The sequence below is a fragment of the Phacochoerus africanus genome, chromosome 10, assembly GCF_016906955.1.
Source record: "Phacochoerus africanus isolate WHEZ1 chromosome 10, ROS_Pafr_v1, whole genome shotgun sequence".
Classification (NCBI taxonomy): domain Eukaryota; kingdom Metazoa; phylum Chordata; class Mammalia; order Artiodactyla; family Suidae; genus Phacochoerus; species Phacochoerus africanus.
Window position 1 is genome coordinate 19,970,535 of NC_062553.1, and position 121,896 is coordinate 20,092,430.

The 121,896-nt window shown below is 38.6% G+C and overlaps 1 protein-coding gene across 3 annotated transcripts; it reads left to right on the forward strand.

Annotated features, from left to right (window-relative positions):
• The first annotated feature begins 19,170 nt into the window (after positions 1 to 19,170).
• RBPJ (recombination signal binding protein for immunoglobulin kappa J region) lies at positions 19,171 to 121,556 on the forward strand. Of its 3 annotated transcripts, XM_047751681.1 has the most exons (12): positions 19,461 to 19,553; positions 56,804 to 56,986; positions 80,402 to 80,440; positions 94,766 to 94,861; positions 102,259 to 102,424; positions 105,888 to 106,062; positions 109,047 to 109,184; positions 109,347 to 109,459; positions 115,083 to 115,223; positions 116,416 to 116,571; positions 116,946 to 117,049; positions 117,207 to 121,556. In XM_047751681.1, the coding sequence occupies exons 2-12, from the start codon at positions 56,970 to 56,972 to the stop codon at positions 117,520 to 117,522; spliced, it is 1,461 nt and encodes a 486-aa protein (XP_047607637.1). In that variant the 5' UTR covers positions 19,461 to 19,553; positions 56,804 to 56,969; the 3' UTR covers positions 117,523 to 121,556. The 3 variants fall into 3 exon arrangements, with proteins under 3 accessions (XP_047607635.1, XP_047607636.1, XP_047607637.1); XM_047751679.1 differs by lacking the exons at positions 19,461 to 19,553; positions 56,804 to 56,986 and adding an exon at positions 19,171 to 19,320; XM_047751680.1 differs by lacking the exon at positions 56,804 to 56,986 and having other exon boundaries at positions 19,305 to 19,553.
• Positions 121,557 to 121,896: the final 340 nt, after the last annotated feature.

Below are 121,896 nucleotides of genomic sequence, written 5' to 3' on the forward strand. Positions count from 1 at the left end.
GCATTTAGTATCACCAGCTAAAATACAGGATGCCCACTTATTTGAATTTCAGATAAATAACAAATAATTTTTGGTATAAGTATGTTCCCAATACTGCATGGGACAAACTTATACTAAAAAGTTTTTGTTGTTTATCCAAAATTCAACTGTAACTGTGTGTCTTTTATTCTTATTTGCTAGATCTGGCAATTTAAAATTTGGCAAATTTTATTTGCTAGATCTGGTGAATTTAAAATTTTGTTCCATGTGTACATTGTATAACATTCTAAAAATAATAAAATTTTAAAAATCAAGCTTTTTTATTTTGCTTTTTGACCCATATTTAAAAACCATTTCAGGGAGTTCCTCTGGGTGGCTCAGCAGAACAAATCCAACTGGTAGTCATGAGGTTGAGGGTTCAATCTCTGGCCTCGCTCAGTGGGTTAAGGCCGGCGTTGCCATGGACTGTGGTGTAGGTCAAAGACGCGGTTGGGATCCTGGGGATCCTGGCTCGGATCCTGCGTTGCTGCGGCTGTGGCATAGGTCGGCAGCTGTAGTTCCCCTAGCCTGGAAACCTCCATATGTTGTGGGTGCAGCCCTAAAAAGACAAAACAAATGAAAAAATAAAATATAAAATAAAAACAATTTTAGGACTGAAAATAGACATCGTACAGATTGAAATTAAACATGAAGCTTAAGGATGATTTTTAAAAATCAGTATAGGAAGTTCCCTTGTGGAGCAGCAGGTTAAAGATCCTGCATTGCCACAGCTGCGGTACAGGCTGCATCTGCGGCGTGGGTTCAGTTCCTGGCCCCAGAACTTCCACATGTCATGGGTGCAGAAAAAAATAAATAAATAAAATAAGAGTATAAAAGGACTGAATTTGCAAAGATGATTTTGATGGCGTGCATTTTGCCAACATAGGACAGCTAAGGGGGGAAGGGTCTTAAAGCGCACTTCCTAATGAAATTATAGGTAGACATTAGAGGCCTAAAGGAAACACGTCTTCAGTTACCCATCTTAGGGTAAGACTGAGTCGGGAGAGGAAGCAATAGTTATCTGAATTCCAATTAGCATTAGCTCCACTAAGGGGCCGATTGAGCTTTAGAGCTGGAAAGAACCTTTGGTGTTTCAGTTTCTTCATCACTTCCTCCACATTTGAAAATAAGGAAGTTCCATTTCCAACTCCATTTCTCCCCTCCACACCCCACGCCCTACCTTCTCCCTATCACTAGCTCTTAGGAAGAATCTAGAGGTGAGGTCCCAAGTCTTAGGTCCTCAAGGAAATATTTGCATACCTTTCAGGTAATTATCCTACAGGTCCCATGCCTTTGGGTCCTTAATTCCTCACAGGTAGGGAGGGAAAAAGTGACGCAGTGGGCGCAGTATAGTGTAGATGACAGGAAAGATCAGAAAGCCCACAACCTTCATAGTCGACATCTGTAACCAGGACTGCAAGCCAAGCCACAGCAGTGACAATGACAGATCCTTAACCCGCTGAGACACCAGGGAACTCCTGGAACTGTGACTGTGGGCTAAGGAAAGTTAATTTCTCTGGGCCATAGCCTCCTTAGCTATTAATAGAGAAAAAGGAGTCTTAGGGGTGTGGGAGGATCAGATGAGATCCTGCACGTGACGTCCCTTGGATTAAGTGGTTACCCAACGATTTCAGCTATGGACTTTATCTTAAAATATGATCAGTTTTACTAGAGTTCCCTGGTGGCCTATGGGTTAAGGATCCAGTGTTGTCACTGCTGTGGTATGGATTCAATCCCTGGCCTGGGAGCTTCCACATGCTGCATGTCCAAAGAATAATAATAATAATAATAATAAGATCAGTTCACTTCTGAAATGTTAGGGAATCTCATCCCTGTCAGAAATATAGTCACAAACTTACTGTGAAGCTGGAGAGCGAATCAGCCAACAGAGCGATGACTATTCTTTAATTTTCCACAGAGCTTATTATTATTTGCCCCCATTTGAACATTTATATCAGCATATGACGTGAAGATTACGATCATATTACGACTTTTAAAGCATCCAATTGAGTAAAGTTAAATTTTAATTTTTGTGTTTTTTGCTTTTTGTTGTTAACAGCTTTATCGGGATACACTTCACACACCGTGTAATTCATCCTTTAAAGTGCACATTTCGTGGTTTGTTGGTATATTCATGAAGTTGTGTAATCATTACCACAGTCAAGTTTAGAACATCTCATCGCTCTCAGAGAAGTCTTTAGCACTTACAACACACTCCTCTCCACACTCCCTAGCCTGCAGCAACCAGTAATTTACTTTCTGTCTTCATAGTTTTGTCCATTTTAGACATTTCACATACACAAAATCATACAATATGGGGCCTTTCGCTACTTTCAAATAGCATGTTTTCAAGGTTTATTCATATTATAGCATGTATCACTACTTCATTTCTTTTTTTTTCTTGTTTTATTATTTTAATTTTTTTCTGCTGTACAGCATGGGGACCAAGTTCCTCTTACATGTATACATTTTTCCCCCACCCTTTGTTCTGTTGCAATATAAGTATCAAGACATAGTTCTCGAAGCTACTCAGCAGGATCTCCTTGTAAATCCATTCCAAGTTTTATCCAATAACCCCAAGCTCCCAATCCCTCCCACTCCCTCCCTGGGGCAGCCACAAGTCTATTCTCCAAGTCCATGATTTTCTTTTCTGTGGAAAGGTTCATTTGTGCTGGATATTAGATTCCAGTTATAAGTGATATCATGTGGTATTTGTCTTTGTCTTTCTGACTCATTTCACTCAGTATGAGAGTCTCTAGTTCCATCCATGTTGTTGCAAATGGCATCATGTCATTCTTTTTTATGGCTGAGTACTATTCCATTCTGTGTATATACCACATCCTCCTAATCCAATCATCTGTCGATGGACATTTGGGTTGTTTCCATGTCCTGGCTATTGCGAATAGTGCTGCGATGAACATGCGGGTGCATGTGTCTCTCTTTTTTTTTTTTTTTGCTATTTCTTGGGCCGCTCCCGCGGCATATGGAGGTTCCCAGGCTAGGGGTTGAATCGGAGCTGTAACCACCGGCCTACGCCAGAGCCACAGCAACACGGGATCTGAGCCACGTCTGCAACCTACACCACAGCTCACGGCAACGCCGGATCCTTAACCAACTGAGCAAGGGCAGGGACCGAACCCGCAACCTCATGGTTCCTAGTCGGATTCGTTAACCACTGCGCCACGACGGAAACTCCATGTGTCTCTTTTAAGTAGAGTTTTGTCCGGATATATGCCCAAGAGTGGGATTGCGGGGTCATATGGAAGTTCTATATATAGATTTCTAAGGTATCTCCATACTGTTCTCCATAGTGGCTCATTTCTTTTTATGGCCTAATATTTTTTTTTTTTTTTTTTTTTTTGCTTTTTAGGGCTGCACCTTGCGGCATATGGAAGTTCCCAGGCTAGGGGTTGAATCTGAGCAGCAGCTGCCAGCCTGCGCCACAGCCACAGCAAATCAGGATCCAAGCTGCATCTGTGACCTACACCACAGCTCACACAATGTCAGATCCCTGAACCACTGAGTGGAGCCAGGGATCGAACCCACATCCTCATGGAGCAGGTTGCCTTCATAACCTGCTGAGCCACAGCGGGAACTCCTAATATTCCATTTTACAGATATGCTACACTTTATTTATCCATTCATCAGTTGATGGACATTCGGTTTCTTTCTAGTTTTTAGCTGTTATGAATGATGCCATGAATATTCATGTACAAGTTTTCGTTTGGATGCATATTTTCAGTTCTCTAGGTCTGTACCTAGGAGTAGAATTGCTAGAGTCATATGTTAACTCTATCTTTAACCTTTTGAGGAACTGTCAGACTGTTTTTCAAAATGGCTTCATTGGAGTTCCCACTGTGGTGCAGTGATAAAGAAGCCAATTAGTATCCTTGAGGATGCGCATCAGATCCCTGATCCTACTCAGTGGTTAAGGATCTAGTGTTGCTGTGAGCTGTGGTATAGGTTGCAGACATGACTCGGATCCTGTGTTGCTGTGGCTGTGGTGTAGGCCGGTGGCTATAGCTCCTATTCAACCCCTAGCCTGAGAACTTCCAAATGCTGTGGGTGCAGCCCTAAAAAGACAAAAAAAAAAAAAAAAAAAGGAATGGCTTCATCATTTTACATTCCCATCAGCAAATATGAGTGTTTCAATTTTCTCCATCCTCGACAACACTTGTCATTATCTTTTTGATTGTTGCCATCCTTGTGGGTATGAAATGGTATCTCATTGTGGTTTTGATTTGCATTTTCCTGATGGCTAATGATGCTGAATATTTTTCCATGTGCTTACTGGTGATTTGCAAATCTTGTTTGGAGAAATGTCTACTTAGCTGCTTTGCCCATTTTTAAAAAATTATTATTGGGGTATAGTTGATTTACAATGTTGTATACTTTGCCCATTTTTAAATCGAGTTGCCTTTTTATTATTCAATTTTAAGAATTCTTTATATGTTCTAGATATTAGATCCTTATCAGATATATATTTGCAAATATTTTCTCCCATTCTGCAGGGAATCTTTATTTTATTTCTTTTATTTATTTATTTATTTACTTTAATTTTTGGCCATGCCCACAGCATGCAGAAGTTCCTGGGCCAGGGATTGAATCCAAGTCACATTTATGACCTACACCACAGCTGCAGCAACGCCTCCGAAGTGACCCAAGCCTCTGCAGTCAGACTGTTAACCCACTGCACCAGGCTGGGGATTGAACTGGCAATGCCACAGAGATAAGCCAGATCATTAACCTACTGTGCAACAGCAGGAAGTCCTTAAGGGCGTGCTTTGGGAGTTTCTTCTGTGGTACAGTGGGTTAACAGTCTGACTGCAGAGGCTTGGGTCACTTCGGAGGCGCGAGTTTAACCCCTGGCCTGGTGGATTAAAGCCTGGCCTGCTGTGTTGCTGCAGCTTCAGCCTAGTTCACAGCTGTGGTTCAGATTCCATTCCTGGCCTGGGAACTTTCATATGCCTTGGATACAGCCATAAAATTAAAAGAAAAAAAGAGACAGACAGACAGAAAGAAAGAGAGGGAGGAAGGGAGAAAGAGTGTGTTTTGAAGCACAAAAGCTTAGTTCGTTAAAATTAATTGATTTTCCCATTATTTTATTGAAGTATAGTTGTTTTATAATGTGTTAATTTCGGCTGTGCAGCAAAGTGTGTGTGTGTGTGTGTGTCTTTTTCAGATTCTTTTCCCATATAGGTTATCACAGAATACTGATTAGGGTTCCCTGTGCTCTGCAGCAGGTCCCCATTGACCATCCATTCCATATACAACAGTGTGCTTATGCCGATCCCAAGTTTTTACATTTAAGGTAATTTTAATACATGCTGTAAAGTTTGGTGCCCCATTTCATTATTTTGCATGTGGATATCCAGTTGTCCCAGCACCATTTGTTGAAGACTACATTTCTCCCCACTGGATTGTTTTTGCACTCTTGAAAATCAATGGACCATAAATATGAGGGTTATTTCTGGATTTTCACTTCTATTCTATGGAACTATGTGTCTACCTTAGGCATGTACCGCATGGCCTTGATTACTGCAGCCTGGTATTGAGTTTTGAAAAGGCTAAGTGCAAATGCTCCAGCTTTGTTTTTATCAGGATTGTTTTGGCTATCTGGGGTTCCTTAAATTTTCATATGACTCTTAGGAATAGTTTGTCTATTTCTTCAAAGTGGAGAACTGAAATTTTGATAGTGATTGCATTGATTCTGTAGATCAATTTGAGGAGTATTGCCATATTAATAGTATTTTTCAACCCACAGACATGAATGTTTTTCCATCTATTTTTATTTTTAAACATTTCTTTCAATAATATTTTGTAGTTTCAGAGTAAAAGGACTGCATTCCTTTTGTTAAATTCATTCCTATGTATTTCATTCTTTTTGATGCAAACAGGATTGTTTTCTTAATTTTACTTTTGGATTATCCATTGCAAATATATAGAAATACAATTGATTTTTGAAATTGATCTTGTGTCCTGCAAACCTGTTAAACTTGTGTATTACTTCTAATACATTTTTAGTAGTGTCCTTAGAATTTTGTATATATAAAGTGCTATCATCTGCAAATAGATAGTTTTGGTTCTTCTTTTCCAGTCTGGATGACTTTAATTCTCTTGCTAAATTGCTTGAGTAGAACCTCTAGTACGGTGTTGAATAGAAGCGGCCCAAATGGACTTTGTCTTCTTTCTGATGTTAGTGGGAAAGCATCAGTCTTTTACCTTTAAAAATGATTCTGGATTTTTCATTGATGCTTTTATCAGGTTGAGAGATTTCCCTTCTATTTGTAGGTTTTTCCAGTGTCTGCTAGCAATTTGTTGAGAATCTTTGTGTTATATTTATTGGTCTATAGGTTTTCTTCTTATAATGTCTTTGGTGAATTTTTGTTTTTTATTTTTTTAAAGTATAGTTGATTTATAATTTCTGTTGTACAGCAAAATGACCCAGCTATACATTAATTTTTTTTAATAATAAACACGGCAAAATATATATATATATATATCCACAAGGGTACCAGGTCTTCTTCCTGCCTTGGCTACCTGTCTTTAGCCACTCACTATTACTAGTTCATATGATTGATTTATGTGTGTGTGTGTGTGTGTGTGTGTGTGTGTATAAAACATTACTAGCTATTTAAAAATAAATCATTTTGCATTCCTTAGCATTTGTATTTTTATAAAGCATTTTGAAAGTTCAGCAACATGAATAGAACTAGAGACTCTCATACTAAGTGAAGTAAGTCAGAAGGAGAAAGACAAATACCATATGATATCACTTATATCTGGAATCTAATATATGGCACAAATGAACCTTTCCACAGAAAGGAAACTCATGGACTTGGAGAAGACTTGTGATTGCCAAGGGGGAAGGGGAGGGAGTGGGACAGACTGGGAATCTAGGGTTAACAGATGCAAACTATTGCATTTGGAGTGTTAACAATGAGATCTTGCTGTATAGCACAGGGAAATATATCTAGTCACTTGTGATGGAGCAATGATGGAGGATAATATGAGAAAAAGAATGTGTATATATATGTGTGTGTGTGACTGTGTCTCTTTGCTGTACAGCAGAAAATTGACAGAACGCTGTAAACCAACTATTATGGAAAAAATAAAAATCTTTTAAAAATAAAATAAAAAATTGTAACTGATACTCTGAGTATATGACACAAGATATCCCTTATCAGGTTGTAATAATAAAATAATTTAACATTCTATAGCCAAAAAAGCACAAACAAACCTCACAAAAATAAATTCCACTTCTAGAAGTCTAACGTGTGCAAGTCACGCTCTCTGAGCTTCAGCTACAGCAGAAATAAGAGATATTTATGAGAAGGACTGGGAGGGTGCAGACTCAATCGTATTTATTGTCATATTTTCACAAACTGCATATCACTCTTTAAATAGAAAGTGGTTCTGCTGCATGTTAGACTGACATAACTTTTAAAAAACACTTTCATAAAACTGAATACTTCTGCATGTGCTGTTTTTTAGAAGTTATCTTTCGGTTCTTAAGACCTTTTTTTTTTTGGCCTAGATTCTGTGATTTGTTGACTAGTTTGAAAACTTGGAAAGTACCATGCACTACAGATATAGCTTTGCTAGTTAAAAATAAGATACTTAGTATTTGCTGGTGAAGGAAAATCTGATGCTAGGTAGGTAAAGCTTCATGATGAAAATCAGATTCACGTTTCATAAGAACATTTCTGGAGAACTTTAGGCTTGAAAAGTAGGAGCCAAATATTTCTCCCAGATGATAGTTTATAACTTTCACTAAAGTCAGAAGTAATTCTGAGGGTAGGATTTAAGCCAAGTGTTTTGAAAGCTGGGAGGAAGGGGGGGAAAAAATGAAGGAGAAGCTTGTATAAATTTCTAAATCTTACCCAAAGTACTTATATGGGTGGTGACTTGCAGTTAAGATCTTTAGAAATGTTTTTTCCACTAGTGGGATATTAATAACACCTTAATACAATTTATTCTACTTTCCACAGAATGTTGATCATGATAGTATTTTGTTAAATAACCATTTAAGAGGAAAAAACCCACATAGGACAATGCTGGTTATAATACCTAACACAGAGTCTTTAAAGATTTCTGTAGTTTCTTTAATGCATTTTACATACTAAATAATATTGCTTTGAGACTGCGATGAAATTGTTCCGTTTTTCCTATTGCGTAAAACTAAATCTGCTCTCAATATTTATTGATAGCTTAGTTAGAAATTATCTTAGATACCTTTTTTCCTGCAGTAATTTCATAAGATTTCTTTTTTTAATCTCCACCAATTGACATGAAAATTAAAATTCTAAAAATTAACTAACATGAAAACTATTGACATAATGGCAATTTTAATAGTGACAATGTCCAACTTTGATTATGACATTCAAGGGGATTCTGCATTAGTCAGCTGTCTTTGACAGAGTTACATATTTCGTAATATGGGAATTGTTTGATATCTTTCATTATTTGTCAGTGGTTGAATCGACTCGTTCCAAAGTCAATCTTCTTAGCTCTTAATCTATTTTAGACAAGGGTGCTAGCCACAAAGGTCATCTCTGCAAGGTGATACTTATCATTACACTATCTTTGACGCTAAACAACACAGATGCAAATTGTGAAACCTTTCTGGTAGGTTTTCTTTGAAAAACTGATGAAGGTCATCTGCCTCAGGTTAATGATAACATGGGCCAGAGGAGAAAAATATAGAGATCTTTTTCTGTTCTATTGATTTTCTATATAACCATACATTTAGTTTTGCAAATAAATGTGCCCACTAATAATAAATACAGGAGTTCTCATCAAGTCGCAGTGGTTACCAACCCCACTAGTATCCATGAGGACGTGGGTCGATCCCTGACCTCACTCAGTGGGTTAAGGATCTGGCATTGCCATGAGCTGTGGTGCAAGAAGAAGACACGGCTGGGATCAGCATTGCTGTGGCTGTGGTGTAGGCTGGCAGCTACAGCTCTGATTGACCCCCAAGCCTGGGAACTTCCATGTGCTGTAGGTGTGGCCCTAAAAAGATCAAAAAAAAAAAAAACAAGAACAAAAAAAACAATAAACTTACAGATAATTTGTGCCATTTAATTATCTATGTAATTATCCAATTTGATAACAAATCTCTAAGGCAGGTATTCATAGTCCATCTAATAGAAAACTGTTCATGGGCATAAGTGGTAGAATTTCCTAAAGAAGCAGCATTTACTGAGTATCTACCATGTACCCAGGTATTTCATGGCAGCTAATTTCCAAAATGACCATAAGCCATAGGTTTTATATTCCTCATTTGCAGATAAGGAAATATTAGTTTGCCCCAAATTAGCCAGCTGGCTAGTGGTGGAGGTAGGACTCAACCAAAGAGTCAGTCCAGGGCTTTTTCCTTCACGCCCCAGTTGTTTTTTTAATTATGAGTGTTCAGCATTGACTCAACACAGAACCAAAAACCACTACAATATGTGATACATGACCAGGGGGAACATTTAGGAAGTCAAAATTCAAATATATTCTTCTATAAACAGATAACTGGAATTTTATGATTCAAATGGTGTTGTCATTGTGTGTTAGATAGTGTTAACTGGCTTTATCTTGCTTATGTCATGAAAAGAACAAGATATATCAATCACACGTGGAAACATTTTCTTCCAATTATTATTAGCTACAAAAACTTTTGACAAATTATTCGACTTGTTCACATTCTTCTCACCAAATGTACATTTGATTCCACTTACCTTTCACATTACCAGGGTGAATGGCCCCCTTTTTTTTCTTGTTGCACCTTTTTGAACTGCTGCACATGTTAAGCTTTGCTTAACTTGGACCTAAAAAGCAAAAAAAAAGAAAGAAAGAAATCATATTCTCAGGGCCAAAGAATCCTGTTTAAATTCAAGTGCAATTGGAAAGCAAAGGGTGAATGTTTATTTTTGTTTCTCAAGTTCTCCTGAAACCAATTCTGTGACTTCGTTTCAGTGTTCTCTCTCTGTCTTTTAATCCTAGAATTAGAGCTTATTTTCCTTATAGAACTGCATAGTCTTTATGGAATCTATCTTTCTTCCTTCCTCTTTTCCTCTTTCTTTCTTTCCTTTTTTCTTCCTTTCTTTCTCCCTCCCTCCCTCTCTCTTTCTTTCTTTCTCTCTCTCTTTCTTTTTCTCTCCCTCCCTCTCTCCCTCCCTTTTTCCTTCCTTTCTTTTGGCTGTGCCCAAGCAAGGCATGTGTAAGTTCCCAGGCCAGGGGTGGGACCTGTGGCACAGCAGTGACCTGAGCCACCACAAAAACACCCAATTCTTAACTTTCTGCACCACAAAAGAACTCCTGTGGAATCTCTCTTGACCTTTTTTTCAATCTCCTGTACATTTAATTAAACTTAATTAAAATATAGTAGAAAATGACAGGGATACTCTTACTTGTGGAGTTCACTTGTGGTGCAGCAGGTTAAGGATCCAGTGTTGTCACTGCTGTGGCTCCAGTTTGATCCCTGGCCCAGGAACTTCCACATGTGCAGGACTACCTGCGTGCCACCCCCTCCCCCCGCCAAAAAAAGGAGGCATTGAGATGAATAAAAACCCTAAGTTAAGAGACTTCTGTGAAGTAAAATGTTCCTAATTTCCAATGTGACTTATGAGTAAGACTTGCTTAGGCACACAGCCGCCTCACAATCTGATCACATCAAACCCTGCTTTACACCCTTAGGGGCTTTTGTTGGCCATCTACAGCAGGTTTCCAAACCCTTCTGGACATGTGAATCTCTTAGAAATTAAATAATAATAAGGATGTTGCCATTTCTGAATGGGTATGATAATTAAATGAATTTGAAATGAACTAACATCAATCTGGTCAAAATCATCACTATGTTTGGCTGTTTTAACATTGACTGTTGAAGCATTCAAGACATGCTTTGCAAGAATTTTCATGAGATGAAGGCAACGTATGAACTTACTAAATAAAAATAATATAATGATGAAAATGAACACTGGGAGTGCCCATTGTGGCTCGGCAGAAACAAATCCAGTTAATATCCATGAGGATGCGCGTTCCATCCCTGGCTCCCTCAGTGGGTTAAGGATCCAGCGTTGCTGTGAGCAGTGGAGTAGGTTGCAGATACAGCTCAGATCTGTTGCTGTGGCTGTGGTGTAGGCGGGCAGCTGCAGCTCTGATTCAACCCCTAGCCTGGAACTTCCATATGCCACATCTGTGGCCCTAAAAAAAAAAAAAAAAACCCACAAAAAACACAACAACAAAAAAACCCCCAAACACTCGAGTTCCTCCTATGGCACGGTGGGTGAAGAATCCAACTGCACTGTCTTGGGTCACTAAAGAAGGCAAGGGTTCGATCCCCGGCCTGGTGCAGTGGGTTAAGGATCTGGCAGTGCTGCAGTTGTGGTGTAAGTTGCAGTCATGGCTCAGATTCAACCCCTGGCCTGGGAACTTTCATATGCCTTGGGTGCAGCCATAAACAAACAAAAACCCCAACAAAAATGAACACTACTGTAGCAATTATATTACAGGTATCATTCTATGCGCTTTAGACATAATAAACACTTTGAATGCTCATGGGCTCGGTGCTGCTGTCTCCATTTCACAGGTGAGGAAACTGAGGTACTGACAGGAAAAATAACTTGTCTAAGTTCTTAGAGCTAGAACTCATGCAGTTTGGTGTTAGGGCCTGTGTTCTCTATCATGGGGCTGCCTAGTAAAATTTTCAATGTTTTAGTGGGTCTCATTTATAAGAGATGGTGTAACTTCATCTTAGAATTAAAGCCAATGTTGAAATAGGTCACTCTGTTTAAATCAGCACAGCAAAACACGATCCCTTCACAAATGTGTTCATCTCACTGCCACTGTCTATTCCACGTGTCTACTGGACATACACTTAGGGGCTCCCAACTTACTCCTCTTAATATTTATTTATTGTGCAGACATGTTCTTATTTCTCTTGTGTAATAACAGAGGAATTATTATATCCTATGGGACGTGCATGTTTAATTTAAAAAAAACTGCCAAACTGTCTTCCAAATTGGCTGAACCACTTTGCATTCCCAACAACAATGAATGGCCGATGCCATTAGCCAATATCTTTACCAACACTTGGGGTCGTCAGTTTAAAAAAAACTTTTTAAGCCATTTATTATGGTTTGAATTTGCATTTCCCTATTTGTTAATGATGTGGAGCATCTTTTTCATGTGTTTATTTACCATTAGTATTCACAGCTCTTCTTTGGTAAAGTGTCTGTTCATATATATATATATTTTTAAATAATTTTAATTTTTCCATTCATAGGTGGTTTACAGTGTTCTGTCAACTTTCCACTGTACAGCAAGGTGACCCAGTCACACATACATGTATCCATTCTTTTTCTCACGTTATTGTGCCCCATCATAAGTGACTAGATATAGTTCCCAGTGCTATACAGCAGGATCTCATTGCTTATCCATTCCAAAGGCAATAGTTTGCATTTCTCTTAATATTAAATATTTCACTTGTTGGTAACAAAGAAATGATATGCCATCTGTCCCTTTAATGTGAAATTCCCAAAGAAAAGAAGACACCCATCTCCGACAACAAAGATTCTCAAAGCTTGGTTCATGGACAATTTACATCAGAAACCCTGACCAGGAGTTCCCGTCGTGGCGCAGTGGTTAACGAATCCGACTAGGAACCATGAGGTTTCGGGTTCGGTCCCTGCCCTTGCTCAGTGGGTTAAGGATCGGGTGTTGCCGTGAGCTGTGGTGTAGGTTGCAGACGTGGCTCGGATCCCGTGTTGCTGTGGCTCTGGCATAGGCCGGTGGTTACAGCTCCGATTCAACCCCTAGCCTGGGAACCTCCATATGCCGCGGGAGCGGCCCAAGAAATAGCAACAACAACAACAACAAAAAAGACAAAAGACAAAAAAAAAAAGAAAGAAAGAAACCCTGACCAGCCTGCTAGAAATGCCTGTTTCTGGGCTTCAGCCCAGATTTGATCACTTAGATTCTTAGGGAGTGGGACCCAGGTGATTCTGATGCCCACCGACTTTTGAGGACCACCTGTCTGCCAGGTTCTCCTTGTGACCCTGCGTAGGCTGCCTGTCCCCGAGTCTTCATGCACCACCTGGACTTCCCCTGAGTATGAGACTCTGACACCTCAGAGCTTGAAGATGCTGTTTCCTGTGCTTCTTAGGCTTCCTCCTCTTTTTGTCTTCTGAACTCCCACTCCATGAAGATTCAGTTCAAAAGTCATCTCTGCCTGGTTTCCCTGGGCCCATCAGGCAAAGGTTAGGTGCCTCTTCCACTTGTACCCCACTGCCATTAAACTCATATTTCTATCTTAGGATTACCCTGCAGCTGGTCTGTGTATTCTGTTAGCTTAGGGGTGCCCTGAGGTCTCAGCACTGTCTATCTTTGTAAATCACCAAATATCATGCTTGATGTGGAGGGGCAGGGGCTCTCAACTTGCTGTTTAAATGGACTGTGGGTCCAGTGTTCACAAGTGATCGGAGTGAAGTACTGACAGCTCTGCCATTCTTTTTTTTTTCTTTTGTTTTTTTAGGGCTGCACTCATGGCATTTGGAGGTTCCCAGGCTAGAGGGTGAATTAGAGCTGTAGCCACTGGCCTACACCACAGCCACAGCAATGCCAGATCTGAGTTGCATCTATGACCTATACCGCAGCTCACGGCAACACCGGATCTTTAACCCATTGAGCAAGGCCGAGATTGAACCTGCATCTTCAGGGATACTAGTCAGATTCATTTCCACTGAGCCGCAATGGGAATTCCTGCAGTTCTTAATTCTACTGAGATGGTAAATCATGTACATGATTTCTACTGGAAAATAATTTTCTAGCAAGTAGGAGGAAGAAAACGCTTTTATTTGGTCATTTTTTCTTCTTGCACATTTATCCCTTTTCTTTCATTTTTTAAAATTAAAAAAAAATTATTTTATTTTTTGCTTATTAGGGCTGCACTTGTGGCAAATAGAAGTTCCCAGGCTAGGAGCTGAATTGGAGCTGCAGCTGCTGGCCTACATCACAGCCACATCAACACCCAGATCTGAAGTGCATCTGGAAACTACACCACAGCTCACAGCAATGCCAGATCCTTAAGCCACTGATCAAGGCCAAGGATTGAACCCATATCCTCATGGATTCTAGTTGTGTTCATAACCCACTGAGCCACGACAGGAACTCGTCTTTCTCTCCTTTTAAAATGTTTCATGGAGTTCCTGGCTCAGTGGTTAACGAACCCGGATAGTATCCATGAGCACACAGATTTGATCCCTGGCCTCGCTCAGTGGGTTAAGGATCTGGCATTGCCATGAGCCATGGGGTTCATCGAAGATGTAGCTCAGATCCTGTGTTGCTGTGGCTGTGGTATAGGCCAGCAGCTGCAGCTTTGATTTGACCCCTAGCCTAGGAACCTCTGTATGCCATGGGTGTGGCCTTAAAAAAAGACAAAAAAAAAGATGAAAAAAAAAAGTTCTATTTATGTATTTGGCCTTGTCCATGGCATGTAGAAATTCCCAGGCCAGGGATGGAACCTGTGCTATAGCGGTGACAATGCCAGACCCTTAAGCCACTGAGTTACTAGGGAAGTTCTACAATGTTTTAGATTTTGAATAAGCAATACATGTGCTTGGTACAAAGTTCAAAGAATCCAAGACAGATGACTGAGAAAAGCCTCCTCCTCACCTACATCCTCAACAGCTGAGTCCCTAACAGTGAAGCAGTCACTGTTAGAGTTTCTGGTGTGTCCTTCCAGAACCCTGTAGAAGATATAGGCAAATAAGTATATATTTATCTATCATTATTTTGCACCTTGTTTTTTTAAACTTTGTGATCCTTCCCCATAAGAACATAAAAATTAGCCCCTACTTTTTAACAGATGCATATATTCAATTCTATGAATGGTGGTTTTTTGTTTAGTAAGACATCTTTTGATGGATATTTAGGTTACTACTAGAATTCTCTACCATCAATAATGCTGCAATACACATAGAGGTAATTTCATACGTGTGAGTGTATTTGTAGGAAAAATTTCTAGAAATGGAATTGCAGGATTAACAGGTAGTAACGGTTTTATCAAAATGGTTTTCATAAAGATTATACCCATTTTCACTCCCACTAGCAACACATGCGAATACCTGTTTCCTTATGTCCTGCCAATAGGGTTTTCTTTCCTGAGGTTCTTCAGTGGAGTAAAGGAAATGCTAGGCTCACCTACTGGTCTAACCTAGGAGTAAGAATTTTTTTTTTTTTTTTTGCAAAAAGTTTATACAGGTGTTTGCTCTGTAGGCTCTTTTTTCCTCCCAGGCAAGCTGTCACTGGAGTACTCATTACTGGTCTAGCCTCCATATTGTTTTGAACCCTTAAAGGCTAAGTCTTCAGAATCTTTTCTACTCTGCTCTAGAAGTGGATGACATCTCACTCATTCCACAAATACTGGGCATCTGTCATGCTCTGGTGGCATTGTTCTGGTGACTAAGGTGTGAACAATGGATAAAAGAGACAAAACTCCCTACTCTCATTAAGATTACGTTATAATTGGAGTTGGCACAGTGGGTTAAGGATCTTGCATTGCCACAGTTGTGGCTAGGATTCGATGCCTGGCCTGGGAACTTCCATTTGCCATGGGTGCAGCTAAAAATAAAAAATAAAATAAAATAAAAAAAGATTACATTATAATGGGGGGGAGGCAGAGGATAATTACAATACACAGATATGATATATGGTCTGTTAGTTTATGGTAAGTGCTGTGGGAGAAACACAGAATGAAAGAAAAGGAAGTATGAGGAGTTAACTTTCTTGAACATGGGCAGAGAAGGCCTCACCGAGAAGGTGACACTTTAGCGAAGACTTGAAAATAGTGAAGGAAGGAGCATGAGGAGGGGAGGGGAAGAGCAAAGATAGGAGTTGAGGAAGTCCTAGGAACAGCAAAGAAGGTTAGGGCTCAAGGAGCAAGGGTAAGAGGCGAGGTCAAGGAGGTCAGGGGGTTTGGGTGGTAGGCCCAACTGTGCAGGTCCTCATAGGAAAATGGAAAAACCACTGGGAGTTCTAGAGGGTTACTCTGAATCCCCTGCTGAGAACAGACTGAGGGAAGGCAAGAATGGATGAAGGGAGAACCAGTTAGGAGACTTTCTGGAAACCAGGTGAGAGATGAGATGGTTTAGACTGGGCTGGTTGCCATGGAGGTGTGGAAGTGTTTGGCCTTGTTTGATGGTGGAGCCAGCAGGATTTTGTAATTTGGATGCTGGATGGGAGAGGGAAAGGAGGCAAGAATGACTCCGAGGTTCTTGGCTTAAGTAGGTGGTAGGATGGAATCGTCATTTGCATGGATGGGGAAAGTATGCAGGTAGAGCATATATTAGGGTGAAAATGAGTTGTGATTTGACTTGTGGTTTACCATGGCTTTCAGTGGCTGGGACTCTCAGATGGCCATTAACGGTCTGGACTAGAGCATGAGTGAAAAGCCTTCTTAGGATGGAGGGTCAAAGGATTGTGTGTTCATGAGCATTGTCCTCTTGAGCCAGCCTGTTCCAAATCAGTGCTGCAGTGATACTGCATTTAGTGCTCTTACATCTTCTTTTATTCTGCATGAAACACTTAATCAAAGGGATAGGCAAATGTGTAGTGCGCACACACATACACACACTCACAAACTAACGGCCTTGAAGAACAACTCAAGAACTTAATTTCACTACATTACCAGCAGAACACAAGCCCTTATTAAAAGATTCCCTGTCCTTCAAAATTCAGACTATTCAACTCTACATTTGCGAGTCTATGATGTCATCAAGACACAAGGCTAGGCTAGTATAGAAAGCACACCAAGGCAATCTTTTTTTTTTTTTTTGCCTTTTCTAGGGCCACTCCTGAAGCACATGGAGGTTCCCAGGCTAGGGGTCTAATTGGAGCTATAGCCACCCGCCTACACCACAGCCACAGCAACGCGGGATCCGAGCCCCGTCTGCGACCTACACCACAGCTCATGGCAACACCGGATCCTTAACCCACTGAGCAAGGCCAGGGATGGAACCCAAAACCTCATGGTTCCTAGTCGGATTCATTAACCATTGAGCCTCGAGCGGAACTCCAAGGCAATCTTAAATGAGCCTTACTGAAGAATGTAAACAGGAACTGACTGTACAAATAAATAATCCAAAAAGAAGGAATGCACTTAAAGCAGTTGTCACTAAAGCATCTGATGAAACTATAGCCAAAATGTGGAATATTCCACATACAAGGGTGAAGGAAAGCAAAACCAGTATTTTAAATCCTCTTGGTGGAGGAAAGGGGGAAAAAAACCCAGAAACTGATTGATAGGGCTTAATTTAAAAGTCTAGGAAGAAGTCAGGGGAAAGATATTAGACTTAAAAAAAAAAAAAAGTCCTTGAATGGGAGGCGGAATCTACAAATCTACAATCTGAGAACGCAGAAAGTAGCATTTTTTCCCTAAGTCTTGGGACCAGCGGGTACATCAGAAAGAAAACAACCAATTGCTACAAGAGAATGGCTAAGGAAATCCAAACTTGTTTTAAAGCAAGTAAAGTGGTGGCCAGACGGGGTGACTCAGAGGCATGACTCAAAGCCGGCACTGGGGGCCGTCAGCTCCCGGAGGCCGGGGGCACGGCGTTAAACACATTTTAGGAAAGTACCAGGCGCGTGGAGGGCGACAGGAAACCTCCCCGGGGATCGGCCTGGGGCTCCTCCTGCCCTAAAATCTGACCTCTTACCACCCAAACTAGGAGGAGTTTCTAATCTGGCTTCCCCTTCTTCTTTTAGAGGCCGCCCCTACACTACCCCCGTTTTTCTACAAAGCGTCACGCGGCGTGTGTGTGCGAGATGTCGGGCGCCTCCCAGCAGCCCTCCGCCCCGCGCTCCCCGCCACGCGCCCCCTGCCCCGCCTCCGCATCGAGCCGCTCCCTTCCCACCCCGCCCGCGCCCGCCGCCCGCCGCCCGCCGCCCGCCGCCCGCCGCCCGCCGCCCGCCGCCCGGGCACGCGCGGCACGAACGGCGCCCGGAGCAGCGCTAGACAAACACCTGTCCCGCCAGGGCTCCGCGAGATTTGGGGAGAAAGCATAGGCAACAGTGGGCGCGTTCTCGCGAGGTTTAGGAAATTTCCCACGGCCCGTGTTGTGTCTGAATCGAGTAGTAGAAGGCGGTGGGAAGGAGGTGTAGCGTGAGACGGGGCTGCCCGCATTGGGCACATGCGCAGTGCCGGTCGCGCGTGCGGCGCCAATCCTGCTGCGCCTTCAGCAGGTTTCGGGCTGTGAATTCCAGTTCTCCGGGTTTTGGGGCTCCCTGAGGGAGGCACCGTGCTGGATCTGGGAATCTCTAGGAATTGAAAGGACAAGCATGGGGGGGGGGGTTGGGGGAGGAGAAGAAAGGGGAGCTGTAGGTAGGGAGGAGGGGGCAGGGTTCGGGCCCCGCACCTTTCTGTTAAGTGCCCAGACGGGCCAAGTTTGCTCGGGGGCTTCCAGGTTTATGTCGCCTGAGATACCCTTAGGACAGTGAGCAGCGTTCTTGACTGTGTCAGGCCTCCAATAGGACCATGTCAGAGTCTGTACCCATATATACTTGGGTTCACATAGGTCTGGGGACTGCGATGGGGTCCTAGGAAGGCTTACACGAAAGCAGCTCTCTACCCAAGCAGAACCTCTGACTTGAGTGCGGGACGGGGGAGTGGTGGCTTTCGATTACAACGCAGTTTTCACCTCTGGAGAAAACGACACTCTGGCGTGTGTATGCGAGGTGGACACTGGGGCGGGGGGGAGTCTGCCAGAGGCCTTGGCCTGACCTCACTTCACACCCAAGGAGAAGAAAACTAAAGCAATAGAGCTCATCTGCAAAAGTTTTCCATTTAGAGCTCTGGAGGGTCGGGCCACTTTGTACTCTTGTCTCTCTCTCTGCTAGCACGGGGGTCGAATGAACTGAGATAGTTCCTGATTTGTCACTCGCCCAGGCATCTCTGTAGCTCCAGCACCTAACACTGACATTAGCATAAAGGAAGCGTCCAATGAACGTTTGAATGAATGAAACGGGCTGGGAACTAGAGTGAGCGGGAAGCCACTTGGAAAACACCCATTTGAGGAGGTGTTTCATCTAGGCCTGTGAAACGCGGCAGATTTTCCCAGGACCCCTCCTCCCTTTCCCTCGGCTCCGCCTCCTGACCCCTTCATTCCCCGTCCCTGTAGTAATCCCCTCCGGTTTTCCTCAGTCTCCACGTACGTCCCTCAGGGCGCGTCCCAAAACCCGGATAACCGGAGCACTCCCCATGGACCAGACGGAGGGCTCGCCCGCGGAGGAGGTGCCTGCGCATGCTCCATCGCTTGGGTAGGTTTCCAGGGAAGGCAGCGAGCTGGATCCCCTACTCCGCTGGCGGCGCGAGGCGTCTGGCTCTTCGCTGCGGCTGTGAGGGGAAAAGGAGCGCGGGGGCTGGGTGGAATCGAGGAGTGAGGAAAAAGGGAAGGGGCGGGGGAGAGGGACCAGGGAAGGCGTCAGGGGGAATCTCGCGAGGGTTGGAGTTTTGGCGAGAGTTTGTGGAAGATGGCGCCTGTTGTGACAGGGTAAGTCTGGGGGAATCGGAGCGCTGGGAACCGGGAAAGTTGCGGGCGTCTCGCAGTCCGCGGCGGGCGGCGGGTTCGGGGGCCGCGGCGTGCTTGGCGTTCGGCGCCGCAGGAGCGGCATCGCGTGCGCCGAGCGTGGCGGCAGCGGCGGTGTGTGTGGCCGTGCGCTGCCCGGTCTGCGCCGCCGCGGCTCGGGCTCCGGCGCGTGAGGGCGGGCGGCGGCGGCTGCGAGGCCGGCGGGTGCGGGCGTGAGTGCGGCCGGGCGCGCGGGGCCCGCGGGCGCCGTGCCCGTCGCGCGCCTCTCGCGCCGCCGCTCGCGGGCCCTGCCTCCCGGCCCCGCGCAGCTTTGTTCCTCTTGGCCGTCGTCGCCTTCTCGCCGAGCCGATGCCCCCGGCCCCTGGTGCTTTGTCTTTGCCCGCTGCCCCCCGCGACTCTCTACCTCCGGCCCTTTGTTTCGCCGCCTTGGGCGCTTTGTCCGACCGGTCGCGCCCCGCATCCCTTCTCCTTCTCCATCTCCTCCCCTTAGCTGTCCTTCCTCCCGTGCCCCTTTGTTGTGCCCCTCTCTATTCGGTAGCTCAGTGACCTGCCACAGCCCAGGCACCAAATTTCTGTCTTTCTTTTCACTTCTCACCCCCCAAATCATTTTTCTGCCTTGTTTCTCTCTCACCTTTCTGTTTGGTCCTTGAACACCCCCGGAGGCTTTGTCTCCCTTATCCAGGGACTTATTCGTTTGGACCCCCATTCTCCTCCCTTCATCGGTTGATTTATCCGCTACCCACGGTGTTTGTTGGCTGAACTGTCTCAGCCCCAGGGACTCCATCTGCTGCTTCTACGTGCAGACAGACCCTGCGGTTTGTTGTTGTTTTTGTGGGTCTGAGAGATGCGTGGGGATACTTAGTTTCCTCCGCGGCGCTCCTCCTCTCCGCACCCTTTTCTCTTGGGATTGAGTGCACACCTCCCTACCACCCTTTTCTCTCAGGATTACAATGTCTCCAGTTTTCTTCGCGGTCTCTTTGGGCCCCTGGTTGTTTTGCTTGGAAACAGTAGCCCTGGAAAAAGATCTGGTCTCTTGGTTATTGCCCCCCCTCCCCGCCCCTTGGTTTCTGACGGCCTAGGCCAAGGGCAGCTGTCGTAGCTTTGCATCTGGGTTACCTGAGGGTATTGTAGGCTGGTTGGAAGAGGCGCATGGCTTTTTTTTTTTTTTTTTTTCCTGTTGGTGTGCGGGAACAATGTCCGATTTTCACGTTGGATATTCTTTTGGTATGTGTGTAGCAGTTGAGTGAATTTTGGTGTTTCAAAACTGTGAGTGTTGGGGTGGAGAATTCCAGCATTTTCAAGACTCTAGATGGAGAGTTCAGTGATTTTACCAGTCAGTCCTGCTTCTCAAGGAAAAAGGGAGGGCATCCTGCTTGGGAATTTGATATAAATGTTTTATTTGTTCTTAATTTTTAGATAGCTTACGATTATGTGATCTTGCACTGTAGATTTATGACAGCCCTCTGTCCCAGCTTTGAAGGTGAAATGAGGAAAGCGCTTAAGAGTGCAGTTTGGGTTGATGAATACTGCTGCTAAAGTCTTTGTGGAGTGCATTAATCAAATGCAATTAAAAGACGTTTAAGTAATAGTCTTTAAGTAAGGTAAAGGCACTGCAGGTGTTAAAGGAGTTTAAATTTGTTCACAGTGCTTATTGTTATGTTAATGCTAAAAAGTTGGAGTTTTGTGTGGGGGTTGGAGGAGGGCGGTATGGTGTATTTAAATTGCCTGACTATTCTGGTGCTAGGAATAAGAGGTATTAGATTTACCAATATTACTAGATTGAATATATTGTTCAAGAAGACCCCCTCCCTCCGCCCCACTAGTGGATCACTACTTTTGTAAGATAGGTTACCCATAAAATCATTTGGAGTATCATTTCTTTTTAAACCTCCTAAAGTGCTACTAGCAGAGGATATGCAAGTGTAAGGAGTGGTGGAGTGGAAAGCATTTTTTTTTAAGGCTATGATTTAAATTAGTATGAATTAGTGTGAGTTTTAATTAATGGAAAATCACCTTTCATGATTGATAATGAGGCTTCTGAAAATTTGCCATCTGGGTCCATGAGTTGATTCTACCGATAATCATTTGTCTCCCTGACTTGTTCCTAGGGCAGTCAGTCTTTTGAAGGTAAAATCTTGAGCACACACTCTTGTTTCTGACTCTGCAAAGTGTAAATACATTACAATAATAGTATTTTGCTTTGACTTGTGCAAATAAGAATGATCATACAAACGTCATAAAAGCAACTTTTAAAAATCAGGTTCAGGTTTATTGTTTCAAAATTATGTAAGACCTTTATTTTGTGACCAAATAAAATAGTTTTATTGAATTGTATAAGACAGCAACATATTTAGAAACATAGAATGAGTTGTGATTGGGAAACTTTCATTCTGATTATTGCCTATTAAAGCTTTAAATTTATTGTCTATGCATATTGCAGAGAGTATATTTTCAGAAAAGTGTGTAAGAGGAGTATGAAAGTATTTTCACATCTGTGCTAATATATGTTTCTTAAATAGGTTTGTTTGAAAGTTACCTATTCTTTATCAACAGATTTATATCAGTGTCCTAAGTGGCTAAGATAAAAAAAAAGATGGGGTGGGGGTAGCCACCCTTGCCAGCTGTAGTTTATTAAATAATCTTTGGCACTCTGGATGGATAAAGTATTAAGGGAAAAAGTGGTGTGTTCCAAAATTCTTACAAATCTTAATATTCATATTCAGTCTTTTTAAAAACCTAAGGGTTGGCTTTAAAACATTATTTCACATTTTGCTTCCTCCTAATACTAAATTTCATGTTATTTCAACTAGGGGCAGTATTTTCTCATGGATTGACTAAAAGTTGTTATTTTTGGCATCTGGCTTTGTGATTATTTCCAAGTTACTCTACTTCCCCTGGGCCAATTTCCTAACTATGTAGTAAAATGGGAATTGTAGTAACTTGCCACATCTGCACAGGATCGCTGTGCCTTAGGATCTGAAGAGAGCATCCTCGAATGAAAGGTGTGGTTAAAAAATCTAGGAATTTTTACTGAAATAAGCTGATGTGAAGTAGATCATTTTTATAAGAAATCAAGTAGGAAATTATGAACTAAGTTCTTAGCAAATCACAGGGGTGATATGGGGTGAAAAAACCTGAATATGGGAGTTCTCGTGGTGGCTCAGTGGTAAGGAACCCTACTAGTATTCATGAGGATGCGGGTTCGATCCCTGGCCTTTCTCTGTGGGATGAGGATCTGGCATTGCTGTGGCCGTGGTGTAGGCCTGCAGCTACATCTCTGATTCGACTGCTAGCCTAGGAACTTCCGTATGCTGGGGGTTGTGGTCCCAAAAAGACAAATACCAAAAACAACCACCCCCCCAAAAACCGGAATATATGTTACAGTTTGGGTAATAAAATAGGTACTTTTTTTTTTTTTTTAAACAGGGAGAGGGATAAGACCACAAGTTGGGTGGGTGTGTGTGTGTGTGTGTGTGTGTGTGTGTGTGTGTGTATTTGTATGTGTTGTGTAAGAGCTTGACGATCTGTCAAGCTCAAATGTAATAACACATTGTGAGATTGTGGAATGCTTTTCCTCTATTGATTTGTTTTCTGCATGTGGTAATTTTTTTTTTTTAATGGTTGCACAAAATGTTTTCACTAAACTCTAGGCCAAGTCTTAATAGTGATGACTACTTTTCAGTATACCTTGTATTATTAATGCTTTGTCATTTACTCTGAATATTTTCTAACAACCAGAACCCTAATTTCAGACTTGACCCTTGGCCTAGGAAAGTGTTTTGTATTTGGGAGACACTTTATAGATATTTATTGAACAAACAAAACCTGTTGCTTCCCTCTTCCTGATAGGTGATGCCGTGTCCCATAGTTCCCCAAGCCAAGTTTCTGGATTACTCTCTTAACACTAACCCTTTGCATCTAATCACTAAGAACTGATAATTTTCTTTCCTGAAAAATCTCTTGAATCTGTCTCCATCCTCACTGCCACAATCATGCTCTCACCTGGATTACTACAGATGTTGGCAGCTTTGTCTTTCTGCTTCTAGACACACCCCCTTTATCCAGTTTCCACTTAGTCTTTCCAAAGAGCAAATCTGATCACTTCACTCCTTAGTTTAAAAACCTTTCAATGGCTCCCCCTAGCAGCCTTCATTAAGAGAGGCAGCAGAATGGAGAGTTTATGAGCTCACTTTTGGGATTTAATCTGAACTGGGTTCCAGTTCTATCTCTGCCAGTTAAAACCTCTGTAAGACTGACAAACGAGCTAATGTCTCCTTGGCTCCTCCTTCATTTGCAAGGTAATTTTCCTTAGTTCTGTGGGTTATTGTGAGGATTACAAGCAAGAAAACATTTTGGGATGTCTGGCACATAGCAAGTACTCAAAAAATGTTAGCTGGCATGGCATATGGGGTCCTCTATAACTATTTCATTTACATTTACCTCCAGCTGAAGTGTTTGCCTTTCTCTCATCTCATATTCAATTCTTCAGCTCTATTTAAGAACTTGGAAGTTCCTTGCGTGGGCTCAGCAGTTTAAGGTATTCCTGTGCTTGAAGCATGCTGGTGTTAGTAGGTTATTATTTCAAGATATCCGTCTGAGGATATTCTGACCAGATCCACCAGGCTGGATTCATCGCCCCTCCCTTGTGTCCTAAAAGGACACCTCACTTGGAAGTGTCATACTGAGTCGTAACAAAAGGCAATTGGTTACCTTATGGCAGGTAACATTAAAAAAATTATTTATATATTCTTATACTCTAAAGAGTGTCTAGAACATAAGGACTCAGTAAAAGGTTTTTTCAACAAAGGACTCGGAATCCTTTGAAACTTTGATGCAAACATGATTCGTATGAGCCGAATTTGATGTGTACATATGTTGATTATATAAATAGGGAATCTATTGCTGAAGTACACAAAGGAATTGATATTTTCAGCTATAGGCAGTCTCTAGCCCCGAGAACATTGTAGATAAAAGATGTTTTTGGATTATTAGAAAATACTGTATTGTTTGTACAAACCGACAAGCTTAAATATTGCATTTTGGTTTTTGTATAGTTGACTATTCATTGTTTTTCAAAAGTTTCCATTATTTTTAAATGTTTTGAGTACTTATTAAGTGCAAAAGGACGTACGTTAAATCTTACAACACTATAAACTGCTTTTTGGGGGGATCACACCATTGATATATAATCTTCCGGAACACTCAGGTTTTGCGGACAGATTACTTACAGACAATTTTTCCAAGTTTTAGGTTCTTTTTCTGTAAAATAAGAATGCTGCTTTTGTTGTGTTTATCTGACAGGCACACTGTGATTATCAATCAAGTAAGGTAAAATATGCGAAATGATAAAGGTCAAAATAAAATAATGTATGCATAAGCGATTTGTGAGTAATAAAACCCTCTATACAAATACTTTAATTGTAATAATCAGTTTCTCCTGGTAACCTTTCACAGGCAGGGTTCAAGATGGGCTTTTTTATATTGCAACCTGTGGTTTGTGGGTCATGTTTTAGGAAGGCAGCGGTGTATTTAGTGCAGAGGACCACAGCCCTTGAAATATGTGCCTTGGCATTTTGAGCAGACATATTTGGTAAATTACTGCTTGACCACGGATGTTGTCATTGAGTCACCCCCAACTTTTTGGGATCTGCTTCTTATTTCTCTCTTCTCTGCCGGGACAGCCATAGTGATGTAGGAATGTTGAGTGCCCAGCTGCTACCATCTCTCAGACATCCTGCCCAGAGTTCTGGATGCCCCTTAGGCCTGGCACAGCATTGTGATGTTGCTGATGCCTCATTAGGCCTGCTTCTGCTTCAGGGAGTGAAATGATATCCTAATGGTGTGAAAAGGGTAAGGCATTTCCTGAACATAACTTAGTGCTGGGGAAAGCAACCATTGGAGGCACTCTGGCTTGGTTTGTATAATTGGTAGTAATTACTTATCTGTATAAATATTTGTAGGTTTGTTGTGTTGGGACAATGCAGAGTGATAAGCGTGACAGCTTTTCAGTCAGATTGGTAAGATCATGGCAGTTTTGGGAATATTTGAACTACTTTACGTTAACAAAAAGAGGGAAACCACTGCTTCTCAGGTATCCTGAGTTGCAGAAGCCTTCCAGTGAAATGCTGCACTGGTTGGATGTGAGATGAAGTACACTAGAAAACCAAGTTTACCCTTTAAAATCACCCTCCTACTTTCTTTTCTTTTTTTGTTTGTCTGTTTGTTTGTTTTTTGTCTTTTTGCCTTTTGTAGGGCCGCTCCCGCGGCATATGGAGGTTCCCAGGCTAGGGGTCCAATCGGAGCTGTAGCCGCCAGCCTGCACCAGAGCCACAACAACACGGGATCCGAGCCGTGTCTGCGACCCACACCACAGCTCATGGCAACGCCAGATCCTTAACCCACTGAGCAAGGCCGGGGATCGAACCCGAAACCTCCTAGTCAGATTCATTAACCACTGAGCCACAACGGGGACTCTCCACATGCTTTTCTGTATTCAATATTTTTAACTTAGCCTTAGAGCTAATTTTTTTGTGAATTTGTTAATTAGATGATAGAGTGGTAAGTGAATAAGAAGAGTTTCTCATAAAAAGTTTATATAACCAGGAACAATGTTTGTCACTTTATGAAACCCTGTTATTTTTTATTAGTGTGGTAAAGATTGTGTTATATAACTGTAGTATTAGTTGCCTTATAAAATAGAGAACCAGTGTTAATGGATTTTTTCTTTATTATTATAAACACCTTTTTTTTTTTTTTTTTGGCCTGTGAAGTTCCCAGGCCAGCGATCTGATCTGAGCCTCACTTGCTACCTACACTGCAGCTGCAGCAATGCCGGATCCTTAACCTGTCCCAAACAGAGTTATAAATGATATATTGACACATTATCATCTCCTTAAGTCCATAGTTTATGTTAGGGTTCACTCTTGGGGTACATTCTGTGGGTTTAGGCAAATGTATACTGTATCTCCAAATGTATCTACCATTGTAGAATACAGAGTACTTTCATTGCCCTTAAAAAAGCCTCTGGGCTCTGCCTGTCCGTGGCATCCTCCTCCCTTACCCCTGGCAACCACTGAAAGATTTATTTTCTCCGTAGTTTCCAGCATACTTTTTCAAATCATTTAACTTTTGGTTTGAGTATGAGAAAATTTTTTCATGCAAAAAATTATGTAGTTCTCTACAAGGCTCCTGGTTCGTACACCAGCTGGAGAAAGTAGAAACATTGAGGTCCCCAGACGTGAAGGGATGGTTAAAGGAAATGAAGGGTATAACCATGCTTTAGTGATTCTCCTTTCTAATTGTTATAATAATGTTATATTTGTTAAAGAATGTTATTGAGCACTTAGTAGGTATAAGAGTGTTATATACTGGCCTTATAAAGATGGCTAAAAAATGGTTCAGCAAAGCTCATGATTTAGTGGAAAGTACACAGGTAATAAGGGAGATTATAAGTGTATAACAGATTATAATGTTGGTGGGAATGCCAGTGTGAATGATTATCTCTTTAAACAAATTTTTTTTTCTACTTTTTAATTTTTGTTTTTGAATGATTATCTCTTAATTTGAGTTTGTATGTGGGGTAGGAAATAAAACTGGAAAAGTGGTTGGTGCCTCTTGGAGGACCTTGAGTGCTAATGAGCTAAGGTTTTGAATATCAATTAGGAATTGGAGGGGTTGGAGTTCCTGCTGTGGCACGGTGGGTTAAGGATCTGGCATTGTCTCTAAGGCACTGTGAGGCATTGTCTCTGAGGCGCTCTTGAGTGAGTTCGATTCCTGGCCAGGTGCAGTGGGTTAAGGATCCACTGTTGCTACAGCTGTGGGGTAGGTCGAAGCTTTGCCTGGTATTTGATCCCTGGCCCAGGAATTTCCATATGTCAGGGATGTGGCCAGAAAAAGTAAAACAAAACAAAAAAGAACAAAAAAAGGAGGGGGCGTGCTGAACTTTTTTGAAGAGGTGAGGATGGGTGTAAATACAGTTGGCATTTGAAAAATATGAGGGCTCAAGGGCTAGTAAGTTATAGTAGGCCCTCGAGCATCTGAAATTCCCCTGTACCTTTGGTTCTGCATCCTCAAATTCAACTGGCCTGAACCATGTGGTGCTGGAGTATTTACTATTGAAAAAAATCCTAGTATAACCTCAGAATATAACTTGTGCTGTTCAGAGTCAGCTGTAGTGTAAAATAGATTGGAGTTGATGGAGCTGTTCAGAGTCAGCTGTAGTGTAAAATAGATTGGAGTTGATCAAGGTCTGATCTTGGAAGGCCTAGGAGTGGAAAGAACAAAGCAGCTCTTGAGGGGCAGAGTGGAATAGGAAGCTTTGAAATCAATGCAGTATTTAAAATCTGTGGTTATGAGTCACTTAATCTAAGTTTTGCCCTTGTCTAAAAATATGGGAGAAAATAATACTTCATGGTGTTGATAGGATTAAATGAGATGTATATAAAATGCCTTGCTCAATTATGGGAGTAACGGGCGCTTAAAAAATAGATCTTCTTCCGCCTTTCTGGAATAGAAAGGATACCAGATGGGGTTGGGGAGAAGCATAGAAGAAAAGTTGGGAAAAAACTGAACGATTGAAACCTGGGTGATGAAGTAATTACAGATGGGAAAGTCTGAGTGAGGTGAACAAGTGTCGTAGAAACGACAGTTTGTTTCTTTTAGCTTTTAAATAAATACTGAATATTTCTGCATACTGAAGTAATATTTAACATCTTTCTGTAATTATATAAATGTGCATGTATTATCTTTCTTTCTCTGTCTGCATCCGTTTATCTCATCTATAAGTGAGCTTCATAGGGACAGGACCAGTGTTTTGTCTTGCATGTTGTGGAGCAACTGCTATTGGCCAGGTTGTTATTTGCTGGATGAATGTAACTTGAATGAATTTAATAAAATATAATACTTGCCACTAGGTGGCACTTAGTCTAAGTGACAAAGCTGATATTCAGCATAGATTTTCTATTCATGTGTGATTTTTCTATGTGGAGCCCACATGTACACTGACACCCTGGATTATGTTCAGCTTTCTGTTGGTTCTGGAAGTATAGTTGATTTACAAAAATTTACCATTTTTAAGCTTTTTTTTTTAACGGCTGCACCTGCAGCATGTGAAAGTTTCTGGGCTAGGAGTGGAAATGGAGCTGCAGCTGCCGGTCTGTGCCACAACTACTGCAATTGCAACACTGGACGGAGCCGCATCTTCGACCTATGTTACAGTTTGTGGCAATGCTGGATCCTTAACCCACTGAGCGAGGCCAGGGATTAAACCCCCATCTTCATAGACACTATATCAGCTTCTTAACCTGCCAAGTCACAATGGGAACTCCGGACTCTACTTTTTGAAGTGGGCTATGAAAATAGCATATATGGCAAATAGGAGTTCTCTTATGGCACAGCAGGTTAAGGATCTGGCATTGTCAACTGCAGCAGCTTAGGTTTGATTCCTGGTCTAGGAATTTTAAATGGCCGTGGACCTGCCCCCCCCCCCCCCAAAAAAAACCCAAAAAAATGAAACCCCACTTAGAGTGTTGAAAACAGAGAAGTATAATGGATGGCATTAGAGTATTAAAAAGAAGCTAAAGTGAAGCTCAGTGAAATTCCCAAGTGACCAAATTCTCCATCTCTAGTTCCTGGTTTGTTCTGGTGGGAGAGACTTAGGCTGGTCTTTCACTCTTCTGTATTTATACCACTAGGCTGTCCTTTTAATGTTTCATGCACTTTGTTTTGTTTTTTGTTTTCAATTTAATTCATTTTTTACTAGTCGAATGACAAGTTTTTTTTTTTGGCTGCGTGCATGGTATGCAGACGTTCCCAGGCCAGGCATCGAACCCCCACCACAGCAGTGACAATGCCAGGTCCTTAACCCACTAGGCCACCAGGGAACTCCTACAATGTTGTGTCAGTTTCAGATGTACATCAAAGTGATTCAGTTATACATATACACATATCTGTTCTTTTTCAGATTCTTTTCCCATACAGGTTATTACAGAACTTTGAGTAGGGTTCTCTGTGCTATATGGTAGATTCTTCTGATCTGTTTTATATATAGTAGTGTGTATATGTTAATCCCAAACTCTTTTTTTTTTTGTCTTTTGTTTTTTTAGGGCTGCATCCATGGCCACGGCATATAGAGATTCTCAGGCTAGGGGCTGAATTGGAGCTGTAGCTGCTGGCCTACACTATAGCCACAGCAATGCAGGATCCGAGCCGTGTCTGTGATCTACACCGCAGCTCAAGGCAACACTGGATCCTTAACCCACTGAGCAAGAAGGCCAGGGATTGAACCCAAATCCTCATGGATACTAGTCAGGTTCCTTAACTACTGAGCCATGACGGGAACTCCCCAAATTCTTAATCTATCCCTTTCCCATTCCTACACTTCCACTTTGGTAACCATAAATTTGTTTTTATGTCTGTGAACTTTGTTTTTTAAAATAGTTCTTTCTCTCTACTTTTGTGGGCTTAGACCAAGAATATAAATTTCTCAGCTCTAAGCCTGGGAGTGCTGCTGCCAGTGTTACTCATAAACCATCAGTTCTGAGCCTGCCTGTTCTTTCTTTCCTCTTTTGCTGTTTTCCTGTTCTTGATGCTGCCTACATTCTTTATCTTGTACTGTATTTCTATTTTTTTATTTTTATTGTCTTTTTAGGGCCGCACCCACGTCATATGGGAGTTCCCAGGCTAGGGGTCTAATCAGAGCTGTAGCTGTTGGCCTATGCCAGAGCCACAGCAGCTCGGGATTCGAGCTGTGTCTGTGACCTACAACGCAGCTCATGGCAACACTGGATCCTTAACCCACTGAGCGAGGCTAGGGATTGAACCCACGACCTCATGGTTCCTAGTCAGATTCATTAACCACTGAGCCACGATGGGAACTCCTCTTGTACTGTATTTCTGATTGACCAGGGTGGCCACACACTTGTTCTCACTGCACACCTCCTCGCCCACTCTACTTAGTTGCTGCCTACTCAAGAACTGTCTGGGTTCACTTACCCTGCTTCACTCCACTCTCTGCCTCTTGCTTCCCTAGCTTCTTAGTTCTGCCACCTGTACTAAAAGTTGCACCTGGCTATTTCCAAAGCTTCTGGAAGAAAAAATGGACAGAAGAGGAGATGGAGAAAAAAGAAGACTATCAGATAGGGAAGGAGATCATGACTTGAAATTGTAAACTGAAAGATGGGCTTGTTTATGAACCTGGTGATTTTCATACAGTGATTTTTCTAATGTTTTTATGTCAAGAAAATATTACTTTCTTGACAATGGAACTCATTAAATCTGTTGTGTATGTCATCTGTGCTTATCCAAATGTCAAGGAAGTGAATTAAATCCATTTTAGCATTCCAAATATAGTGGTGATAGTTTGGGTTTGGTAATTTACCTACAGCTTATAATAATGAGTTTCATGATTTGATTAAATGGATAGTGTTGAATTAGTGGGAGTTGTTAAAAAAACAAACCTGGGTAGCTGTAGCTTTTAATGATTATTTCCTGGTTATTGGTAAAGAAGTCATTTTTCATCCTGGCTTTCCACTATGATATGGTGTTGATGCGTACATTTTAATACAGAATTTAGTGGCAGTCCTTCACTTAATTTAGTTTCTTACCTGTAACTCTTGGAAGTTGTCAGTGAGTAAATATCTTTTAAATTACATTAGAGTTTAAATTCATGTGGTAGCTTAGGTGTGCAGTTGATTTACTTTTTCATTTCATTTTACCTTGTTTCTACAATTTCAGGGAAGTGAGTCTCTTGGTGTGGAAGTTTTTCTTAAGGGTTAATTAATGCCATCTATAAACACTCATCTTGATAATTTTTCTGGTTGGAAAAATAATGTTTGTTATAAGAAATTCAGAAGTTTTAAAAATATGTCATGTAAAGTGAACTGTGTAGTATTGCACCAGGAAATTAACTACTGTTATCAATTGGGAGCATATTCTTCAATTTTTTAAAAATGGAAATGCTAACTTTTATTTTATATTAAAAATGTCAGTGGTTTAGTAAACATAATATTTAAGGGGATTAGGGAACTGACATTTTGTTGAGTATCTACTGAATCCTCAACCTCACTGTGAAGGGAGATGGTATCTCCAGGTTATAGATAAGTCTGCGGGTTGGGATTTAGTGATTTAACCCACGTTCCCATAGCTTTGCCTCCGCCTTTACCATTGCACTACCCTGTGCTCATAGAGCTTTTGTTTATCTCTCCACCTAAATGTTAATCACCTGAAAGCTTCCAAGCTCTCTACTAGTTGGCAAGACAGTCCAAGATATAAGTAAGCCTGATACCAGGTTTTAAGGAAAAGGAGATTATATTCTTCTCTATTTGATTACTTTAAAAATAAATCTCTATTCTTGACCAGCATTTGAACTCAAAAGGTTCTCTGAAAAAACATCATTTATCTTTAAGTAAAATTTTGTATAATTTAAAAAATAATATTGTCGAGTACTCTGGGATGATGTTCTATCAGTTCATCTTCCTGTCATCTTATTCTTTTTCTACCTAAAGACCAATTTTCAGGTTATTTAATTATTTTGTATCATGTTGTATGGCTTAGGACAAGTTACATAATTAGTGAACTTAAGTTTCCCCATTTGTAAAATGGGGAGCATATCTCAGAATTCTAGTGAGGATCAAATGTATGTATGCAAAGGGGCTGCCAGACCAGGCTGTTCTGTAAGAGTTGCTTACTGTTGATTTCCTTTCTTATGTCTCATCCAAGCCACTGCCAGATCTCTGCTTTACTTATTTTTTCTTCTTTTTTTTAATGGCCTCACTCGTGGCATATGGAAGTTCTTGGGCCAGGGATTGAATCCTGGCTGCAGATGTGACCTGTGCAACACCAGATCCTTTCACCCACTACACTGGGCTGGGGATCAATCCTGCGCCTCTGCAGTTGACCCAAGCTGCTACAGTTGAGTGCTTAAGCCACTGTGCCATAGCAGGAACTCCTTTATATTCCTGTTTTTGTTTCAAGTTAAAAATCTGGTTTTTCATCCCAGGTCATCAATAAATAACCCTTCAGTTGAATCTCAAAACCTCTTTTCATTTTCCTGCATCTTTTGTTTTTGTTGATCATGAGATCTTTAGTCTTGACTAATAAGACACTTTTTCTCCTGTATATTTCATCTTTTCGACCTGTTCTTCCTCCAGTCTTAAATATTGTGGTTTGCAATCTGTCTTTTTCTTCTGGTCTTTTCTATCCTTTGACTTTATCATCACCTCAGATGTTTAGATACGTCTGTCTGTCTGTCTGTCTTCTTTCTTTCTTTCTTTCTTTCTTTCTTTCTTTCTTTCTTTCTTTCTTTCTTTCTTTCTTTCTTTCTTTCTTTCTTTCTTTCTTTTTCTGCATTTTAGGGCCACACCCGCAGCATTTGGAAGTTCCCAGGCTAGGGAATCAAATCGGAGCTGTAGCCTCTGGCCTACACCACAGCCACAGCAACGCGGGTTCTGAGCCGAGTCTGTGACCTACACCACAGCTCATGGCAACACTGGATCCTTAACCCACTGAGCTAGGTCAGGGATTGAACCCGCATCCTCATGGTTCCTAGTTGGATTCATTTCCGCTGCGTCACGACGTGAACTCCTAGATACATATTTCTAAGACAATTACTGGTTGTTCTGTAGTCCCACCAAACTTGTTTTTCCCCCAGACAACTTTTTTCCACCACCTGTTACACCATTCTATAAAATGGGCTTGATATCGTTATTAATGCTATTGTTCATCTAGCAGGTAAAAATGAATTTCCATATTTTCCTTCTCCCTCCTACTCTTATATTTTCTTATTTTATTGATGACCACATTGTCTCCTTTCTGCTTCCAAATTTTTTTGTCTCATATTCTGGGCTGTCTTCTCCTTGCTCACTGCCATTGCTTTATTCTCCAGTCCAACTTCATCTCCTGGTTGGACCACTGTCATAGCCTTGTCAACTGCACACCATCCCTCCTCCAAATTGCTTCCTTGTTTGGTCTATGGCTGTTGGTGGTTTGTTAGTGTACATCTGTTAGTGTTTGGGGGTTTGGGGAGGGGGTTTGTTTGGGTAGCCTAATTTTGTTGTAAATAGTGTCCATAGACTGATTTTCTTGTCTAGAAAATGTGGGAGAGGTTGTAAGACTATGTTCCTGCCACTACCATTCTAAAATCCTGTCTGAGTTTCTAGTTATTTAGACAAATACATGTTGCTTGTAAACCAAGTCAGTTTAAAGTGAGTAAGTGAGTTCCTAAATCCCAACCCCCAGAGATATGCACTGCCTGCAATGGGGGGAGTAAGTATACTTGTAGACTTGAAACCAGTTCTTCTCTTGGCCATGCCCACGCATAGAGAAAGGAAAAGTCATGATTACTATTTTTATGAAAGATTTGGTAAAAATCTGGACTTTTTTTGCTCACATTAAAGATTAGTGTCAACATCTATAGTATTGACCATGAGTAATTAAAATACTACATTATTTTTCTCCTAATAACAAAAGTGACAAAATAGAAAAAGGAAAAAATCATGATCCTAATTAAACATTAGTTTAATGTACATTTACCCTTTCAAGCTATTCTATTGATTGATTGATTGACTGCATCTGTCCGTGGTATGTGGAAGTTCCTGGGCCAGGGACGGAACCCAGATTACAGCACTGACAGTGCCAGAGCCTGAACCCCTGAGCCACTGGGGAACTCAGAGCTTTTCTTTTTAAAAAATGTTTTATCACTCTCCAAAAAATAATATATAAATATATTGCAAAGCAAAAAACAAACAAACAAAAAAACCCACAAAAACCTCATACACTAAATGAAGAGCATAAGGAATTGGTGCCTCCTTGCTTCTGTCCCAGAGATGGTCTTTGTTTGATGTGTAGCGTTCTTCCATACTTCCTAGAATGCATTTACACTCTTATGCAATCTTTTTATTCTTCCTGTTCTCCCGTCTGCCCTTCCCTCACAAATTGGGTCATACCAATTAACCAGCATAGTGTGGGAGTTCCCTGGTGGCTTAGCAGGTTAGGGATCTGGTGTTGTCACTCTTGGGGCTTGGGTCACTGTTGTGGTGCTGACTCAGTCCTTGGCTTGGGAACTTCTGCATGCCAAGGGTATGGCCAAAAAAACCCCCAGCATAATGTTGTTCAGCTTCTTGGGAACACTATTTCTTTTGCATTTTGGTGGACCAGTAGATGTGGCTCCCCATCGTTCTTTTTTTATTTTTTATTTTTATTTTTTGCTGCCTTGCAGCACGTGGAGTTCCCTGCCAGCGATCCCTGGCAAGCGATCCCTGCCAAGCTGCAGCTGCGGCAGTGCTGGATCCTTAACCCACTGGGCTGGGCTGGGCTGGGGATCGAACATGTGTCCCAGTGCTGGAGGTGCTGTCGATCCTGTTGCGACACGGTGGGCACTCCAAAAATACTTCATTTTTTAAAACAGTTTTATGTGGGAACTTTGCCTCTGAATTTTAGTGTATGATTTTGGAAGAAAGCTTGTGGAAAGAACAAAGACTGATGGACATGAAACAGATTCTGTTCACTAATTTGGTAATACTCCTGCTTCCCCTTTTTTTCTGCTTAAATGATATCTTTGATTTAGGCTTTAAGTTAAAAATGATGCTGTGTGAGATACAGAGAGCTTAGAGAATACTCGCACCATGTAAATTAAAGGTATTATGAAAAATGACTCGAAAGTCTCATATTTTTGGTACTCTAGATATATTCATTCTTTCTATTATACTGGAGTACTTTTAATTTTGTTCTACGTAAAATTGTTTTATAAGTGTCATTTTAAAGTTTTTGTTGTCAAATTTTGTTTTTCTAACTAAGACAGCAGCTGTGGATGTGGCTTAAAAACTGACGAACATCTACAATACTGAGCCTTTATGGAGCAATGAAAGGCTGCTTACAAATTGTAGCCACAGTTGCAGTGAATTCTGTTTTTGTTCTTTGTGAATCCCTAAGGGTGAATGTGTTTTAAGGGGGTGAATTAGGATAGTACAGACTGAGAAGAGTATTTCTATTCTGGGAATCTTTAGAGCAGACATTTCTGGCACTGCTCTTTATTTCTTATGACTTTGAGGGAATTTGAAATTTTTGCTTGATATTTTGGTAATTTTTCTTTAAGTATATTACTTGAGTATGTGTACAGTAAAGGTAAATTGTAATTTTAAGTGATTTAATGGACAGGGTTTCTGTCATCAAATACTGTTCCCCTCAGCAGTTCCTACATGTAGTAGTTATTAGGGATGATGCTTTACCTAAGGCTGCTGTCTAAGCCGTAAATGCTGGGTTGTTTGGAACTAAATCTTTTCTATTTGGTATGATAAACACATACATATAGTTTTAGTCACAGTGTGTATTATTCCTATTTTCATTCCAAAAGTATATGGTTTTAATACATTATTGAGCAGATCCACATGGTTAACTCTTTTTTTTTGTCTTTTTTTGCTATTTCTTGGGCCGCTCCCGTAGCATATGGAGGTTCCCAGGCCAGGGGTTGAATCGGAGCTGTAGCCACTGGCCTACGCCAGAGCCACAGCAACGCGGGATCCGAGCCGCGTCTGCAACGTACACCATAGCTCACGGCAACGCCGGATCCTTAACCCACTGAGCAAGGCCAGGGATCGAACCCGCAACCTCATGGTTCCTAGTCGGATTCGTTAACCACTGCGCCACGACGGGAACTCCTGGTTAACTCTATTAGAAGTAACTACTCTGAGATACTAAAGATCACACCTGGAGCTGAGCTACAAGAAATAAGGGCGCCTTGGTAATTTTTATCGAAATATCTATAAGAAAAAAAACAAAACAAACCCAAAACCAAAATATCTAGAAGATCAATTTCTCCAGTGAAGAGAATTCTAGAAAATATTTATTTCAAAAAAAGAAAAAGGAAAAAAAGGGTAGAAGAGCAGTGCTTGAAACAAATGAGGCTCCCTTCTGACCAAAACAAACAAATAAACAAAACCCCACAACTGTTTGTGTGGGATTATGGTCAGTATTTTTTAAGTTCTTAGAGTATATATATACTTGGAAATCTCTGAACTATTTATGTATTTAAATCAAATAATATATTCAGTGCATTTGTAAGGACTGTTTAACATACTTCCTGAGCATAAATTGCTTAGTATTGAAAATATTCAAAAAGTATAGGTTGAATAGGCTGTCAGAATTAACTCTTTTGTTGTTAAATTGTCTCATTCTTCCTAGTAGTTAAGAGAGTTTAAACTTTGACAGTAACATCTGTTCTTTTATTTTGTGGGACAGGATTTTATGCACATTAAAAATAACAGTTTTTGTGAATTGTAGTTATTATCTACAATCACTTTTAGATATAAAAGCATTCCCAGTGAGTTACTTCTGATTCATAACCAGCTCTTAGCAGAGCAGATGTAGACTACCAATGGAATAATTAGCCAAAAATATTAGGGGGTTAGAGAGCCTTTTGTGTAACATTTAACTTTAAATTCTTGGCCAGTTTACATGAATAATTAAAGTTTTGAGGCAGTTAAGGTTTTTTTCTTCTCTTGGGATTTCATGGTTGCCATTGGTAGCTGTAATCACTAGGGAAATAGAAATATTATTTCCATCAAACAGATGGCTTTTCCAGCACTTGTCCCTAACAGTGCTTACTGAGATTCCTGTTTATGCTGGATGATTGCCTAATCACACCAACTTGGTACGCTTGTGAAAGATGACACCTGGTAATAGAATATGATATAGATATTAAAGTGTCTTACTGAACTTGAGAACATCCAAAAGTTGGAAGTATATGTAATTCCCATGTTCCTGGGGAAAGGTCGTCTGTTCCTTTGAGGAATCATCTAGCTGATGCCTCAGCTATTCTCCCAGGGATGCCTTAACTACCCCTCCCACTTGTGGGCTTTTCCTTAGTTCTGACATGAGTGTTGCTATTTTCATTTCTGATTGGTCAGCCCATCCAGTGCTTTGAGGCACTGGTAGGGTTTTTTGTTGTTGTTATTGTTTGTTTGTTTGTTTGTTTTTGGCTGCACCCGTGGCATGCAGAAGTTCCTGGCCCAGGAATAAAACCTGTGCCACAGTTGTAACCACAGCCACAGCAGTGACAATGCCAGATCCTTAACCCACTGAGCCATGAGGAAACTCTGACTGATAGGTCTTTGTTAGTATTAAGAATAGGTTTCTATTACGTACAAGAAATGTTTTTAGGGGATGTAGTGATGCAGTTACTTAAAAAAAAATCCCACCTTTTTTCCATATTAATTTTAAGCTTTTGTGGAGATTTTACTTGGTATTAGTAGGATTCTCTTCCTGCCTTTTAATATGTGTTTTCCTACTTCTGTTGGGCATTTTAAAACATATGTATTGGGGATCCACGATGAAATTGCAAAAACATGAGTCAGTTATTAAGATTCTCAAAACTTTGCATTTGTAGGCTGCATTGACTCTATACCAAGAAGTGTCTGTATTTTGAAGTCATTTTTTTTTTCTTTTTTTTTCTTTTGTCTTTTTAGGGCCACACCCGCAGCATGTGGAGATTCCCAGGCTCGGGGTCAAATTGGAGCTGTTGCTGCCAGCCTACACCACAGCCACAGCAACACCAGTCTGAGCCATGTCTGTGACCTACACCATAGCCCACAGGAACGCTGGATCCTGAACCCACTGATCAAGACCAGGGATCGGGAGTTCCCGTAGTGGCACAGTGGTTAACGAATCTGAGTAGGAACCATGAGGTTGCAGGTTCGATCCCTGGCCTTGCTCAGTGGGTTAAGGATCCGGCGTTGCCGTGAGCTGTGGTATAGGTTGCAGACTCGGCTCGGATCCCGCGTTGCTGTGGCTCTGACGTAGGCTGGCAGCTACCGCTCTGATTAGACCCCTAGCCTGGGAACCTCCATATGCCAAGGGAGCAGCCCTAGAAAAGGCAAAAAGACAAAAAAAAAAAAAAAAGACCAGGGATTGAACCTGCAACCTCATGGTTCCTAGTCAGATTCGTTTCCACTGTGCCATGACTGGAACTCCTCTGAAGTAATTTTTAATGACATTTGAAAGGAAATCTAATGACAAAATATGTTAAGACAGGTTACCTTTTGGAAAGATTGGGTGGGGCTTTATTTCTTTAATATAACTAGTTGGGGCAAGTTGTAAGAGTGAAGAAAGAGTCATGGTGGATATATCTTAACTTTGGAGCTATTAAAAATTTATCAAGAGGAAGTTCCCTTGTGGCTCATTGTATTAAAGACTCTAGCCTTGTCACTGCTGTGGTTCTGGTTATTGCTGTGGTGTGGGTTTGATCCCTGGCCTGGGAACTTCCAAATGCTGCAGGTGTGGCCAACAGATTTGTCAAGGAAAAAAAAAAAATCTGATGCTTTACACATTTTCTTGTGGGTGGAGGATGGTGGTGCCATTTATTGAGATGAGAAGGCATTGAGATAAATGGTGTTGCAGAGGAGTAGAGCTAGTGTTGCTCTGGAAAGGTTTTGGTTTTGAACATCTTGTGTTGGAGGCCATTTTGTGAGAGTTAGAGGAAGATATCCAGTGGCCAGTTATGTATATGAATTATGTCTGTGGTTTCTGGAACTTAGCAGAGAGGTCAAAGTTTGAAATACATACTCGAAGACTCTTAGATGGTAATTAAAGCCTTGAGAGTGGGCAAAATCTCAGGGAGGGTTGGAGTTAAGCAGAGAGAAACCACTGGTGAGCATCAACATTTAAGGAATGAGTGGAGGTGTAAATATTAGGAAAGGAAAACTAAATATGAAAGAGATGGGACAAATAGCTAGACAGTCTCAGTTTAGAAAAATGAAGAGGGCTCTTCTGGGAGGAGGGAAACTTGTCAGTCGTGTCACATGCTACCAAGAGGGCAAATGGAATAAATACAAATGCTCACCAGATTTAGGTCGTCAGCGACTTTGGCAGGAGCAGTTATAAAGAAGTGTTGTACTTTACTAATAATTAAATAGGTACAGAAATTTCAGATGTTAAGAAATTGTGATAAAAAGGAGGTAAACCAAGTTTTAAAGATACTTCTAATAGAATGATAGAATCCCTTTTTATCTTAGTGCTTTTCAGTGAGAGCAGTCTATTTAAGTTTACTTCCTTTTTTTAAGCTGTGGTATATGTAACATACTTTATTATTTAGAAAGAAAAATCTTGGTTAATACTTTGTGAGAGTCATTCACAGGGCTAGTTCTAAGTTTATTTCTATGCACATCAGGTGATTTTCTTTTTTCTCTACTACTGCATTTTTGTCCTAATTGTAGCAGTTTTAACACACATTTATTATTTTCTCTGTAGCTTTGGAGTTTACCTCACATCTTTTAAAAACCGAAACCAAACAAAAAACTATTTTCTAGTAAGTCCACATACCAAAGGTTCACAGGGATTGTTTTGTCTAATGCATATAGGAGTTTCTGCCACGATGCCATTTATATACACTGGGCCCTTGGTATCCACAGAGTCTGCATCTGAAGAGTCAGCCAACTGTGGCTTGAAATAGGGGGAAAATTCCAAAAAGTTCTCAAAAGCAAAACTTGAATTTGCCACTTGCTGGCATTATTTTCATAACATTTATGTTGTGTTACTTTATAAGTAATCTAGAGATGGTCTAAAGTATATGGGAGCATGTGCATAGGTTATATACAAATACACTGTCATTTTAGAAGGGACTTGAGTATCTGTAGATTTTTGGTATCAGAGGGGGTCCGGAACCAGTCACCTGCAAATACTGAGGGATGACCATGTAGCTTGAGAAAACTCAGGTTTGACAAAATTGTGCAGGGAAAGTAATAAGCCTTATGGGGAACGAAGGGTTGGGGTGGACTAATGAAATTCCATGAAACTCTGATTTTGGCTGCTAACTGAAAACAATAGCAGTCCTAATAGAAAAGCAAAAGACAAGCATTTGTACTTTGTATTACCATCTTCGGAGTCTTGAACCTTGGGCTTCTAGTAGTAGGTCCTAGAAGGCCATTGCTTCTAAGAGACTATTTTCATTGAAGTTAAAAATCTAATCCAATATGTGGCCTTTTTTGTTATTCCATTGTTTTAATCAGGGGAAATTTTTTTTTCAGCTTCTTCATCAAATTGGTTAACCCAGCTGGAAAGAGTAAAGTAACAATTGGCGATACCACTAAACTAACTACTACTTATAAGAAAGAAAAGTTCTTTTGTAAATTTTCAGGTTTTTTTTGTTTTTGTTTTTCTTTTTTTCTTTTTTTTTTTTTTTTTTTGTCTTTTTAGGACTGTAGCTGAAGCATATGGAGGTTCCCAGGACAGGGGTCTAATCAGAGCTGTAACCGCCAGCCTATGCTACAGCCACAGCAACTCAGGATCTGAGCTGTGTCTGTGAGCTGTGTGGCTCATGGCAACACCCAGATCCTTAATCCACTGAGGGAGGTCAGGGATCGAACCCTTGTCCTCCTGGATGCTAGTCAGGCTCGTTAACTGCTGAGCCATGATGGGAACTCCTCAGGTTTTTTTCTTAAAATGTTTATCTGTTACTAAGCATTTATCTTTATTTGTGGAAAAGCTTTTCCCCAGTTGCCTCGAAACCCTAATATGCTAGGAAAAAGTGTCTATGAAGCAACATGATTTCCTTTTTAGACCAGCATCTTTCCCCTATTTCTAGTTGCCGAAGAGGTAATTCACAGTGAAGAAACACACATTGTGTCAGAACAGACCTTATACTCATTTGATTTGATTTGTTAAATACATAGAACGAGTGGCAGTTGAGTACAGCTGACCCTTGAACAACTTGGGGGTTAAAGGCACTAGACCCCTGTGCAGTGGAAAATCCCCATATAACTTTATAGTCAGCCCTCTGTACCCACAATTCTGCATCCTTGGATTCACCCAACCATGGATTGCATGGTACAATATAGTACATATTTATTGGGCGTAAAAGAAAAAAAAAATGTGTAAGTGGACCTGCACAGTTCCAACCCATGTTGTTCAAGGACCAACTGTAGGAGTGCCCTAGTGTTAAGGATCCAGCTTTGTCACTGCTTGACTCTGGTTATAGCTGTAGCGCAAATTTGATCCCTTGCCTGGGAACTTCCACATGCCATAGGGCATGGCCAATAAAATAAAATAAAAATAAAGGTATCAGCTGGTAGTTCCCACTGTGGTACAGTGGTTAAGAACCTGACTGAAGCAGCTCAGGTCACTGCAGAGGCACAGGTTTGATCCTGGCCCTGGCACATTGAATTAAAGGATCTGGTGTTGCTGCTGCTTTGGTGTAGGTTGCAGCTTCAGCTCAGATTTAATCCTTGGCCCAGGAACTTATATATGCCATAGGTATGGCCATTAAAAAAAAAAAAAAGTGCAGTTGGGGGCAAGAATCAACTATATTAATTTTGGAATCAGGAAGACCAGGCTTTGAATTCTGACTCTGCCATGTTAAGTCTTTTTCCGCAAGTTACTTGACTTCTTTAGGCCTCAATTTCTGTATCTGTGAAATGGAGCTAATTAACACCTGCCTCTAGAACTTGGTAGTAAATACCCAACAGTCTTTTTTCTCCCTGAATTTACAAATAAGAAGTGTTAACTCTTATTTGCAGTTGTCATTTATAATTCACAATATTCTTCAGAGCATGGCGTAACATATGCCACTATTAAGATTTTCAGCAAGTTTAACATTTTCAAATAATTTTTACATCGTTTTCAATTTTATTGAATATAAAGTATTTTCAAGAAGGCAGGATTGTGTTTTTACCATCAGAAGTAGGTCACAAGGAAAACAGACACAAAATGTGGTAAATGAGATTTGTATTTTCATTTTTTGGCAAAGTTTTACCAGTAGGAAACTGGTAAAATAATCAGAAGATAAAGAAGCTGTAATTGTATTTAGGCTCATATGATGTAAAGGGGATACAAACAGGTTTTTTTTTTTCCCCTAGGTTGCGTTAGAGATGGACTTTTTAAAAATTTAAATGCCATTAAAAGTACTATACTACTTTGCTTATGACATTTAGTGGGTTTTGTTTTTTGCTTTTTTGGGTCTTTTTGGCTGCTCCCAAGGCATGTGGAAGTTCCCAGACCAGAGATTGAACCCATGCCACAGCAGTGACAATGCCAGATCCTTAGCCCACTGAGCCCCCCTCCCTTTTTTTTTTTTTTTCTGGTCTTTTTAGGGCACCCGAGGCATATAAAGTTTCTCGGACTAGGGGTCGAATCAGAGGTGTAGCCATTGGCCTACACTGTAGCCATCGCAACACCAAATCCGAGCCATGTCTGCGACCTACACCACAGCTCACGGCAATTTGAGATTCTTAACCCACTGAGTGAGGCCAGGGATTGAACCTGCAACCTCATGGTTTCTAGTTGGATTCATTTCCATTGCGCCATGATGGGAACTCCAGTTTATATTCTCTCTTGTGACTCATAGCTTTCCTTTAACCTAATAACTTGAAATGGAACTCCATTTAAGTCTTCTTTTTTTTTTCTTTTTTTGCCACACCCATGGCATATGGAAGTTCCTAGGTCAGGGATCAAATCCGAGCCACAGCAGTGACCTGTGCTGCAGCTGTGAAAATGCTAGGTCCTTAACCCATGGCACAGGCTGGGCATCAGAACTGCCTCAGCAGCCATCTGTGCTGCTGCAGAGACAATGCCAGGTCTTTAATCTGCTGTACCACAGCAGAAACTCCCCATTTAAGATGTCTTATTGATCCTTATTTGATTTGATATTTGCTGATTGACACTTTTTTCTGAAATTAAACACATCATATCTGTGAGCTGCCTGCCTAGTATTATGCACTGAACTATTTTCAACAAATTGTATTCAGGAGTAATTTCTTAAAAGCTCATCATAGGTAAGCTCTTTGAACATCTTAAGTTTTATAAAAGATGAGTTCAGACAGTTTGGTCCTTGGTCACTTATACCTTAATGAGGAGTCCATTGTGTGCATGAGGTGCATAACTAACTATAATGTAAAGAAACAATGACTCTTACAATAGAAACATTCTGCAAGGAATAGTAAAGTATAGAAGAAAGGATGATTAATTTGGACTAGGGGGTTCAGCCAAGGCTTCATGAAGGATTTCTTCTTCCTCTTCTTATTTTTAAACTTTTATGCTAGATAGAGGAAGATGAGTTCTGGAAATCTGGAGGCAAGATTTATTCAGAAATTACCTATCCCAATCAGATGGATTAAGTAAAAACCACGAGTGCCCAGTGTTTGCAAACATTCCTTTAAAAGGAAGAAAACAGTAAGTCAATAAAAGGATAAGCCTGAGTAGCGAGCGGCTGAGTGAGACTGTGGCTGTTTTCTCAACCTGCTAGAGCTGGACCTGTATCACTGGCAGCCGTGAGTGCCCTTCGGGAGCTTGGGCCAAGATAAAGCTGTGCAAAATAGTCTGCACTTGCTTCTGCTCTGTGTAGTCACTGCCATTCAGTTGAGTTAGGTATCATTGGATAAATAGAGTAGGAGCTAGATCAGGCCAATTAGATCTGGAGTGAGAGAGATTGTCTGTGTAAATTCTTCCTGTTTGTAACCCATTTGAAATGTTGCACAGTTAATACAGGAATGTATTCTTATATCATTATTAATGATAATTAGAGCCCCCAGTTCTACTTCTTTCCCCAAGGTAACCAATTTTAAAAATTGGGGATATATTCTTTCAGACAATTTTCTATGTGTTTGAATGCACATAAAAGTACATCAGTACAGTTTGAGTTTTCTTCAGGGCAGTTTTCTTCATGTTATTGTATTTATATATTATATATTATGTTTACTTTTAAAACAATTATTCTTGAGTTCTTAACATACATTTAGGATTACTTTAAAAAAAAATCTGTAGTATTCCATATCCTTAATATAGATATTTTGCCAGTTCCCATTTGGCATATAAATATACATATTTCTCTTTTAGGAACAACACTGTAATAGCCACATATGCAGGAGTATTTTTTTAGGACACACACTTAGAAGTGGTTGTGAGGATATGTACATTTGTAGTTTTGATAGATAACTGCCAGCTCCAGAACCTTGTGTTAATTCACACCTTTATATATAGCAATATGTGCAAGTTGATGAATAGATTTCAATAGGAATTGACAAGAAGGGAAATCTGCACAGACAGAGACGTGGGAGTAGAAGCACGGAGGCAGGACAGCCTAGTGAATATGGTGAGGCCAAAGGCAGTAGAGAATCTCGTGTAGAGTATAGGAAGCAAGAGGGCCTTGTGGAAGGAAGCTAAGTTTAGAAAGGTAGATTGGGTCAAATAACAAAGTAGTTTTAATGTGTTGCTCAGAACTTTAAACTTGAATTGGACAGTGAGGGCCCTTGGAAAGGTTTTACGCATGCGCTTTAATTCAAAAACAGTAACTGTGAAGGCTAGGTGTTTGAGATGAGAGATTGGCTGTGAGACTGTACAGTAGTCATATGCTGTAGTGAAGGCCGTAACGTTAGAAATAAAGGAATCAGATTCAAGCAGTGGTATAGAGTTCAGTACAGTTTGTAAGATTGGTGGCTTAGGATGGGAATGGGAAGATTGAATGTTGTCTCTCTCTGTGTGGGTCGGTGACACCATTTACAAAAATAACAAAAATAGGATGAGAAGTAGGTTTGAGGTAAAATAAAGCCAAGTTTATTCAAATAGAAGGAAAAAGATAATTTACTATCTGCTATTGATATATTTCCAAGAGGCGTGTTCAGTTTTTTTTTATTATAGCAAAATATATGTAGCATAAAATTTCTTATTTTAACCACTTGTAACTGACAGTTCAGTGGTAGTAGATGCATTCATATTATTGAACAGCTCTCACCACCATCTATCTGCAGAACTTTTTCCATCTTCCTAACCTGAATCTTGCAACATGCACAAGTTCCCGGGTCAGGGGTTGAACCTGTGCCTCAGCAGTATCCAGACCCACAGCAAACGCTGGATCCTTAACCTGCTACACCATCAGGGAACTACCTCCTAACCTGAAACTCTGAACCCATTAAACAATAACTCAGTTCCCCCTTATCCTGAGCCCTTGGTAACCATCGTTCTACTTTATATCTTTGTGAATTTGACTGTTCTAGGTGCCTCATATGAGTGGAGTTGTACAGTATTGTCTTTTTGTGACTGGACTGGCTTATTTCACTTAGCATAATGTCCTCAGGGTTCACTCACGTTATAGCATATGTCAGGATTTCCTTTTTAAGGTAGAATAGTGTTCCATTGTATGCATGTACCACATTTAAAAATTCATCTCTTGGTGGACACTTAGGGAATTTGTTTTGGTGGGCGGGGGATATTGGTTTTGTTTGTTAGAGGAGAGTGGATGTAATAAAGTTGAGTTTGATAAACCACTCTACTCTTACAGAGATCCACTGTTAGAAAGTAGTGTTTGCTGCCACAAGCATGATTACAGAAGAACTTACTCTATACAACTTAATGGCTGTTGGAAAAAATGACTTAAAATGCTTATCCCACTAGTGCTAGACACCATATTGGTCAAGGGTATAATATAAAGTTAACTGGATTTAGAAGACTTGGGGTTTTTAATATCATTGGATTATTTAATATCATTGGATTAAGTAAGATGTACAAAATTATGTACACTTTGAGGTGCCTAAAACAGAGGCAATGTTGTTATACATGTTCTTGTCTGGTTGACTGAAGAACTGTTGGAAAGAATTTGAACTACTAGAGAGATGAAATAAAACAGCCCTCGCATCTGATGAAGTAACTTAAGAGACAAAGGATATCTTCACATATGGAGGAGTTGCCATCAGCTAAGTGTCACTGTGGAGGTGTCTCCAAAATCTTGGTACTTTGCGGCAGTAGTTTTCTAATTTAAGTCGAAATGAGAGCAGTGAAGTGAGAATAAGTGTTATCAGGGAGAGTCATGTCTCTTTTCATTCCTTACTCCCTAGAAAACATATAGTCACTTTCCAAGTTCTCTGCAGTTCATTTCTGTTTAGCAGAGTTGTGATTCTAGGCTGGTGTCCTGAAACTGTGACTTCTCTTAATACATTTGAACATAATTCCATCTCAGGAACATGTGTTACGTTTTGGAACTCATTAATACATGATTTTCCTTCATGTTCCTTTCCTATTAAAACATACACAAATTGCTGCACATCAAACTTTTATAACATTTCGCATTGGAAAATTGAAAAGCATGAAGAGAATACAAAATAAAGGTAAAGAATGGTAATGGAAGATTAAAGCAAGAGATCCAAAGAAGTCCTTGGAGATTCTTTAAACTAGTTCTTTCTAGGATGACTAAAATTAGAGGATAGCTTTTGAGCTCTGTTAATTTCTTTCAGCTTCATCATAAAAGAGAAGCCAATAGAAGGTAGTTGGTAATTTAAAAAAAAATAATTTTATTATAGTTGATTTATGATGTTCTGTCAATTTCTGCTATGTAGCATAGTGACCCAGTTCCCCCCACACACCACACACGCACACACATATTTTTTCACACATTATTTTCCATCATGTTCCATCACAAGTCATTAGATATAGTTCCCTTTGCTGTACCACAGGATCTCATTGCTTACCCAGGTAGTTGGTAGTTTAAATGAGATATTTAGCACATGGAAAGCACCCCATAAATGTTGTCTGTTAAATTTATTATTTCTCATCTGTGGGATTGAGACTGAGAAGCACTTTGGTGACTGGAGAGCATGAGATAATAGGTTTCTGTTCTTAGCTGAGATTGCCTTTATTATTTTACCTCTACAGTGTTTGAATAAGGACTGTCTCCCTTAAATAGTCTCTGTAATTAAGAGATTTTCTTAAACATTTTTACCACATTATCATTTATTTAGCATTGACATATAGATGGCAGAGGATGCATAATAAAAATACTAAGATTATTAGAACACTTGTTTAATAAATAATACTTTAACTCATTAAAAAAAATCCACCTGTAAGCAAGAACTAAATAGACTAACTTGACTTTTTGCAGGAAGTTCGGATAAACTGTAATAAACTCTGTTAGAATATCTAAACATATCCAATTTATTATGTCACACTGAACTGCTGAAACCCCCCCTCTTTTGCCCTAATGTATTTTTCTTACAGTTTTATTGAGATATAATTGACATACAGCATTGTATAAGTTTCAGGTGTACAACATAATGACGTACATACATCACAGTAAATTTAGTGAGCACCATCATCTCATATAGATACAAAATTAAAGAAATGAAATTTGCCTCCTTAAATCTTCTCCTGAAGTTTCCCATTTCATTAAGTAACTTCACCCTTTGGGTTGTTAGGCTAGCAACCTTGGAGTCACCATTGTCCTCTTCCTCTTTTTTCTTCTAATTCACCATCCATTGTCTCAACAGATGTTCTTAGTTTTGTCTTTAAAATACTCCTGTAGTTTCTTTGCCAATGATACTTCCACTGCCTCCACCCTGTGGGAGGCTTTGTCATCTCTAACCTACACAGTCACCATAGCCTCTTAACTGGACTCCACTGCTTCTTCCCTTATACCTTTCTCTTTCTCTGCTCACTAGCCAGTTTCATGCTGATCTTCCTCTGCTTAGATCTTAATCTTCCTTGACTCAGAATTTAGAGTAAAAAGCTTAAGATCTTCCTGATTGGTGGTGTCCTCAAAGAATGTGTACATGCACATCCCCACCAGTGCTCATACAGCGTCACCTCTTGTCTCCCGATTCCCTCTCCTACAATCTCTGTCCTCTAGCCACACTGGTCTCCTTGCTGAAACACTCCTGCTTTAGGGCTCTTGGACCTGCTGTTGATTTCCTTTCATGGAATCCTTTCACTAACTTTAGATCTTTTGTCAAATATTACTTGAGTGAGGACTCATTTAAAATTGCACCCCATCCCGTCTTCCTTATCCTTTCCTTTTCTGTTTTTCTGCATAGTATTTACCACCCATCTGACATTCTAAGTACATTGTAAACTGTGCTGCCAAGAATTTTGATCTGATTTGTTCACTGAGGTATCCTCAGTGCTTTAGAAAAGGGCTGATACATTGTTGACGTTCCAGTATTTTGTTTGAATCTATCAAGAGAGCGAATGCTTGAAGACGTGAGTTAGAGCCATGGATTGGATCATCATCCACATAATTGAAATAAGCATAAGTGTAAAAAATTTTAAACTTAAAGCATAAGTTATTTCTCGAAGATCAAATTAAAACATTCCTAGGAAAATGTTTTATTTTGGCTTTAGAATTGTGATGTTAGCAGTAATCGATTAGATTGTACCGTCAAAGTCAGTAAATGTTGATGCCTATTCTGGTGGGCAGTGTTCTAGGTACTTTCACATTTGAGCATTGTTACTGCAGCTTTATTCTGCAGAGAAGTTGTTGCTGGCCAAACATCATCAAGTGAGTTTCTTTCTAACCTGTGACTCCTGACTCCCAAGTCCAGAACTTGATCAGTACATTCTTTATACCCATGACCACACAATTTTTCAAGCCACCAAAATTTACATTTTATTTTAAACAAAAAGAGACCTATCTAAGCAACTAAACTGAGGAAGTAAAAAAATGATACAGAGAAACTCAAATCACTTATAACCATTTTTATAAATATATACATAATGTAAAGGTAAATTTGATTCAGGCTCTTTAGCGTTTCTTACTCAGTTTCCTCTCAGATCCTGGAAAGGAAAGAAACTTATGTTGATTTGCTTGTTTTGGATAATTGTAGAGTTACTTCTATGAGCTGATTTGCTGTATTACTACTTTTCCTTCCTTAATATTCTTTACTCAGCACTTTTGAGCAGTGTACTGTTGTTCTTCCACCTCCCTTTCCACTGTTCCCACCCCCCTAGCTTTGGTCTTCCAGACAGGTGACAACTTGCTAACACTAATCCATTTGGAAAAAGATAGTTGTGTGTGTGTGTATTTATATTTAAAATTATGCCTGTCCATACTGTGCCATCTAGAATTCTAGCAAAAATTTCAGTTGATTTCTGGATGTTTGCCACTGTAAGAGCAGCAGCAACACTAGGTACTTTGATAGTTTTTAATCAATGTTACTGAAAATTAGGTTATATATTTTAAGAAAAGAGCTTCCCCAGTGTGACTTCCTCAGAAGTAAAATTATCCATCTTTCAGAATTGCTGAATCTCAGTGGGTCTTACTGATCCTGAGTTTAGCCTGTTAGCTGTAGGTGCTTGACGTTCCCTTGCCTCCAGTGTTTAATTCGAAAGGAGTTACAGTTTTGCCATTAAGATGGGAATCAGAATAGTTTATGATTCTTGGAATGATTCTCTGAAAGTTATTCAAACCAGGTTTAGCTTTACATTTAAAATCCTATTAGCATTGGCAAAAACTATTTTAGAGTTGAAATACCTAGAATATGTGTTTTCATACTTTAGCTAATAGCAATGGTTGTCATTATTTAACAAAACTGTTTCTAAGTGCTTGTTTGACAAAACTCATTTAAAATTGAAGTGTCTGTAGAACACATTCTCTAAATTATAGTATCTAATTTAAAATACTTGGCTCCATCGTTTCAGTGTTTTTCTTCTTAAAAGTTTCTTTTCTTCCCCACTTTTTATGGCCGCACCTGTGGCACATGTAAGTTCCCAGACTAGGGATCGAATTGGAGCTGCAACTGTAGGCCTACACCACAGCCACAACAACATCAGATCCAAGTGACTGGTGACCTATGCTGCAGCTTAGGCCAAGGATCGAACGAACCTGTATCCTCCAGGGCACTATGTCAGGTTCTTAACCCACTGAGCCACAATGGGAACCTATGAGAATTTATGTAAAAACACTAACTTAGCTCACCATGTAACATGTCATCCATTGTAGGCACCGAAAACATTAAAAATTTTTATTTTTCACTCCTAGTCTCACCTATTTCATTTTTTCTCCTCCTTTATTCTTACATTATCCTTTTAAATATTATCATGTGATGTTAAATTCTATTTTGCCCACTGCTCCTGCAGTTTGTGGGTGTGGGAGGATGGGGCAAAGTTCAGAGATCTGAAACACCATGGTGTGCTCCGAGAATTGCACAGAGTTCCGCTATGGCTAGAACATGTGTTTTATTTATATGGGTATGAGGAGACCAGAAGCTGGATCAGGAAGGACCCTGTTGCAGTTGTCCAGTTACACCAAACCCAGCAACCTATATTCTTTCATACCTCTTAAGATTGTGGTCTTCCTTTGTCAAAACTGAATTTCTTCAAGAGTAAGTCTACCTGGATGTATTTTAAAAGCTGGCAAATTTCTCTGTCACCCCTTAGTGATATCTTCAAGTTTTCTAATGAAATTTCTGGTTGTTTAAGAGTAAATAATAAAATTTGGAAGAATATAAAACAAAATATATCTGACAGATTAAAGCCTTTGTCTGAAGTATTTTCTGACTTTAGAGTCTTAATTGTTAACTTTATTGCCTGTTAAGAATAATTAAGTTGAAGGATAAAAATAAAGGAGAAATGTATTTGAGTCTATCATTTTAGAAAGTGAAATCCATTTAATGGGTTACAACCAGCATTTAACTAGACTCATGATAAAAATAGAATAGATTCTGTATACGGTTGTTACATAAAAACCTCCTTTTGGTCAAGGTTAGCAAAGTTTGAAAAGCCCTATTTAATATTCATTTATGCTTAGTATCATTTCTATGTGTATTTTAAAAATAGTCTGTTCATTTACTTGGATATTTGAGAATCCTGTTTCCCTTCCCTAGCACACCCCTACCCCCATTCATTGGGTCACCACCATGTGCCAGGTACTGTTCTAAACTATTTACATATATTAGATCTCCCTGCCCATGAATGTTATTTTATTTATTTACTTTTTGGCTGCATCCTGGACATGAAGAAGTTCCCGAGCCAGTAGTCTGCTGCACCACAGCAGACCCGGAGCTACAGCAGTGACTACACTAGCTCCTTTTTTTGGGGGGTCTTTTTGCTATTTCTTGGGCCGCTCCCGCAGCATATGGAGGTTCCCAGGCTAGGGGTCTAATCGGAGCTGTAGTCTCCGGCCTACGCCAGAGCCACAGCAACGCGAGATCCGAGCCGCGTCTGCAACATACACCACAGCTCACAGCAATGCTGGATCGTTAACCCACTGAGCAAGGGCAGGGACTGAACCCGCAACCTCATGGTTCCTAGTCGGATTCATTAACCACTGCGCCACGAAGGGAACTCCTACACTAGCTCCTTAACCTGCTGAGTCACCAGGGAGCTCCATTAATTTTTTTTCTTTAATTTTATTATAGTAAATTTACAATGTCTCGATAATTTCTGCTGTAGTGAATATTATTTTTAATTGCAATTTTTCAAAAGGAGAAACTAAGTACTTAGTGATTAATTAACTTGCTCAAAATTAGATAGCTGGTAAGGATTCAAACCCATGTAGCCTTCAGAGCTCATTCTTCTAACCACCAGGCTTTATTGCCACCTGTGTAAAGTCACTGTGGTAAATGCTGGGAATACATCTAAAATGGTTCTTGATCTCATTGAACTTAAATGTTTATGTATTTATGTATATATTTATAATTTTCTGTACTTAATAAAATATATACACACAACATGTAATGTGGGGAAACACTATATATAGTTAACCATATATATAAATAGATATTACTGGGTTATAAATTTATTTTTAAATTTTTAAATATTTATTTATTTAAAAAATTTTTTTCCATTATAGCTGGTTTACAGTGTTCTGTCCATTTTCTCCTGACAGCAAGGTGTCCCAGTCACACATAAATGTTCCTTTTTCTCACATTATCATGCTCCATCATAATAAATTTCAACTTTACTAACTTACTTCCATCATATGGATATACCATAATTTATTCTTCTGTTGGAAATTCCCAGTCCTTGCTTAGTAATATTGCAGTGAGCAGTAAATTGCTTTTGTGTATTGTCATTTCAGCTCACAATGTGAGGCTGTTTATAAAAGCATAGAAATTTAAAGTTACTGGCATTGGTTTCTCATTACTTTCCTAAAGCTTATGCTTTAGCAGTAGTGCTGATCTTATACCTTCATAATCATTGTGTATTATAAATTCAGTAGTCAAAAACAAACACAATTCAGTAGTCAAATGTTAAATTATTTTTCAAAGCCTCTGTTGTCCTTGATATTTTTATTGCAGCATGTATAAGCCATTCCTAAATAATTTCTCCAGATCACTCAAATATTTGTGTGCCTGCTATGTTTTAGGGCACATCAGACAATCCCTCCATCATAACCGTGGGTCCCAACTTGGGTGTATAATGTTTTCATGTGCTTAAGTCATTAATGCCTATTGTGTTCCTGGCTTTGGTGGTTAGGTAGTTGCTTTACAGAGATGAAAGACAAATGCTACTCTCTTTGGACACAGCATAGTGAAGGAGGCTGCAACAACTGGCATGAAAATGTATTTGTCTCTTCCAAAAGATGTGAAATGTTTTGTCGATAGTTGCATAGGGTTTTAATACACATTCATTTTTCAATTAAAAGATAATGTAGTTGGGCATCAGGGTTCCTGATGGACAGTTCTATTATAATCCACTATTTTGGATTTTATTGCTAAGGTGAGTTTTACAGAACAGTTATGCTGTTACTGATGAATATTTTTTTAAATGATCATTTAAGTTTTTTCCTGTAACAGTTTTGAACCCTTAACTATAGTAATTCTGCAAAATACTGTTTCAGCAATTTAAAAAATGGTTTTTTTGAGTCATCTAACTTGTTACCAAAAACATTGGCATAGTAGTCCTGTTGATCACTTCTGCTTTTAGTTTTGGAATGCACTGTGAGTACATGGATTCTGTTCAAATTTGAAGTTGCTTAGGAGTTTCCTGTCCTTAATTTGGGGAATTTTTTCAGTATTTTTTGTCACTCTTTTAGTTAAATCATGTTTTGAAGCCTTGTAGAGAGCTGACCACCTGCTTTTTTTTTTTTTTCTTCTTTAAATAATCTGACTAAATGGCCACCTCCCTCAGCTAATTCATGGTTTGCTTCCCAAGAGGCTAAGATTGAGAGCAGTCCATGGGGAAACATGCAGAACACTCTCTTAAGGAAAATAACTTTTGTCAACCAAAATTTATATTGTTGACTGTCATGCTTTATAACTTTAAAAAAGATCTTCAAGTGTATAACTTCATGAAAAAAACTGGATCTTATTTGTGGGAATCAAATGAACTTTCTGATTTGAGTGATTATATATGATTCTGATCTTAGTGACTTTAGTGAATATGCATGTAGCCTTTTGCTGAATTATAGCTAAAAAATTAGTTTATATACATTAATTGTTTTGACCAAGAGGCATTTATAAAATGAGATTATTGCTATATCACCCAGATTGAAAAATAAACTTAAGTATTGGACCCAATTTCTTCTGGGAGGTAGATTGGCATAGCAATATGAGTGTGGGCTTTAGAGTTGGATGTATGAGATACTGTCTCTCTCTCCTTTTTTTTTTTTTTTTTGTCTTTTCAGGGTTGCACCTGCGGCATATGGACATTCCCAGGCTAGGGGTCCAATCAGAGCTGTAGCTGCTGTCCTACACCACAGCAATGCCAGATCTGGGCTGTGTCTATTACCTGCACCACAGCTCAGGACAACGCCAGACCCTTAACCCACTGAGCGAGGCCAAGGATTGAACCCCCAACGTCATGGTTCCTGGTCAGATTCGTTTCTGCTGCAGCCATGATGGGAACTCCGAGATACTGTCTCTGATAAATTACATTGAACAGATTAGTACATTAATCTGAGCCTCAATCTCACCTGTGATAGGAGGCAACTAGTCAGTCTTATGAGATAGATCAGGATGAAATAAAATACTGGTAAGTATCTAGTATGGTTCTTGGCATATTATTAAACAAATGTTAGCCCCAGTACCACCTCTTTCCCTCAACATATTGTATAGAAAAAACACACTCCCGCTGGAGGAGCTAGATTAAGTCCTAGTTCTTTTCTCATATTGTGTGTTTTCATATGTCAGTCACTTCTCTGTAAAATGAGGTTATGAAAATTAAATGAAATAATGACTTAAGTGTTACAGACCTGGGCTTTTATTCTTTATTATCTAATGTGTTTTTATCGTGTCTTATTTCCCAGTGGTTAACATTATTCTTTATGTGCAAGAGAAGAGTTGTACTTCAGGAACGTTAACCTGCTAGTTGCATATAGGATATTTTTTTTTAGAGGAGCAGAGTATAAGAAACAGTATAGTCCTTCTAGAAGGTTGTAGTATATATAGAGGCTTTGAAAGGTTTTAAGCTGGAGGGAGGTTGGGGGGGGGGTCACTGAAGTGGCAAAACGATCCGTTTAAAGAGATGGTTATGGTTGCAGTGATGTCATTGGACCATGGCCCTTGTTTCTGTTCTTCATTAGTTTCCACCTTTCCTGCTGGAATTCTTCCTTATATTCATTTATACCACCATTACCAGCTTTCTGAAGCAAGACCTATGTTTTGTAATCTACATTCCCTACAACCTACAAGAAATCTAAATCCTGGGAATGTGTAATTTTTCTGATAGTGGACCTGAAAAAATTTCATCAGTTGAATCTACCCTTTCAAACAGAAAATAATTTCTCTTTTGCCTTAGCACACACTTTTTAGCTCTAGCAGGGAAACTGTGTCATCTTCTATTTCTTTTCTTTTTTTTTTTTGTCTTTTGTATGGAAGTTCCCAGGCTAGGCGTTCAATCAGAGCTACAGCTGCTGGCCTACACACAGCCACAGCAATGCAGGATCCAAGCTGTAACTGTGACCTACACCACAGCTCGTGGCAACACTGGATCCTTAACCTGCTGAGCAAGGCCAGGGATTGAACCCACATCCTCCTGGATCCTAGCTGGGTTTGTTAACCACTGAGCCATGACGGGAACTCCCCATCTTTTCTTTCTTGTCTATTAACCTTTACACAAACTGTTCCACAAACCTAGAGTATAACATCTCCCAGCTACTCTCTTTGATTGGAAGCCCTTTTTATGGCTTGCTTTTATTAAAAGTTTCCTGATCAGTCATCCTAAAGTAATTAACATTACATTAAAGTAATTTATGTCATTACTTTATGACATAAACACGTATGTGTATTACCAATAACTTATCAATTTTACCTCTTTTGTGTAGCTTGAGTATTCTTTATTGTAACTATAGAGGGCCAAACTTCACATAAAAGTAGAATGAGGGAGTTCCCGTTGTGGTTCAGCAGAAAAGAATCCTACTAGTATCCATGAGGATGCTGGTTTGATCCCTGGCCTCGCTCAGTGGGTTAAGAATCCTGCATTGCCATGAGCTCTGGTGTAGCTTGCGGATGCAACTTGGATCCCACATTACTGTAGCTGTGGCCTAGGTCAGTGGCTACAGCTGCGATTTGACCCCTAGCCTGGGACCCTCCATATGCTGTGGGTATGGCCCTAAAAAGCAAAAAAAAAAAAGGTAGAATGAATTCTTAAATTTAAAATGTGATATGTAGACTTCTTACTGTATCATTTAATGTTTTTAATGTTTTAACTAAGAAAGGTGGAGTAGGGGGAGGAGGAAGGAGGAATCAGGTAACCTGCCAAGGCAGTCACACAGCAGCACTCAAACCTGACAGTTAGCCATCTGTCTCTGTTTGTTTATATGCATGCTCTTCATAGAAGTAAGCTTTAGACTCTGAAGCTCTTTATAGTTTAATGGCTTCCATGGAATTACAGTGATTCAGTAATTTTTTTCTTTTCTTTTTATGGTCATACATGCAGCATATGGAGGTTCCCAGGCTAGGGGTCAAATTGGAGCTGCAGCAGCCAGCCTATACCACAGCCACAGCAACACCAGATCTGAGCCACATCTGTGGCCTATGCCGCAGCTTGTGGCAACTTTGCTTCCTTAACTCACTGAGCAAGGACAGGAATCAAACCACATCTTTACAGACACTGTGTTGGGTTCTTAACCCGCTGAGCTACAGTGGGAACTCCCGATTCAGTGATATAAACACCAGAAGGGGCATTGTTTTTAGGAACCCTTGTTTTGTGTATTAATGTATTCCCATTTATGCAGGTGTGTGGGTGATTTCTAGCTCTTATTCAGCACACAATGGAATAGCGGTATTCTTTATTGAGTAATCAGGTGGACAGTTACCAAGTATTCAAACCTGTCTTAGGTTATTTCTGTTCCTTGAGAAGAAAATTAAAGAATCAGTTGCAGCAAAGAGATATGTGGGTTTTGGATAGATCTCAGTGAAGCAAGGACTGTCAGTCTGACCTCTAAGTATGTATTCCTCCTCATTTACATGAGGATCATATTAAAAATGGCAGCTGCTTTGTTTTTCTTAGTCATGGCAGCAGTTAACACAGTGCACTAGTGGCTTAACATACCAACACTTAAGTCCTTATTTTTTGTTTTTGTTTTTAAGTCATTGAAATTATGAAACTATCATTCAAATGGAAGCATTATAGTTCTTCGGAACCATTATGATCTCAAAAGGAAAGGAGAATGATACAGATACACTGGCTGAGGTGTTGTGAGGTGCATCGAAGTGTTCCAGCCTGTGGCTTACCTTAACATGTTCTTGAAGTACCATGGCGTGGATTAAAAGGTATGCTTTAGAAATCTTCCGGTGCCCCCCCCCAAGGTCATGGATAGAAAGAATGCTCATGATTTTATATTTAAATTATTGCATTATTTTAAGAAAATTTAATATTTGGATTGCAGATGTGGTTATGGATTTATGGCAAACTTTTTTTTGTTTTGTTTTTAGAAAACCATATATCAAGCTTGATGAGTGGTTTTTGTTTTTTTTTTTCCTCTCTTTTTGAGATACAGTTATAGGAGATACTGGGGTAGATTTTTTTCCCTAGGTTTTAATAGTAATGGGCTATAATTTCTTTCACAAAATAGCTGAGGGATTATTCATATGTTAGTCTGTAATTATCTTTCTGGTTTACATCATACACTAGTTTCTCTGCAGTGCTGTCATCTCATGGTAGCCTGAATAGGAAATAATTAGATAAATTCTTCAGTTGGAGTATTAATTTGGCCAAGCAAAATAATTTTTACTTGGATCATTTATTGTTTGTGCTTGTTTTTGTCTTTTACAAAGAATTTTTACTTAGAGGAAAATGAATGATTTTTTTTAGTTGTGGTATATATGTGTTTGTGGTATGTATCCCTCTGTTACTTGTGGTTGCTAGTAGCGGTAATTCTAGGCTTCATATTACCCATTTAACCATCAACAATCTTTAACATTTTATGTCCATAACATTTTATTTGAATGATGTCAAAACCATTTCTGAATTATTTGAAACCTTGGAAACCTCCTAATTTTGTGCTGTGTGCTTGCTACTAAATGTTTTCTTGAGGATGGTAGGAGTGAATCAACCCAGGGGGAATGCTGAGTTTATTAATGTTGTTTTGGGTTCAAAATTCTTTATCTTTTAGGTAATGAAGGAAAATGTATTGGGAAGATAGAGGTTTAAATCATGAATATATAAATTGAATAGAAATGTACTGGTACAGTCTGTAATTTTTATCACTTAGTGTACCTTATGTATCATATCCTTTTGATATGTCAGCAGTTAAATCCTTAATGGAATTTAGTTATTAAACCTAAGAACTGCTTTATATTAAATTCTCGTCTTTAATGACAGTGAATCAAGTTTCAAGGTGAAGGCAGCTACCTATTACCAAGTTCAACCAGGTATTTTATGTCCAATACAACATTGTCTGCTATCCGAAAGGATCTTTTCTGACATAATGGATTGGAGATGGTATTTGATACATTATTTACAAAATATATTTCTCTGTAATATTTGCCACTTCAATTCTAAAAAAAATCTCTTTTTAGGGTAGCATTCGGGCACTGTTTTGTTTTTTAACACACACAGAGGGTTCTTGATGCACAGCTAGAGTTGGGCAACTCCTTTCCCTTTGGAAGTTTATAGCTTAGTGGTTAAGAGCTTAGATTCTGCATCCAGCTAAACTGTATTTCAGATCTGGCACTACTTTGTTGTTTTGACAAGTTGTTAGAATGATCAGGAAAAAAATATAAATTTGTGTATTAAAATATAATACCATAAGTATATAATTTATATACTGCATTTTATATGCATATGTGTCTATATGTATGTGTATTTTTTTATTATTTTTTATTTTGTTGTTGTTGTTGTTGTTGTTGCTATTTCTTGGGCCGCTCCCGCGGCATATGGAGGTTCCCAGGCTAGGGGTCGAATCAGAGCTGTAGCCACCGGCCTACGCCAGAGCCACAGCAACGCGGGATCCGAGCCGCGTCTGTAACCTACATCACAGCTCATGGCAACACCGGATCGTTAACCCACTGAGCAAGGGCAGGGACCGAACCCTCAACCTCATGGTTCCTAGTCGGATTCGTTAACCACTGCGCCACGACGGGAACTCCTGTATGTGTATTTTATGTATACACATATAAATACCTATGTATATATACATACACGTAAATAAATTATATACGCAGGATTGAGTAGGCAAGAAGCCAGTGTTAGATTAACAGTGATGGTGATTGAAGTTCCTGTGGTGGTTCAGTGGCAGCGAACCCAGCCAGTACCCATGAGGACGTGGGTTTGATCCCTGACCTTGCTCAGTGGGTTAAGGATCCAGTGTTGCTGTGAGCTGTGGTGTAGCTCTCAGATGCGGCTCAGATCTGGTGTTGTGGCTATGGCATAGACCAGCAGCTTCAGCACTGATTCAGCCCATAGCCTGGAAACTTCCATATGCAGCAGTGCAGCCCTAAAAAGACCAACAAAACAAAGCAAAACAGTGGTGGTGATTATTGAATGCCAGATCAGGAACTTCTCTTTTGGGGAGTGTGATGCTATTACATTTTGTCTTACCCTGAATCTTATGCTTCCTTTGATGATCTTCCTAGAGTTAAAGAAACAATCACTCTTTGACTAATATTTTCATTCTTTGAGCTTTTTCTCATCAGTGAAAGAAGGTGGCCACTGGAGACTGATGGTTTATTCATGATCCTCTTATCCTGTTAGGTTGCTTTGTGCATCCTCTAAAGTTTTGTTTTTCAACTTGCAGGTTTCATTCCTGCAGGTCAGGAAATCAATTTATGATCAGAATTAAGACGTGTATTGTAATAGAAAATAAATTACCAGTGCAGTGAATGTAAAAAAGTATTTTTTTTTTTAAGTTGTTTCCAAGTTTCCTGGTGGCCTAGATCCTTAACAAAGGATCTGGTGTCGTCACTGTTGTGTCACAGGTTGCTGCTGTGGTGTGGGTTCATTCTCTGGCCTGGGAACTTCCACATGCTGTGGGTGTGGCCAGAAACAAAAACAAACTTGTTTCATTCTTTTTAAAGCTAAAATAAGTATATGCACATTTATGTGTGTGTTGATTGGATCATTTTAGTTCCACTAAGTATATGCCTCTCATAGGACAGATGTCCCTCGGAAGTGGTGTTAGTTTTATGTTGTTTTGCCTTGCTGAGAAGAAGGACCAGGATAGGTTCCAGTCTGTGGCTTCTAATGGTATGCTATACTCTTATGTCACCTTGAAGGATCTCTGTGCTGTACACTTTTCGTTTAAAGTGAAGGTTATTGCCGGACAATATCTAAGGAGTTGGAGGGAAAAGGGGAATACCACAGCAGCAGCTTTTGAACGGCATTAACTAAGGCTGTTTTATCAAGTAGAGTAATCTAGTCTACGGCCACTTGGCATGCATTCTGGTAGATCAGTGCTTTTCAACTGCCAATGGCAGCCCATTCTGGAATCAGTATGTTTCTGCCCGCCTCCTGCGTGGCCTCCCCCTGTTAAATGAAGCAGAATAGAACAGAATGGGAAATGTCAGGAATGTATCACATGATATAGTTGGGTAAAATTTTGTTACAGGGGTGTGTGTGTGTGCTGGATTGCATTATAGACCTTCTAGTAATGATCAACTGGAAATATGCATGAAACTCAGTCTTATGAATCTACATTGCCAAACTGACCTCAGCCAGAAAACGCTTCAGATATCTAAAACAGGATTATTAGCTCAGTAGTTTTATCTCTGATAGAAGGGAACAGTTAATTAGCTATGAAACCTTGTTTTTGTTTTTTGTTGTGTTATTTGGGGGATGTGTGTGTGTGTGTTTGCTGGCCAGCCCTTGTAAATATTTAAAGGGTCATAGTTAAGAAAGTTATTATATTTCCCAGTTGTCGATGAATTCACTCTTTGCATCGGTAAAAGTTACCAATTCAATTAAAAAGTACAAAAAAAATTGATGATATATACTAAAACCCACCCTACTTCATTTTCCCATTCCTTGTATCTTAGGACTTTTTCATATAATAGATACTTCTTTAATTCAGAAGGTAAACGTAAAGTTTAATGTTGCACCAGAAATTAACCATGAATCAGGTATGTCACAAATATTTAAGGCAGTCAAATGATAGAGCTTCTGTTTTTGTGAGAATTTGGATAATATATAACATTTTATTTTTCTTGGATTGGTGCCTCTGCCTATTCCAGTGTCCTTATAACAACAGATATTTGCTTTATAGATTTGCTGAAGATGACCACAGAGTTTTTTAAAAATAAAGCTTCCAAGTAGGACAGACTCAGCATATTTTATTTTATTTTATTTTTGTCTTTTTGTCTTTTCTAGGGCCGCACCCTTGGCATATGGAGGTTCCCAGGCTAGGGGTCTAATCGGAGCTGTAGCTGCCAGCCCTTCTCCAGAGCCACAGCAACACCAGATCCAAGCCTCGTCTGCAACCTACACCACAGCTCATGGCAATGCCAGATGCTTAACCCACTGAGTGAGGCCAGGGATTGAACCTGCAACCTCATGGTTCCTAATTGGATTCATTAACCACTGCACCATGACGGGAACTCCATGCATATTTTAAGGTTGTATTTAAAATACAGTTTTTTCCTCCTAGAAAACAGTAAGAGAATGAAGATTTCTGTTACGTTGTTTCATAGCAGTGGAATTTGTACATTAGTTTTCTACACTTGGGAGTTAAAAAATGGATAAAGTCTTTGCCAAAATAAGAGGCCAAAAGATAATCACAATTCATCTTTCTCTGCAAGTTCTTGGAAAGTGAGTCAAAAATATATACAGTTCCTGCTCTGAATTGCGTATGATATACTAAATTTAGAAATTATCTTTTGAAATTACAGAAGATAGGTAAAGTAATCTCCCCCCTCACCACCCCTCATTGCTAGTGATGCAGGCAGAGAATAAGAGCCTATGGATTCAGAGATCGGGAGAGTTGGAGAGTTGAATCCTTTTCTATAATAATAATAATAATAATAATTATTATTATTATTATTATCCTGTTATTATTATCCTGTTAAGTGCAGAATTTCACATTGTCACCTTGTGGTATTTTTTTTTCCACAACTGTGTCCCTTTTACTTTGGTTATCATCATGCACAAGGGCAACTTGCCATCTTTTTGTTTCAAAGATTTTTCTTCCTAATAGGCAAGCAGCATGGTGCAACAGAAGTGGTGATTCTCAAGTCAAAGATTCTTCCGCCCAAAATGTAGTTTAGAAAGAAACTAAACTACCTTCTAGTTTAGTTGGCCCAGGACTGAGATCACTTGTCAGAGGCAGCATCCCAACCACTCATCTAGGATTAGAAGAAAAAGCATATCGTAAATTACTATGTCTCTCTTTAGATATGGTTCCATTATATTTTGCGTTACTGAAAACATGTCAGAAACACCCTCTAAGGATGAGGATTAGCTGCTTTGAAAGTATTTTAGAAGATGTTTTAGACTCTGAAACTTTAAAAAATCTTGAAATAGTAGCACTGTTAAAATTAAGCACTTTCTCAAGCTAATTGCTATTTCATTACTTTGAAAAGATAATACTGTTTTGCATGTCTCTGGGATCTGGGAGATCTGTTGAAGAGTATTTTATTTATCTAGTTAATTTTTCTTTCTGGCCGCCCTGTGGCCTGTGCGGCATGTGGAAGCTCCTGAGCCAGCGATCAAATCTGCACCACAGCTGTTACCAGAGCCACAGCAGTGACAACGCAGAATCCTTACCCCACTGAGACAGAAAGGAATTCCTAAGAGTACCTGAGAATTCATCTAAAGTATGAAGTAGAATACGAACCTAATTAAAAAGTAGAATATGCCGGTGTCAGTCATTGTCATGAAAATCAGGGACTGTCTCTCTTTTGAAAGATAGAATGAAGTCTGTGGTCTTGTGCTGTTGATCTGTTAGGGGATTGTGAGGGGAGTCTGTAGATGAGCAGGAAGATGTTCAGGCGTTCTTTCTTTGAAATGACAGACTTGTCGCTTCACTGAGGAATACGGCTTGTGTTATGGAGCCCCCATCAGCCTTGCAGCCAGGTTCCCGCCACCTCAGGGTGAGCAAGCTCTCACAGCTGATGAGAGGGAGCTGCTCATGAAATAATGGCAGCTTTACTGACCTTCGGGAGACTTCAGGTATTGCTTTATCTATCAGGTCAATGTAATTTAAAAAAAATAATGACTGGAAATGTGCTTTTTTAGCAGATGGTGTTTAGGAAGGACAGCAGTCTCCTTTCCCCCCTGCCCCTAGTTGTTTGTTAGAAGGAATCTTGGGGATTCCTGGGGTGGGGAGATAGGACAGAAAATGTTTTCAAAGCATTTACTTTGAGTACTTCTGTATTTTATCACAGCAGTGGGTGGATGGTGGTGATTAAAAAATGTACATAGAAATGCGGTGATAGCAGCTAGATTAAGTGTGCATGAAATTTAACTTTATTAGAATTCCTTTATTGTTAAAATTCCTGTGGAAAACTGCTCTGTAAGTAAGAAATTCTAGCCCAGGGGCAGGGACGAGGCAGAGGCAGGTAGCATAAACATAAAACTTCGAGCAGAATCTCCTGAAAGCATTCACTTTTGAAACAAACTGTTCCCAGTCCAATTATACAGATTTTATTTTGTTGACTCCTATATCCTCAGCCTCAGGACAGTGACTGGTCACAGCAGGTACTCCATAAATAGTTGTCGTGTGAATGAACTTTTGGATAATACTAGTTTTTTAAGACATGCATTTCTCGCTTCATGGCAGAACGGGCCATTCTCTTATTTACCAACCTCTTAATTTACAAATGGAGAGAGCGGATATGTAAGGAGGTGATCTGATTTCTAAATGATCTTAATTTGTACAATTTTGTCAAATTAAGATATACAGTTAGCTCTTTTGTGAGTTCGGGTTTTGTAAACCTAAAGGCTGAGGAAATCTGAGTGTCTAATAGCTAACATTTAGCGAGTATTGTACTTCCAAAGCGCCCTTCTCTGCAAATGTTTTTAGGGTCTTAACTCAGTCTTCACACAGTTATTCAGGTTATTACAGTTAACATTCCTGTTTCACAGATGTGGAAACTGAAGCTCTAGAATGACTATGAAATAGCTAGGGTGGCTTTTTTGTTAGATGAACCTAAACTTTGGGAGAGCAAGACTTGGTGATAGTTTATATAACTCAACAGATTTTTCTCAATGGTAGATATCCAAGTGAGCAATTTTTTATAGGGAAAGAATGTTTGTGATCTATGCTCATATCCCACAGAAGAAAACCTCTGAATTTGAACTAAAACATTTCTGTATTTGGGATTGACCGGATTTGGTTTGTTAGAAGGTGGAGAGTTCCCTTTTATGGCGTAGACTCTCTGTTGCTCTCTTCCTGTTGGTACCTCTGACACTTCCTCAAGCAATCTTTTTCTCTTACTTTTTTTTTTTTTTACTGCTCTCTTGCACTTTAGAGGTCTCTCTTCTTTCTTCCCTTCCTACCCCTCAGCCCTCTTTCTCCCTCATTTATGTGCAACCTGAACAAACCTAAGTATTCTATATTCTTACTGTTTAGAATAATATGTGACCAATGCTAGAACCCAGTAATCCAAGTGAGAAATGAAGATGCTATGAAAATAACATTAGACTGTAGGTCTTAGGAAGTTGTCCAAGAGTAAAGAGGGCTGACCCAGGACAAAGTAGTATTCCTCTTTTGGAATAAACAGTTTGTTGAGTATAATCGCCAGACTAGTAGAATTAATCTGTTGAGGAATACTAGAGCCAAACCAAGGCATTGATGGATAACTAGGAAAAAAAACAGAATTACTCCCCTTTGACTTTGACTTTTATTTCAGAGTTTAAATTTATACTTTGAATTAAGGATTTCATTTGTCTTAAACTATTTTTTGTACCTTGGAGATACTACCATTTAAAAGACCCAGGAAGTTAATTTGTTTAATGACACCATGACTATTATTGTTACACATAATGGGTCTTTATATTAGCATTTGATTATTGTTATTGTAGTAAAAAATTACCTGGGTGAAATTGCTGAAGACTTGCAAGTGGTGCATGCAGGTCTTCCTAATAATTAATTTTAGGCTCAACAAAACTACATGAAAGAACATAAACTTAGTTCTAAGAACCTCTTTTCAGCTGTATTGTTTGTAGCCCCCATTTAGGTCTTGACACAACTTCTTAATAGACTCTGTCAACGTGGATTACCACTTTTTTGAAGTGTCAGCATGCCTCATTAAAGTGCATTGCTATTGTGGAGCCGGCAACAGCAATTACCTATAGCATAATGTCTTTATAGGACATTCTCCATGGGAAAAGCAGATAGTTCCACGAAGATGAAGAAATTTATCATCGTTTTAGTAGCTCTTTGGACTTGGTAAAATAGTTAATTCCTTTTTTCCCTCATTCTAACATTTGCGAAGTTAATACCAGTTCATTTGGTGGGCCATTTATAAAATTTTTTCTCCACTTAGAAAATAAATTATTAGACATTTCAGGTTAGTTTGTCCGTAATCATTGATTATTTCAAAATAGTAGGTCTAAATAATATTACAGTTTAAGAGCTACAATTTCCTGACAATTCTTCGTGTGTGTTGTCTTTTTTAAAAATAGATGACTTGCTGTTATTATGGATCATTCCTTTAGTTAGCACATACTCAAAACTTTACTGCACATACTGTGTGCAGTCGAGTCAACTTTAATATGTGTGATACAAGCTTAAGCTTTGGCCATATTTCTCTAATGTATACTTCTGCTATTTAAAAAAAAAAAATGTGTAAAGAGTTTCCTTTGTGGCTCAGTAGGCGAAGGACCCGACATAGTGTCCGTGAGGATGCAGATTCGATCCCTGGCCTTGTTCAGTGGGTTAAGGATCCAACATTGCCACAGGCTATGGTGTAGGTCACAGATGCAGATTCCACTTTGCTATGGCTGTGGTGTAGGTCGGCAACTGCAGCTTCGTTTGAGCCCTTAGCCTGGGAACTTCCATATGGTGTGGTTGTGGCTGTAAAAAGGAAAAACAAGTGTCTAGATTAAAAGTTATGGTCTGAAAAATCTGTGCATCTCCAGTTTATTATGAAAACAGGTGGGCATATTCTTCATTCCTGGGATGCTTATAATTCTTTAAAGGCTCTAAATTTGACTAATCCTTAGAGCTGTTAACACAGTCAGATTTTCCTGGTTTATTTAACTTTATGGCATTGTTTCATCGTCTCTAGTTGGATTACTGCAACATTTCATCCTTGACAATTAATAATTTTTGTTTGCTGAGAAATACAGGTTAAAAATTGACTTCTCTGAAACATTTAAATTTTTCAAACAATAATTGATTTATTTAATGGAAAAAAGCAAATAGTTATTATTTTATCAGAGAATTGGGGAAATAATTATTTTGGGAAGGCAAAGAAGATAAGTGGCTTAAAGACTAGAGTATGGCTTCCTTTTGTATTTATGTAGTGTGATCAGTGTGTAATCAGAAGTAGGGGAGAGTCCTACCTTGTGACTTTTTGAGCTTCAGTTTTTCCCTTCTAAATTTGAAATAATGCCTACCTCTCAGATTATTAATGAGAGTTAAATGAGAGCATATATATAAGCAGATATATTGTTTTCATTGCTATGTGCTTATCTGTTTTGCTACATGAGGCCAGTTTAGGAAGCTATGGATGTAAAAGTTGTAATAAGAGCTTAGAATCAGGGAATAGTGATAAAGATAATTTGGGCATGCAGTTGACGTCGCGTGTCAACGAATTGCTCGTGGTGGAAGCAAAAATGAGGGAAAGAGGTCAGTAGTACTAGTACTGTAGAGAAGAGAGACCGCATGTCTTTAGGGAACATGTATGTGTAGAAGTTGGTGAGAAAGGAGTGTTAAGCTGCTGCAGTGGAGCTGCCCATCTTTAAAGAAAAGCTGTACCCTCCTCTCTTCTGGTCAAACAATCTGATGTAGGACAATTGACTAGCCAGTAAACTAGTAAGTTAACTTTGTAACACAGTAATTTTGCAGTTCGCATAATTTAAAGTTGTGGTACCACAAAATACCAGGTAAATATATAGCATTCATGGCCCAAACTGTGACAGTTAAGTCTGTAGCTGCTAGAGGCCTTACCTTTGTTTTCTTCATTGCTACCAACAAATTCCCAAGGTTTTTTGCCTCCTGTTCTAGTTCTAGTGCTTTACTACTGTAAGTTATGGATGATCTATACTTTTAATCATTTCATGTTGATTCGCAGTTCAGAATCTTTCTTTGGCCTATGCCAAGCCAAGACCCCTCAGATGGTTGTTGAAATATTAGGCTACTTGTGGTACCACCCAAGACAAAGCAGTGTGCTATCAGATTTTGCACCTTCAGCTCCTGTGCTCCTGTGTTGTGTATTCCCCTTTCAGAGCCCCATGGCCGCCTTGTGAGGCTTCCATAAGCAAATGCTAGTTGCTCGGCCTACTTTTTTTGGTCCTACCAGTGTATGAAAGCAGCACAACAGGTTAATGGCTCAGATATACTTTGGCAGAAAGCCATTTTTTAAGCTTTGAATTGTGGTTAAGACCACTTCTTCAGAGTGGTTTTTGGCTTTACCACAAATGTATGTTTGATTATTATAATAGGACATGTGATAACAGAAAGTTAAGTTACAATTCGAAAGAAATGTATTATGTTGAGTATAAACACTCAGAAAAGCATGCAGTGGTGTTATAAAAAAACATGCTGGGAATTTTCTTCCCCATTCTGAACACACAAATTTGGATCATTTTTGTTATTTTTGTTTATTGAATCTTCTCCCTTTGCTGTCCTGTTCTGCATGTTTTAAAATGATAATTACCGTCTTTTATTTTTTTCCCCTTAGGGACAGGCTTCTTTGAAGCAGTGTAACTCCTCTCCTTATAAATTGGAATCATAGCCTTTCCTTTATGAATTAGACCTTATTTTGGCTACATATCCATAAATGTTATGGCTTGTGTTATTTAAAAGGAAATAAAAGGCAGATGCACTCCTGAATTAAAATACTTTAGAATACCAAACTGTATGTTAAAGGTTTGGCTGTTTAAGAAACTGGCCAAAAATGGCTTGGAGGTGGTTGAGCTGGTAGTTTGTCTTTATAATTTTTAAAAATTTTTTAAATTTTTTTATTTTTTGAGAGAGTTGCAGCAGTGACAATGCTGGATCCCCAACTCACTGTGCCATAAGACAACTCCCTTTTATAATTTTTACCAACAGAAAACTGAAGATGTCTGTGTGTTCTTGGTCCTTTTCAACTCAGAAAAAAAATGTACTTTGCAGACTTAAGATTGATAGTGTAAACACTAGTCATGAGCAGTGTAACATGTCATCTTTGTATAGGGAATATGCAAGAGTAATTGTCAAATTGTTGACACATAGGCACACCCATGCATGTCTATATATGTATGTGGATGCAGTAGCTAAGGTATGGCTCCCACAGCAGATGTCTTTAGAGTTCCTGAATTTTATATATTTATAGCTTTAGAAAACATTTTTTCACTTTCTAGTAATCAAAGAAAAAATTATCCTTTACCTTTATAAATTTTAGTTAGGGAAAGTATTGGGAGGGAAATGAAAGAAGGTTTCCTTCCAGGTTCTTTGTTGACCCCCTCACTGAAGCAAAACAAGTCTATGCTAGATCATAGAAAGTTTTAGGATCAGTTAGTACACTTTACAGTTCTGTTGTAAAAATTCTTACCCCTATACATGTTAGTATCCAGAATTGAACTGTAATTAAATTCTATGTTAATGCAGAGTGTATGGCAAATCATGGACATTAAACTCTGTAGTTACATTTTGAACTAAATTTACCATTGAGTGAACTTGGGCAAAGTAGTTTCTAAGCTGATTTCCTCATCTGTGTAATGAAGGTAATAACACCTACCCTACTATTGATTTGTGTATAAGGTGAGATGCCTGCACTATGCACAGTGCACACTGATGCTGCTACAGTAGTGTATTCTGTATAGATAGGGACCATGTTTCTTATTCACTGCTCTACGTTCCAAGTGACTATTACAGTGCCGAACACACCATAGACACTTAAATGTGTGTAAAATGGTTAAAGAAAGAACGAAGGTATGAGAATTATGCCATTCTCTCCTTCCTCTTCATCTTGGCTTTAGCTGATAGGCAAAAGAAGCCAATTTAGAAGTCATTTTTGGGAGTTCCCATCATGGCTGAGAGGAAACAAATCTGACTAGTATCCATGAAGATGCAGATTCGATCCTGGCCTTCCTCAGTGGGTTAAGGATCCAGCGTTGCCATGAGCTGTAGTGTAGGTTGCAGATGGGGCTTGGATCTGGTCATTGCTATGGCTGTGGTGTAGGCCAGCGGCTATAGCTCTGATTCAGCCCCTGGCCCGGGAACCTCCATATGCTGCAGGTGCAGCCCTTAAAAAAAAAAAAAAAAATTCTCACCTTAGTACACATTCAGCATTTTTCTATGACATTGCATAATTAGAGTCTATTTCTTTAAAAAATGCATACTCTGTGGTAGGTGTTTTGCCAGAGGACCACAGTTGATCCTAATTTTTTGCCTACTAAGTAGGAGAGACGATAGTTGAAAATTCTTTTCCTTTCTTTCTTTTTTGACCACACCCACAGCATATTGAAGTTCCTGGGCCAGGGGTTGAATCTGAATTGCCACAGAGACAACACCGGATCATTAATCCCCTGTGCCACAGTTGGGACTCCTGGAAATTCTGATCCACAATTTAGGTGGAGAGAAGGTGACCAGTTTTGACAGGACTTAATCTCTTTATGCTATCTTGGTATAAAATACACACATTCTGGAATGGTGTAGCTGAGGACTAGAAGTGACTGCCTTCTAAATTTTGATGTTAAAATTCAGGAGCTCCCTCTGTGGCATAGTGGGTTAAGAATCTGACTGCAGCAGCTCAGATCACTGCAGAGGCCCAGTCCCTGGCCTGCTGCAGTGGGTTAAAGAATCTGCCATTGCTGCATTTGTGGTGTAGATTGCAGCTGCGGCTCAGATTCCATCCCTGGCCTGGAAATTTTCGTATGCTATGGGTGCAGCCATAAAAAAAAATAATAAAAATAATAGTAAAATAAAATAAAATTCAAAGACAGTAGGAATAAAGTCTAGGAAAAAACCTTTTTTCCCCCAAAATCCATCATTCATTTAAAAAACTTAAATATTTCTATATTTAGAAATATATGTATAAAAATATACCTACCGAAAAGCAAAGGATGCAAATCATAAATGTACAATAAACTTTCACAAAGTGAAAATACATGTATGACCTTTACACAGATGAAGACAGACTTTGACTAGTTCTTCAGGAGCTCTTACAGCTCCTCCTGGTGTCTGTGCCTCCCTCTCAAAGGTAACCTGTACTCTGGTGAACATTGTAGATTAGTTTTCCTTTTTTTAATTTTAAATTTCATATAAATAGAATCATACACTTTTTGTCTTTTGTTTTTTTTTTTTTAGGGCCATACCCATGGCATATGGAGGTTCCCAGGCTAGGGGTCAAATCAGAGCTGTAGCTGTCAGCCTATGCCAGAGCCACAGCAACGCCAGATCCAAGCCATGTCTTCGACCTACACTACAGCAGTGCCGGATCCTTAACCCACTGAGCGAGGCCAGGGATTAAACCTGCAACCTTATGGTTCCTAGTTGAATTTGTTTCCGCTGCACCACGACGGGAACTCCAATCATACAACTTTTTTTTTTTTTTACTTTTTTGAGTCTGGCTTCTTTTGCTAGTAATCAGCATTACTGCATATGTAATGATAAATTGTTTGCTTTCATGGCTGAATAGCACTCTGTTATATGATTGTTCTATAATTTATCTGATGCATTGACAGTGGTCATTTGAGTTTCTGCTTTTGGGTTATTACGTCCAGTGGTGCTGTGAACATTCTCATACATGTCTTTTCATGTCTCTTGGTACCCATTTATACGTACTTATGGGATTATAGCATTTTTACTGCTTTTGCATGTCAGCAGTAATAATCTCAAGTCAACAAGCATATATGTTAAACTGTTCTTACTGACCTAGCAGTATTACTACATTCTCAGGTGTACTTTTGTTAAGGAAAAGCCATGGGCTTTCATGCACCGTCTAACTGCATGATGTTTCTTCTGAGGCTGTTCCACTCCACAGGCTGAATTGGGATTAATTTAGGGAGAGGTCCATTGGAACTAACTTTTACAGGGAAATATTTCTTTTCTATTCATATTCTCTTCCATGTGGTGGGAGCCAAGTAGTACAATGCCTGGTTTCTCTCCACCAAGTTTAATCTTTTGGTTTCTCAGTTACTTGGAAAATTTTATTTCTAGGGTGTTAAGACTCAAACGTAGAGTCCAGCTTTAAAATTGCAGCATCTTTTGGCTTAGTGTTTTTTTTTCTTTTAAACTGAAAATTAGCTTTTTTCCCCCATAGTTTAATTCTGTGAAGGCAAGAATTTAACTCTAAAATGCCTCCTGAAATGTAACTTAATTATCTTTCTCATATCCTTCCTCACTAAAAATCTGTTTGGCCTTCTCAGCTGTAGCCAAGCTTCCCTACCAGAAATCAGTGATGGTTACTTCTTGGGGATCTGATCTATCTCAGTGCCAAACACCTGTCCTGAACACTGGCTAGCAGAATAACTGGACCCCTTGCCAGATAAATGTTCCTACACACTACATGTTGCATACGTAGAACCCAAGGAAAACAACTGAAGAAATCTTGTTATGGATGGTTGTACCCTGTGGCTTTCTAAATTTCATTTTAGATAAGAAGGAAAAAATATCCCTTTTATTTTTGTTGGCTTTCCTTTTTCCTTTTCTTTTCTCTTTTAAGTCTCACTAGAGTTGGGAAGGACATTTCAAAAGATGAGAGAAAATTAATATCTGATTTTCTTTCCTCCTGTGAATTTTCAAATGACTTCAAAGAACTGACAACGTTAACATCTTTGGCAGAAATTTTGTGAAGAAAAAAAAATCTTCATGGCTTATAATTTGAGGTGGGGGTAAGAAGTAAGAGGGGAGGTACAAGGGCAAAAACTGTGTGAGTTCATCTCATGTACAAGCTGTTTTCCTTGATCACTTAGGATTTTCCACGGGAGATATTCAGTCCCAAAGAGTCTGTGATGGATTGTTTGCATGTGCTCTGGGCTGCCTTCTCTTGGGAGGTGTAGATTCTAGGACAGACTTCTTTTTTCCCTTTTATATCTTTGCCTTGGTGGCAGTAGGAACTATTTATATAGACACACACATATGCATATACTCCTCACGTTCTTCTTTTGTTCTTTTTGACACCTACTTGTCTGATTCTTTCTAAGTTACTGGGCAGCTGCTGCCACCTAACCTGGAGTAACATAGGATGCCCCTCAAAGCTGAGCTATTTAATTCCTCATTAAGCTATAGTTTAAGGCAAAACTAAATGTGCTATTTGGGGGATAAACTATATATAAAACATAAAATTTACTATGTACAGTTCAGTTGTATTAAGTACACACACATTATTTACTATCACCATCCGTCATCAGAACTTTGTCATCCTCCCAGACTGGAACTTTGTACCCATTAGACACTAATTCTCCTTGCTCCCTTACCCTCATCCTGGTGTCAGTCCCTGCCAGCCGCCATTCTGCTTTTCTGACTTCTGAATTTGACTACTTTAGGTACCTCAATATGTGGAATTATAGAATATTTGTCCTTTTGTGTCTTTCTTATTTTATTTAGAGTGATTATTCAGGGTTCATCCATGTGGAATGTAGCATGTGTCAGAATTTTTTTTAAGGTGGAATAACATTTAATTATATGTGTACACCACATCTGTTCATCTGCCAGTAGGCATCTGGGTTATTTCTACCTTTTGGCAGTTGTAAATAATGCTGCCTGAACATTGATGTACAAGTATCTATTTGAGTTCCTGCTTTTATTTCTTTTGGGTATATACTTAGAAGTGGAATGGGTGGATCGTGTAGTAATTGTACATTTAATTTTTGGAGGTGTTTCCGTACAGTTTTCTGCAGTGGCTGCTCCATTTTATGTTTCCACCAGCAATGTACAAGCACCTGATTTTCCTACATCCTCACCTGCATTTGTTACCTTCTGTTGTTATTTATAATAGTCATCCTAATGGGTGTGAAGTGGTATCATTAAGGTTTTGATTTGCGTTTTCCTAATGATTAGTAATGTTGAGCTTCTTTTATGTACTTACTGGCTATTTGTATATCTTCATAGATATATAGAGAGATATAGATATATGTTATGTTAACATCCTTTGCCCTTTTTGGGGGGTGGGGGTATGCCCACCTCTTCCATAACTTGCATTTGTGACAAACTGTGTGTGCTCTCATCAAATGACACTTTTTGCCTCTTAATAAACACCGCTTTAAAAGGCAGTGCATATGATCAAGTAAGGTGTAAGAAGGAGTTCTTAGCAAAAATTGAGTTTTTAGCAAGAACTGGTTAAGATTGGAAAAGTTCTTTAAGTTGTGTTATATTTTCCTTTGTAAAAGTATATGTTTTTCATAAGGGTGTGGATTTCTTTGAGTCTGGCATATTTTTTTCTAAAATGTTTTCCCTAGTGAAATTTGCTTACTGAGCAATTTTGAGGGATAAGTTTTTAACTTGTTCTTTTTTCTTTTAAGCCACGTATATTCTATATATGTGTGCCTGGCCTTAATCGATGTCTAGATATTGCAGTTTTATTTTGCTCTTTACCTAACTGTGACTTAATTAGTAATGAATAAAACATCTGTCAAGTTATATAATACATCCTGGAGTAAAATGGAATGTTTGCTACTGCCTGCTATTATCATTAATAATTGTGTGAAGGTGAGTTTGTATGTGTGTGTTGTCTTATAAATGTACTTGTGAAAAGGGGATGAAATTGTAGATCTCATTTCCTCATTCAAAATTAATGCTACTAACTGGGCGGCTCTGTCGGGGTGAGGGGCCATGGCTGGGAGGTGCTACACTCTATTCCTAATTGTACATGTAGATTTAAAAAACTTTTTGTTAATACAAATGATGCTTTATTGAATATCTTTGTATGCATATTTTTGCATAACCACAGTTATCCACCTATATAACATTTTCCTGAATAAAAATGGCTAGGAATTCAAAAGAATTGTATATCTTAATTCAAGACATTGCCAAATGTCTTCCAAAAAGATTACATAAACTTAAACTCCCAGCAGTGCATGAGAGTTCCTGTTTCTCCACTTGTACATCAGCACTGGGTATTATCAAACTTTAAATCTACTGTAAAGATTCTTAAATGATTATTATAAGAGTGTTTGACATTGTTTGACACTGATGGTCACTTCCATTGAATGTTTTTTGATACATTTGTTACCACTGCTAGGTTCTGTGGAAGTTAGGGTCAGGTTAGCAACTTGATCAGAGGATTAGTGGTTCTCTGATAGTGCCCTTTTTTGTTTTGATGTAATTTCAATTTACAGAAAAATTGCAAGAATATTACAAAGAAGTTCAGCCACATACTTCAGTCATTAATATTTTACCACATTTGCATTATCCCCCTGTGTATCTACACACACACACACGCACACACACACACACACACACATTCTTGGTAAGTAGTCGTCATCCCTCTTTCTTCCTAAATACTACTACAGTGAGTGTTTCTAAAAAATAAGGGCATCGTCTTATGTAACCCCTCTACACTTAGCAAGACCAAGGAATTAAAATTGATATAATTCTATTCTTTAACCTACCATTTTTTGCTGATTTTGTCAATGGTTTAAAATAATGTCCTTTTATAGCAGAAGTAAATTCTGGATAATCTTATATTCAGTAGTCATACATCTAATCTCTTTTACACCAGGCAAGCTCCTCAGTGTTTTAGTTGTCTTTCATAACATTGATGCTTTAAAAGCATAGTCCATTTATTTTGTTGAGTGTTCCACAATTTAGGTGTGTTATGTTTCCTTATGTTTAGATTCAGGTTCTTTTTTTTTTTTTTTTTGTCAGTGATATCACAGAGGTGATAGTATTAGGCATCATGTTAGGAGACATTTGATGTCATTTTGTTCCAGTCATTGTCTTGATGGAGTAGACTGCCCAATGTCGTATTGCTCCCTCTCTTTGAGGCTATAGATTGTAAGAGATACTTTTCATTTAAAATCTTCATATGCAATGTTAATGGGTGCCAGCATTCTCATGGTTAGTTAATAAATGTGATGTTTTAGGAGAATACATCATGCCTTGATTATCTTTGTCACAGTAGCCAAGATCACTAGTCACACTTTAATAAGTTTTGAGCATAGTTCTAAAGGTAAGAGTAGGTTCAAAATAGAAATTGAAGTGCCACAAAGGGCGGTGTATCTTGCTCAAAGTTATGCGACTTATTATGTAGGCTGTTTTTTGCCATAGATTCAGAATGAAAAGCTTTTAGAAGTAAAAATAAGTTACCCATTTACTTGAAGTATATTTTCTAATTGGTCAAATATTAATCTTTTCAAGCATGAATAGGTACATTATTTAAATTGTTGTTTTTATAAATTATGTAAATGAACATCTTTGAACATACATCATCATCCGTTTGTCCTAATAGCATGTAAGTTCCCTAAGGGTATGGATCTTGTCTCTTGTTCACTGATGTGCTTGGTACGCACTAGGTGAATGAATGAATCGGGGATAAGGACAGAATGTTCTCTGTAGCCCTTTATAATTAGCCTCTTCTACTTTTTTGTAAATTACTAAACAGCTTCCTAGTACCATTTGCTTTGTTTTTTCATATTATATGTTAGCATAGAATATAATAACAGTGTATATCACCTATTTGTTTCCTTCTGCTGCTGGAATGACCAAGTATAGATTCTTGAGGGTATTTTTCAATCAAATGTTATTTAAAATTTCACCATCTTAAATCATGGTTCAAAAAGTGTTTTCTTGTGTTAATTTCTTTTAATATCATTTCTGCATTAAGCAGAAAATTTGTGAAATACAGAAAAATACAGAAAATTACTTTTAGTTCTACACCCAAGGGAAGAATAGTTTCCCACATGATTTAAGCTTGCTTTTCCAGCCGGCTCTATGTTTTAAAAATTGAAATTCTAATAATGTTGCTAGATAGTATTCTAGCAATGTAATTACTAAGTTCTCTACTCAAAAAAGTTTTTTTGGAGTTCCCGTCATGGCTCAGTGGTTAACGAATCCAACTAGGAACCATGAGGTTGCGAGTTCAATCCCTGGCCTCACTCAGTGGGTTAAGGATCTGGCGTTGCCACGAGCTGTGGTGTAGGTTGCAGATGTGGCTTGGATCCCGTGTTGCTGTGGCTCTGGCGTAGGCTGGCAGCTATAGCTCCGATTGGACCCCTAGTCAGGGAACGCCGTGGATGCGGCCCTAGAAAAAGAGAAAAGAAAAAAAAAGTTTTTTCTCGTCTTTCTGCACCCTGTTTTTGATTTTTGACTTGGTTTTCTCATGTGGAGTATCTGTTAGCTAGAAAAGGTATGAGGCTGATGAAATTTTGATAACTTTTATCATGTTTATCCTCAATATGTTTGTGGTCATATACTTCCTTTAATGGATTGGTTGATATAGAAGGAAATGTATCTGTTATGGGAGAAAGTAATATGGCATCTCCACCATGAGCAAAAAAGAAGTGCCTAAAGTATATGCAGTTTTTTTTTTTTTTTAACTCATTTGAAAATTGTGATGGGTTGGAAAATATGTGGGAACCTCAATACTATGTTTAATGATTGATGACAACTTTTAAAAAATCCTCTGCCAGGTATATGAAAATAGATTTAGCTATAGTAATGAACATTTTCCCTAGCATTCTCTATTTTGAATAAAAGATCATTGTTATCTTAAGAAGAAAAAGTTAGTGAAGTTAAGGTAAGATGTATTTGCTAGCCAGAAATTATACTTAGGACAATATGCTTTGGACAATGTACGTTTTCTTGGGCCATAGTATTAATATGAGCGTTACTAAGTAATGATGGCACATATTGTTCTTCAATCCCAGACTGAGGGAGAAATGTACAGAGTAGAAGAAGAAAAGAACATTAGTATAATGAACTTTGTATAAGCTCCCTTTTGCTTATTACTTAAAAGTCCAGAATCGTAACTTTTTTCATTTAAATATATAACAAGATTATAACCTTTCATCAAAACTGTGCCTTATGTAGTATGTACAAAATTTGAGAAACATACTCACGCGAGATATTGACCACCTACAATATCAAATAGATAAATTGGATAACAGTGATTCTTTGTTTTAATGAGAAATTAACTCAATATTTCATAAACTCAGAAGTGTCCCTAGGGCACTTAAGGATTTTTTTTTCTTTTTTTGCATTGTTAAATATATTGTGCACCTGTTATGAAAAGTGTCTTACAGAAGAGTGGTCTAAACTTGATTGATCCAACTTATTTCTAGTTCTGTTAACATATATGTCAATAGACATCTTGTTTTAAAAATAAAGATAAAAAGGAATTCCCTCCCAGCCTGGTGGTTAAGGAGTTGGCATTGCCATTGCTGTGACTCGGGTTCGAGCTCTTGCCTGGGAACTTTCACATGCTGCAGGCACGGCTCAACAAATGAAGAAACAAAAAAGCACAAGTAAAGATTAAAAATGGTACCAGCCTATTTCATCATTCCCTACTGCAAAAGGGAGAGATAGAACTTAATCTTTAAATTATAATCAGTCTCTGAGTAATTGATAGCTGATTGTTGTCATTTCTGCTGAAAAGTGGTTATTTTGATTGCATAAAATAAATACTACCTCATGAATTTTTTTGAGCTACTCATGTTGAAAGTGGACCTCTTTTCTGCAGTAGGTAATTCTTAAAGTTTTGTGTGTTGTACATTAGATGAGCAGAGGAAAATATATCTTGATAAGTGTAGGATGCATATAGTCCCTTGGTACATGACAGTTTTAAATATTTAGACCTATGATTTTCTATTAAGTTATTAGTATTTAGTTCACTTATGAGCTTGAGAAATATGCATTGTGAACCTACTAAACACTCTGATGAATTTTCTCAGAAAACCCATTTTCTTATTCTTCCATTCTAATAGATATAGTAACCATTAATTTTGGTGAAGTTAATAGGAATGTAATGGCATATGCATTAAAGAGAGGATTGAAATTGCACACAACAGTTATTGGAGATGCTTTATTATATACCAAAGAAGCAATTTAATCTTAATAACTTTTATAAGATTTCTGGCCTTCGGATGGCACGTAGGTGGAATACTGCATTATTTTGAAATTTGTTCAACCTCATCAGGCAAATTGCTGAGTTATCTTGCTCAGGTTTTGTTTTGTTTTCTTTTCTTTTCTTTTTTCTTTTTTTTTGCTGCGCCCACAGCCTGCCAAAGTTGCCAGGCCAGGGATCAAACCTGTGCCACAGCAGCAACCCAGTGCTGTAACCACACTGGGTCCTTACCCTGCTGCACCACAAGAGAAATCCCTTGCTCATGTTTTCTTTGGGAGCAGGAGTGATGTTGTATAAGCAGCTATATGATTGTTGCCTATCAAATGGGTAGTTCCAAGAAAGAATGTAGACAGTTTTTTTTTTTTTGGTCTTTTTTTTTTTAGGGCTGCACCCGCGGCATGTGGAGCTTCCCAGGCTAGGGGTCTAATCGGAGCTACAGCTGCCGGCTTGCACCGCAGCCACAGCAATGCCAGATCTGAGCCTTATCTGCCACCTACACCACAGCTCACAGCAATGACGGATCCTTAACCCACTGAGTGAGGCCAGGGATCGAACCTACAACCTCATGGTTCCTAGCCGGATTCGTTTCCACTGTGCCACGACGGGAACTCCCCTAGACAGATGTTTTAATCAACATTCAATTGTTGCTCATCAAATTTTGAAAGTATTTCAGAGCATCAAGAAACAAAATTTGCATTTGAATTTTAAGTCTAGTGAATCTCTCACTAGTCATGTCATAAGCCTATGTTAAACTTTGTATTAGATCCCAATGGATGCTTGATGGTTGGAGTTAATTAGCTAGTGTAAAGGGTGGTTTTTTTTCATGATAAGGAAAGTTTTATCCTATTTGTTTATCGGGTCTCTTTCTAAAATGTTCACCATTTTAAGCCCTTAGGTAGATTCTGGCTCCACCTAACTTTGCTTCTCTTTATAAAGTATAACTCTGCATACACACACACACACACACACACACACACACACACATACACACATGTATGTATGTGTATATATATATGTGTGTGTGTGTATGAAGAAGTAATTTAAAGACTATCTTAAACTTTTGGGGTTTTGTAAAATATTCTGTATCCAACTTAGTGGGACAGTTTTATTTTAATCCTATGCTGCAGTGGTACATTTAATCAGTCTCAAAGGTTCAAAAAAAATCTTACCTGTTGAAAAAAGATTCAGGAGTACATTTTTGCCTTTAATCCCTATTTGGAATTCACGTCATGTATTAGCCAGTAGTTCACTGTTTTAAAACCTACAGTCTTCAGGAGACTTGCTGATATTACTCCTTAGTCATTGTGTTTAAAATGGAACATCCTATAGGATAAAATCAAAGAGAACTACTTTTTTTTTTTTTTTTACATTTCAGAATTTATTTGGTTTCCCTTTATGATTATATATGTTTACAATTTTGGCTAAATGTTTTATTTATTTTCATTGAACTATAGTTGATTTACAGTGTTATGTTAATTTCTGGTATACAGCAAAGTGGAGAATTACTTATTAATTCTTCTGACAAAAGATTATTGGATTTTTTTGCTCATTTTTGGGTGCTGTTTCAACAAAAGCCACATTTCAGTATTTCAGGGTTAACTAAAATACCAAAGCATTCAGTCACAGATACCCATTGCTTATAAATTGAGTTCATAAGCAATGTCATATAGCATTAAATTATTCAACAAAATTAACTGTATGGGATTTTAAGACTTTTGTCATCAGAGTTAATAATTATGTGAAATACCACAAATGTAGAGAAGTCTTTTAAGTCAAATTAGGTCTCACAGCCTCTAGCTGTGATTATGAACAATTCATTTAACCTATTTATAACTGCAGTTTTGCTTACAAAAGAAAGTAAATAGTGATTATAAAATGAACAGTAAGACATTCAGTTCCACAGTTAAAGCCCTAGAGTCAATAGTACCCTTATTGTTGGTATCTTTCAAGAAAATTGTATGTGTATATAAACATATGCCTGTCTTTTTGCTTTTCAAAGTCTGGCATCATACTCTGCCATTGTTCTTTTAACCGTAGATCTTCTTCCAGGTATCTCTGGAAGGAACCTTCTGTCTTCCTCTAATCAGTGTGGCATATGCTCAGAGTGGATGTGTCAGGCCTACTTGGGGTGTGTTGGTTTTATTTAGGAACAGTTTTAAAGTATGTATTTTGTTATTAATGGGTATAGATGTTTACTAGAGGATTTCTTTTTTTTTTTTTTTTTGGTCTTTTTTAGGGCCGCACCCATGGCGTATGGAAGTTCCCAGGCGAGGGGTCAGATCGGAGCCACAGCTGCTGGTCTACACCACAGCCACAGGAATGTGGGCTCTGAGCCTCAGCTGCGACCTGCACCACAGGTCATGGCAGCGCTTGATCCCTAGCCTGACTGAGTGAGGCCAGGGATCAAACCTGCGTCCTCATGGATACAAGTCAGATTCGTTTCCCCTGAGCCGTGATCGGAACTCCGAGGATTTCTTTTGATACTGGTCTTTAGTAGGGTTGACATCTTAAGTCATGAAGGAGATTTCGTGGTACCTAAAAAGCTTACTGTGGAGTGTGTCATATAGCCTATTTAATTTTTTTTCTTTTTTTTTTCCCTAGAAAATTTGGTGAGCGGCCTCCACCTAAACGACTTACTAGGTAAGCATTAGTAAGCATTATATAAGTCTTTCACCCAAACATTTCGAAAAGTGTTAGAACCTGTCATTTTGCAAACTATATTAGGTGTTTAGAAGTTATTCAGATAAGGATATCTGGATCATAAGCTTATTCCCATCCTCCTTTCCCCACATCTCTCCCCTTTCTCCTACCCCCCAAAAACAGGATGAAAGGATACAGTTCAATGGGGAAAATGAAACCTTTTAAGAATTAATATTGCATATTATATAGTTAATATAACAAAGGCTACAATAGTTTCCTATATCTAGCTTCATTAGCCAGTCACAGTTTGTTGTTTACAGATAGGACTTGAAAGATACTTGAATGCTTTTAGAAAATAATTTTAAAGAAAACAAAGATTGTGTTCATTTTTAATGAGACTGTAAATATACTCTGTTCTAATTATATAATTTTGTAGTGTATATATATATATATATATATGTATATATATACACACACACACAAATGTTAAATGTAAAAGTATTAGTCTTGAAAATGATTTTTAAAATTTCTAACAGTCATTGGTTGTAAAATAAAAAGACATTCAGTTCCACAGTTAACAGTCCTAGAGTTAATGCTACTCTGTGTTGTTAGTATCTTTCAAGAACATTGTGTGCATATATAAACATATTGCCTGTCTTTTTTTTTTTTAAGTCTGGCATCATACATCTACCATTGTTCTGTTAACTGTAGATCTTCTCCCTTGTTCTCTTTAGGGTCTCCATAGTTTTCCATTGTCTTTACACTGCTCTTGACTTAATATTTCACATTGCTGGCCATTTGGGTTATTTCCATATTATTACTATTATTAAAAAAGCTGTTTCAGAGTTCCTGTCGTGGCTCAGTGGTTAACGAATGAGGTTGCAGGTTCGATCCTTGGCCTTGCTCAGTGGATTAAGGATCCGGCATTGCCATGAGCTGTGGTGTAGGTCTGTAGGTTGCAGATCCGGCTCGGATCCCACGTTGCTATGGCTGTGGCATAGGCCGGCTGCTGCAGCTCCAATTAGATCCATAGCCTGGGAACTTCCGTGTGCTGCAGGTGCGGCCCTAGAAAAGACAAAAAAAAAAAGCGGTTTCACTCAAAGAATGATGGGCACATGCCAGAAGAACCCACAAAGGGAGCTAGTTTGAAGAGGTTTCTTTTGGCCCAATCGTGGGCACTTTGGTCATCAAAATAAATGACAGTTTAGAAGTCGGCACTGAGTTAAGTAAATGGAGCAGAGAGGATAGCTTTTCTTTACAGAAGAATTCTACCTAATAAACGTAGGAGGAATGATGGAACTAGGAAACCACACTTTGGCAGCCACTATAGTTATTACTATAGTGGTTTCAGGCAAAAATCATCATTGAATACTTAAACTACTGGTTTAAAGTCTGATGAGAAACAAAGTGTTTTATAGTCTCTAAGCGTATCCACACAAATTATGTGTTAATTATAAAGTGAAAAATAGTAACATGACAGTGAAGACACTTGGCAGACACCACCTTAATTAAGTGATCTAAATTAACATCACCAATAATGGACAAATAATATTATATGCATCCTGAGGATACAATATCACTTCTGTAGTGATTCTTGCCAAAAGTGCATAAGCTAAGTCTAAGCATAAGGAAACATCAGACAGACACAGATAGAAGGACATTCTATAAAATAAATGGCGTTTACTCTTCAAAATTTTTGAGATCACGGAAAATAGACTGAGAAGTATCGGAGAAAGGAGACCAAAAAGACAGGACAGCTAAGTTAAACATGACAAATTCAACTAAACCTAGACCAGAACAAAATGTTTCTTGTGCCCTAAAGCTGGACTCCGCAAATGTTTTCTGTAACAGGCCAGGTAATAAATGTGGTAGGCTTTTTGTGGGCACATTGAGACTTTTCATTGTGACTTTTCAGCTCTGTTCTTGTATCTCCAAATCAGCCATAGACAATAGGTAAATGAACAGTGTACCCATGTTCCAGTTCAACTTAACTTAAACAAATGGAACTGGTGGCTATTCTGATTCCGCCTGAAGGCAGCAGTTTCTCAACATTGCTCTGCACCCCCACCCCATAAAGGACCTTAGAGGGACAGTTGGAGACACTTGAATACAATTTGTAGATGAGGATACTCTACCAATGATAATTGCATTATGATTGTGTAAGAGAATGTTGTCTGTTTTTAGGAAATAAGTATTTTGGGTGAAGGGGCTTTATGTCTATAAAATATGCTTTTAAATGCCTTTATAAACAATATACAGTGTAGTGAAATGTTAACATTTGGAGAGTCCGGGGGAAATGGGGACTAGGAATTGTTTGTACTACTTTCGCAGCTTTTCTGTATGTATGTCTGAAACTCCTTCACAATTTAAAAAAAATTTAAGGCATTATGTAAATATTTCAGATGATGTGGGCTGGGGAAGTGTAACTTACCTCACAGGTCCATTTAAATGTATTTTCAGTTACTTGTTTATATATATATATCTTGAAGAAATTCTAATTGAAACTGTTTAATTCATATTATAGGCATTTTAAAAATTAAAATTTAATAGATAAATATTTTATTACCAGCATCAATAGATTGGAGTAATTCCTAATGATAAAATATATTTTGATGAGTAAATTAATTACTCCCATAAAAATAACAATACAACGACAACAAAATAATATATGGAAATTTTCTTTTCCTTAAATATGTACAATAATACAGTAAGGTCCATTTACTTTATCTTTTATTTTCTGTTTACCCTTTAAGCAGTTTCCCCTGTTTGGAAAATTTTAGTAGCTTTTAGGACTTCTGCTTCTGGTCAAGATAGAACAACAGGGACTGGAATTACTCTCTGGCCTGAAACACCTAAAAACCTGGACAAAATATATGAAACAGCAGTTTTTAAGATATTGAACGGCAGGCGAGAAAGGTCAATAATCCTTGAGAGACCAGAGCTAAATGAGAGGAGCCCTCCAATTTCCCCAGCTTAGTGTCTAGAGAAAGTTTTCCTACACATGATGCAAGGAGAAGGAATCTAGGTGGGGCCTAGGAAGCACCTTGAGTTGTGAAGGTAGAACTGGGAATGTAGGGAGACTAAGGTGGCCAGAAATCTAAGGGGAGAGAATGGGGAGGAAAGAGTTGTGCAGAATTCCAGAGATCTGCGGAGGGTTCTTTCTAGTCTTGAGCTGAGGATTGATCAGCCACAGTTGGAAGGAAAAACAAGCTAAAGAGTTAGAGGAAAGAATTTCTAAAGCTCCCTCAATACTATGAATTGTGCCTGTTACCAGCAACCATACCAGGGAAGAAAAATCTCATAATTCACAGTGCATCAACTCAAGTATTCAGGAAGGTTTTGTTTCAGTAGTGGTGCAGAAAGAATAATTAGGCCTAGACTAAATGCTGTTTTGATTTTACCTAACAGACTTAAAGGCAAGATTGAAAGGATCAAACTCTTTCCAAGTAACTTAACTGTGTACTCAAAGTTTAAGAATATTTAAAGGAATAGGAAAATATCCAGTCCTCAACAAGGTCGTAAAATTCATTGTATCTTAACATTTGATCACAATAACCAGTTATAAAAAGAAGCAGGAGAATATGATTCATAATGAGAAAACAACCCAGAAATGATACAGATGTTAGAATTAGACAAAGACATTAAAATATTTATTATATTTGCTTTATGTTGAAGAAGCCAAGATCAGTAGTGTGCAAAATTTTTGTTAAGGAGTAAAATGGTAGATATTTTAATTTTTATGGCCCAACATCCGCCGTTGTAACTGCTCAGCTCTGTTATAGCACAGAAGCGGCCATAGACAGTGTGTAAACCAATGGACATTTCTGTATTCTGGATGTAACTTTGGTTCTAAAATAGATGGTGGCTTGAATTTGGCCTCCAGGCTGTAATTGCAGATCCCTGAGCTAGAGGAGAAATTGACCAAGTTAAATAGAGGACATGGAAGATAAAAAAAGGGGAGAGAGAGCAAAGTCAAATGTCAAGAGACAAAAACTAAATTATTTAAATGAAAAAATACACTTGACGGGATTAATTACAGAGGTATACTGTTGAAGAAAAAATTGGTAAACTTGAAGGCCTAGCAATAGAAACTATCCAGAATGAAGTACATAGAGAAAATGTCTGGTAAAAAGGTCATTAATGACTGTGGCTTATGTTCACATGGACCACTATACAGTAACTGGGGTCATTGAAGGAGAAGGTATGACTGAAAGAATATACGAAGACATGATGGCTGAAAATTTTCTAAATTTGGTGAAAACTATAAAACCACAGTTCCAAGAAACTCAGAGAATCCCACGTGCAAAACCTCATTTTTGAAGGTGAAGCACATCATCATCAAATTGCATAAAGTCAGTGATAAAGGGAAAAGGTTAAAAGCAGCAGAGAAAAACAATAAATTATATATAGAGGAACAAACATAGATAAGAATGACAGGAAGTTCCCTTTGTGGCTCAGCGAGTTAAGAACCCAACATAGTGTCAGTGAGGATGTGGATTCAATCCCTGTCCTCACTCAGTGGGTTAAAGCTCTGGCATTGCTGCAAGCTGTGGCATAGGTCACAGATGTGGCTTGGGTCCAGTGTTGCTGTGACCGTGGTGTAGGCTGGCAGTTGAAGCTCTGATTTAACCCCTGGCCTGGGAACTTCCATATGCTGCAGGTGTGGCCTTTTTTTTATTTAAAAAAAAAAAAAAAAAAGGATGACAAAGGTTTTTCATCTGAAACCTTGCCAGGGAGAAGACAGTGGAGCGAGAGCTTTAAACTACTCAAGGAGGAAAAATACGACAATCTAGAATTCTGTACCCAGCAAAAAGGCAAAATAAAGACCTTTTTAGACATAAGAAACTGAAGAGGAATTAATCACAAACATCCCTGTGCTACAAGAAATGTTAAATCCTTTAAGCCACAGGATAATCATACCAAATAGAAATCTGATACTATACAAATAACAGGTATCAAGAATGAGAAAAGTGGAGTTCCCAGTGTGGCTCAGTGGATTAAGAATCCGACAACTGCAACAGCTCACGTTGATATGGCTGTGCAGGTTTGATCTCTGGCTGGCGCAGTGGATTAAAGGATCCAGTTTTGTTGCAGCTGCAGTGTAGGTTGCAGCTGCAGCTCAAATTCAATCCCTGGCCCAATAGTTTGCATATGCTGTGGGTATAATCATTTAAAATTTTTTTTTTTTTTTAAGATTGAGAAAGGTGGAATTCCCACTGGCACAGTGGGTTAAGGATCCCAGCATTGCTGCATCTCTGCAGCTGCAGCTCACATTTGATCCCTGACCTGGGAACTTCCATATGCCAAAAAAGAAAAAATAAAGAAAGAATGAGGTGACATCACTACAGATTCTATAGATAATTTAAAAGATAACCAGTAAATATTACAAATAACTTTTGATAATAAATTCAACAACTTTTGAAGAAATGCAGATTACTTAGGAACTGCTAAAGCTTCCAAAGAAAAAACAGATAGCTAAGCTGAATAGCCTCATATATAAAGAAATCAAACTTGTAATTCTATATTTTCCCACACAGAAAACTCCAGGCTCAGATGTTTTGCTGTTGAGTTCTACCAGACATTTGAGAAACTAATCATTCCAGTTCTATACATACTCTTCCAGAGAATTGGAGAGCAGGACATTCTTCCCAGTTCATTCTGTTAGGACAGCTATGCCTGTTACCAAAAGTAACAAAGGCTTAAAAGAAAATAAAACTATAGACTCATATCCCATATGAACACAGATGTAAAAGGTCTTATCAGTTTTTCAAAATGAGTCTTAACAGTATATTAAAGGGATAAAACACCATGACCTAATGAGATTTATCACAAATGGAAATCAGTTGACATTTCGATGTATTAACAGAACAAAAAAGGAAATTCATTTGATCATCTCGGGGATTTAGAAAAAGCTTTTGATAGTCCTTATACTTCCCAACACACACACACACACACATTTGGCCTACTGAAGTTCCCAAAAACAGGTATCAAATCTGAGCTGCAGCTGTGACCTTCGCCACAGCTGCAGCAACATGGGATCCTTAGCCCACTGTGCCAGGCTGGGAATTGGACTTGCACTGTTGCAGAGACAACCCCAGATCCTTAACCCACTGTGCCACAATAGGAACTCCTTTGACATTTATTCTTGATGATAATTTTCATCAGACTAGGAATAGAGAGGAATTTGCTCATTCTGCTAAAGGTTACCTGCAAACAAACTACATTAAACACCATACTTAATTGTGAAGGGCTGAATATTTTCTCTCAAGATCATCAGTGATGCAAGGATGTCCACTCTTAACCACTTCCATTTAACATGTACTTGAGGTTCTAATTAGTACAGTATGGGCAGAAAAAGAAAATGAAAGACATCTAAATTGGAAAGAGGTAAAACTGTCTTTGTAGATATCGTGATCATCTATACAGAAAATTCTATGGAATCTTTTAAAAAAGCTGTTAGAACTAATGAGTGAGTTTAGCAGGGTGGCAGGCTACATGATCCATATATTAAAAAATATGAAAATGAATTATATTTTTATACTAGTAATGAACAGTAATTGAAATTTAAAAAACAATACCATAGCATTGAAAAATAGTAATTCTCGGGGGGGAAAAAATCTGACACAGATGTGCAAAAACTGTATACTGAAAACTACAAAACATTGCTAAGAAGTCCTTCTAAAATGTTCCTTGGGGAGTAGAGTCAGTATTGTCAAGAAATCACTTCATTCCAGATTCGTCTATGGATTCAACGTAATCCCAATCAAAATTTAAATGGTTTTTTTTTTTTTTGGTAACAGTTGCCAGCTGTTCCTAAAATTTGTAATGGAAATGTAATGGATTTAGAATAGCTAGAACAATCTTCAAAAGTGGTCCTAATATTACCTGATTTCAAAACTTGTTTTAGCTGCATTAATCAAAGATGGTATTGGTTTAAAGGTGATACAAGTAGATCATTGTAACAGAAGCAACAGCACAGATGAATCTTAGGATAATTTGGTCAGTTTTCTAACTGCATTTGTATAAGATTGTACAAAATGCAGATTAATCTGTAATAAAGCAGGTCAGTGGTTTCTTGGGGCTGGGAAGGGACAGAGAAAAAACTTGGGAATGATGGCTGTCTTTCTGGCTTGTGGTGATGGTATATGCATATGGTAAAACTTACCAAATTGTAAACTTAAAAATAAGTGCATTTTGTTGTATTTCAATTAAATCTCAATAAAGCTGTAAAAAAATTTTAGCAGTTTTTTATCCTTTAAAAATACGTTGAAAGGAGGAGTTCCCATCATGGCTCAGTGGTTAACAAATCTGGCTAGGAACCATGAGGTTGAGGGTTCCATCCCTGGCCTTGCTCCGTGGGTTAAGGATCCCACGTTGCCGTGAGCTGTGGTGTAGGTCGCAGACGCGGCTCGGATCTGGCGTTACTGTGGTTGTGGTGTAGGCCAGCAGCTACAGCTCCAATTAGACCCCTAGCCTGGGAACCTCCATATGTTGAGGGAGTGGCTCTAGAAAAGGGGAAAAAAAAAAGGCAAAAAAAATGAAGAAGTAAATAAAAATACATTGAAAGGAATTAGTGTAGGGTGAATTCAGGTAAGCTTTATTTCTGTTTAAAGTTCCCTGGAGGCCTAGCAGTTCTAGGATTCAGCACGGTCACTGCTTTGACCTCTAGCCAGGGAACTTCTGCATGCCGCAAGTGTGGAAAAAAAAAAAAAAATCTACTTTAAAGATTGCAGACTTAAGTGTTTTTACTCTTTATAATCAAAGCTAGTATAAAGCAATTTAGCAAAACAGTTTATATAAAACAGAAAATTGGAATATAAAATCAATTCCCAATTCTGTGATAAAAATATTACTTGAATCTCAAAGTTAAAAATAAGAAAATTTCCCCTTTTGATAGTATAGCAAATTTAGGTCCCAGCTGGCCCTTTTCCACTATATTTTCCCATTTTTCCTTTAAAGAGTTTTCCCTGTTAGGAAAACTTTAGTGTCTTAAATTTGATCAAAAATATTTTTAAAGGAGTTTTATATCTCTTTTCATTGAAGTTTATGGAGGGTGGGTAGTTTAATTCAGAAAGGGTTTCTTTCCCTTAAAAGAAATCTTTTAAACCTACCCTATTCTATCCTAACCCCATCCTCCAAATTAAGCAGTATTGAAAAGGTGTGTTGTTATTTAGAGGATGATATTTTAGATAGTGTTCTAAAAGCACAGTTCTACTGATACAAAATTTAAATATGTGATTAAGGGTAGTTAAACATCATGTACTATTCAGCATTTCACTTTTTAAAAAATCCTCCATTCTATCAGATAGGAATTGAGTGTTAACTCTCCAGGGCACCCCACTCTCTTGAAATAGCCCCCTTGATGTGGCTCGCAGGTATAACTGACCTGACTGGATTGAAAACCAGAGGGAAACCAGAATAACTCAGTCTTATAATGAGGTATAGAAACAAGTGTTCTTTTATTGGGAAGTCTTCTCATTTTGTCATTTAGAGCCTGATGTCATCAATGAAAATATTAGTTGTAAGGCAAGTAGACATGGTCTCTAGGAATGCCAGACATACCACAGAGTAGGTCTGAGCTCTGAAGTTATGACTACAGTAAGACTGTACCGCATGCTTTTAAAAGATGTTACTCAACCTAACACCCCGTTGCGTACCAGATGACTTGGTGCTGTTGTCAATAACCAAAAAGTTATTACTGGCATCTTGGAGACCCTTGCGTTGTGAGCACCTTGCAAAGGCATGCAGTCTTAACTTTGTTCACAGCAACACTCCAGACTGGTATCCATTAACTCATGCTTTTAATTGAATTTGTTTAGTATCGGGGGATTTCATGTACAAGGTTCATTTCTTTAAGATTTGGTCTAATTATTGAAACTGTGTTGTTTTCTCTGCTCAGAAAACCTTTTCTCTATCACTTGGATTAACTTTTTTTTTTTTTTTTAAAGCCCTTTCTCTTGCTGCTCTCACTACCACACCTCTCTGTTGTCATTGTACCTGTTCATACCTCCATTACTGCCCTGATCAAACTGGAAGAACTCAGTTTCTGGAGCTCTTTCTTGACTTGCTTTGGAGGTTGCCCTAGAGTAAGAAGTAATAACTTCCCGAGGTCATGGTTAAGAAATTGCTTCCATACCTGTTGTCCACCTCAGTGTGGGTTATATTTATTTTGTAAATTTTCCTGTATTAATTTTGGGATTCTCTTGTTTTTGAGGAGGCCCCTGTTTTTTTCTTTTGAATGTTTTCTTTCTTATTCATAGCATGCAGTTTTGAGAAGCATCTTACCTCCTTGGGAGAAAAACAAAGATCTTGGTGTGGTTTAATAGTTGGGAAAATACCTGCTCTTAATACTGAGTAGTCCTGCAGTTGGTTTCACTTTATTTGATCTAGTTTCACTAAAACTTCTTTGAATGGGGGCACTTTCCATTGCCAGTCATAACTTGTGGAAGTTACTTTGAGAAGTGTTGTCCGAGATAATGTGGAAGACTTAACAGCCGGAATCTGACAGAGAGATAAGGCAGCCTCATGAGTTTGGTTTCTGTTTTGGGGTGTGACACAGGTATGTAAATCTGGATGCCTTTTGGCAGCATTCTGAGGAAGTGAGAAGAGTCCACCTGAGCCTTTTGAACTCACAACTGTCTCCCAAGTCCAATATCAAGCAAGAGTTTTTTGTTTTCTTTTCTTTTTATAGCCACACAGGTGGCATATGGAAGTTCCCAGGCTTAGGGGTTGAATCAGAGCTGCAGCTGCCGGCCTACTCCACAGCCATGGCAGCACCAGATCCGAGCTGAATCTGCGACTTATGCTGCAACTTGTGGCAAGGCTAGATCCTTAACCCACTGAGCCACAATGGGAACTCCTTGAGCAAGAGTGTTTTTTAAAAAAAACTTAATAAATGTCAACCATATGATGGACTTAATTGATTAAAAATTTAGGATGTCATTATTCATTCTGTTCTGCACTTTTAAAATCATTTTATTTTTTATTGCTTATGCAGGAGTAAGCAAATGTTTTCTGAGGTCCTCATACTATATTGCCTAGACTTCTGTTTTTATTTTTTGTTTGTCTGTTTACAACCCTTAAACAATGTAGAAGATGTTCTTGGCTCCTAGAGAGTACACGAAGCGGCTGCTGGTGTGGTTTGCCGACCTGTGGCCTATGGTAGTGTTTCTCAAAGTGCACTCTGCAGTACTCTAAAACGTTTGCAGGTGTGGCTTGTGTGTGGGGAATTACTTTGGAAACACTCGATAAAACAAAAACAGTTTTCTTTACTAGAAGACAGTTACTTACTATTTGGATTTTTTTAACTCAATGAATTTTATTATAGAGTTGTACTGCGGTCATCACAACCCAATTTTACAGCATTTCCATCCCAAACCCCCAGCCTATTTCTCCCCCCAACCTTTCTCCTTTGGAAACCCGTAAGTTTTTTGAAGTCTGTGAGACAGTATCTGTTCTGCAAAGTTCATTGTATCCTTTTTTTAAGATTCCACATATAAGTGATAGCATATGATGTTTGTGTCTCACTCTCTAACTTCACTTAGCATGATCATTTCTAGGTCCATTCATGTTGCTGCAGATGCCATTATTTCATTCCTTTTTGTGGCTAAGTAATATTCCATTGTATATATGTACCACATCTTCTTTAGCCACTCCCCTGTCGATGGACATTTAGGTTGCTTCCATGTCTTGGCTGTTGTATATAGTGCTACAATGAACATTGGAGCACATTATCGTTTCGAGTCATAGATTTTCTGGATAGATGTTGAGGAATGGGATTGCTGGATCAAATGGTAATTCTGTTTTTAGTTTTTTGAGGCATCTCCGTACTGTTTTGCATAGTGGTTGCACCAATTTACATTCCTACCAACAGTGTAAGAGGTTCCCTTTTCTCTACACCCACTCCAGCATTTATTGTTTGTAGACTTTTTGATGATGGCCATTCTGGCTGGTGTCAAGTAGTTTTGATTTGCATTTCTCTAATAATTAGTGATGTTGAACAACTGTTCATGTATTTTTTTTTTTTTTTTTGGTATTTGGATTTTACAAAGAACAAAGATCTAGTCTGAGAAGTACAGGGACTAGTCTGTTAGTAATAAAGCTGTCTAGACCTCCCGTCTCTGTGGGCCATTTCTCTCTTCTTTGAGTAGTTTGAAAACATAATATAGGAGCTAGAAGAACCTTACCAGTAGAATTCCTACTGAGTAGTTAGTTCTCAGCTCAGATGCCTTCCCCCAGTCCAAATCACTTTGTCACTCCTTGGCCCAGTCATGGTGGTGTATGTGAGTGTGATGAGGAGGTAAAGATTTGATTTTTCAGAAGAAGGGTTAGCATCATAAGGACATTCTTTTTGTGAATTTTTATTTTGCTATATTAAAAAGTTAGACATTTATAAAGGAAACAAAATCATTGAAAATGGTGATTGTTTAAACATGTCAAACTAGGGGAGTTTCTGTTGTGGCTCAGTGGGTTAAGAATCTGATTAGTATCCATGGGGGTGTGGGTTCAATCCCTGGCCTTGCTCAGTGGGTTAAAGGATCCTGCATTGCCGTGAGCTGAGGTGTAGGTCACAGATGCCGCTCAGATCTGGTGTTGCTGTGACTGTGGCCAGCAGCTGCAGCTCTCATTGGACCCCCTAGCCCAGGAACTTCCATATGCTGCAGGTGCGGCCCTAGAAAAGAGTGGGGGGTAGTCACACTAGAGTGGCATTTGCCATGATTTCAAAAACAGTTGCTCCATGGTGTTTTTTGTTTGTTTGTCTTTTTAGGGCCACACCCTAGAGGCATATGGAGGTTCCCAGGCTAGGGTTGAATCAGAGCCACTGGCCTTCACCACAGCAACAATCTACTGTGCGAGGCCAGGGATTGAACCTGCATCCTCATGATTACTAGTCAGATTCATTTCTGTTGAGTCATGATGGGAACTCCCTCCATGGTGTTCTCAAATGATTTTTTTTTTTCCCCTTTGGCCATACCCTGGGCATGTGGAAGTTTCCAGGCAGGGAATCTGTGCCACAGCAGCGATCCAAGCTACTGCAGTGACAATGCCGAATTTTTAAATTTCAAATATATTTCTCCACACTAAATTCTATTTGCATGTATATTCTCTATTATATCGTCTAGCAATTATTTAATATGTTTGCCAGATTTCATGTCTTTTTTCCTTGACTTCCCGAACAACGTGCAAAGCCTTTGTGATACACTATTAGGCACACTTTAAAAATGGAGAAGGGGTTAAGTAATTTCCCAAAAATGATACTGAAATCCCAGTATTCAAATTTAGGCAGTCTGGCTCTCCAGGACAAAATTAATACTATCATCTGTTTTGCACTGGTTATGAGCACAGCTTTGGTATGAAACATGACTGTGGTGGAATGGAGGTAAAATTAAGTGATCTTTTCCCATTTCACAGAGATGCATTTTTTTTTTTTAATTTAAAGTTTTTTTCCAGTGTCTTAAAAATTTTATTACCTGCTACCAGTTTTATCATCCTCTGTCATAGGGTTTGAATTATATTTGAACTTAGTGTTTATATTTATATTTAGTAATTATATTTATACTTAGTATTTAAGTTTACAAATGTCAGATTTTTTGAGGTTTAACAGGCCTTTCACTATTTGACTCTACCCAGCCTGTCCATTTTATTCATTGCTGTCGCTCACTTTAGGATCTTAGAGGATTTGCTTCAACTAGTTAACTACCATTTTATTAATTGCAAGGCATTCGGCATGGCATGGTATTAACAATACTTACCTTTTTAGAATATGAGGATTAAAGTGAAATCATGCATTTAAAGTGCTTAGTTTAGAGCCTGGCGCATAGTATATCCTTAAGTAATCTTAACTGCTGCTGTTTTCTTGTGGCTGCTTTCCTCCTTACCCCAATTGTACAGGGTCATTCCTGCTCCGCCCATTCTTCTCCCAGGCCCTGGAATGAATGCCTTACTCCTTCCACCTCCCACTTCCTGTATCTGTTCCTCTTCCTTCAGAAATTAGCTCTTCTAAGAAAATTTTCCTAAGAAGTGGTCCTTTATCACCCTCCCCTCCTTTGCGTCCGCATTATCTGTTGGAGCTTTGGGGCCATACCTCTATTTGGATCATGTATCTCATTACAGTTTGTTTTACAAACAGTTTATACTAGACTCTGAGCTCTGTTTCAGGGGTTGGGATTAATTCTCAGTCTCTTGGATTCCAGTGTTACCTGTCCTGAGCCAACAGGTTTTCAGTCAGTAAATACAAATGCTGTCTTCTAGGTTATCTCATGTAATCCCCACAGCGCTCTATTATGTCAGCATTCCTATTATGGGTACAGAAATTGAAGCTAGAGGAGGTTAAGAGATTTACCCCAGGCCACTCAGTCTCTAAGTGCTTCAAATCTAGAATTCCCCACCTTTACTAACTTATAGCTGTTCCCTTATACATTTGTCTTTTACTTATAAATAGAATGATATTCAGTTTGTTAAAAGTGTTTCGTGATGATTGTCTTTGAAACAGTTTTGCTCGAATTTTGCGATGTATAAAAAAAGTCTCAAGAATTGGGATTCTGCAATTCAGAAAGTTTGATTGTGTGAACTTTGTGTTCTTTATACTGTATTATACTGCTTAGCAAAATAATTGGGTAAATAAATGTTTTTAAGACATTGAACTTTTTATGCAGCCTTTGCATAATAAATAGGTAATTGGAGTATTTTGTTCTTGAAATAATTAACATTGTATTTTTCACTCAATTAATTCAATTTTCACTCATTTGAATTAGCCTTTATTATATTTTGTATGTTTGGTAACATCCTTGACAGTAATTATGTGTTTGTATATAAATAATAGCCCTTTCTTGTCCTTATGTAGGGTTGTTATTTTAAGAACATGCAAAAATAAATTTGGATGACCTAATTATTTCTTATGGCTTTGTAGTCAGTGAAAAACCACTCATTTTGATACCTGGATGAATGGTGGTAAATTAGATTATTAAATACAAAAATATTGCATGTCATTAATTTTTTAAATAGTTAAAAGCCCAATTAGCAATGTACATAGTGATTCTAGTTATTCTGTAAGTTGAAACTGGTTTAATTGAGTACATCATAAATTCCAAGAGTACAGGACAGTTTCTTCTTTCAAAGAACAAGGTTTAAAGTTGAAGATGAGCAGTATTGATTTCCCCATTGTATAATATTCTTTAAATTTAGTTCATGAGTTTGTTTTGCTTGATTGTTTTCACTTTTAAATTTGCTTGATGGAACAATACTCTTAAGCATTCTTCTCATTACAGGGCATAGTAATATTCTAAATCTTACCCCTGTATTAGTGATATTTATATTTTATTTTAGGGAAGCTATGCGAAATTATTTAAAAGAGCGAGGAGATCAAACAGTACTTATTCTTCATGCAAAAGTTGCACAGAAGTCATATGGGAATGAAAAAAGGTAAGATTATTGTTTTTCTGGTGGATAATTAATAGCTGATAATAGCCGTCACATGAATTTGCAAATGATGTATTAGTGCGCGAGTAAGAGAATGATTTCTACTGGATAATTATAAGTACAAACTGAATAGTAGGGAATTTTTCTCTATTGAAGTGGAGAAACAAAGTAAATTGTAGCTTATTTAATAAAGATCCTCTGCCTAAAACCCTGATTTCACAAAATGAAAGAATCTTTAATTTTGGGGGAAAGCTGCGTGATGTTCCCTAAGTATTTCTGTGATACATTAGCTCATTCCAAAAGTAGTTTTTCCTTTTTGTGAAAGTATACTTGTACAAAGAAATGAGACTTCAGAAGTGCAAAGGCAGGGGTGATTGTGAAGAAAAGGATTCCCAGCTCTCTCCACCTTGACCCTATGTCTGTTTTTGTTAAGCACAATGGCAAAGCTGAGCTGGTCCTCGAACCACATGAATGTGGGACTACAGAAAGGGCCTGCCAACCAGATTAGCCAAACTTAAATTATAACAGGGATTTTTATATTTAGTATTTGTCTTACTATCTTTTAGATTTCAGCTTTTGTGGTGTGTAATTGTGGTTTTTGCTATTTTTTTTTTCACTTGGTTCCTGAATTTTCTTAGTTTCTCTAGTCTTTGTCTTTCAGACAAAGACATTTTGTGGACAAGCTGTTTATGGGGGAAGATGAAAGATTTTTTTTGGATTGATTAGAAAGACACCAAAACTGATGTGGGAGAAGGAATGAAAACTCAGGTTTGGGTGTTGGGTTAAAAGGAATGAGTAGCATCTTAAGAGTTTGTGAGATAAAGAAAATCTTAGCATATGCATAAGGGAAATGTAGTATATAATTAATTTACGTGCTACAAGCATTTTAAGTAGTCTTTTTCTCGAAGTCCTCTAAATCTGAACTGAAAAGAAGGTGAAACTATTTAGTTGATAATTTTATCCTCCAAGAGAATGAATATGTGAAAACAGTATTTCAGATTCATACTGTCCAGTGTTCTTTTTTAGTTATTCCAGTGTACTAAATTTCTGATTATTCTGTTTTACTTCACTAATGAAACTTAATCATCTGATTTAGAGTTAAATGTAGGAAGAAGTTGGTGCCTACAGTTTGGGACATAGAAACCAAATCCAGATAGTAGCCACTTTTTGCATGAAATTAATACTGGAAATTCAGGTCCTGCTTCTAATGATGAAAACTTATGTATCTAAGAGATTGTCTTCTGTCCATTTAAACAAAACAAGTCAATACCCTGATTGCTTGAGATGGGTCTAAAAGGCCAGCCTTGTACCTCATAGTGAATCTGAAGAAGGAACCACTTGCCTAGTCATGAGCTTGACATTGTTCTGGAAATGCCTTACAAATATCTTTAAATTTTAATCCTCAGAATAATATTATGGAGTAGACATGTTTTAATTCTCATTTTGTGAATAAGAAAACTAAAGAGGAGTTCCCATCGTGGAGCAGTGCTTAACGAATCTGACTAGGAACCATGAGGTTGCGGATTCGGTCCCTGGCCTTGCTCAGTGGGTTAACGATCCGGCGTTGCTGTGAGCTGTGGTGTAGGTTGCAGACGCGGCTCGGATCCTGCGTTGCTGTGGCTCTGGCGTAGGCCGGCGGCTACAGCTCCGATTAGACCCCTAGCCTGGGAACCTCCATATGCCGCGGGAGCGGCCCAAGAAATAGCAAAAAAAAGACAAAAAAAAAAGAAAAGAAAAAAAAACCTAAAGATCAGAGATTAATATGCCCAGGTTCACTTTAGTTAGGAGTGATGGAGCCAGGACTGGAACTCCTGGGTCCGTAATTCTAAATTTCATATTTTTTTCATTTCCCTAATTTTTATTACCTTCCATTTTGCATTTGAGTGTTAATCATCTAAAGCAAGGTTTGGGCATGGAGAAGGTACCTAAGAACCTAAAGATGCCTAAAGAACCCAAACTTTATAAACTTAACTTTGCCTGAGATTCTCTCTTTTACCATTAACTAAGTGAGATTGGGCTGGATCTAATGGAAATATGCATAAACATATGTTCACTGTATAGCTGCCAACCTGGGCAGTGTTGCTGTTTTTTTCCCCCTGGATTTTTGAAGATAGGTTTTAGTACAATTAGATTGATTTATTGCCTCATTTATTCTGCATTTCTGATAATGTTAGAGTCCAGGTACTATGCAAAAGGCTCTTCGTTGGGAATCTTAAAAACCACTATATCATTTAATACTATGATGGATAACTGAGGCCCAGTGGAAATAACAGAAGGGGAAGAGCTATTCAAAAAAGTACAGTCCAGATAAGGTTCCTGTTAGTAAGTGTTAAAATACAAAGCTGTAGTGGCTTATCAAGTTGAAATAGGTGATTTAATGGTTATCTTTTATTATGATGGCCTTTGTTTTTTTATATTTTAGAATTTTTATTGGGGTAAGTAGTTGACTTACAAAGTTGTGGTAAGTTCAGGTATACAGCAAAGTAAATCCGTTATACGTATGCATATATCCATTCCTCTTTAGATTCTTTTCCCATGTAAGTTACCACACAGTACTGCGTAAATTCTCCTGTGTTATACAGTAGGTCCTCATTCCTGTCTGTTCTCTATATAGTCATGTGTATATGTCAATCCCAGCCCTATAATTTACCCGTCTCCTACTTTCTCCTTTTATATGAGTGCCTTTATTTTCAGCTTCTTTCTATTATTTGGGTATAGCCTGGTCAGTCTAAAACCCCAAAGGAAAGCTCAAAGAATCTAAGCTTCTGACTCCAAAAAATGGGGAAAAAAAAAAAAAAGTCAGAATAACCTCTTCCATATGTATTAAAATTTCTAGAAGAAACATGCACTAGTTTTACAATAAACGTAGACACCTATTAAAATTAGTTTTATTTTAATAGTGTTAGTAAGGGTCTGCTAAGAGAGTCCAGCCTCCTGGATGACTAGTAAGGCTTCCTGCCTGAAGAGGTCTTGTCCTGTAGCCCCTAGTGGAGTGCAGTGGAAAGAGGAAGCTCTGCTTTCTTCCTTGCTGATCATATTCAGGCCTTTTTGAAAAATTGCTAAGGCGTTAGGCATGAGGTAACCTGGGGACATGACCACAACAGTCCTCTTGGCTTACAAAGTAACTCCAATGAATGATGCTAGAAATACTTGGTCAGGAAGTTTTATCCTAAAACTTAAAATTGTTCTCAGTATTCACTTTTGTGCCTGATAATGAGTATTTATTTGCGTAACTCATCTGGTATCCCATTTATATTCATGGTTAGTTTTACTTTTTCATTGAAGAAGATCTTTCCAGATTGAAAAATAAACTTAAAAAAATTATTTTGTCTAGAAGAAAATTTCCATTAAAGATATGGAAATGCCATTTGACATATTAACATTCCTTCAACTTTGTGTCAGGGCAAGTATGAATAATCAGCAAAGGGTAATGATTCTGCCAAGAAAGTTAGATAATGCAAATGATGTTTTTGGATTTTTGTCTAACCTTATATATTGGGCTGAATAAAAAAGCTTCTTTGAATCTGTAAGGTATTTTCCAGACTTCATCTCAAAATTTGAGGGAAAAAGTTGTTGAATCACTGAAAATAAAGAGTGCTTGTTTGAACTAGGAAATTATTAAAATCATAAATGTGTGCACAACGCCACCGAGTGGCCGATAAAAAGCATTGCTGGTCACAGTTTATTAGATGGAGCTACTGGGAAAGATTAGAAAATAAAGGCATATTGTTTCCTAAAATATCCTTTTATAGAAGCTGTTAAACTCTGAAAGCTGACCTCTTGATGGTCAGACTTTTCACTGAGTGTTTGGTACATATTGACCAACTGTCCAAATTAAAAAAGAAAATTGATTCACATGCTATTGTAAAGGTGTATTTTGTTTTACTTTTGGTTAATTGACATTTTTTTCTTTTTCCCTTTAACTTCCTTTTCCCCCTCCTCTTTTCTCTCTCTCTCTCTCTCTCTCTCTCTCTCTCTCTCGCTCGCTCTTTTTTTTTTTTTTTCGGTCATACCCATCACATGCAGAAGTTCCCCTGCCAGGGATTGAATCTGTACCACAGCAGTGGCCTGAGCCACAGCAATGAGAATGCCAGATTCTTAACCCACTGAGCTACCAGGGAACTCCTTCCTTTCTTTTGTCTTTTTTCTCGTTTGTGGTTTTTTTGTATTGAATCTTAACTTTGGTTTGATTATTAAATTATTTCTGAAGCCTATGGAAATGAAGAGTTGATTCATTAGCTAGTTTTTAGGGGGTGGCCATATAGGGGTGTTTAAAATATGATTTCATCATTGCACGGTAGAAATTATCTTAATGTTTATATTGGATTTGCTGTTTTCTTGAATCACAACTTTCTCAAATAGTCAAAAGTTGATATAAAAGTAAGACTAGTTCAGAGGCAGTTGAAGAGTCTTCATTTTTCTTAAGTTTATTATATGATTGGAAAGCATTTTCAATTATAGAACCTTGGTCAGTGTCTAGAGCGGCAAAGAATTTCTTGTCGACCTGATTTTATGTCCTATTGGTTTCATGCTGTTTTATCACAATACTCCTGAGAAGACTAGCACTACAGAGCCTTTTTACAGTTTTAGCCCTCTTTCTGTTTTTTAAATATGAAAGTGTCTTTTACAGTAGCTTGCTGAGATTTGAGTACTACATTTGGTACACTGTATTAAAACACAGCTCTTTGAATTTTATAGCCAGTATACCAGCTTACTAAGATGTCCTAATATCTGTCAGTGTTCAATGAAATAGTAATAGGAGACAAGTTTCCAAAATTGATGCCTTCTCAACTTCCTGATCGTGTGCCAGCTAGGTATTTGAGTCTGTGCCATGGTAAGCATTGGGTGTTTCCAGCTTTAGAGGCCAGAAAGATCCCTGGTGTAGACTTGAACTGATCCAGCTCCAGAACTAGCCAATAATCCAGGCATCCCTCCAAACTTGGAGTGACCTGGAGCTGAGCCCACTACCTTGGCCATGACCTCGGTATCCACAGCCACAAAGAGAGTATGCACAGCCATGAAAGCTCCTCGATACCTTTCTGTTGGCTTAGATAAATATGAGATGACCCCAGGATTTCCTCCTCACTCACCCTGACCCCTTTGGCCTTCTTGGTCTGCTTCCCCATTACCCCTGGCTTGGTCTCCTGTTGTCCTCCTCCAGCCACTGGTCTGTTGTTTGCCTTCTGTCCACTGTAGTCCTTCCTACTTTGGAGCCTTTGCACTTCTTCTGAAATGCTCTCACCCTGGATACCCATGGCTTTAGGTCATGACTCAGTGTCATGTCTTAAAGAAGCTTTCCCTGACTGCCCAGTTCTTCTACATTTTAAGTACCCCTTCCCTACTTTATTTTTTCCCTTAGTACTTAGCGTCAGTTAACAGAGTTTATGTTATTTTAGTCATTTACCTTTTTAAAATGGTCTTTCCTATTGGAGTATGGGTTCCATTAGAGCAAGAATTTTTGTTTGTTTTAAATATATTCCTAGTGACTGGTACAGCCTAGAGATGTAATTTTTTTTTCTTTTTTTTTTTTTAGGGCCATACCTGCAGCATATGGAAGTCCCTAGGCTAGGAGTTGAATCACAGCTATAGCTGCCAGCCTACACCACAGCCACAGCAAGGCCAGATCCAAGCCACATCTGCAACCTACACTGCAGCTTGCAACAACACTGGATCCTTAACCCTCTAAGCAAGTCCACTGAACCTGCATCCTCATGGATACTCTTCAGGTTCTTAACCCACTGAACCACAACAGGAACTCTGGATGTAATAATTTTTGTGAATTAATGAATATTATATAAAACCACCCTTCTTATAAATTGATAAATTGTATGTAGAGTGTCTCTAAAGTAGTCTTTGGTAGAGTTGAGCAAAAACTAAGTGCTATCATGTATTTCGATTCAATTTAGTCAATATTGTAATAGAAGCTGAGGGGAAAGCAAACAAGTAGATACCACTCTGCTACCTTTAGGGGGGTGCCTGAGAGCTAAATCTAACAGGATGGCATCTGTGTGTTCATATGCACACATATGCATGTGTGTAATTCTTCTTCTGTTTTATTTTTTTAAGTCTGTATGTTGTTGACCTAAGAAGTGCTAAAAAGTATAAATTAGTTGTCATATTTTAAAATTAGAAATTTCATGTAAAATTTGATTTCAGGTGTCTGTTGGAAAGTTGGAGGATGTGACCAGCACTAGGCCCCCATGTCCATAGTTCAGCCATGTGAGTGAGTGGATGGGTGTCTACTCACACACTTGCCATTCTCAATTGTGTCCTTGTCATCAGAGCCACACACCTGTGGCTGATTATCATTGCAGTTAAGGGTTTTTTTTTCCTTAAAAAAATTTAAGGCTTAAAAGAATTAAGAAATTTTTTTCTATGCTTTAATACAAAAAGTGGAAATTAGCATGAGGGGACCTACTTCTTTGGGTAGTTAAAGGATATTCCTACTTATTTGTTACACACTTAGTGCACTCATTTATATTACTTGGCGACTATTTGAGTTTATTTGGCTACTATTTGAGTAGATATTTGAGTTTTCAGGCCCCATGATGAGACATGGCATAATGTTTTAAAATAAATATTAATATTAGTAAGTCTATGTAATTGGGCAAAAGAATTTTACCCTACATAAGGACTGGATTGATGGTCTGGACTATATAAAATGTGGGGCTTGAACTGTGCTTTGAAATAGATATTTTGTAATTGCAAGGAGAAGATTCTAAGGAAGTTATTCTAAGTGGGAAGAATTTTTGAGGGCAGATTTCTTGACAGCTAGCAAAACGGATCTGTTGCTTGTCTATGAATTGAAAGGATACAGTGTATTCTCTGAGGCAGTGGCCGCATTAGGCATTCAAGATAGAAGAAATAAAACATACTAATCCCAATGACCCATTTTGCTTTTAATTCTTTTACCTAGTTGTATTAATTTTCTACTTTGGGCATTGCTCTGTTTTCCAGGTTAATTACCAAAGTATAATATCCATACCAAGAATATCATCAGCAGTACATCATTTTGAGTAGAACTTAATCAGTAATTGCTGATTCTGTGGTGGTGTACCATATTTTCTAATACAGTAGAGTATGTTGAATTTGTTGAATTGTAGTAGTTCAAAACTCTGAGCTATGTGAAAATTTAAAGAGATGTGTCCTTGCTCTAAAAAACACCTAGGCTAAGTGAATGCATAACGTCAATGTGACGAACCTTACCTAACAAATGGAAGGGGAGGTTTTGATCTGTGTGCTGTGGCATGGCTGTTTGCTTTACAGAAGACTTCATCAAAGTGTTTCATGAGGAGTTAACTTGTTGCAATTCAACATGATTTTGTATTCACAAAATGTTCAAGAAAAGGAAATGCTTTCTTGAATGTAATTGCATTGTGTTTTTCCCCCCATTGTTTCAGGTTTTTTTGCCCTCCTCCTTGTGTGTATCTTATGGGCAGTGGATGGAAGAAAAAAAAAGAACAAATGGAACGGGATGGTTGTTCTGAACAAGAGTCTCAACCATGTGCATTTATTGGAATAGGAAATAGTGACCAAGAAATGCAGCAGCTGAACTTGGAAGGAAAGGTAAATTAAGACTCTGCTGGTTCCTTGTAAAGAGCACCATGGTACCAGAATGTAGTTTTCTTACTCGTTTTTGTAGTGGTGATTGCTTTCTTTTATGCCTATTCATAGCACTTTCTTGAATATATAAATCAGAACCAGAAATAAACTTCTCAAATAGCTGTGGTCTGGTTGTGATTCGTGGAGCTAGAGCTGCTGACATCTAACGGTGCCACTCAGTCAGCTTCCTCAGCTGTGTCATCACATTTCTGTTGGGAGTCAGTGATGAGTTTCAGAGACTAATTGCTCATTCATCTGACAAGCGCACGGTATTCAAACAGCAGTGAAAACACATAGTTTAATGATGCTTTCCTCCACTTGTTTAACCTTAGTCTTATACCGGAAGCAAAGTATCACAGGTTATAAAGATCATAAATGTTTTACTTAGCTTCAACGTGGAGCAGAGCTATGCTATGTAGACAGGAATAGCCATGATTAGCTTTACTCAAACTTTCAGAGATTTTCTTTGATTAATTTGTGAGGGGATAAAATTTATGAATTGGTTTTACTAACTGTACTTTTTTAATTTAGAAAGCAGTCTCATTTCAGTCTAAATCTTAAGTATTCAAAATAGTTCTTCATTGACTTAGCATTAACTATGTTTTCTCTTTTCTGATATTAAAAATTGACAAACGGTTAGTTCTGATCTCAATGACCACATGAATAGTACATAGAGAATATTTTCTCATTCATTAAATCTCTGTTGAATATCTCAGTGTTTGCCATGTTGTAGTTGACACTAGAGATGGGAGTTGGAGGGCAAAGTCGTGGGTGGTCAACTAGGGGATTTAAACTTTTAAATTCAGTTTTAGTCATTTTGAAGATAATGAGTTCTGAGAATAAGTAAGGAGCTTAATATGAACCTCCTTCAAATTTTGAGTATCTTACATAGTTGGAGCTAGTTAAGCTGTCCCTAATTAGCACACTTGTATTTTTAAGAATTACATTCCCTACCCCTCTCTTGCTAGTATTGTTTTGTTTCTATAATTCAGATTCTACAATTCAAATATTTCTATAATCCTTCTGTAGCATTATGTCTGGTATCTCTTTTTTTTCCTTTCAGGGCAAATATTTTTCTGCCTGAAGATACTGTCTTCAAAAAGTAGTTTTTAAGTTAAATTGTTTATTGTTTATAGAAAGATTTATTATTGCCATTTTCTGTTCTATAATTTTGTTAGCGAATAGCCTTTTAGTAGGATGAAGCAAATGTAACTTCAGTTTTTATTTACTTAGTTTCTTAAAGCTATAAGAAAACTGTATTTCTGAGTCACTAATTTTTCCTTTTTTTTGTTCTTATGAAATTTGAGTAGTTTGTGTGGTCAGTAGCTTTATGATTTTTTAAAAAGTAATAAGTTTAATAAAGCTACCTCAGATACGGTTTTTGTGTATGTGGATTCAAACTACCCACTTTTGTAATTAGGGATATATTTCTTTTGCTTCCAAGGATATATATATATGTTTTGCTTTTTCCAAACACAATACAGCTCTTTGACTGTAGGTGTTATGACCCAATCTTCTCTGCTCCTTTTTCCTTTCCTGTTTGCCAGTCTATCTTATCATTTATGTTAATTTCAGTTGGTTTTTTGTTTTGTTTGGCTTTTTGCCTTTTTGCCTTTTCTAGGGCCATTTCTGCAGCATATGGAGGTTCCCAGGCTAGGGGTCTAGTCGGAGCTGTAGCCGCCAGCCCTACGCCAGAGCCACAGCAACGTGGGATCCGAGCTGCGTCTTCAACCTACACCACAGCTCACAGCAACGCCAGATCCCCAACCCACTGAGCAAGGCCAGGGATTGAACCCGCAACCTCATGGTTCCTAGTTGGATTCGTTAACCACTGCGCCACGACGGAAACTCCTTTTTTTGTTTTTTATTTTTTTTTCTTTTCTGTTAATAGATTATATCCCTTAATGTTAACACTCGAATGACGTGGTCTCGTCATTTTAGGTTTTGCCATTAGAGTGTGGTTGCCTTCATTTACACACACATTTTGCTTTTGTTCCCTGAGACTGTCTGCTTTAGTATATTAACATCTGTTTTCCTAGACTTTGTCTGATGTAGAATAGTTCTGTAGTTGAGGCTTTATTTGACTTGCAGTGCTGTTTAAAGTATGGCAGACCCACAGCTCACATCCCTGAGCACTCGGAGATTTGCTTAAGTGGAAGGAGCGGTATGAGTGCGAAGGTTGTTGGTTTAATTTTTCTTCTTGTTTAGCTTTATTTTAACTTTGCCTTGTGCAGAACAAAACCTCTCAAAGCTTTTGTCACACTTTTGAATTTATAAACACTTAATTGATTATAAAATATTCAAGATGGCACCTAAATTTTCTTATGTAACTTTGCTGTTGAGAAATGAAATAAGCTGTGGCATGATTTTTGTTCTGGTACTAAAATTGTGAGTAATATTTTAAAGATTAAAAACCTAAAGCACATTAGCTATTTTCTAAGTGAGTGGCATTTGCCCTACTTTTTAAAAGGCATACACAGCAGAGGTAATCAAAGAAACTTGTTCAGCCTAATTTTAAAGTAGAGCATTGATTTTTTTTTTAAATGTAATTCATATGTTTAAATACTTAAGCTGTGTTTGAGCATTATTTATCCAGTTTGGAAAAGGAGATCAATAATTTAGTCTCTTCCCTAATCCACAGGGATCAGGGGAATTGGAAAGATTTTATAATTGTCATATATAATTGAAATAGTAGCATATTAAAACATCTTTCTTGTTTTGCAAGTGCTATAACTCTTAAATGCTCTTTTCAGTTACCAGAATTTGTTTTCTGAAACTGACATAATACCTTGCTGCATTTGTTTTCTCTAGTACCTTTAAATTCAGTTCTTTTGATAATACAATATGATTTATCCCATTGGGCAAAGTTAGCCATTTTAAAAAAATAGTTCTTTAAAATATAATCATCCAACTAGTCTTGACATTATTTTCTTCAGACTCCGGTGGTGACTCTAGTGTTCAGCTGTATCTGGGGAAAAACTTGTATGCACTGTGTTGAGAAGGATCAGTGCAAAATATTTTACGTGATTTGATTGAATTCAGCCTTCTTTATATCTTTTATTTGCAGAAAGACAGTCATGGGGTTTTTTTTTTTAATTGTAAAATTGCATTTTAAAAAATTAACTGGTATGGTATTGGTTATTCTGTGAAATACATATAGAGCTGTATAAAATAAGAAAAGAACTATTTTTAAAAAATCTTTTTGGGAGAGGAAGACAACACAAAGTTAGTATTTTGTCGACTTGATAAGGAAGTATTTCTGCTTTGTTTTCATAGATCAATTTGAGTACTTTTTACAGTTGGTTTTATCAGCTGTTCAGTGGAATTACTTCCTTAAGTGTAATCAGCCCAGCCATGGCCCTACTGAATTGTAAGTCCATAACTAACAGGGTTTTGGTGCTATTAAAAACTTCCTTTCCTTTCACAGAACTATTGCACGGCCAAAACATTGTATATATCTGATTCAGACAAGAGAAAGCACTTCATGCTGTCTGTAAAGATGTTCTACGGCAATAGTGACGACATCGGTGTGTTTCTCAGCAAGCGGATAAAAGTCATCTCCAAACCTTCCAAAAAGAAGCAGTCATTGAAAAATGCTGACTGTATGTATACCTGACTTTTCTTTTTTGTCCTCAACTCCCAACATGAATTAAGACAAATTCAAGTATTTTTTTAAATTAAAAATTGCTTTTAAGCGGCCAATCCATTTTTTTACAAATATTGTTGTGGTCCTCACTTTATCTGAAAATGTCATATTCACTTATTCTTGGTGACCATCCACCTGGACTCAACAGGTTTTACCAATCCTGTCTTATCCTCTATCACCACCAGCACCTGTTCCTCCTCCAGCTGCTGGAATTTTAAACGTAAATCCCAAAGCCCTGTGCTTCCAGCCATTTCTGCAGTAGTGACCCTTAACAAATAATTTTCTTTTTAAACACCATTATAGCCAACAAAAATGGATGATAGTTCTTTAATGCCATCTAATGTCCCATCCATGTGCAGATTTATCACATTGTCTGAGAAATATCTTTTACAGTTACGTTTTTGTTGTTTTTAACAGTTGACTTGTTCAAACTTGGATCCAGACAAGGTTCAGACATTTTAATCTGTAGCAGTTTCTTTCTTACCCACCAGCCTTCTTTCCTTTCCATTTTATTTATTTGTTGGAGAAACTGGGTCATTTTTTCTTGCGGAGTCTCCATATTCTGGATCTGGCTGATTATATATCCCCACCTCTCATATTTCCCATCAACTATTGATTAGCCCTAACGACCTTTATTTTAGAATTAGCTGTGCTTTAGAATATGTTCATTTCTATCAGATCATAAGTTATGGAGTATCTGGTTATCCTACTTCTTGTTATGTTAAGATTGGTATAGTAAATTGAGCCGTTGTTAGCTTAATCCATCAATTATTAAGTTCCTCAGCAACAGTTACCTAATGATTTTAGTAGTCCTTCATGATGGACTTATTTTATTAAGGGCTGAAAAATGGTGATTTTTTTTTCTAATTCTCTTATTCTTAACTTTTGCATTTATTACCTGGTTGTTTTAAATGTAGTCTGTGGGGAAGATCTGTGATGTAAATATTTCTATGTATCTCTGCAATATAGAGTCTTTTGTTTTCTAGTATAATTACAATACCATGATCACGTAAAACACCTATAGAAAGAAACAATGTCTTAGTATCATCAAATACCGAGTCATTCCTAAATTTAAAATTGTCTTAAAATGTGGGGCGTTTTTTAGCCCTTGGTTTGAATCAAAATTCAAATAAGATCCACTTGATACTACACTGCATATTGTGTTGACATGTACTTGAGTATTTTTTTCTGTGGGTTTTCTCTTCATCTCTCCTTTTCTCTCTCTTGTGTAATTTATTTATTCAGGATACTGAATCAGATGATCATGAGAGATTGCCTCATACTGGATTTTGCTAATTGTATTTCCTCGTTGTAGTTTAATGTATTTTCTGTAAATCGGTAGTGTCAAAGAGAAATAGCTGGATACTAGTTAAAGGTGGTAAAAAGAAGACTTTATTCACTACTCTTGCAACAGGAAAAAGAGATTTCAGTATAGAACTCAGCTCAACTCTAAATACAACGACAAATGGGGATTTACAGCCAAGGTACAGAATTGAGGGGGTTAATGGATGGAAAATGACTCCGAGGAGACATCAGGGGTAGAGTGATTATTGACAGGTTAGCTTACCAGAGTTTGTGTAAAGCAGGGCTAGGTGAAAGGATGTAAAGGTGGAGGGGAAGAACTCAATTAGATGTCAAGGTTGGGAGGATGATTAGTAGGATTCTTGCAATAACTGAGCTAGGCAGGCTGATGACAGGGTCCAAGATAGACCTGGTAGAAGAAGGTCTAAAGTTTGGTCAAAAAAGGAGTCTTTGTCAGTAGGTAATTTAGAAGGTTAATGAGATTAAGGTTATTGTTCTTTGGCCCTTTTTTGTTGTTGGTTGTTTCTGGAAGGCAAAGCCTACTTCATAGTGGTACTTCCTTACATCAGGAGGCATATAATGTCACGTATTTAGGCTTCTCCAATTCAAGTTGTAGGATTTTATTTAACCTTTTTAATTTTGTATTTCTATTGACTAAGTTCCTTGATGACAGAGAACATATTTCACTTTCAGAGCATTTTCCTGCTTAACATAGTGTAGTTGTTTTTTTTTTAAGAAATTTCATGCAATGACTTTAAGGTATTTGGAAGGGAACAAAATCTGTAAAATCACAGTATCCAGAGGCTGTTGCCATCAGCTTTGGTGAACATTCTTCTAGACTCCTCTCTATGAATTATATTCCATAAAATTAGATGTGAGAACATGGAGACACATGCTATCACATAAAAATGTATGTAATTACCTAATGAAACTACGGTATAAAGAGTGTTTTATAGTCTGCTTTACATTCAGTGATATATCTGGGAGATTGCATTTGAGATACACATTATTTAAATAGGTGACTGATATTATTTATTTTGTCAGTTTCCTATTTTTGGACACTTAATTATTTTAAAAGTAACTTGCTTTTAAAGAACAGCATTGCATTAAACATACTGTGTGTCTTTTTTTTTTTTCTTTTATTTTTCTTTTTATGGCCGCACCTATGGCATGTGAAAGTCCCCGGGCTAGGGGTCAAATCAGAGCTGCAGCTGCCAGCCTACACCTCAGCCACAGCAACACTGGATCCCAGCCATACCTGTGACCTACCCTGCAACTTGCAGCAAAACCAGATCCTTAACCCACTGAGCAAGGTTAGGGATCGAACCTGCATCCTCATGGATACTATATCGTGTTCTTAATCTGCTGAGCCACAACAGGAACTTTTAGTTGTCTTTTTAAAAGGATTTTCTTGGACATTCCATATCTTTAGCTTGGCATTATTAATAAAGAGTTGCCTTGGCTTTTGGAAGAGTATCATCTGTATTTTCTTGGAGGTTTAAAAATTTTGTTAGCAGAATCCATTAATTATTGTTATAATAAAGAATAGTCATAACTTACAAGGTACAAGTCTCTTCTTGCTCTGTGCTGCTGTCCCCCCGCCCCATCACATAAATAGAAGCTGTTTTTTCTTTGCAGTATGCATTGCCTCAGGAACAAAGGTGGCTCTGTTTAATCGACTTCGATCCCAGACAGTTAGTACCAGATACTTGCATGTAGAAGGAGGTAATTTCCATGCCAGTTCTCAGCAGTGGGGAGCATTTTACATTCATCTCTGTAAGTATAACAATATGCGTTTGATTTTTTTTTTTTAAGTGTGAAATTCTTAAATTCTTTTTGATAACAATACATACAGATATATTAAGTTTTAATTGTTCTCCTAAGTAGATTCAGGAATTAAAAGGTGATAATCTGATCTCTGTTTCCATTGCACTGCAGTGGATGATGATGAGTCGGAAGGAGAAGAATTCACAGTCCGCGATGGATACATCCATTATGGACAAACAGTCAAACTTGTGTGTTCAGTTACTGGCATGGCACTCCCGAGATTGGTATGACCGTAATGACTTCCCGTTAGACTATTTCTAATACATTTTTGGTAGCCTTTTTCTTTTTTGTTTGTGTATCTGGACATCTTCAATAGTGGGCACTATAAAATTACATTATGATTTCGTTTCTTAACTAATGCAGATATTTTTTTTTCCATGTGTGTGTGGTACCTGCTGCATCCCAATACAAGACCAAGTTTTCAGGAGCATAGAAATTTTAAATTTCTTTACAAGTATAAGCATAATTTTTATTACTCTCCCACAAGAAGATAGATTTTAAAAATTAAGTAAAATTGGATATCTTACTCTGGGAGATAAGAATGATGTTTGGGGCTTTTTGAAACTAAAAAACTGCTTTTCTTAGCAAAGTGAAACAGAAGCCCCTTATACACCCTCTATCATATTCCTTCTTTTCTGAAATGGAACAGTTAAGTTACATTAAAGATGAGTGTTTGATTCATGGTCAGGTTGTAAGGGGTTGAAGGAGTGGATGAGCATTTAGTTTTACTATTCCTGAGTATGCTTTCTCTGCTGAAATACTTCATTGGCTGATATTTTCTGGGACAGTTTTAGCAGGAGTTGGGTTGATCTATAATTATTTCAGAAATTGAATCATTTTATTTTTGTTTTGTTAAAATTTTTAATGTGTTGATTGTGTAAGGTGATTTTATTTCACATTTCAACATAATAAGCCAAAATGTGTGGAGTAATATTTATGAAACCTTGAGACTGGGACAAAGTATAAAACGGGGAAAGCGTAGGGAAAGAAAGGTGCAAAATTTAGAAAGAAAGACATAAACCAGATCAACGTTTACTCGGGTTCTTTTCTCATTCACTGCGTGTCACTCTGTTCCAAGGATAATATTTATTTGCTTTGGCATTAAATGCTTGTTCTACAGAAGGACAATTCAGAGGTTTATGCCTCTGATCAGGGATAGCTTATATATGGACCATTGTTTAAGAAGACACACTGAAATCTTAAAATAGTATTTTCACTTGTTTCAAGTAAAGTACCAGTCTGCCTTGCTTGAAAGATACCTTTACATTGAAAAAACTATGTGGTTCTGATTGTAAAAATGTTACACACGAAAGAACTGACCTAGGAGTTTCCATTGTGGTTCAACAGAAACGAATCTGACTAGTATCCATGAGGACGCAGGTTTGATCCCTGGCCTTGCTCAGTGGGTTAAGCATCTGGCATTGCCATGAGCTGAGGTGTAGGTTGCAGACTCGGATCTGGCGAGGCTGTGGCTGTGGTGTAGCTTGGATTCAACCTCTAGCCTGGGAACCTCCATATGCCTTGGGTGCAGCCCTAAAAAGACCCCCAAAAAAACCTGACCCAGAGACTGTCTTTGAAAAAGTTGCAGTACCATCATTACCAGTGTACTGATATATACCTCTTTTTGAGGTTGTGTGACTGAAGAATTAGTTTCCTCAGAGTCAGAGCTAGGCTTTAGTGGTCTGCACCACTTCCTGCCCTCCTTTGCCTCCACAGTTTTCATATTCTTTTAAGAATGATAACACTGCCTTAATAGCTGAATGTTGCATTTAATTTCCTAGGCTAGCAACCTCATTGGAGAGCTTTGCTTGGAAAACACCATCCTTCCAAGACCAAGTTTCAATGGGGTGAATGTCCTAGTGAAAAATCCTGTTTTTTAGAGTACTTTAAAAACAGGCACAGTCTATGCAGATCTGGCCAAGAAACACCAGTTAGTCCTTTATCCCCATGTCCTCCAGGCTGTCAGATATCCCAGAGGTTTGGGGACGTCTATTAGATAAACTAATCAGTGATGTGAATTCAGCCTGGGCAGTTAGCAGGTATAGTGCTAGGAATGTGAATAAGATATGTTTTCTGTCCTTAAAGGCTATGTCCAGTTTACCTCAGGATAAATAGTGTACCAATAATTTTCAAAGCCAGGATAAAGGAGGGAGAAAGCCGGGTGGAATAACCCTCATGTTTTATGAACGTAGAATTCAGCACACGTAGCTTAAGTTAAATTCATTCTACCTTGCTTCTCAGATTTGAAATGATCACAACAAGTTTTTGATACCAAATAGGAGAAGACATCTTTTGTTTGTTTATTGGTGAGAACCAGGTCATTCAGCAGTGTCTATGTCCAGAGAACTATTGTGGGAAGTAAACTTGAGCCCAAATGTGGCTGTGTGCTCAGTATGCTTATTACCACATAGTGGAGAACCAGCGGCTCACACAAATAACAGTGTCTCAGCCAAGTCTCGACTCTTACGTGGTGAAGTCATAGTGAGTGTGCTAGACGCGTAGGGAGCTTTAAGCTTACATCATTCAAAATTCAGTTATTTCTCTAAAATCCAAATATCTTTAAATTTAAATACAGCTTGAAGACCAGCATTGAATAGAAACAGTTTGCTTGAGTTTAATTAGTCTCGGAATATCTTAGGTGCAATAATTGCTAAAAGTGTACTGTCTCCCTTTAAATTCAAAAATTGGTGGTTGTATAAGTAGAATGACAGATACTCTGTTAAACTGCAGAGCTGAAAAATGGGTAAATATGAAGAATGTTGACTTCTAAAGATTGGGATTTTTAATAGTTGTGGCTGAGCTGAAGAAAAATGATCTTTGAATGTAAGTCAGGTGTGAATCAGATAATAAAAAACCAGTCATAATATTGTATAATATTAACAGCACTTTGGACTTTCACATGTGTTGATTTATTTAATCCTCACAAAATTCTGTGAATAGTACCTATTGAGGATATTCATTGTGGAGCAAAGTATTACAGCTCTGCACACATACATGCTTTCCACAGAGAGTCCCACACCTTCCATGTGCCGGGCACTGTGGAGAAGCAGGAGATACACTGGTGGGCAAGGTAGACCCCTTTCCTCTTGGAGCTTACCTTTCAGAGAGGCAAAAATCAGCTAAAGAAATACCCATATCATGTATTAAAAGGTTCATATAAGTGTTAAGACAAATTAAAACAGGATAAAGGGATAGGGAATTGGAATAGTCAAAGAAGTCTTTTTGAAGTGGAGCTTTTAAACGGAAACCGGAATGAAGTTAGGAAGGCAGAAACGGGCTGAGGAGCATTTCAGGCAGAAAGAACTTAGAGCGGGAATGTGTGAGGACTAGCGAGGAATCCATTATAGGTGGAGCAGGGGAGAGGCGGGGGCAAGTCCCAGCAAAATGATGCTGCGAGCTTAGCCACAGGCAGCGCCTGTCCATCCCCTCTCTCTCTAGGCGAGGACTTTCTCATCTGTGGACAGTAGGAGGCCCCTGGAGGGTTTTAAATAGGGAATGATGGCTGGTTTATGTTTGGAAGAGTAAGTCTGGCTGCTCCGTGGACGAGAGAGCGTCGGGGTATAGTGATGGGAGCAGAGAGAGAGGCGCTGGGGCCTTTGTCGTGATTCAGGTGGAGTTGAGGATGGCCTGTTAGACCAGGAGTGTCCTGGTGAGGTCGTGAGAGCTGACTGATTTGTTTGACGGTAGACCTAACAGAATCTGTTGACAGATTCTCTTTTGTAAGAGAAAGCAGGGAGTCAAGGATAATGGCACGATTTTTAGGATTGAGTGAACGTGGAATCATTTATTGAGCCGTGAGTCGAGGGAGGATCATGTTTAGGAAGAAATAAAAAGTTCTGTTTCTGATTAAGATTGAGATGCATTGATAGACATTTCAGGTGGAACTGTTGAATAGGTAGTTAAATACACGAGTTGGGAGCCTGAGAAAGCGCTGGAGATGTAAATTTAGGAGTTGCCAACCTCTAACTGGTATACAGTATAGCATAGGAACGAGGAGAAGAGCCCCGGGGCTTTGGTCAGGAGCACAGAAGGCCAGTTAGAGCCGGGTCTCCCTGCAGCAGGAGTGTGTGGGGCACATGCTGCAGAGAAAGCTGACGAACGAACGAGGACAGAGACGTGCCCATGGGATTCGTCTGTCTTGAAGTCCTTAGTGGCCTCATCGAGAATAATTGTAGTGGAAACTTAAGACAGAAGGCTAGAGAGATCTCAGGAGATGGGAGGGTGAGGAAGAGGAGTTTTGCTGTAAGGGGATGCTGAGCGGCAGGGCAGGACTTGCAGTCAGTCTCTGATTTTAGGTGAGACGTAGTTCGGACACGGTTATGTGCTGTTGGGGGTGATCTTCACAGTCAGCAGCACTTAATGGTTACCTTCCATGTGGTAAGTAACATCTAAGGTTTGATAGGATTGCCTTTCAGATAACTGAGACTAGTTGGATTATAAAGTTAGAGTGTGTAATGGAAAGAGTTGAGGCTGGGCAGGCAGCCCAGCCTTGGAATCATATTCTGGTCCTTCAGCTATTAACCAGGTGATTTTGAGGAACTTAACCTGACCTGAGCCTGTTAACTAATCTGCAAAGTCATACCTATTTTAGGTTGTTGTCTTTTAAACATGTAAGTATGATAACGAACTGTACCGACTAGCACACCCATAGTGGCCTTTAGAGATCAATTTCCCTTTACTGTTGGAATATTTGTCATATATTATTGAAAGAGTCACCTCAACTTACTACTAAAAATAGGATTCATAAGTCTAGTAGGAGTAACATCAGCTGGGAATTTACTAGAAGTGCAGATATCAGGCCCCCACATGTAATCTCTGGGAGCAGAATAGATGTATGATTTGTATCAACGTTAAAGTTGAAAAGCACTAATCTAGAAAACAGGTGCCTGCCTGCCCTCTTGTTTTAGGAATTCATGGAAGAAGGTAACGTTTCCACATTCTTTTTTTTTTTTTTTTCTTTCTTTGCTTTTCATGGCCACATGTGGCATATGGAAATTCCTGGGCTAGGGGGGTCACATCGGAGCTGTAGCAGCTGGTCTACACCACAATGTAGTGTGATCTACACCACAGCTCACGGCAACACCAGGTTCCTAACCCACTGAGTGTGGCCAGGAATTGAACCCATATCCACATGGAGTTGGGTTTGTACCCTGCGGAGCCACAATGGGGACTTCTTACATTCTTTTTTTTTCTTTTTTTTTTTGTCTTTTTGCCATTTCTTGGGCCGCTCTCCCGGCACATGGAGGTTCCCAGGCCAGGGGTCAAATCGGAGCTGTAGCCTCCGGCCTAGGCCAGAGCCACAGCAACTCGGGATCTGAGCCACGTCCGCAACCTACACCACATGGTTCCTAGTCGGATTCATTAACCACTGCACCACAACGGGAACTCCACTTCTTACATTCTTAACATGACTGGTATCCAAAGGTATTTATATTTATTTATTTTAATTAATTAGTCAATTAATTTTTATGGTCACACCCACAGCATATGGAAGTTCCCAGCCAGGGGTTGACTCAGAGCCTAGCAATGATCTATATCATAGCTGCAGCAGCACCAGATCCTTAACCCACTGCGCCAGGCAGGGGATCAAACCTACACCTCCTCAACCACCTGAGCCACTGCAGTGAGATTCTTAACCCACTGCACGTAAGTGGGAACTCCTATTTTTTTTTTTTAAACCTTTCTTCTTGGTTTATTGTTTAGAGATGCTTTTGTGTATGTAGGTTCTTGACAGATAATTGTGATATACTACTATATAATACATTCTTTTTGTGAACTTTTTGACAGTGTACAAAATGAAAACTCTCCATATGTGATGACTTTTCTTTCTTAATTGTTAAATTATAGATAATCAGGAAGGTTGATAAGCAGACCGCATTATTGGATGCAGATGATCCTGTGTCACAGCTCCATAAATGTGCATTTTACCTTAAAGATACAGAAAGAATGTACTTGTGCCTTTCTCAAGAAAGAATAATCCAGTTTCAGGTATGCTTTTAAATGACTGGTGAAATCTAAACTGTGCAAACTATTAGGTTAGCAGTGTACACAGAAACATGAAACGCTCGTTTAATGTTTTTGTTTTTGTTTTTTTGGCCATGTTGGTGGTATGTGGAAATTCCCGGGCCAGGGATGAGACCCACATCACAGCAGTGACCCAAACAGCTGCAGTGACAATGTCGGATCCTTAACCTGCTGCACCACAAGAGAACTCCTCGTTTAGTGTTAATTGTATCCTAATGCAGAAGCTGGGTTCAGATGTTTACCTCAAGTTCAACAGTCCTTAGCCCACGTGTTCCTCAGACATGGCAGTCATCCCACCTCAAGGGAAAATGTTCTCAGAGAAACAGTTAACAACTATCTAGTTCTGGGGAAACACAAAAGCCCCTCAGATTATCCAAAAGTAGATTTGGGGTGTTTAGTGAAAGCCCTAAATTCTGTGCGGACAACATTGTGTATGGATGCACGTATGTTGTGGGGGAGGGTTCATGATGATCACAGATTCACGGGGGTCTCCTAAGATGGTAATGACGACACATTTCAGAAGCTAACTTTTCACTGTATTTACTAACTCTGTTTACTTAGAAGGCTTTCATGGGACATTTATAACATGAACAGATGATTGAGTAGAATAGTTTTACTCATTTGTGAACATCTGGAGACTTTTTCCGTGGAGATAGCCACACACTGCCCGTCTCCTCAGCCCAGCACTGATGTCTGCCACTAGGTGTAGTCAGGGTAGGGGTAGGGGATTGTCAGTTCACATCTTGGTGCCTTTCTACTGAAAGCAGTAAATTTCTGGCTGTTGTGTACGCAGCAAGGGGCTCCTGTTCTCACTCTCTCATTCTGAGAGATCCCCAAAGAGTTTTAAACACAATTACTGATCTTTTATTAAAGAAATTATACAGGTACTAGTGTACTCTTAAATGGTTATTCTGAAAAGTACTACTATTTTTAGTATATCACTGAAGTATTTTGTATTCCAATAAAAATTGCTATGTGTGAGGTTTTTGTATTAATACTCTGGGTGGGGAGTGGCAAAGCATTGTGCTTAGGAAGTTTATAAATTTGTACTGAATTCTCTTCATGTTAGTGCCAGTCTATGACTGTTACTTTGTTAAAATTGTCTTTTATTGTAACATATATAAAACTCAACTTCTAAACACTCTTTTTTCATAAGGCCACTCCATGCCCAAAAGAACCAAATAAAGAGATGATAAATGATGGAGCTTCCTGGACAATCATTAGTACGGATAAGGCAGAGTATACATTTTACGAGGGGATGGGCCCTGTCCTTGCCCCAGTCACACCTGTGCCTGTCGTAGAAAGTCTTCAGGTGAGACCACTTAGAAGTTGACTTTTTGCTCTTTGCAGCTGTTCTCAGCTATGATGTGGCATACTTTTATTTTGCAATAAATTTGATTTTTCTCCAAATCACTAGATTTGGAGATTTTATTACACATCATTTGTTGATTAAAGACAAATGAAAATAAGAAGAGCATAATTTTATGGAAGACAATTCAAGTTTAAATTAACATGTGCATTGAGATATTTTTAGTTTGTCTTTATAATATGTCGTTCAAAAGAAGCATTTTAATTATCTTTTTTTGGGGGGGGGGCACATGACTGTCGAATGAGAAACTCATTTGTGTACCTTAATGAAAAATGGAAAATTTTCTCAATGTTGTTCTAATTTTCTATGAATTGCAGTTAAATGGCGGTGGAGACGTGGCAATGCTTGAACTTACAGGACAGAATTTCACTCCAAATTTACGAGTGTGGTTTGGGGATGTAGAAGCTGAAACTATGTACAGGTACTTGATACAGCTTTTTACATCATGCAGAATTTCTGTCGGGGGTGGGTACATGAGACTCTTTGCTGATACTGATTGTCCTATAGTGAGCATCCCTGTTTTAAGTTTTATTTCTAAAATTTGCCTGGCCCTTAAGGGATTTCTGTTTCTTCCTCAGATGTGGAGAGAGTATGCTCTGTGTTGTCCCAGACATTTCTGCATTCCGAGAAGGTTGGAGATGGGTCCGGCAGCCAGTCCAGGTTCCAGTAACTTTGGTCCGTAATGATGGAATAATTTATTCCACCAGCCTTACCTTTACCTACACGCCAGAACCAGGGCCACGGCCACATTGCAGTGCGGCGGGAGCAATCCTTCGAGCCAATTCAAGCCAAGTGCCCCCTAATGAATCGAACACAAACAGCGAGGGAAGTTACACAAATGTCAGCACAAATTCAACCAGTGTCACATCATCGACAGCAACAGTCGTGTCCTAACTACCGTCTTTTTGCTAGGACTCACACTGACTCGAGTGCGGCAAAATGTTGACAAAAAAAAAGAAAGGAAAAAAAAATGAACAATCTTTTGTGGTTTCTTGGGAAAACTTTTCATACCAGGTGATACGATTCAAAAACCCCATTACCTGCAAGTGCTGATATGAAGTGCAGAAGCCACAGTCAAACAAAACAAAAAAACACATCAAAATGAAAAAACTTTCGGAAATTGATTTTTTTAGCTGTTATTTTTGTTTGGTTGGTTTTTGCTTGGTTTTGTTTAAATGGGCAAGAAATAGACATGTGGCTGGAGTAAAACCTAATCAAACTAGAAGACAAAAATCTAACATAGTTTTTATGGACCAAGGAACTTGTATAAGCTTTAGCAAAAGGTACATTTTCACCATACCTTTTTTATATCACAGTATATAGTACACCTTTGTTACCAAATAGGTGGTTCTCCTCCCCACCCCCTTTGAGCTTTTGCTCCCAAGTCCATTCAGGTTCCAGGCCTGGCCATGCTTGTTTAATCTAACCACCACCATACTCTTCCAGGTCTTTTTGGTCTAAGGCTGGAACTGTTCTTTTTATTTTATTATTTTTTTTAAAGCTGAAGTCTTGTGACTTTTAATGAGTCGAAATTGTTTTGATTTCAGCAAGTCAAATCTTGTAAAGGTCTGCGTATTTTTTTTAAGATTATATGAAGTCTGTGCAAAAGCTTTAAAAAAAAAAAATGCCTCTGCCTTGCCTGCAATACATGCAACGTATGTTAACTTAGCCTCTCTTCTCAGACACCAGTTGATAGTTATTTCTGTGTGTTCCTTTTTTTAAACAATGTATTTATAGTGGTAATCCAAGAGATTCTACTCTGTACCTGGAATCCTGTGGGGCCGTTTCGTTGCTAAGGAGTTAATGGCATGGAACATGGTGGGTTTGCAATGTTCCTCCCATTTCGGTGCAGAAATCTGTCCGTGCATTCCAGGATTTGTTCAGGTCCCCACCATCACCACCCCCACCCCCGAATCTTGTACATAGCTTGTATTATGTGTAAGTTAAACATTTTATTTTGAACTTGGAATGTTTCCCATGACTTCATTTAGCAGGGTGTTCTCCGTTGTTGACATGTGACAAGAAAATATCATGAGAAATATTTGCTACCTATTGGTGGATGGTGCCCAGTTGGTAGATGGTGCCCTTATTGTACAATGAGGAAAATCTCAGCAAAAGCATGTTTCTATTTACTTTCTTTCTTTTTTTTGTAGCCTAGGCCAAACCATTGTAACCTTAAAACAAGATGCTTTTTACTAGGTGACCAACTAAAAGAGCTGAAAGACAGTACTTTAGGAACAGTTAGTTGTAAGGTTATAAATATGCAAACGTAATTTATCTTTCCATTTCTCTCCCGGCCTTTTTTTTTTTTTTTTTTTTTTAAATCTTCTCTTCCTTCCCCAGTACTGAGTGTCTTCACAGATGTCTCCTACTCAGAGAGAATTTCTCCTCCATTTAGTTAAGAGTTGATTCCATTTAGGGTTGTGTGCTGGCAGTGCGTGCTGGGCTCACTGGTTTTACACCGCTTCAGTTCCTGCACTTTGGTCATGTCTTTGTTCGGTTCTTAGAAACTGCAGCTCCCATTGAGCCGCATGTGGTCCAGGCACTGTGTGTGTGATGCTACAGGACGTGGTCTGGTCATAACAATCATCTTTCCTAGAGTAAAAACTACCTCTAGATTGTGGTAAGCTTTTACTGTCCCATAAAAAGGAGCCACAAGTACCTTAAGAATGCAAAACTGTAACTTCCTACAGCGTTTCCATACAGAAATTGTCTTTCTGGTGTCTTGGGCTATTTTGAAAAGTTTTCATTGGTAGACTTTTAAAACCATCATTGTTAGTAGCTTTTTTATCCCCCCAGCTTTGATATCTTCATCACTTGTTGTTTTCCTCCGACTATGCCATTGTAAATACAATTCCTAACATCTTTAAATCGCATCGCGTTTTCCTCAGTTTTCAAGGGGAAAGTCATTTGTAAAACACGTTGTGGTTTTCTCTTTCCTGCAAGCCTTTTTAATTACTCACAGGCTGCGTTATACTATATACAGCCTTTCTCTCTTCAAGTCTGCTCCAGTCACTGGCTTGTCTTGTAAGCTAATCCTGCCTCACACTTTAAATCTGTTTCAGTGACCAAGGGCAGAATTCATTGTGGCCTTATCTTCCTTTGTTTTAACTGTTTACTGGCTTTTTCTTGCAAATTTGCTTATTTCTGAGTAGTATTTATTCTTTCCTCTTTTGAGTCTAGACGTAGTCTTTACACAGTGCTAAAAAGAGAGGGCAGAGATGTTTTCAGTGCTTTACTTTGAATGGGCCACAAGCTTCCTCCACTTCCCAAGTTTGGTATTTAGTTATGAAATTATATTAAATTAACTGATAATGGATGAGATGCTTTTGAAAAACAAGCTATTCCTTACCCAGCATTGCAACTCAAAATAACTTTTCGAGTATATGGCTTTATTAAAATGAACCTTGGCTTTTTTTTTTTTTTTTACTGTTTAATTGTATCTAATTTTGGTTCTTTGTTTATTTCAATAAGATAATTGAAATATTAGACTGTAAACCCTTTTCTTTTTTTTTTTTTTTGAAAAGTCTAAGAATGTACTTATACAGGCATTTCCCCCCACTATTTTATGCCATTCTTTATACCACAAACTAAAGATTGAAATGATTTGTCTGTTGTGGCTTATTGTTTATCAGTAGTTCTTTTGTCAGCTGCTTAAAAAAAAGTTTGTGAATGGTTTTCTGTGTAATTACAGGATCCTTGTCCTCTGGTTATAGTAGAATGTAGCCCCTCCCCCAAAAGGTGGCATTATTAGAGATGCTGGCCATTTACCCTCATAAAGATTCAGAACGGTAACCACTTCAGTTAAAGTATAGTAGTTTTTTGTTTTTTAAAGTTCTGTTTTAGAAGTGTATCCTATAGAGGCTCATGATTTCTATGCAGTTTCTACAAATGCACATAGAAGCCGAGTCTGTTGTCCAGTATGTTTTTATTAGTTCCATCGAATTGATCACATAGATTGGGAAGGCAAGCTAAAAGCTTTAAACGCAAAATGCCCTTTTTATTTTGAATGGTTTCAGAGTTGAACACTAGTAGAATATTTAACCTGCTGCTGACTTTTCTTAAACTGTGGCAACTAAAGGCATCCTCATATATGTATTAATTAGTGAAATATTTGTCACTCTTACTGCACAGACTTGTTTGCAGTTATAAACTGGTTAGGGTCTTTTTGTTGTTTTTAATGAAACTAGTACCATCTGTGCCCTCACAGGAAATTTCCAACACAGTTTTTAAGAACTAAACTAACCAGTCATGTTTAATCCGATAATCCACCCTGGAGGGGTGGGGGGCGGGGGGTGGTGGTGGTGGTTCCTTTTTGAAACAAAAATGTCATTCAATTATTAACCAAATTACTTACTTTTGATTTCAAAAGCAGCTGTGTTTTTGATGAGTACTGAACAAATGTGTGTAATTTTCTGTGCCAGACTTTTTTGACTTTGTTTTCAAGCACTGTAATGTGGGATGGATGATTAGAAACAATAATATATTAGGGTTTCTATTTAACCCTTTCAGGACTGAACTGTATCTCCTTTTATTAATTTTTCCCTGTGTCGTGATAAATGTTTGCCAGCATTCAGTACTGTGTTGGTCCAGATGTAGGTTTATATGCTCATTTTTAGCTTATTTCTTGTACCTTGCAGCATGCTCTACGCATTCAGTCCTTAAGGGGTTTATTTTACAAACTGTGCGCCTGTAAGGTTTATTAGCAATAAGATAGAAAATTGAGCAAGTTTATACCATAATTTTGTAGAAAAAAGAATCTGCTCAGTTCCATATTTCATCCATGAGAAACCTGCAATACGAGCAGTTTCAAGAAATAAATAAAAAGGAAATGTAAACCATTGTAAAAGTCTTCTGTTGGATGTGCCTGATGCATGTATTATCGTCTTTGATTTCAGAATACTTCATAAAGATAAAATTAAATTCCATGTTACAGTTTGTGTATTTACAGTCGTACCTTGCTATCTCACCTACATCACATCCCAGTGATAGCTGTGCTGATTTTTTGTAAATGTTTTAAATGACGTAGTGCTTTAAAAAGAGAAAGGTTCTCTGGGGAGTGGGTTCGTCCTTGCATATGAGGGAAATGAGCACTGCCTCTCAACGGACAGCTCCCAATTCAGGACCATTTCGAGCTAATCGCCACACAAGCGGAGAGCCTTGTTGAATGACAGCTTGCTTTTCCAGTAGAAGGTGGTCATCTGGTCAGATGTATAAAGGAATGTGGAATATGGTTTATGCTTTCTGACGGGGGGCTCCTCATTGGCG

Excerpts from the sequence above, each read along its gene's own strand:
- RBPJ (XM_047751679.1), top strand. The coding sequence starts at position 19,262 with ATGGACCAGACGGAGGGCTCGCCCGCGGAGGAGGTGCCTGCGCATGCT. Across the intron at positions 106,063-109,046 it reads GTCATTGAAAAATGCTGACT|TATGCATTGCCTCAGGAACA; the intron begins GTATGTATACCT and ends TTTTCTTTGCAG. Across the intron at positions 109,185-109,346 it reads AGCATTTTACATTCATCTCT|TGGATGATGATGAGTCGGAA; the intron begins GTAAGTATAACA and ends ATTGCACTGCAG.